Source organism: Coregonus clupeaformis, chromosome 21 (genome assembly GCF_020615455.1).
Source record: "Coregonus clupeaformis isolate EN_2021a chromosome 21, ASM2061545v1, whole genome shotgun sequence".
NCBI classification, from domain to species: domain Eukaryota; kingdom Metazoa; phylum Chordata; class Actinopteri; order Salmoniformes; family Salmonidae; genus Coregonus; species Coregonus clupeaformis.
In genome coordinates this window covers 1,083,079-1,227,257 of record NC_059212.1, presented here as the reverse complement: position 1 = coordinate 1,227,257, position 144,179 = coordinate 1,083,079, and the positions used below count along the sequence as shown (strand labels likewise).

General features: G+C 44.0%; 2 protein-coding genes across 3 annotated transcripts; one reads left to right on the top strand and one right to left on the bottom strand.

The window, feature by feature from the left end:
- Positions 1-44,882: 44,882 nt before the first annotated feature.
- On the bottom strand, positions 44,883-56,494 carry LOC121534536 (zinc finger protein 501-like). Its single transcript, XM_041841118.1, has 2 exons — positions 56,242-56,494; positions 44,883-46,607 (listed from the first exon to the last, which is right to left on the bottom strand). The coding sequence occupies exons 1-2, from the start codon at positions 56,432-56,434 to the stop codon at positions 45,457-45,459; spliced, it is 1,344 nt and encodes a 447-aa protein (XP_041697052.1). The 5' UTR covers positions 56,435-56,494; the 3' UTR covers positions 44,883-45,456.
- Positions 56,495-61,771: 5,277 nt separating this feature from the next.
- LOC121534763 (tetraspanin-4) lies at positions 61,772-139,757 on the top strand. 2 transcript variants are annotated; one of them, XM_045206159.1, is made up of 8 exons: positions 61,772-62,144; positions 80,828-81,261; positions 121,541-121,732; positions 126,727-126,801; positions 135,310-135,411; positions 136,544-136,675; positions 138,229-138,312; positions 139,272-139,757. In XM_045206159.1, the coding sequence occupies exons 2-8, from the start codon at positions 80,935-80,937 to the stop codon at positions 139,338-139,340; spliced, it is 981 nt and encodes a 326-aa protein (XP_045062094.1). In that variant the 5' UTR covers positions 61,772-62,144; positions 80,828-80,934; the 3' UTR covers positions 139,341-139,757. The 2 variants fall into 2 exon arrangements, with proteins under 2 accessions (XP_045062094.1, XP_045062095.1); XM_045206160.1 differs by having other exon boundaries at positions 61,778-62,144; positions 81,182-81,261.
- The last annotated feature ends 4,422 nt before the right edge of the window (positions 139,758-144,179 follow it).

Sequence of the window (144,179 nt, the reverse complement as noted above, 5' to 3'; positions counted from 1 at the left end):
CTTCTCCCTCCAATCTCCTGATTCTGCCTCCTCAACCCTCCTCTCCTCCCCTTTCTGCATCCTTTGACTCTCTGTGTCCCCTATCCTCCCGGCCGGCTCGGTCCTCCCCTCCAGCTCCGTGGCTTGATGACTCATTGCGAGCTCACAGAACAGAGCTCCGGGCAGCGGAGCGGAAATGGAAGAAAACTCAACTCCCTGCCGACCTGGCATCTTTTCACTCCCTCCTCTCTACATTTTCTTCATCTGTTTCTGCTGCTAAGGCCACTTTCTACCACTCTAAATTCCAAGCATCTGCCTCTAACCCTAGGAAGCTCTTTGCCACATTTTCTTCCCTGCTGAATCCTCCCCCCCCTCCTCTCTCTGTGGATGACTTCGTCAACCACTTTGAAAAGAAGGTTGACGACATTCGATCCTCGTTTGCTAAGTCTAATGACACTGCTGGTCCTACTCACACTGCCCTTCCCTATGCTTTGACTTCTTTCTCCCCTCTCTCTCCAGATAAAATCCTGCGACTTGTGACTGCAGGCCGCCCAACAACCTCCCCGCTTGACCCCATCCCCTCCTCTCTTCTCCAGACCATCTCCGGTGACCTTCTCCCCTACCTCACCTCGCTGATCAACTCATCCTTGACCGCTGGCCATGTCCCTTCCGTCTTCAAGAGAGCGAGAGTTGCTCCCCTTCTCAAAAAACCAACACTCGATCCCACTGATGTCAACAACTACAGACCAGTATCCCTTCTTTCTTTTCTTTCCAAAACTATTGAGCGTGCCGTCTTTAGCCAACTCTCTTGCTATCTCTCTCAGAATGACCTTCTTGATCCAAACCAGTCAGGTTTCAGGACTGGTCATTCAACTGAGACTGCTCTTCTCTGTGTCACGGAGACTCTCCGCACTGCTAAAGCTAACTCTCTCTCCTCTGCTCTTGTCCTTCTAGACCTGTCTGCTGCCTTTGATACTGTGAACCATCAGATCCTCCTCTCCACCCTCTCCGAGCTGGGCATCTCCGGCGCGGCTCACTCCTGGATTGCGTCCTACCTGACCGGTCGCTCCTACCAAGTGGCGTGGCGAGAAGCTGTCTCCGCACCACGTGCTCTCACCACTGGTGTCCCCCAGGGCTCAGTTCTAGGCCCTCTCCTTTTCTCCCTATACACCAAGTCACTTGGCTCTGTCATATCCTCACATGGCCTCTCCTATCATTGCTACGCTGACGATACACAACTAATCTTCTCCTTTCCCCCTTCTGATAACCAGGTGGCGAATCGCATCTCTGCATGTCTGGCAGACATATCAGTATGGATGACGGATCACCACCTCAAGCTGAACCCTGGCAAGACGGAGCTGCTCTTCCTCCCGGGGAAGGACTGCCTGTTCCATGATCTCGCCATCACGGTTGACAACTCCGCTGTGTCCTCCTCCCAGAGTGCGAAGAGCCTAGGCGTGACCCTGGACAACACCCTGTCGTTCTCCGCCAACATCAAGGCGGTGACCCGCTCCTGCAGGTTCATGCTCTACAACATTCGGAGAGTACGACCCTGCCTTACACAGGAAGCGGCACAGGTCCTAATCCAGGCACTTGTCATCTCCCGTCTGGACTACTGCAACTCGCTGTTGGCTGGCCTCCCTGCCTGTGCCATTAAACCCCTACAACTCATCCAGAATGCCGCAGCCCGTCTGGTGTTCAACCTTCCCAAGTTCTCTCACGTCACCCCCTCCTCCGCACACTCCACTGGCTTCCAGTTGAAGCTCGCATCCGCTACAAGACCATGGTGCTTGCCTATGGAGCAGTGAGGGGAACGGCACCTCTGTACCTTCGGGCTCTGATCAGTCCCTACACCCAAACGAGGGCATTGCGCTCATCCACCTCTGGCCTGCTGGCTCCCTTCCTCTGCGGAAGCACAGCTCCCGCTCAGCCCAGTCAAAACTGTTCGCTGCTCTGGCACCCCAATGGTGGAACAAGCTCCCTCACGACGCCAGGACAGCGGAGTCACTCACCACCTTCCGGAGACATTTGAAACCCCACCTCTTTAAGGATTACCTGGGATAGGATAAAGTAATCCTTCTACCCCCCAAAAAAAATTGTAAAGTGGTTATCCCACTGGCTATAGGGTGAACGCACCAATTGGTGAGTCGTTCTGGATAAGAGCGTCTGCTAAATGACGTAAATGTGCCCTTGAGCAAGGCACTTAACCCTAATTGCTCCTGTAAGTCGCTCTGGTTAAGAGCGTCTGCTAAATGACTAAAATGTAAATGTAAATGTAAATTTAGTTAAATAAATAATTAAGCTGTCACGCCCTGACGCAGAGGACGCTTATATGTTGAGTCAGGGTGTGTATATTCTATGTTGTGTATTTCTATGTTGGTTTTCTAGTATGTGTATTTCTATGTTGGCCGGTGTGGTTCCCAATCAGAGGCAGCTGTCGCTCGTTGTCTCTGATTGGGGACCATACTTAGGTAGCCTATTGGCACTAGTGGGTTGTGGGATCTTGTTCCGTGTCAGGTATGTTGTTTGTGTACCTTGGACTTCACGTTTCGTTTGTTGTTTTGTCGTTGTGTTTAATAGTCAAATAAACATGTATGCATATCACGCTGCGCCTTGGTCCGTCCCGTCTATAAACGAACGTGACAGAAGATCCCACCAAACGAGGACCAAGCAGCGTGCCCAGGAGGAGCGAATAGCCATGGCACAGGTGGGCAAATTGTGGTCATGGGAAGAGATATTCGCGGGGAAAGGGCCATGGGCGAAGGTAGATGCCCAGGCAGGAGAGGAGCAACGGCAACACGGAAGCCGGCCGAGGAGGAGGCCCAAGAAGCAGCCCCAATAAAACATTTTGGGGGGGCTAAAGGGGTGGTCGGGGAGCGTGAGAGAAGAGCCCCGACCACTGCACCCGGTTGGTTTTCAGTTTGGGTCCCTACGACCTTGGGAAGAGGAGTGGGAACAGTATTATACTGAGGAGTCGGAGGATGACGACGACGAGTTTCTGTTCCCTAACTCGTGGGGGCTCCCGGAGGAGTCCTCACGGGAAGAGGAGTGCCGACGACGGAGACCCGAGAGGCAACCCCAAGAACATTTTGGGGGGCACACGGTGTGGACGACGAGGCAGCAGGAGGCCGCGACAGGGCGGATCTGCAGGTTAGGAGAGGAGGCCACCATGTTATGGGGGCTATTGGTTCAGAGGGAGCAGGAGTTATTCGGTCAGAGGGAGGCGCTACAGGAGGCTATAAGGGAGAAGGAAAGTGTAGAGGCACGGCGAGAGGAGCTGGTTAGGCAGCAGAAGGAGTGGTGCGTGTCGCCAGTCCGGTCCGGCCCGTTCCTGCTTCCCGCACTAAGCCAGTGGTGCGTGTTCCCAGTACGGCCCGACCCGTTCCTGCACCTCGCACCAAGCCAGTGGTGCGCATCGCCAGTCCGGGCCGTCCTGTTCCTGCCCCTCGCACCAAGCTAGTGGTGCGCGTCGCCAGCCCGGCCCGGCCTGTTCCTGCCCCTCGCACCAAGCCAGTGGTGCGCATTGCCAGCCCGGCCTGTTCCTGCCCCTCGCACCAAGCCAGTGGTGCGCGTCGCCAGCCCGGTCCGGCCTGTTCCTGCACCTCGCACCAAGCCAGTGGTGCGCGCCGCCGGCCCGGCCCGGCCTGTTCCTGCACCTCGCACCAAGCCAGTGGTGCGCGTCGCCAGCCCGGTCCGGCCTGTTCCTGCCCCTCGCACCAAGCCAGTGGTGCGCGTCGCCAGCACGGTCCGGCCTGTTCCTGCCCCTCGCACCAAGCCAGTGGTGCGCGTCGCCAGCCCGGCCCGGCCTGTTCCTGCACCTCGCACCAAGCCAGTGGTGCGCGTCACCAGCCCGGTCCGACCTGTTCCTGCAACTCGCACCAAGCCAGTGGTGCGCGTCGCCAGCCCGGCCTGGCCTGTTCCTGCCCCTCGCACCAAGCCAGTGGTGCGCGTCGCCGGCCCGGCCTGTTCCTGCCCCTCGCACCAAGCCAGTGGTGCGCGTTGCCAGCCCGGTCCGGCCTGTTCCTGTCCCTCGCACCAAGCCAGTGGTGCGCGTCGCCAGCCAGGCCCGGCCTGTTCCTGCCCCTTGCACCAAGCCAGTGGTCCGCGTCGCCAGCCCGGTCCGGCCTGTTCCTGCTCCTCGCACCAAGCCAGTGGTGCGTGTGTCCAGTCCGGCACGGCCCGTGCCTGTTCCACCGGTGCCTGGTTCGGCACCGGTCAGCTGCTCTACTCCGTAGCCAGAGCAGTCCGCTCCACCGGTGGCCAGTTCAGCTCCGGTCAGCTGCTCCACTCTGGAGCCAGAGCAATCCGCTTCACCGGGGTTCAGTCCAGATCCGGTCAGCGGCTCCAGTCCAGACCCAGACGTCAGCCCCTCTCCAGGTTCGGGGTCTCCCACACCAGGGTCCAGACAGGGCTTGGAGTATAGTGGGAGGAAGGAGAGGGGAAGCAACGCGCCGAGGTCTAGACCAGACCAGGGGCGCAACAGGGAGGCGAAGAGTGAGAGGTCGTCACGCCCTGAGCCGGATCCGCCTCCGAGGCGGAATGCCCACCCGGTCCCTACCCTGTTATGTGTATGTTGTGCGGTCGGAGTCCGCACCTTTGGGGGGATACTGTCACGCCCTGACGCAGAGGACGCTTATATGTTGAGTCAGGGTGTGATTTTCTATGTTGTGATTGTCTATGTTGTATATTCTAGTATGTGTATTTCTATGTTGGCCGGTGTGGTTCCCAATCAGAGGCAGCTGTCGCTCGTTGTCACTGATTGGGGACAATACTTAGGTAGCCTATTGGCACTAGTGGGTTGTGGGATCTTGTTCCGTGTCAGGTATGTTGTTTGTGTACCTTGGACTTCACGTTTCGTTTGTTGTTTTGTCGTTGTGTTTAATAGTCAAATAAACATGTATGCATATCACGCTGCGCCTTGTTCCGTCCCGTCTATAAACAAACGTGACATAAGCCAATTTGTGTATTGCTGATTCATTAATAAGATTAGGGTTCTTGCAGGTTCAAGGATTATGCGACGTTCAGAATGAGACTGATAAGAGGTAAATATTTAATAAGTGACTGTTATCGATATATAACATATATATCTTCTAAGACTTTAATTTGGGAGATGGTAACTCGTTAATCAATTTTTTCCGTGGTGCCCCAAATTCCTAATGAGTTCATTGTTACATTATTAATTTAATCGAGTGACAATTAAACATAGTTAGTTGATTCGATAAATAACAGTCACCCTATTAATGAAAGTCACGTCACGACACTACCTAATGCCCTTTGTGCTGTTGTCTGTGCCCAATAATGTTTGTACGATGTTTTGTGCTGCTACCATGTTGTGCTGCTGCCATGTTGTGTTGCTACCATGCTGTGTTGTCATGTGTTGCTGCCATGCTATGTTGTCGTCTTAGGTCTCTCTTCATGTAGTGTTGTGGTGTCTCTCTTGTCGTGATGTGTGTTTTGTCATTGTAAATAAAAATAAAAACATGGGACACAGTGGCTTGTAGAGAGAAAACATTTCGATCTGTCCCAGCTAAAGTCGGTTGGGAAATACTCAGTAGGGTCTCTACTAATCAAATATGGTTTGTTTTTGAGGGGGACTGTGTCCTACATATCCAGCAGCACCAGGGGCGGACTGGCCATCTGGCATGCCAGATAGGCTGGTCCATTTTTGCCCAGAATGCCTGTCTAACTTCAGGTTTTAGCGCAAAATTATAATTATCTGGCTAGTAATGAGGGCCTCAAGGAAAATAATGGGCAAGTGTGGGGGCGTGGAGGAAAAGAATGGGCCGGTGTGGGGGCCTCAAGGAAAAGAATGGGCCGGTGTGTTAGAAATGCCAGGGCTGATTTTTTTGGGGGGGAGGGAAATACTCAGTAGGGTCTCTACTAACCAAATATGGTTTGTTTTTGAGGGGGACTGTGTTGCACGGCCTGCTGCTGGCTTTTCTCAGTAGGGTCTCTACTAACCAGATGTATCCCATGTACAGTCTATTACAGTGTATTGCATTGGGGGCTATGGAGGGGGCGGAGTGAAAAGCAAGCAGCAGGTCGTGCGACGCAGTCCCCTGACAGACCTCACTAAAACTCAAACCCTGGTTACGGCACTGGCTGCTGGATATGTACGACACAGTCTCCCTCCAAAACTACACATATTTGGTTAGTAGAGACCCTACTGAGTATTTTCCACCCCACTTTAGCTGGGACGTGTAGAAAAGTTGTCTCTCTACAAGCCGATATGTATCCCATGCACAGTCTATTACAGTGCATTACATTGGGGGCTATTAGGGGGCGGAGTGAAAAGGCTGCAGCAGGCCGTGTGACACAGTGCCCCTCAAAAACGAACCATATTTGGTTAGAAGAGACCCTACTGAGTATTTCCTACCCCACTTTAGCTGGGACAGGTAGAAAAGTTCTCTCTACAAGCCAAAATGTATCCCATGTACCGTTTATAACAGTGTATTGCATTGGTGGCTATGGAGGGGGTGGAGAACTAAGTGTTGCTGGATATGTATGACACATTCCCCCTCCAAAACTACACATATTTGGTTAGTAGATACCCTATTGAGTATTTTCCACTCCACTTTAGCTGAGACAGGTAGAAATGTTCTATCTTAAGGACAATATTCTCAACATAGTATTTTTTCATAATTGGTCTTAAAACAATTTTTTTAAACCATATTTTTTATTTGTGTTCAGAAATGATTTATTGCTTTTTTTTGGCACAATGAAAGTGGCCATTTATTAAAATGCAACATCTTTTGAATGAGTTATCCACATTGCAATGTTTTGAAATGCTGCCTTTTATTTTGAAGGTTTCCTCTTTACCTTACAAACGTGATGTCATCATTTGTGCTGCTGGCAGAATACTAGTATGTTTTCTTTCTTGCAGTCGCACGTGTTGGCTGTGATGGTCCATGAGACGTCTAATTAGCCTAGCTAATGTTAGCTATATCCAAAAGACTTGGCAATTTTGTCAAATTATTACACTCGATGGAGGCGAAGGGACTTGCGTTTCTACCCAACACTTTACATGTTGCGTTTATATTTTTGTTCAGTGTAGCTAGCTAAACCTTCAAAATCGATAGCTAAATCGGGATAAGATAGGCCTAACTTAGCTTAGTTAGCTCTTGCAATAATTAATTGATTCAACTGTGCCTTATTGGTAAAAAAAAAAGTATAACTAACTAGCCATAGAAACACCCTTTTAATTCATATTAATAATATGGCTACTGAATACTATTATTTTTTAGGTGCATTTATATTCCCATCTAACGTTACTACAGGGGAGCTAAAACAAGATAAAATGATGTCGTTCCACGTTATATCTACCGTAGCTTTGATTGGACTGATCATGTCAACATCACACTTTCAAAATCTTAGCTAGCAAGCTAACAGTCATCATCATGAATCAAGTCGACAATCTACTGGCAAATCCTTTTCAAACCCTCGGCCATTGGACATAAAAATAACACAACAAGTTGGAAATCGCAAATTCAACAATGAGTGGTTTGAAAAGAATCAGTGGCTAACTGCAAGCATTGCAAAGCAGTCACTAGCCTGCTATTCAGTGGAGTGGCTGTGTGGTCCCAAATCTGGGATTAAGGGTCTACAGTGGGGGAAAAAAGTATTTAGTCAGCCACCAATTGTGCAAGTTCTCCCACTTAAAAAGATGAGAGAGGCCTGTAATTTTCATCATAGGTACACGTCAACTATGACAGACAAATTGAGAAAAAAATATCCAGAAAATCACATTGTAGGATTTTTTATGAATTTATTTGCAAATTATGGTGGAAAATAAGTATTTGGTCACCTACAAACAAGCAAGATTTCTGGCTCACACAGACCTGTAACTTCTTCTTTAAGAGGCTCCTCTGTCCTCCACTCGTTACCTGTATTAATGGCACCTGTTTGAACTTGTTATCAGTATAAAAGACACCTGTCCACAACCTCAAACAGTCACACTCCAAACTCCACTATGGCCAAGACCAAAGAGCTGTCAAAGGACACCAGAAACAAAATTGTAGACCTGCACCAGGCTGGGAAGACTGAATCTGCAATATGTACGCAGCTTGGTTTGAAGAAATCAACTGTGGGAGCAATTATTAGGAAATGGAAGACATACAAGACCACTGATAATCTCCCTCGATTTGGGGCTCCACGCAAGATCTCACCCCGTGGGGTCAAAATGATCACAAGAACGGTGAGCAAAAATCCCAGAACCACACGGGGGGACCTAGTGAATGACCTGCAGAGAGCTGGGACCAAAGTAACAAAGCCTACCATCAGTAACACACTACGCCGCCAGGGACTCAAATCCTGCAGTCCCAGACGTGTCCCCCTGCTTAAGCCAGTACATGTCCAGGCCCGTCTGAAGTTTGCTAGAGTGCATTTGGATGATCCAGAAGAGGATTGGGAGAATGTCATATGGTCAGATGAAACCAAAATATAACTTTTTGGTAAAAACTCAACTCGTCGTGTTTGGAGGACAAAGAATGCTGAGTTGCATCCAAAGAACACCATACCTACTGTGAAGCATGGGGGTGGAAACATCATGCTTTGGGGCTGTTTTTCTGCAAAGGGACCAGGACGACTGATCCGTGTAAAGGAAAGAATGAATCGGGCCATGTATCGTGAGATTTTGAGTGAAAACCTCCTTCCATCAGCAAGGGCATTGAAGTTGAAATGTGGCTGGGTCTTTCAGCATGACAATGATCCCAAACACACGGCCCGGGCAATGAAGGAGTGGCTTCGTAAGAAGCATTTCAAGGTCCTGGAGTGGCCTAGCCAGTCTCCAGATCTCAACCCCATAGAAAATCTTTGGAGGGAGTTGAAAGTCCATGTTGCCCAGCGACAGCCCCAAAACATCACTGCTCTAGAGGAGATCTGCATGGAGGAATGGGCCAAAATACCAGCAACAGTGTGTGAAAACCTTGTGAAGACTTACAGAAAATGTTTGACCTGTGTCATTGCCAACAAAGGGTATATAACAAAGTATTGAGAAACTTTTGTTATTGACCAAATACTTATTTTCCACCATAATTTGCAAATAAATTCATAAAAAATCCTACAATGTGATTTTCTGGATTTTTTTTCCTCATTTTGTCTGTCATAGTTGACGTGTACCTATGATGAAAATTACAGGCCTCTCGCATCGTTTTAAGTGGGAGAACTTGCACAATTGTGGCTGACTAAATACTTTTTTCCCCACTGTATTTTCCAAGTTAAAAATGATAAACATTCAACATTGGCCATGCTGTCAATGAAGCATGATTTGTGCCGCGCTCAAAACAACTGTAAACTCGGAACTGCGAAAACTTGACTTCAGTGAGTTAAAGACAACTGGGGACTCAGGGAAAAAACGAGCTCCGACTGGGAAAATACATTTTGAACGGTCATCCAACTCGGAATTGTACATCCGGAACTCAGGCCTTTTTCTAGAGCCACGACCTGAGGATCGCTGACGTCATCATGATTCGACCTTGTTCTTTTCAGAGTTCCCAGTTGTCTTGAAAGCACCATAAATCCAGAGAATGCCAGACTTTGATGACAAAATTTGCCCACAAAGGACCGTCGCGCCACCTTCCTGTTCAAGTGAGCACATCACAACAAGGTGAGTCCAAAAATGTATTGTATGCTGCTGCATAAATTATGTTATATGCCAGGGAGATATGTATACTGTAGCTAAGAAAGTAATACTAAGTGTATGTTGTGTAGTAAGCTGGTAGTAGCCCATGTACCTCACCCTAATAATTTGGTCTATTTTCCCCTCTTAATTTCACCTACTGTTCTGACTTGGTGGTGCACATGTAGCCTATAACCTGTTTTAGAGAAATGTAATCATCTAATATTGTAAGAGCTTTAATTGTCTGCTTATATGCCCCCTTTATTTAGCCTACGGTTCTGATTTGGTGTACAGGGAGAACACTGTAAGAATGGCCCATGTTCTGAATTCTGTCGCTGTACATTTCAAAAGTGCTAAACAAATAGGTATATTGACTACGTCCGTACTAGCTCGCTCATTAATGTCTTAATCGAAATGACGGATTGCCTCTTATCCGCATGTCGTCCCCTAATGCCATAGTTTGTCAGTAGAAACCACATTTGTTTAAGCAAGTCAGCCATATCAGCTATGTTTTTTTTTAAAGGCAGTAAATGAGATTTACCAAGATTTACATGCTAAAATCACCACTGGTTGCATCGACTCACTTTGTGTGCAATAATAGTGTTTAACATGATTTTTGAATGACTACCTCATCTCTGTACCCCACACATACAATTATTAACACATATTCAACCACAAAGACTAGGGAGGTTTTCCAATGCCTCGCAAAGAAGGGCACCTATTGGTAGACATTGAATATCCCTTTGAGCATGGTTACGTTATTAATTACACTTTGGATGGTGTATCAATACACCCAGTCACTACAAAGAAACCGGCTTCCTTTCTAACTCAGTTGCTGGAGAGGAAGGAAACCGCTCAGCGATTTCACCATGAGACCAATGATGACTTTAAAACAGTTACAGAGTTTAATGGCTGTGATAGGAGAAACTTGAGGATGGATCAACAACATTATAGTTACTCCACAATACTAACCTAATTGACAGAGTGAAAAGAAGGAAGCCTGTGCAGAATAAAAATATTCTAAAACATGCATCCTGTTTGCAACATTGCACTAAAGTAATACTGCTAAAAATGTGGCAAAGCAATTCACTTTTTATCCTGAATACAAAGTGTTATGTTTGGGTCAAATCCAATACAACACATTATTGAGTACCACTCTCCATATTTTCAAGCATAGTGGTGACTGCATCATGTTATGGGTATGCTTGTAATCATTAAGGACAGGTTAAAAAAGAAACGGAATGGAGCTAAGCACAGGCAAAATCCTAGAGGAAAACGTGGTTCAGTCTGCTTTCCACCAGACACTGGAAGATTAATTCACCTTTCAGCAGGACGATAACCTAAAACACAAGGCCAAATCTACACTGGAGTTGCTACCAAGAAGACAGTGAATGTTCTTGAGTGGCCGAGTTACAGGTTTAACATATCTATTTTTTAATCTATGGCAAGACCTGAAAATGGTTGTCTAGCAATGATCAACAACCAATTTGACAGAGCTTGAAGAATTTCTAAAAGGATAATGGGCAAATGTTGCACAATCCAAGTGTGGACATTTGTTAGAGACTTACCCAGAAAGAGTAACAGCTGTAATCGCTGCCAAAGGTGCTTCTACAAAGTATTGACTCAAGGATGTTAATACTTATGTAAATAAGATATTTCTGTATTTCATTTTCAATACATTTGCAAATATTTCTAAAAACATGTTTTCACTTTGTCATTATGGGGTATTGTGTGTAGATGGGTGAGACACAAAATCTATTGAATCAATTTTGTATTCAGGCTGCAACACAACAACATGTGGAATAAGTCAAGGGGTATGGACTACCGCTGGTCCTGCTCACACTGCCCTACCCTATGCTTTGACTTCTTTCTCCCCTCTCTCTCCAGATGAAATCTTGCGACTTGTGACGGCCGGCCGCCCAACAACCTGCCCGCTTGACCCTATCTCCTCCTCTCTTCTCCAGACCATTTCCGGAGACCTTCTCCCTTACCTCCCCTCGCTCATCAACTCATCCTTGACCGCTGGCCATGTCCCTTCCGTCTTCAAGAGAGCGAGAGTTGCACCCCTCCTCAAAAAACATACACTCGATCCCTCCGATGTCAACAACTACAGACCAGTATCCCTTCTTTCTTTTCTCTCCAAAACTCTTGAGCGTGCCGTCTCTAGCCAACTCTCCTGCTATCTCTCTCAGAATTACCTTCTTGATCCAAACCAGTCAGGTTTCAAGACTGGTCATTCAACTGAGACTGCTCTTCTCTGTGTCACGGAGGCTCTCCACACTGCTAAAGCTAACTCTCTCTCCTCTGCTCTTATCCTTCTAGACCTAGCCGCTGCCTTTGATACTGTGAACCATCAGATCCTCCTCTCCACCCTCTCCGAGTTGGGCATCTCCGGCGCTGCTCACTCTTGGATTGCGTCCTACCTGACAGGTCGCTCCTACCAGGTGGCGTGGCGAGAATCTGTCTCCGCACCACGTGCTCTCACCACTGGTGTCCCCCAGGGCTCAGTTCTAGGCCCTCTCCTATTCTCTCTATACACCAAGTCACTTGGGTCTGTCATATCCTCACATGGTCTCTCCTATCATTGCTACGCAGACGACACACAATTCATTTTCTCCTTTCCCCCTTCTGATAACCAGGTGGTGAATCGCATCTCTGCATGTCTGGCAGACATATCAGTGTGGATGTCGGATCACCACCTCAAGCTGAACCTCGGCAAGACGGAGCTGCTCTTCCTCCCGGGGAAGGACTGCCCGCTCCATGATCTCGCCATCACGGTTGACAACTCCATTGTGTCCTCCTCCCAGAGTGCAAAGAACCTTGGCGTGACCCTGGACAACACCCTGTCGTTCTCCGCTAACATCAAAGCGGTGACCCTACCTTACACAGAAAGCGGCACTTGTCATCTCCCGTCTGGATTACTGCAACTCGCTGTTGGCTGGGCTCCCTGCCTGTGCCATTAAACCCCTACAACTTACCCAGAACGCTGCAGCCCGTCTGGTGTTCAACCTTCCCAAGTTCTCTCATGTCAACCCGCTCCTCCGCACACTCCACTGGCTTCCAGTTGAAGCTTGCATCTGCTACAAGACCATGGTGCTTGCCTACGGAGCTGTGAGGGGAACAGAACCTCCGTACCTTCAGGCTCTGATCAGTCCCTACACCCAAACGAGGGCATTGCGTTCATCCACCTCTGGCCTGCTGGCCCCCTACCTCTACGGAAGCACAGTTCCTGCTCAGCCAAGTCAAAGCTATTCGCTGCTCTGGCACCCCAATGGTGGAACAAGCTCCCCCACGATGCCAGGACAGCGGAGTCACTGACCACCTTCCGGAGACACTTGAAACCCTACCTCTTTAAGGAATACCTGGAATAGTATAAAAGTAATCCTTCTACCCCAAACACCCACCCCCCTCCCCCACCCCCCCCATAAAAAAAAGTGGTTGTCCCACTGGCTATCATAAGTTGAATGCACCAATTTGTAAGTCGCTCTGGATAAGAGCGTCTGCTAAATGATGTAAATGTAAATGTATGAATACTTTCTGAAGGCACTGTAGACTCTTGGATGGCCGTAGGTGAACACGTTCTCAACCTTGAGCCAATCAGAGTGCAAGGATGCCTTCCCTATGAGAAATGTCCCAGGCTTAATTAAGATTCAGCTCAAAACTGTAAAATGGTTCTGTCTCCACCCAGGCTCCCCCACTGGCTGGACCTGAAAGCAATCACAATCACAGTACAAATGCTAATTAAAACCAATCCAGGCAGACCTGGACATATGTCTTGATTTACAAAGTAAAAGCAAACCACTCAAGTCAATGGGACACACATCAATTCACAATATGCTGAGATCAAGTGTCGTGGAAAATCACCACTAAGGACTCAAATTCAAAGTAAATTAAGCAATCTTTATTATCATGGCCGGAGAGGTTCACAAACTCCTTACAAGCCTGATGAAACTCTGAAAAGGGCCGTTCCCTTTTCAGTCCCTTTATAATGCTACACAAATAAGTCATAAAGCATGGTTGGTTCCTGCATGAGACTGACTGATACCACACCAGGCTTCTTACCTTGAAACTGAGATACTTCTTATAGTTCCCAGAGCAATGTTCTGGGCGTACTGCCAAATTGTTTATCAGTGATAGTGTGGATTCCTCCTTCGTACAATCAATCAGTCACTCGCATGAACCCAACCAAGTTGGTTATTATTGTGCTAAACATACGTTCATACACACAAGGACATTTCCATCACACTCCCTCCTTTTATCACTCTGTGATAACTATTGTTACATTTTAAGGTAAGCATTAGATTATGGCTTAAACTATCAAAGGAGGTTCTATCAAAATACTTATATTAAAAGTAATGCGAAATCAACACATAAAACCAGACACTTTCTCCTTTCAAACCATACATTCTGGGTTGTACAATCTAACTACTAACTGATCCTTATTCCATAGCCCTTACACTTGTAAAACCATTGCATTAGAATGGTTTAAATTAAGAACTTCGCTTCATACAGTTACACACATGCTTCATTACGCAATTTATGGGAATACTATCATCATAAGCATGGTCTTCATTGAGTTCCTTATAGTCCTCATTATCTTCATCATTCTCACCAGCAAATGGCCTTTCATTTATCCCAATCAAACTAACAGTTTCTCCTGCAGTTGTGGAAGTGAACATAATAGTTGCTGAGACCCATGAGACAAAAGAAGAGCACAGAGCCTTACAACACGAAATCAATGTTATCACGCACACAAGGACAACAACTCCCAACATGGCCCATTTTGCAAGGTTCACACCCCATGATCCAAACATAGTTGACAGCCAAGCTGTCACCTCCCACTCATTATCTTCATTGCCAGAGTGGCTTCTAGCAGTTTCTGCAATGTTATCTGCTAAATAGGTGACATTCATAGACGAGTCAGGGACAAAGGTGCAACACTCATCTCCAATTATTGCACACGTTTTTCTCTGACTTGCTAGAGCTTCATGATTTTGTAAGGCCAATTTGACATAGCATTAGCCACTTTCTCAAATTTCTTAGATACATCTAGAATTTGATAAGGGAACATGCCATTCCATAATTAGGGAGCATTACACCAGTAAATCGTGACAGGGTAGTTTGAATATGAGTAATCCCTGCCAGTGAGCACTTTCCCCTGCCTGCTGCAGGGGGACGATATCCCTGGAAAATAATTTTACGATTTTCATTGTCATCTGGCACTGCTCTCATGCAGTGAACCCAATAGTACACACTCCTGCCCAATTATCTGGTAGTACATAATATGCGCTGTTCCCACATAACCAATAGGTCCCATTAGGGGATGATTTCCTTGTTTCCAAGTTATACACTGAGAGGACCACACTTACATTTGAGGGTCTGCCCGTCTGCAAATCATGAACTGTCAGTGAGCAATTTGATTCTTCATCAGAGTCCATTGTACAATTGCACACATTTTCACATAGGTAGACAGACCCATTACCCCCTATACACCAGGCTGCAGTCAATGAGCTTTATATTAGGATGGGTAGGGGACAGATTTTATTTTCACAAGGTCTTTTATAACTACCTTTACAAGTTTGGTTATAAAAAGCAAAAAATGTCATAAGGTCCAGTCATCAAGGAGGGGAATTGTAAAACCAAAGTGCTGGGAGCATGGACAAAGTCTCATTTACACCGGCTGGGACTCCCAATAAAGGGAGCCCTTCACCTACCCCCTGTGGGCCTAGCCCACAGACCAAACAGGAAGTGTTCGGGGAGAGGCCATTAGCCACCATCTGTGCTGTGGAAAGAAATGAGTTCATAGTGTCTTTGAAGTCTCGTTTTCCTCTCGCAACCTTACCGGCTTCTTCTGGGCCTCTACTCTGGGCCTGTGGTAGTCCTGTTGGCTGGGGATGGTCCCTGGATCCTTCTAGGTCATTACTGGCCAGCAGGAAGCAGACGACGATCCCCACTATCGTGGTGAGACCAATCCAGAAGCAGGTCCTTTCGCATTCACCGATCCTCCTCGCCATTTGAATTTCCTGGTTCTGGCACCTTCCTGTAGTGGGACACGTGTATCCACGTATCTCGTTCTGCTACCTTGACAGCAGAGGATGTGGTCAGGAGAACCTGGTATGGTCCCTCCACCTGGGGTCTTTCCAACTTTTTCTTCGTAGATCCTTGACCACAATGACATCTCCTGGTTTCAGGGTTCTGCAAGGTTCGGCAGGGAAGCCTTCACCCTTGGGAAGAGAGTCTTAAGAACACCGTTAAGAGATACACAATAAGCCACTATGTCCTGCTCCATTCCCTGAAGGGTTAACCTATTTTTTGGGAAAGGAGTGTTAGTCATTCTCAAAGGGCGTCCAGTTAGTACCTTGTGTGGGGAGAGACCAGTCACAGTGTGAGACCTACCTCTCATACTCATCAGTGCCAACAGGAGTGCTCTTACCCAGGTCAAACTTGGAATGATCTCTCGCAGGAGAGCTTTGGCCACAGTACACGCGGTGGCTCTTCGACACGGGAATGCCTCAACCCACTTGGAAAACATATCAATAATAACCAAACAATATTTGTTTCCTTCACATGGGGTTAATTCAATGAAGTCCATCATCAAATGTTCAAAAGGTCCTTCTGGCCTTGGGTGGGTTATAGAAATACCACGTCCTACATTGTTAGTCATAAAAATAACACATTTTTTACAAAAAATGTCAGCAAACACAGTAAATCCCACAGTTCTCCAATATTTATTTACAAGATCTACCATCCCTCCTTTTGACACATAGTCTTGACCGTGTGACAACTTTGCGAGGAATTGGAGGGGCAGATCTCGACTAGACAGCCATACCCTCTGCCCGAGACGATACCGGGGAGCTGGGGTCCGGTGGTGGTCCGCTTATCGTTGATACCTGGAGGTGGTCTTGAGAAGAGCCGACCGGGCTCTCTTCCAGGTACGGTGACAGTGGCGGACAAACATCTGGGCCGAGGGTATACCGACCTCTTCCTCCGGGAAGAGCGGGGGCTGATAACTCAGGGAACACTCAATGGGCGAGAGATCAGTGGCAGAGCAGGGGAGGGTATTGCGGGCGTCTTCAACCTACACGAGTTGCTGGCTCCAGGTGGTGGGGTTGGCGGAGACAACGTTTACGTTTACGTCATTTAGCAGACGTTTACGTCATTTAGCAGACGCTCTTATCCAGAGCGACTTACATATATATTATTTAAAAAAAAATTTATACTGGCCCCCTGTGGGAATTGAACCCACAACCCTGGCGTTGCAAACACCATGCCCTATCAACTGAGCTACATCCCTGCCGGCCATTCCCTCCCCTACCCTGGACGACGCTGGGCCAATTGTGCGCCGCCCATGAGTCTCCCGGTCGCGGCCGGCTGCGACAGAGCCTGGATACGAACCAGGATCTCTAGTGACACAGTTAGCACTGCGATGCAGTGCCTTAGACCACTGCGCCACTCAGGAGACAAGGCAGCGAAGAGTTGTCTCCAGGTCTTGATTGGATCGCTCCGACTGGCCGTTGGACTGAGGGTGGAAACCGGAGGACAGACTGGCCGACAACCCAATGAGTGTGCAGAATTCCTTCCAGAAACAGGACAAGAACTGAGGACCCCGGTCGGAGACCATGTCCACCGGGAGTCCATGGATCCTGAAGACGTGCTTCACCATGAGCTGGGCTGTCTCTTTGGCAGAGGGTAGGTTGGGGAGAGGAATTAAATGGGTGGCTTTGGAAAACCGGTCCACTACTGTCAGGATGACGGTGTTGCCATCAGACAGGGGGAGACCTGTGACGAAGTCCAGGAATATGTGAGACCAGGGACGGTGAGGGACAGGCAGTGGTTGAAGGAGACCAGCTGGAGCTTGCCAAGGAGTCTTGTTCTGCGCACAGATCGTGCAGGCAGCGACGAACGCGGAGACGTCAGGGACCATTGTAGGCCACCAAAAGCGCTGTCGCACAAAGGCCAGGGTCCGACAGGAGCCCGGGTGGCAGGCAAGCCTGGAGGACTGGACCCACTCCAGGACCGAGGGGTGGACAGCATCAGGAACAAACAACCGGGGTTCGGCTGGGAACGCTGCGCTTCACGGACCTGCTTCTCTATTCCCCTGCTGAGTGCCATCGCCAGGCACAAGGTAGGAAGGATGGTCTCGGGGTCCGAGGGTATAGCCGCGGGGCTATAGTGGCGTGACAGCACGTCCGGCTTGATATTCTCTTATTCGGTAGCAGGGCCCATCTTGCTTGCCTGGAATTGAGACGTTTGGCGGTGCAGAGATATTCCAGGTCCTTGTGGTCTGTCCACACAATGAACGGATGTTCCGCCCCCTCCAACCAGTGCCTCCGCTCCTCCAATGCCATCTTCACTGCGAGAAGCTCATGATTCCCCACATCGTAATTCCTCTCAGTGGCGTTGAGGCGATGGGAGAAGAAGGCACAGGGATGTAACTTGAGGTCCAGGGCAGAACGCTGGGACAGGACAGCCCCCACTCCGATATCCGAAGCATCAGCCTCCACCACGAACTGATATGCGGGTCAGGATGAACCAATATAGGAGCTGTGGTGAAGCGGTGCTTGAGGTCTCGGAACGCCCGGTCAGCAACCTTGGGAGAGGTCAGTGCAGACAGGGGGGAAGCCAGGGTGCTGTAACCCCAGATAAAGCGGCGATAAAAGTTGGAAAATCCCAGGAACCTACATTGAGGAAACACAGCGCCCGTGCAGGGGAGGCAGAAGGACGGATACACCCTGCAGCTAGGGAGTTCTCAATGTAGGTCTCCATAGCCTTGGTCTCCGGACCCCACAGAGAGTACAGTCATCCCTGTGGCGGTGTGCTGCCTGGGAGAATGTCGATCCCGCAGTCATAGGGTCGGTGCAGAGGAAGCGAAGTGGCCCGGGCATTACTGAAAACCTCCCGGAGGTCCTGGTACTCCACAGGAATGGCAGAGACGTCCGGGGCAACTTCCTAGCCCCCAGGAAGACGTCCCGGGGCAGGCTGCACTGACTTCAGGCAATGGGCGTGGCAGAACGGGCTCCAGCCCATGATGGCACTAGCAGTCCAGTCAATGAGGGGATTGTATCGCTGGAGCCAAGAAAATCCCAATACCACGGGAACCTGAGGAGACTTGATTAGCATGAATTGGATAGCCTCGCTGTGGTTCCCTGACACTCGTAGGTTGATGGGGGTGGTATTGTGGGTGACCCGGCCTATAGAGTGCCCGTCCAGCACTCTAACGTCCATGGGAATGGAGAGGGGCTGAGTGGGGATGCCCAGCTTGGACGCCAGGGTAGTGGCCATAAAACTCTCATCGGCCGCAGAGTCAATGAGTACCCGGAGAGATTTCGACTAGTTCCCCCACAGCAGGATGGCATGGAAAGGGGTGCAAGTAAGGGGAAAGGAAAAGTTATCCGTATGTCCCACCAGAGTACTCGCCCCTACCGGTGAGCCTGGTCTTTTAGTGGACAGGAGGACACGAAATGACCAGTATTCCCGCAATACAGGCAACTCTTCGTTTGAAACCTGTGTTGACGTTCAGGGGACAGCCTAGCTTTTGCCTAGTTGCTTCGGCTCGGGAAGAGGTGAATCGGCAGACTTCGGAGACTATCGGGGGAACTCGGGTAGCATCGGGTTCTCTCAGCAACGGAGATGTCGGGGACTTCCGAGGTGGAATCCTTGGGCGGGCGAGTGGAATCGGACATCTCTCCTTCCTACGTTCCCGTAGCCACCCATCGATCCGGATGGTCAAGGGGATGAGCAAGTCGAGATCCGTCGGAAGTTCCCGGGCTGCTAGCTCGTCCTTAACTTCCTCCGATACTCCGTGCAGGAATGTGTCGAACAGCGATTCCGGGTTCCAGGCACTCTCAGCTGCCAACGTGCGAAAATCCACCACATAGTCTGCCACACTACGGGAGTCTTGCCGAAGCTGGAGTAACTTCCGGGCAGCCTCTCTCCCAGACAATGGGGCATCAAAAACCTTCTTCACCTCTGCCACAAGCTACTCCAGACTGAAGCATACGGCTGACTGTTGTTCCCACAGTGCCGTAGCCCAGGTGAGAGCCCTCCCGGACATCAGCGTGATGAGGTACGCTATCTTTGAGCAGTCCGAGGGGAAGGAGGAGGGCTGCAGCTCGATGATGAGAGAACACTGAGCGAGAAACACCCGACAGGTTCCCGTCTCTCCAGAGAAGCGTTCCGGGGGAGGTAAGCGGGGTGCTCGGGAAACCGGGGTGGCCGGGGAGGCAGCGCTGCTAAAAGCTGGGTTACTGAGGGGCTGGGAGGTTACCGTCGTGGTAGGCTGCCTGACAGACAACCCGCGGAATTGCTCCAGCAATGTGTTTAACGCTCGGTCATGGCGTTCGGCCAGGGTCTGGAACCCTTCCATAAGACCACGAAGCAACTCCTCGTGCTTTCCAATGGTGGCTCCTTGGGAGGAGACAGCGTTGCGGAGCTGGTCCGAGTCTGCTGGGTCCGTCGTGGCCAGTTCGTACTATCACGGCTCAGGAGAAGACCCAGATACAGACAGTTTCGAAGTAACAAAAGTTTATTACAAAAACGGGCAGGCAAACGACAGGTCAAGGGCAGGCAGAGGTCAGTAATCCAGAACAGAGTCCAAAAGGTACAGAACGGCAGGCAGGATCAGGGTCAGGGCAGGCAGAGGTCAGTAATCCAAGGCGGTGTTACAAGGTACAGAACGGCAGGCAGGCTCAGGGTCAGGGCAGGCAGAATGGTAAAAACCGGGAAAACTAGAAAACAGGAACTAGAGAAAAACAGGAGTACGGGATAAACGCTGGTAGGCTTGACAAGACAAGACGAACTGGCAACAGACAAACAGAGAACACAGGTATAAATACCCTGGGAATAATGGGGAAGATGGCGACACCTGGAGGGGGGTGGAGACAAGCACAAAGACAGGTGAAACAGATCAGGGTGTGACAAGGCAGGGTGTTGACATCAATGCCTGCTTAAGTTTAACCAAAGCAGCTTCAGCCTCAGGTGACCATTCAACCACACCAGAGATGTCCATCTTTTTCCCATAGATACAATCCTGCAAAGGTTGTCCTGTTTCCGCATAATCCTTAAACCAGGGCCTGCAGTACCCCGCTACCCCTTATAGAGACATTGTGTTGTTTTGTGATGGGTTTTGGCAATGCCTTTATTGCTTCTAATCTGTCTTTTGAGAGGGCGCGACCCTCAGTGATGTCATGACCCAAATATATAACTGAACTTCTACACAGCTGCACTTGGAGGGGGAAACTTTATGGCCATTTTTGTTTGTTTATATATATATATATATATATATATTTTTTTTTTTATATTTATATTATTTTGTAGTGTTTTTGTGTGTTTTTTTGTTTTTGTTTGAGGAACATGAAAGAGAACCAATCTTGCGATTCCTCAGCTACTGGAATGCTGAAGAATGCATTAGCCAAATCAATCATTGAAAAATAACAGCTACCTGGTGGAACTTGAGGGAGAATGGTCACCATATTAGGCACAAGTAGTGCTCGAGCATGTACAGCATTATTAACCAATCTTAAATGTTGCACGAATCTGAATGCCCCTGAGGGTTTTCTTACTGGCAGGATTGGGGTGTTACAAGGTGAATTTGGCCATGGTATAACAGCACCCGCCTCCACTAATGCTGTATGTACTGGAATTATGCATTTTTCTGCTTCTTTGCTCAGGGGATACTGGGCCTGTGAGTACTTTTTGGCACAACCACCACCATTACCTATTCTGTGGGAAGGGGTAGTTTCTTCTTGCTCTTGCTGCTGCCCAATAGGGTGAGAAAAAGGTTGATGTTGAAGGTGACCATTTCCCATTTCCTTGCCATGCCACCCAATCAGTTGCTTCCATAACACCTTTCATCCAAGGCCCAGTGTCTTCCCATTTCATGTATTTGGTTTTTGATAGACTGCAGTGGGGGACAGCACCATGCACTTCATACAGTTCTTTCTGTGCATCTGTGAGGAGGACCGCTGCTGCGGTTAATGATTCACCATAGTATTAGCCATCAATTCTCAGTTCTGTTTTTTTCTGGGAGCTTTGTCCAGCGTATATCATAGCCTTGGTCTTCTTCAATGGAGGGAACTGCTGCTGTGCAGTGAAGGTGTTTTGGAACCTCCCAGTCTTCCTGATGTGGGGAGGTAAGAGACATCCCTCTGAGTTCTCCTTCGACGTCTGCATCTTCCAAATGCCAGGCATAGTAGGACTGTGCCATTCATGGGAAAATTCCACTTGTTGGTGGAATTAGATGTAGATGTGAATATTCATTTTGCACATGACGTCTCTTCCCAGTAGATTTACTGGGCATGATGATGAATACAGGAATCGATTGTCTCCATTTCCCAGTTTCCCGTGCTACTGGGAGGGGGTATGTGAGGGCTTCAATAGAGGGGATGCCTGACGCGCTGACAGTTTGCATTGTTCTTTTCGAGGGAATGAGTTTCAGGGCTGATTTCTTCAGGACAGAGACTGCTGCACCAGTGTCTATTAGGAATTGAATTTTTTCTCCCAGTATCTCATTGTCAATTTGTGGATTTTCTCTTGAGAGAGTAGTTAGTTGTAACATCTGAAGGGGTGCTTCTTCTTCTTCATCTTCTGTGTCCGCCTCATCCTATTGTCCACCTCCAAAAGGGTCATCCACCCTCACGTTTCTCCCTGCCTTCATTTTCTTGGCAGTCTCTGGCAAAATGTCCTGGTTTACCACAGTTATAACACTTCCAACTGTTTCTTTCCGGGGGTCCAGAGTTCCCACCTCTTCCTCGACCTCCTCTTCCTCCTTCTCTCCCTGGATACAGGCTGTTCTCTCTTTTCTTTGCTTGTGTCCTTCTCTCACGTCCTTCTGTTTCCTTTTTTTGTCTACTTGCTTCACCATTAATCCTTTCACTGTTCTCTTTAAGTGAGTCCGCTTCTCTTTCCCACTTGCGGAAATCAACCCATTTAACTTCTATTTTCTTGTGTCCCTTCTCTGCCTCTTCTCTGGCTTATACAAGTCTCTCTGTACTGAGGGTCCCATCTGAATGGAATGCTGCATTTGTCCATTCAGTCCATTTAACTGTTTGGCCCAACACCCCTTTCCAAAATGTCTGACTCATCATTTTGGCAGGGACCCGAGGTTCGAGGCGACCTGTATTTTCATTCTTGTCCACATTCTCTCTCTTAGATCCTGAAACAGGCACACTTTAACTATAATCGGCAATACTGTAGTTGTTGTAAAATACAGTCGTATCTCCCTAAAGAATCTGCATTATTGGTCCATATCAATGTTGTATTTTGTGTTTCTGTAGTTACTCTCTTACTTTTATAATACAGGCGTTTAGATATACAGTGAGGGAAAAAAGTATTTGATCCCCTGCTGATTTTGTACGTTTGCCCACTGACAAAGAAATGATCAGTCTATAATTTTAATGGTAGGTTTATTTGAACAGTGAGAGACAGAATAACAACAAAAAAATCCAGAAAAACGCATGTCAAAAATGTTATGAATTGTTTTCCATTTTAATGAGGGAAATAAGTATTTGACCCCCTCTCAATCAGAAAGATTTCTGGCTCCCAGGTGTCTTTTATACAGGTAACGAGCTGAGATTAGGAGCACACTCTTAAAGGGAGTTCTCCTAATCTCAGTTTGTTACCTGTATAAAAGACACCTGTCCATAGAAGCAATCAATCAATCAGATTCCAAACTCTCCACCATGGCCAAGACCAAAGAGCTCTCCAAGGATGTCAGGGACAGGATTGTAGACCTACACAAGGCTGGAATGGGCTACAAGACCATCGCCAAGCAGCTTGGTGAGAAGGTGACAACAGTTGGTGCGATTATTCGCAAATGGAAGAAACACAAAAGACCTGTCAATCTCCCTCGGCCTGAGGCTCCATGCAAGATCTCACCTAGATCTCAAGGCAGCTGGGACCATAGTCACCAAGAAAACAATTGGTAACACACTATGCCGTGAAGGACTGAAATCCTGCAGCGCCTGCAAGGTCCCCCTGCTCAAGAAAGCACATATACAGGGCCGTCTGAAGTTTGCCAATGAACATCTGAATGATTCAGAGGAGAACTGGGTGAAAGTGTTGTGGTCAGATGAGACCAAAATCATCAACTCAACTCGCTGTGTTTGGAGGAGGAGGAATGCTGCCTATGACCCCAAGAACACCATCCCCACCGTCAAACATTGAGGTGGAAACATTATGCTTTGGTGGTGTTTTTCTGCTAAGGGGACAGGACAACTTCACCGCATCAAAGGGTCGATGGACAGGGCCATGTACCGTCAAATCTTGGGTGAGAACCTCCTTCCCTCAGCCAGGGCATTGAAAATGGGTCGTGGATGGGTATTCCACATGATAATGACCCAAAACACACGGCCAAGGCAACAAAGGAGTGGCTCAAGAAGAAGCACATTAAGGTCCTGGAGTGGCCTAGCCAGTCTCCAGACCTTAATCCCATAGAAAATTTGTGGAGGGAGCTGAAGGTTCGAGTTGCCAAACGTCAGCCTCGAAACCTTAATGACATGGAGAAGATCTGCAAAGAGGAGTGGAACAAAATCCCTCCTGAGATGTGTGCAAACCTGGTGGCCGACTACAAGAAACGTCTGACCTCTGTGATTACCAACAAGGGTTTTGCCACCAAGTACTAAGTCATGTTTTGCAGAGGGGTCAAATACATATTTCCCTCATTAAAATACAAATCAATTTATAACATTTTTGACATGCGTTTTTCTGGATTTTTTTGTTGTTATTCTGTCTCTCACTGTTCAAATAAATATACCATTAAAATTATAGACTGATCACGTCTTTGTCAGTGGGCAAACGTACAAAATCAGCAGGGGATCAAATACTTTTTTCCCTCACTGTAGATACACAGGCAGGTAATGCATATGATATAAATCCTCATGAAATGACACCAGAGCAGATATGTGGTATTTTGTCCAAAGATACCAGAGCAAGAGATGGGGAGGTTAAATAGGCCTAATTACTGTTGGTGTTCAGGACAGGGAGATTACAGATAGTGTACTTGCTTCAAGTATCAACTCAGTGTCTCAGGACAAGGGTGTAAAGAGAGCCATTCTGAATACAAATGTTGAAGGTGGAAATGTTAATGTCCATTCATACAGTGTATTCAGACCCCTTGACGTTTTCCAGCCTTATTCTAAAATTGATTAAATTGTTTTTGTCCCTAATCAATCTACACACAATACCCCATAATTGTCACGTTCGTTTAAGGACGGGTCAGACCAAGGCGCAGCGTGAAATGCGTACATGTTTATTAAAATACTAAACACACGACAAACCAACGAAACGTGAAGTCCTAAGGCTAAACACAATACAAGCCTACTCACGGAACAAGATCCCACCACTAATGCATGCCAACAGGCTGCCTAAGTATGATCCCCAATCAGAGACAACGAGCGACAGCTGTCTCTGATTGGGAACCACACCGGCCAACATAGATCTATACATACTAGAACACAAACATAGAAAATACAACATAGAATATACACACCCTGACTCTACATACAAGAGTCCCATGAGTCAGGGCGTGACAGTACCCCCTCGGAGGCGGATCCGGCTCCACATACTCTCCGCCTCCCTGTTGCGCCCCTGGTCTGGTCTGGACCTTGGCGCGCTGCTTCCCCTCTCCTTCCTCCCACGAAGTACCAAGCCTTGTCTGGACCCTGGTGTGGGAGACCCCGAACCTGGAGAGGGGCTAACGTCTGGGTCTGGACTGGAGCCGCTGACCGGAGCTGTACTGGGCACCGGTGGAGCGGACTGCTCTGGCTCCGGACTGGAGCCGCTGACCGGAGCTGGACTGGGCACCGGTGGAGCGGACTGCTCTGGCTCCGGAGTAGAGCTGCTGACCGGAGCTGGACTGGGCACCGGCTGCTGCCTACATACAGACTTGAAAATCACTGGCCACTTTAATAAATGGAACACTAGTCACTTAAAAAAAATTCCACTTTAATAATGTTTTCGTATCTTGCATTACCCATCTCATATGTATATACTGTATTCTATACTATCTATTGTATCTTAGCCTATGCCATTCTGATAATGACATTGCTCATCCATATATTTATATATTCTTATTCCATTCCTTTACTTAGATTTGTGTGTATTAGGTTTTTGTTGTGGAACTGTTAGATATTACTTGCTAGATATTGCTGCACTGTCGGAACTAGAAGAACAAGCGTTTCGCTAGCTTTTTTTAGTCACGTGGTGTCAGCTGAGACTTTTTCAAAGTAACAAAGAGGGTTTTTGACTTGATCTGCACCACAGCAAGAGGTGCTCCAAATGTTGCTCACTTGAATGGGGTTAATAGGGAGTGGAATGACTGTTTTTATAGGGTTGTGTTAGGATTAGGAATGATCAAATCTATGCCATTTCCTTAGAATTGACCCTGTCACCCAACTAGCCTACTTTGGAGTGAGATGGATGTAGAAGTAAAGCTAGATGAGAGGGATAGGCCTATATCCCCAGCTGTCGTAAGTTCGGATCGTTTTGATACACAGGCAGGTTATGTGCATGATATAAATCCTCATGAAGCGACGCCACAGCAGATGTGTGGTATTTTGTCAAAAGATACTGGAGCAAGAGATTGGGAGGTTAAGGCAGAATCAATAGGCCTAACTACTGTTGGTACTCAGGACAGGGAGATTACAGATAGTGTACTTGTTCCGAGTATCAACTCAGTGTTTCAGGACAAGGCTGTAAAGGTAGACATTCTGAATACAAACGTTGAAGGTAAAAATGTTCATGTCCATACAGAGCAACATCATCCCAGCACCTCTGTCAAAGATGAGTCATGTTTTGAAATACCACCCAGTGATATTAAAATTGGAAAAGTATTTACATTGTCTCAATCACCATTGTTAGCTGCAGAAAGTGGTTATTCTAGAGGTCAAATTGACCTAACTGCAATGGTATGAATTTGCAATTCGAACAATGATGAAAGTAAAGGGCTTGACAAAGCCCAAACTATGAAAACCTGAATTGTTAACTCAAGTCTTTGAACTTCCTATGACAGTATCAAAAACATGCAGCTCCTGTGTAAAGCACTCAAATAACAGGCCAGGTGTCTCCTCATGTCAAAGAGACCATGTTTAATGAAACAGATGTACCACAGAGTGCTGTTGAAACCGCAACACTTGGCCTGCAGAATGGACCTACAGACATCTGCATAAAGGACAAATCTAATCTGGAATTTACATCTGCTCAGCATGTTAATATGAAGACCATCTCTACTGACACAGATGTATTACATTTACATTTATTTAGCAGACGCTCTTATCCAGAGCGACTTACAGGAGCAATTAGGGTTAAGTGCCTTGCTCAAGGGCACATCGACAGATTTTTCACCTAGTCGGCTCGGGGATTAGAACCAGCGACCTTTCGGTTACTGGCACAACGCTCTTACCCACTAAGCTACCTGCCGCCCCCGTGTATCACTGTCTGATGAGGAAGCAGTGCACAGACATAGAAGGGACCAATCTTTTATGAAATCTACAACAGAAGATAAAATGAAGGACCTCTACCCCCTCTGTAAGAAAATAGGTTTAGACCTTGAAGCGAAAAAAAAAAAAATGAAGCAAAAGTTAAACTTGACTTGCATTTATTGACCAAAGGTGTAATGATTAAAGTGGCACATTTTGCTGCCAAAGTGTGTGGAATTTACAGGCAGATTATCATCGATGTCCTGGAGTACAAATTTGATCTTGATTTCCAAAATGATGGAGATCTTGAAAATATCATCGACAACTTACGTTTAGTCTAAAATAAAAATATTAATTTAATAATATCACACATAATACATCGAAGGACGAGTTTAAAAGGCATGTTAAGTGAAGAAAAACATGAATTGTTAAAGGAAACTTTAACAATGGTGCTGTAACAAGGTGAGTAGGACGGAGCCAGGCGCAGGAGGTGTGAATCATAGAATAGGGTTTATCTGGCCAATACAGCAGTCCGCAGCAATGCGTAAACCAAATACAGTGCGACTTAAATGCGTACTGGGAAAACAAAACACACGGGTGAATATCCCGGCGATAAAAGTAACATAATGCTCAACACGAGCTAGCGACACCTCCACATGGAACAATAACACACAAAGACATGGGGGAGCAGAGGGAATAATTATACAGAGACTGATGAGGGGATATGAACCAGGTGTGTGTGAAAAACAAGACAAAACAAATGGAATGATGAAAAGAGGAGCGGCAGTGGCTAGAAGGCCGGTGATGACGAACGCTGAAGCCTGCCCGAAACAAGGAGATGAGGCAGCTTCGGAGGGAGTCGTGACAGAACCCCCCTCCCCCCCTTAACACGCAGCTCCAGCAGCGCGCCGACACCGGCCCCGGGGACGGCCAGGAGGACGCGGAGCAGGCCGATCCGGATGGCGACGGTGGAAATCCCGCAACAGGGAGGAATCGAGGACATCCTTCACCGGGACCCAGCACCGCTCCTCCGGACCTTACCCCTCCCACTCCACGAGGTTCTGAAGGCCCTCTGCCCGACGCCTCGAATCCAGGATGGAACGGACGGAGTACGCCGGGGCCCCCTCGATGTCCAGAGGGGGCGGAGGGACCTCCCGCACCTCAGACTCCTGGAGCGGAACAGCCACCACCGGCCTGAGGAGAGACACGTGAAACGAGGGGTTAAATACGGAAATCAGGAGTGAGCAGCAACCTATACGTAACCTCCTTCACTCTCCTCAGGACTTTGAATGGCCCCACAAACCGTGGGCCCAGCTTCCGGCAGCGCAGACGGAGGGGCAGGTTCTGGGTCGAGAGCCAGACCCGATCACCCGGAACAAAGACCAGGGCCTCACTGTGGTGGCGGTTAGCATTGGACTTCTGGCGCTGCACGGCGCGCTGGAGGGAGACGTGGGCGGTGTTCCACGTCTCCTCTGCGCCGAAACCAGTCGTCCACCGCAGGAGCTTCGGTCGGGCTCTAATGCCACGGTGCCAGGACCGGCTGATACCCTAAAACACATTGAAATGGTGACATGTTAGTGGAGGAGTGGCGGAGAGAGTTCTGGGCATATTCGGCCCATGGCAAGAACATGAGGAGACCACTCCCCTGGCCGGTCCTGGCAGTAGGACCGCAGAAACCTACCCACATCCTGATTCACCCGTTCCACCTTCCCATTAGATTCGGTGTGAAACCCAGAGGTCAGGCTAACCGAGACCCCCAGACGTCCCATGAACGCCTTCCAGACTCTAGACGTAAACTGGGGACCCCGGTCATACACTATGTCCTCTGGCACCCCGTAGTGCCGGAAGACGTGAGTAAAAAGGGCTTCTGCAGTTTGCAGGGCCGTGGGGAGACTGGGCAGAGGAAGGAGGCGGCAGGCTTTAGACTTTCCACCGTGGTTGCACCAACGGAAACAGCTAGACACCTACCCTGACACTCTCGCGACCACCCCGTGAGAGCCCTCTGCGGCCATGAAAAGGTGGGAATTGTGTAGTGCTAGCCAGGGAAGGCCCAACACAACACAACAGAGAAATCAAGGGACTCAATAATATGAAATGTGATTTGCTCATTATGGGTCTCCTGCGTAATCATAGTGACTGGTGCTGTAACCTCCCTAACAAAACCTGATCCTAATGGTTGATTGTCAAGTGCTTTGACGGGCAATGGAATAAACAGGGGAACCAATGTAATACGTAGACTAAGAGCTAAAGACCTATCCATAAAGTTCCCAGCTGTGCCTGAATCTACCAGCGCCTTAAACTGGGGAACTACCGTGTAATCAGGGAAGTTGATGTGGATGGTTAAATGTGCAGCAGAGGGCTCTGAACGAGTGTGGGTTTGTGCTACCTGGGGTGACGCGATTGAGGTGAACTACAATTTTCTGGACTCGCTCTTCGGTGAGGTGAGCCCTCATTAGAGACGAGTCAATCCGTATGCCGACAAACATTACAGATTGTGTGGGGACCAGGTGGCTTTTTTGCATCTTCAACCTGAGGCCTCACTCTGAGATGTGGTTCAGGAGAGATGTTGTGTCTGCTGCTGCCTGTTCTCGTGACTGAGTGCAGATTAGCCAATTGTCTAGGTAACTGAGTACCATCATCCCTTGTGATGTTAGGGGTGCTAGAGCGGCATCCATTCATTTTGTGAATGTTCTTGGTGCCAGGGAGAAGCCGAAAGGTAACACTTTTATTTTTTTAACATCTCTACCTACTTCAATTTAAAGTAATATAAGTATTCCATCAGACTGGTATGGTTATGCACCCACTTGAATGTTTAAGTGCAATATCTGCCTATTTTATTTTATATCAAGGTTTGATAGATTTTGTAAATAATTAAGATTGTAATGTTTATAACGTCAGAGTAGCCTTAGTTTGTCAGTTGATCAAGTTGTGAAAATAGTTGACATTAAACTGGTTGTGTTTGTATATGTTTTGTATGGATTTACTTGTCTCTACAAAGGCTGCGGTCTCATTAGGGAGTCGTTTTGACCTAGAATAATACAACCATCTTTTTTTTCAATTTTCCTTTTAGGCCGTCTTAAGCGTCAGTTCACACTGCTCACAGAAAAAACCTACACTGAAAAGGACACCATTTAATTGGTCTTAACACCAATGAAAGGGCTACTTTCATATCTTTCGGTCATTTTTTCCCCGCAAGCAGTATGTGAACGGACCATTAGTCTGCAATCTCTGCTGTCTGAACTGTGTCCATTGATCTTGTTCCTACTTGAAAGTCTTGGATACATACGGTAAGAGATCAATGGCCAACCGTGGTGTGTGTGTGTGGGGGGGGGGGGGACGCTGTCATTGGCGGCCATTCCAAAAAAGGTTTGCTAAATGCTAATTCCCGTTTGGATAAGCTTGTAGTGCTGCGATCCTTGGGGACGACATTCATACAAGCGTTATAATCATAGTGTGAAATACACATATAAACAATAGCCTAAATGTAGCGGCAAGGAGAAGATTCTGTATCTATCCTGATCTGGTAGAAATTGCAATCCACACCTGTATACGCTATACAGCAGGGCTCCTTAACTGGCGGCCCGCGGGCCAAATTGGCCCCCCAAGTTTTCTGAGAAAGAATGTGAACACCTGCTTGTCGAACATCTCATTCCAAAATCAAAATTAGGCCTGGCTCGCAGTCGGCATTCCTGTTCATCCCAAAGGTGTTCGATGGTGTTGAAGTCAGGGCTCTGTGCAGGCCAGTCAAGGTCTTCCACACCGATCTCGACAAAACATTTCTGTATGGACCCCGCATTGTGCACGAGGGCATTGTCATGCTGAAACAGGAAAAGGCCTTCCCCAAACTGTTGTCACTGGAACTAAGGGCCCTAGCCCGAACCATGAAAAACAGCCCCAGACCATTATTCCTCCTCCACCAAACTTTACAGTAGGCACTATGCATTGGGGCAGGTAGCGTTCTCCTGGCATCCGCCAAACTCAGATTTGTCAGTCGGACTGCCAGATGGTGAAACGTGATTTATCACTCCAGAGAAAGAGTTTCCACTGCTCCAGAGTCAGCTGTCCGTCCTGTTCTTGCCATAATATGGACGTGGTCTTTTACCAAATAGGGCTATCTTCTGTATACCCCCCTACCTTGTCATAACACAACTGATTGGCTCAAACGCATTAAGGAAATAAATTCCACAAATTAACTTTTAAAAAGGCACACCTGTTAATTGAAATGCATTCCAGGTGACTACCTCATGAAGCTGTTTGTGAGAATGCCAAGAATGTGCAAAGCTGTCATCAAGGCAAAGGGTGGCTACTTTGAAGAATCTCAAATCTCAAATATATTTTGATTTGTTTAACACTTTTTTGGTTACTACATGATTACATATGTGTTATTTCATAGTTTTGATGTCTTCACTATTATTCTACAATGTAGAAAATAGGTAAAATAAAGAAAAACCCTTTAATGAGTAGGTGTGTCCAAACTTTTGGCTGGTACTGTAAACATTACACAACAAGTTGGAAATCACAAATTCAACAATGAGTGGTTTGGAAGGAATCAGTGGCTAACTGCAAGTGTTGCAAAGCAAACTATTTTGCTTCCCCTGCCTACTATTTGGTGTAGAGGGTCCATGTCCGGGTTTCTTTTCTGAAGTCACACGCAACACCATGGGTCAGAAAAGGTTGAATACATTGGCCATGCTGTCAATCCAGCGTGACTTCTGCCCCGTTCAAAACAACTGGAAACTCAGAACTGGGAAATCTCAGACTTCAGTGAGTTCAAGAACTGGGAATTCTGATAAAAACTAGCTCCGACTGGGAAAATAAGTTTCGAACGGTCATCCAACTCGGAATTCCAAGTCGGGAACTCTGGCCTCTGTAGAGCTCCGACCTGAAGATCACTGACGTCATGATTCGACCTTGTTTTTTTCAGAGTTCCCAGTTGTCTTGAAAGCACCATAAATCCAGAGAATGCCAGACTTTAATGACAGTTTCATGAGAAATTTTGCCCACAAGAAGGACTGCCGCACCACCTTCCTGTTCAAGTGAGCACAGCACAACAAGGTGAGTCCAAAAATGTCTTGTATGCTGCTGCATAATAATAATAATAATAATATAATAATATGCCATTTAGCAGACGCTTTTATCCAAAGCGACTTACAGTCATGCGTGCATACATTTTTTGTGTATGGGTGGTCCCGGGGATCGAACCCACTACCTTGGCGTTACAAGCGCCGTGCTCTACCAGCTGAGCTACAGAGGACCACATAGATGATGTAATATGCCAGGGAGATATGTATAATGTAGCTAAGAAAGTAATACTAAGTGTATGTTGTGTAGTAAGCTGTTAGTAGCCCATGTGCCTCACCCTAATAATTTGGTCCTTTTCCCCCTCATAACGTAGCCTACTGTTCTGACATGGTGGTGCACATGTAGCCTTCAGCCTGTTTTAGAGAATCGTCATCATCGAATATTGTAAGAGCTTTCATTGTCTGCTTATATGCCTCCTTTATTCATCCTATGGTTCTGACTTGGTGTACAGGGAGAATACTGTAAGAAGGGCCCATGTTCTGAATTCTTTCGCTGTACATTTCAAAAGTGCTGAACAAATAGTTATATTGACTACGTCAGTCCTAGCTCGTTCATTAATGTCTTTATCGAAATTCCGGATTGCCTTATCTGCTCATCATTTCCTTATGCCATAGTTTGTACATCTCAATAGTCAGTAGAAACCACATTTGTTTAAGCAAGTCAGCCATATCAGCTATGCTTTTTAAAAAGGCAGTAAATTAGGCTGAATGAACTGTTTCACCGCCAGACAAGGCTCCACTGATAGCCAGGTGTAGCAGTGGTAAGAATTCACTCCACTTTATGTAGGCCCTAACAGTTTGTGGGAACTGTTTGTCACTGTTATAGTGCAATTAATGTATTGTTTAATGTTGTGTAGTGGCTTTGCTGGCATGCATCTAAAAATATATATGTAGAGTTTGCCCCACCAAGAATGACATGCTAAAATCGCCACTGCTGTCCCAATAATTACAGATGGACAGTAATGTTCTTGCTAAACTGAAGTGCCAGACTGATTAGCTTTTTATTCGACAATTATTGACACTAACAGTTGTAACAGCCTAACAGTGCAATGTGTACTCCTCGGGAGAGGCTATACAGACACAAAGGTGAATAAATCGATGACTTATGTCGCGCAGCTGAGAGCCGAGGGAACCGTACAATTAATAATGAGCCCTGCAACAAATATCCTTTGAGTGCAGATAGAAAAGTGGTCCACAAAGGTGGCACACCTGTTAATTGAAATGCATTCCAGGTGACTACATTTTACATTACATTTTAGTCATTTAGCAGATGCTCTTATCCAGAGAGACTTACAGGAGCAATTAGGGTTAAGTGCCTTGCTCAAGGGCACATTTACGTCATTTAGCAGACGCTCTTATCCAGAGCGACTTACAAATTGGTGCATTCACCCTATAGCCAGTGGGAAAACCACTTTACACTTTTTTAAAAATTATTATTATTATTATTTATTTATTTTTTTGGGGGGGGGGGTTGTAGAAGGATTACTTTATCCTATCCCAGGTATTCCTTAAAGAGGTGGGGTTTCAAATGTCTCCGGAAGGTGGTGAGTGACTCCGCTGTCCTGGCGTCGTGAGGGAGCTTGTTCCACCATTGGGGTGCCAGAGCAGCGAACAGTTTTGACTGGGCTGAGCGGGAACTATGCTTCCGCAGAGGAAGGGGAGCCAGCAGGCCAGAGGTGGATGAACGCAATGCCCTCGTTTGGGTGTAGGGACTGATCAGAGCCCGAAGGTACGGAGGTGCCGTTCCCCTCACTGCTCCATAGGCAAGCACCATGGTCTTGTAACGGATGCGAGCTTCAACTGGAAGCCAGTGGAGTGTGCGGAGGAGGGGGGTGACGTGAGAGAACTTGGGAAGGTTGAACACCAGACGGGCTGCGGCATTCTGGATGAGTTGTAGGGGTTTAATGGCACAGGCAGGGAGGCCAGCCAACAGCGAGTTGCAGTAATCCAGACGGGGAGATGACAAGTGCCTGGATTAGGACCTGTGCCGCTTCCTGTGTAAGGCAGGGTCGTACTCTCCGAATGTTGTAGAGCATGAACCTGCAGGATCGGGTCACCGCCTTGATGTTAGCGGAGAACGACAGGGTGTTGTCCAGGGTCACGCCAAGGCTCTTCGCACTCTGGGAGGAGGACACAACGGAGTTGTCAACCGTGATGGCGAGATCATGGAACGGGCAGTCCTTCCCCGGGAGGAAGAGCAGCTCCGTCTTGCCAGGGTTCAGCTTGAGGTGGTGATCCGTCATCCATACTGATATGTCTGCCAGACATGCAGAGATGCGATTCGCCACCTGGTTATCAGAAGGGGGAAAGGAGAAGATTAGTTGTGTATCGTCAGCGTAGCAATGATAGGAGAGGCCATGTGAGGATATGACAGAGCCAAGTGACTTGGTGTATAGGGAGAATAGGAGAGGGCATAGAACTGAGCCCTGGGGGACACCAGTGGTGAGAGCACGTGGTGCGGAGACAGCTTCTCGCCACGCCACTTGGTAGGAGCGACCGGTCAGGTAGGACGCAATCCAGGAGTGAGCCGCGCCGGAGATGCCCAGCTCGGAGAGGGTGGAGAGGAGGATCTGATGGTTCACAGTATCAAAGGCAGCAGACAGGTCTAGAAGGACAAGAGCAGAGGAGAGAGAGTTAGCTTTAGCAGTGCGGAGAGCCTCCGTGACACAGAGAAGAGCAGTCTCAGTTGAATGACCAGTCCTGAAACCTGACTGGTTTGGATCAAGAAGGTCATTCTGAGAGAGATAGCAAGAGAGTTGGCTAAAGACGGCACGCTCAATAGTTTTGGAAAGAAAAGAAAGAAGGGATACTGGTCTGTAGTTGTTGACATCAGTGGGATCGAGTGTTGGTTTTTTGAGAAGGGGTGCAACTCTCGCTCTCTTGAAGACGGAAGGGACATGGCCAGCGGTCAAGGATGAGTTGATCAGCGAGGTGAGGTAGGGGAGAAGGTCACCGGAGATGGTCTGGAGAAGAGAGGAGGGGATGGGGTCAAGCGGGCAGGTTGTTGGGCGGCCTGCAGTCACAAGTCGCAGGATTTTATCTGGAGAGAGGGGAGAAAGAAGTCAAAGCATAGGGTAGGGCAGTGTGAGTAGGACCAGCAGTGTCATTAGACTTAACAAACGAGGATCGGATGTCGTCAACCTTCTTTTCAAAGTGGTTGACGAAGTCATCCACAGAGAGGGGGGATTCAGCAGGGAGGAAAATGTGGCAAAGAGCTTCCTAGGGTTAGAGGCAGATGCTTGGAATTTAGAGTGGTAGAAAGTGGCCTTAGCAGCAGAAACAGATGAAGAAAATGTAGAGAGGAGGGAGTGAAAAGATGCCAGGTCGGCAGGGAGTTTAGTTTTCTTCCATTTCCGCTCCGCTGCCCGGAGCTCTGTTCTGTGAGCTCGCAATGAGTCATCAAGCCACGGAGCTGGAGGGGAGGACCGAGCCGGCCGGGAGGATAGGGGACACAGAGAGTCAAAGGATGCAGAAAGGGAGGAGAGGAGGGTTGAGGAGGCAGAATCAGGAGATTGGAGGGAGAAGGATTGAGCAGAGGGAAGAGATGATAGGATGGAAGAGGAGAGAGTAGTGGGAGAGAGAGAGCGAAGGTTGCGGCGGCGCATTACCATCTGTGTAGGGGCAGAGTGAGTAGTGTTGGAGGAGAGCGAGAGAGAAAAGGAAACAAAGTAGTGGTCGGAGACATGGAGGGGAGTTGCAGTGAGATTAGTAGAAGAGCAGCATCTAGTAAAGATGAGGTCAAGCGTATTGCCTGCCTTGTGAGTAGGGGGGACGGTGAGAGGGTGAGGTCAAAAGAGGAGAGGAGTGGAAAGAAGGAGGCAGAGAGAAATGAGTCAAATGTGGACGTAGGGAGGTTGAAATCCCCCAAAACTGTGAGGGGTGAGCCATCCTCAGGAAAGGAACTTATCAAGGCGTCAAGCTCATTGATGAACTCTCCAAGGGAACCTGGAGGGCGATAGATGACAAGGATATTAAGCTTAAATGGGCTAGTGACTGTGACAGCATGGAATTCAAATGAGGAGATAGACAGATGGGTTAGGGGAAAAATTGAGAATGTCCACTTGGGAGAGATGAGGATTCCTGTGCCACCACCGCTCTGACCAGATGCTCTCGGGGTATGCGAGAACACATGGTCAGACGAGGAGAGAGCAGTAGGAGTAGCAGTGTTTTCAGTGGTAATCCATGTTTCCGTCAGCGCCAGGAAGTCGAGGGACTGGAGGTTAGCATAGGCTGGGATGAAGTCAGCTTTGTTGGCAGCAGAACGGCAGTTCCAGAGGCTGCCTGAGACCTGGAACTCCAGGTGTGGGGTGCGTGCAGGGACCACCAGGTTAGAGAGGCAGCAGCCACGCGGTGTGAGGCGTTTGTGTAGCCTGTGCAGAGAGGAGAGAACAGGGATAGGCAGAGGCATAGTTGACAGGCTGTAGCAAATGGCTACAATAATGCAGAGGAGATCGGAATGAAATGAACTAAACATCTGGGAGAGGAGAGAGCAGGGCCTCCCTCACCAAAACTTCCACCTCAGAAACTATAATTGTTTCACTGAACCACCCGAACAAAAACTCTCCCAACTTCCACCTTTAGAAATCAGAATTGTTGTGAACCACAGCGGTTCAATGTTTCAAGGAATAGACTCAACCCACTTTATTCAGCTAGCTAACTATGACACCATAGCTAACTAGCATGCTAGCATCCAATAACACACAGTTTAGCACCAACACTTGGTCACAACAAACCACCAATAGTGTGTTAACACACTAAACAGATAATTCGTGTCCGTGTCTAGTTCCTTTCATACAATAATTAAACGTTGGCTAGCTAGCACAAATAAATTGTATTTAGCTGCCACAGTACAGCACACAATGGCTACTGTGTTGACTCTGTTCGAAAAAACGGCTAGCTAGCTAGCTTCGTGCTACACCCGGCACCGCCGAAAAACAATGCTAACCTACAATAACTACCCACAACAGCCCACGATGCCTAACTATGACACCATAGCTAACTAGCATGCTAGCATCCAATAACACACAGTTTAGCACCAATACTTGGTTACAACAAACTACCAATAGTGTGTTAACACACTAAACAGATAATTCGTGTCCGTGTCTAGTTCCTTTCATAACGCAGCAACAATTAACCGTTGGCTAGCTAGCACAAGTATATTGTATTTAGCTACTACAGTACAGTTAGCTGGTCGTGTAGGCTAGCTAGCAATGGCTACTGTGTTGACTTTGTTTGAAAAACGGCTAGCTAGCTAGCTTCGTGCTACACCCGGCACCGCCGAAAACAAAGCTAACAAAGCTAACCTACAATAACTACCCACAACAGCCCACGATGCCTAACTATGACGCCATAGCTAACTAGCATGCTAGCATCCAATAACACACAGTTTAGCACCAATACTTGGTGACTACCTCATGAAGCGGTTTGTGAGAATGCCAAGAATGTGCAAAGCTGTCATCAAGGCAAAGGGTGGCTACTTTGAAGAATCTCAAATCTCAAATATATTTTGATTTGTTTAACACTTTTTTGGTTACTACATGATTACATATGTGTTATTTCATAGTTTTGATGTCTTCACTATTATTCTACAATGTGGAAAATAGGTAAAATAAAGAAAAACCCTTTAATGAGTAGGTGTGTCCAAACTTTTGGCTTGTACTGTAAACATTACACAACAAGTTGGAAATCACAAATTCAACAATGAGTGGTTTGGAAGGAATCAGTGGCTAACTGCAAGTGTTGCAAAGCAAACTGAGTGTTGATAAAGACTGTGGTCAGATGCCCTGAGTGACATTCCATCATAGGACCCCAGGGCTCTATTCAGTCCGTATTGCACAAGTGCAGCGTTAGTGTGATTGAAATTTAAAGGCAATATCCCCTGTTAGCAGAGACTGCTTTCACGCTAAACGCTGCATGTCGGCTCAATCAGAAATTACCATTAAATTTCTATCACGCAATCTGTAACGCTTCAGCAATACATTTTGAATAGAGCCCTAAGGGAGCTAGAAATGTATTGACTTGCTTTGTGCTATATAGCCGAGAAACAGCAATATGGGTTTTCGTGTTTACATTTTTTGGTTGACACCAAAGCACCAACAATTCCCTGCCTCCTCCCAAATCCTCAACTAGTTGTCACAATGTGGGTTTTCTACATGTTCAGTCATAACTTGGGGGCATGTTCTCTTACAGGTGTTAGAATACGCCACCATCTTTTGAATGACACATTTCACACAATGGATTCTTATGTGCTCTCCATAGACACTTTAAACACCGTTTTATTTTTTAAATAGGTTGTATTTACCGAAAACACCAAACAGTTAAAAAGATATATATAAGGTTCTGAGATCCCAGGCCACCACACAGACAAGGCTATAACAGTTAACGGTTTTAAGTTTTATTTTACAATCATCTTGGGTTCACACCATTCACACACACATTTACACCAACCATACGCTCAGTCCACAGGTCCTTAGTCTTAAAAAATGCGACCGGAGATGACTACAGATTTTCCGCTGTGTTGTGCAGCTGCTTAATTGTTGCCACCACGGCAAAATCTGTACAAAATGTTTTTACATCAAAATATAGCATATTCCTACCGAGGCGCATTTTCAAGATGCTAGAGCGCTCCACTCTGTGTGTGCCACAGCTAGTCGGATGTTGACAGATGAGCGAGCACAGCCAGTAAGGTAGGCTACAAAATAGATAGCCAATTCGAAACATTGCTTGTACCTTGGCTGGTTAGCTCACTCGTTAGCTAGCTAGTCAACTATTTAGCTATTAAATGATTTGGTCAAACAGTAAAGCGCATCATCTTCATAATTCCTCTTAATGAAAGTGTCTGCCCTGCCCATGTGCCTGTTTCGCTTGGGCCTGCTGCAGTGATAGCCAGTGAGCGAGCCACTTTTTACGGCCTTTCCCACTGCGCTCCTGTAGAAAAAAAAGTGTCCTGATCCTAGCTATAAGAAAACACAGCTATCCTGAGTAATACTTGTCACAGTTGAAGAGAGTATGTTCTCACCTTTGTGCAGGTATTTATTTTCTCAGCTGTCTATTTTACAACCGAGATATTGATATGGATTTGAGATATGGAGAGCGCGAAATAAGCATTGGCCATTGCGAGTGCATCCACCGCCTGAGCACAACGGCCACATTGGGTATTAGGCTATGACAGCAACGTTATTTTAGAACATTAGTAATTACTTTACTGTTAGATTAAAACATTGCTACAGCAAGTGAAAATTATATTTAGAGGTAGTGATCTAGCTAATGTGTTTTGAGTTTCCACTTATCCAACTGGTGAATTAGCACCAAATATTATTCTATGATAATAGGACAACACTCAGGTAAATAAACTTACATTTTTATTGCCGCACGAACGTTTCTGGTATGAGCCCTTCTTCAGCTGCTGTCACAACAATAATACCACACAGGTGGGCATAATTACAAATTCACAGTGAGTATTGGCCCAATCAAGAGATCCCAGCAGAGGGAGTTGTGGGGGAAACATGAAAATCAATTAAAGATAGACACACAATAAAAATACATGATGTCATTACCTAAAAGTTTGGCCTATTTATAACCTACTACAAAAAACCTACTACTAAAAACAAGAAAATTAACATTCCTCATCAAGGTCTGCTGGGGCAAGAGTGCCCAAGCAGTCTATCCAATTTATATCTCTGGAGAAGTAATTTATCCCCATCTCCTCCCATACATGGCGCCTTCACCAATTCAATACCCATATAAAGTAAGGCACTTCGTTCATGATTATGGCTATTGAAATGCCTGGCAACAGGTGATTTTTGATCATGGTTGCGAATGGAGCTCTTATGCTCACATATCATTGTCTTGACTTCACATTTGGTCTTACCCACATAATAAAAGTTACAGGAACACTTAAGGAGATATACAACATATTTCGTATTACATGTTATTCTACCTCAAACCGGATGGATAAGAGAGTTCTCTGATCATGGTGTAACAGTGGACACAGTTGTGACAAGGGAAATTGCGATCAGGAATGATAGACAAAAAATTTGATACTTTTTTCTTAGGCAAATATGAGTTTCCTAAACAACCCTGTAAATTTGAGGGTCTCTTAGCAAAACCTCAGAGGGGATTCAAACGCTTTACCAAAGTTGGGGTCACTGTGTAATATGTGCCAATGTCTATTAACCACATCCTTGGTCGAACTTGAAATAGGACTGTAGGTGGACACCAAAGATGCAGAGAGGAGAGGGATTCCTTTGACGTGTTTGCATTCCGCGCAGTTTGTATTACTCTCTTAAGGCAATTGTCCAATAATTACACTTTATACCCTCTTACATTTACATTTTTACATTTTAGTCATTTAGCAGACGCTCTTATCCAGAACGACTTACAGAAGCAATTAGGGTTAAGTGCCTTGCTCAAGGGCACATCGACAGATTTTTCACCTAGTCGGCTCGGGGATTAGAACCAGCGACCTTTCGGTTACTGGCACAACGCTCTTACCCACTAAGCTACCTGCGTACAGTCGTGGTCAAAAGTTTTGAGAATGACACAAGTATTGGTCTTCACAAAGTTCGCTGCTTCACTGTTATGAGATATTTTTGTCAAATGTTACTATGGTATACTGAATTATAATTACAAGCATTCCATAAGTGTCAAAGGCTTTTATTGACAATTACATTAAGTTTATGCAAAGAGTCAATATTTGCAGTGTTGACCCTTCTTTTTCAAGACCTCTGCAATCCGCCCTGGCATGCTGTCAATTAACTTCTGGGCCACATCCTGACTGATGGCAGCCCATTCTTGCATAATCAATGCTTGGAGTTTGTCAGAATTTGTGGGGTTTTGTTTGTCCACCCGCCTATTGAGGATCGACCACAAGTTCTCAATGGGATTAAGGTCTGGGGAGTTTCCTGGCCATGGACCCAAAATGTCAATGTTTTGTTCCCCGAGCCACTTAGTTATCACTTTTGCCTTATGGCAAGGTGCTCCATCATGCTGGAAAAGGCATTGGTAGTCACCAAACTGTTCTTGGATGGTTGGGAGAAGTTGCTCTCGGACGATGTGTTGGTACCATTCTTTATTCATGGCTGTGTTCTTAGGCAAAATTGTGAGTGAGCCCACTCCCTTGGCTGAGAAGCAACCCCACACATGAATGGTCTTAGGATGCTTTACTGTTGGCATGACACAGGACTGATGGTAGTGCTTACCTTGTCTTCTCCGGACAAGGTGTTTTCCGGATGCCCCAAACAATCGGAAAGGGGATTCATCAGAGAAAATGACTTTACCCCAGTCCTCAGCAGTCCAATCCCTGTACCTTTTGCAGAATATCAGTCTGTCCCTGATGTCTTTCCTGGAGAGAAGTGGCTTCTTTGCTGCCCTTCTTGACACCAGGCATCCTCCAAAAGTCTTCGCCTCACTGTGCGTGCAGATGCACTCACACCTGCCTGCTGCCATTCCTGAGCAAGCTCTGCACTGGTGGTGCCCCGATCCCGCAGCTGAATCAACTTTAGGAGACGGTCCTGGCGCTTGCTGGACTTTCTTGGGTGCCCTGACGCCTTCTTCACAACAATTGAATCTCTCTCCTTGAAGTTCTTGATGATCTGAAAAAATGGTTGATTTAGGTGCAATCTTATTAGCAGCAATATCCTTGCCTGTGAAGCCCTTTTTGTGCAAAGCAATGATGACGGCACGTGTTTCCTTGCAGGTAACCATGGTTAACAGAGGAAGAACAATGATTTCAAGCACCACCCTCCTTTTAAAGCTTCCAGTCTGTTATTCTAACTCAATCAGCATGACAGAGTGATCTCCAGCCTTGTCCTCGTCAACACTCTCACCTGTGTTAACGAGAGAATCACTGACATGATGGCAGCTGGTCCTTTTGTGGCAGGGCTGAAATGCAGTGGAAATGTTTTTTTGGGATTAAGTTCATTTTCATGGCAAAGAGGGACTTTGCAATTAATTGCAATTTATCTGATCACTCTTCATGACATTCTGGAGTATATGTAAATTGCTATCATCAAAACTGAGGCAGCAGACTTTGTGAAAATTAGCATTTGTGTCATTCTCAAAACTTTTGACCACGACTGTAAATCGAATGATAACTCAGAGTCACAAATGTGCCTAATGCGAAGGAGTTGGCTATATGGTAAACCTTTCTTTTTTTTAATGAAGTTGTCTGATAACTGTTGAAATGAAGAAAGGTATTTCTATCCATTTCTTTTCTATACACCTCAGTGTGCAAGCCATTGTAATCTTTCTAAACCAAAACATCCAAAAAGGAAACATGTTCTTTATCGGATACTAACGTAAATTTAATGGATGGCATCCTGGAATTCATGTGTGTAAAGAATTCCTGCAATTCAAGATCATTACCTGACCAAATGAAAAAAGATGTCATCGATCTCATAAACACTTTGATAAACTTAGAATAGAGATTATCATCGTATACAAAGTCCAACTCAAATCTCCCCATAAATTCATTTGCACAATTGGACGCAACTGGCGATCCCATAGCAGTTCCTTGAACCTGAAGATAATAACAGTCTTCAAACGTATCTTCAGGTTCAAGGAACTGCTATGGGATTCCCAGTTGTGCCCAATTATGCAAATATTTTTATGGGCTCATACCGAAAGTTCATTCGGCAATAAAAATGTCAATTTAAGTTTATTTACCGGAATGCTGTCCTATTTCTGTTCTTTGGATTATACACACGAGGATCCAGCACCCGATTTAAGTTTATATAAATGCCATTAGAAGATGATTATTGGAATATTAGCAGGTTTGTGGCGCACGCAGACCTCAAAATTGGCATTACATTTCAAGTGGCATTAAAAAGGTCTTAAAAAGTCTAAAATTCAACTTGATAGAACCTGCAAATACAGAGATTCAGACCATGCTGATGGAGGTCCTCAAGATGGCCACCAAATCAAAATCAAATTGTATTTGTCACATGCCCCGAATACAACAGGTGTAGACCTTAGAGTGAAATGCTTACTTACAAGCCCTTAACCAACAACGCAGTTTTAAGAAAAATAAGTGTTAAGTAAAAAATAGATAAGTAAAAATAAAATAATTAAAGAGCAGCAGTAAAATAACAGTAGCGAGGCTATATACAGGGGGTACCGATACAGAGTCAATGTGCGGGGGCACAGGTTAGTCGAGGTAATATGTACATGTGGGTAGAGGTAAAGTGACTATGCATAGATAATAAACAGAGAGTAGCAGCAGCGTAAAAAGAGGGGGTGGGGGGTGAGACAATGCAAATAGTCTGGGTAGCCATTTGATTAGCTGTTCAGGAGTCTTATGGCTTGGGGATACAAGCTGTTAAGAAGCCTTTTGGACCTAGACTTGGCGCTCCGGTACCGCTTGCCGTGCGGTAGCAGAGAGAACAGACTATGACTAGGGTGGCTGGAGTCTTTGACAATTTTTAGGGCCTTCCTCTGTCACCGCCTGGTATAGAGGTCCTGGATGGCAGGAAGCTTGACCACAGTGATGTACTGGGCCGTACGCACTACCCTCTGTAATGCCTTGTGGTTGGAGGCCGAGCAGTTGCCTGGAACAACTCCCATCTCCAAGGAGCTCAGCCAAGGGGGAGGAGTCTGCAATGAATCAATTAGAAAACACAAGGGAGAAACACAGCAAGCCATAGATCATGTAAAATTAGAATGAGGTGAAAAATAAAAGCAAAACGCCACACACTGCTGTTCATGCTCCCAGGTGATTTTGATGTGACAACTTTTTGACCCTTAGGTCTACATCAGGCATCCATGACCTAACGGTCGAAATATTGTAAAAATAAAATAATCTGAGAGCATGAACAGCAGTGTGCGGCGCTTTCCTTTTTATATTTCATGAGTCCACCTTGCTCCAGCACCTGCAAAAAAAAAGTACCTGATGTGTGTATTTTCTTCAGCTTTTGTACGAAAATGTAAATTAAGGAACACAAAATATATTAAATAAAGGTCACTGCCATAGAAATCATGCTAAATTAGAATGAGGCACACAAAATATATTAAATAAAGGTCACTGCAAACTCAAAATACATATTACATTTAAAAAAGTGCTGGTCTCCAAATGGGGGAAAAACTAGGGAAGGCAACGTGACAGTGTTTGCATAAGCATTTACAGTACAATTGGTGGTGAAGATCAAAAAAAAAAAAACTATTGGCCACAAAATATTGCTAACAAGAAAATATGAAATAATATACTGAACAAACATATAAACGCAACATGCAACAATTTCAACGATTTTACTGAGTTACAATTCATATAAGGAAACCAGTCAATTGAAATAAATTCATTAGGCACTAATCTATACATTTCACATGAATGGGCAGGGGTGCAGCCAATCAGAATGAGTTTTTCCCCCACAAAAGGGCTTTATTACAGACCAAAATACTCCTCAGTTTCATCAGCTGTCCGGGTGGCTGGTCTCAGACGATCCCGCAGGGGAAGAAGCCGGATGTGGAGGTCCTAGGCTGGCGTGGTTACATGTGGTCTGCCGTTATTAGGCCAGTTGGATGTACTGCTAAATTCTCTAGAACGACGTTGGAGGCGGCTTATGGTAGAGAAATGAACATTCAATTCTCTGGCAACAACTCTGGTGGACTCCCTCAAAACTTGAGACATCTGTGGCATTGTGTTGTGTGACAAAACTGCACATTTTAAAGTGGCCTTTTATTGTCCCCAGCACAAGGTGCACCTGTGTAATGATCATGCTGTTTTTGTTTAGTTTTTTTGATCATGCTGTTTAATCAGCTTCTTGATACACCACACCTATCAGGTGGAGGGATTATCTTGGCAAAGGAGAAATGCTCACTAACAGGGATGTAAACAAATTTGTGCACAACATTTGAGAGAAATAAGCTTTGTGTGTCTATGGAAAAATTCTGGCCTCTTATTTCAGCTCATGAAACATGTTGTGTTTAAATTTTCGTGTCAGTATAAATCATTCAAATCATAATAGCTACAAGGTCAAATCTTTATTCCGACGGATACTGTTCATTTGCACCTCACAGACCTCTTTCAAGATGTATGTTTTTGCACATACTGTGGTGTTGTGTTCTTCATATGCCCCAAAAAGGTAAATATAAAGAAATTCACAGTAAATGTAAAAAAATTAAAATAAATCAAGGATGCCTTTTCATTAGGGCATTGACCAGAATCATTGCATGTATACGGTTTCTGTCCTGTTTAAAACAGCATGTCACAGTTCAAGGTACCCTCCTGACTGGATGTGCGTATGTTTTTCAGCTTTTGTACCCTTCTGACTGAAACATTGAATTTGAACAATCTAAACAATATTGCTGGAACATGCAATGCACTGAGCAGATTTCTCCCTGTGTGTGTCCCATTTAGTTCTCATATCTTCTTTCATGGAGAAGTACTTGCCGCAGCTGTGTGCATCATCATGTGTTTCTTCAGGGTTAGATTGAGCCTAAAGCATTCGCCACAATCATGACATCGATACGGTTTCTCTCCTGTGTGAATCCTTAAGTGCTCTGTCAGTTTTTCCTTTCGGTTAAAGCACTTCCCACAATCTTGGCACTGATGAGGTTTTTCTCCTGCATGAACCTGCATGTGGCGATTAAGATTTATAACACCTAGTCCACACACAGGGCACGTGCATGATTTCCCCCCTGTGTGACTCGCCATATGCGATCTCAGGTTTCCCTGCAGTTTGTAGCATTTGCCACATTGCTTACAGCTGTATGGTTTTGTTCCAGTGTGGGATCTCATATGGTCTGTCAGGTGCTCCTTCCGTGTGTAGCATTTCCCACAGACATTGCATTGAAATGGCCTCTCTCCTGTATGGAGCTTCTTGTGACGACTTAAGTGAGATAGAAATGTAAAGCATCTGGCACAGAAAGGACACTTGTATGGTTTCTCCCCTGTGTGTATCCTCAGGTGATCTATTAGTCTTGTGTTTAGAGCAAAGCATTTGCCACAATACTGGCAGCAGTATGGTTTCTCCTGTGTGTGAGTTAACATATGCACGTGCAGGCAATACTTGCGGTTAAAGCATTTACCACAGTCTTTGCACTCAAATGGTTTCTCGCCTGTGTGAGTTCTCTTGTGTGTTTTCAAATGACATGGTCTGTCATAGGTTGCTGTGCACTCAGTACAACTGTAGGACCTCTTCCTTGTGTGAGCCCTCAATGGCTCTATCAGCTCACTGGTTGTCTTGACCTCAGCGCAGATGTAAGAGCTTTGTCCTTTCTTTAACCGTGTTCTCTTAATTTTGAGAGGCTTTAACTGTGTGAGGGGAGCGTAACTGGTTGATTCTGATATTCCGTCATCCTCTCCATCAGGTTTTGTTTGGATCTGTTCTGCTGCAATTGTGGATAGGGAGTCCCTCTTGCTGTTCTTCCCAGTTTTGTAAAGGTGTGAGCCCTGATCACTGTCACTTTCCACACAGGGAATGAAGATCTCTGTGTCCTCTTGATCACTCCAAACCTGCTCAGAGTGCTGCTGGTTAGAGGGAACCTCGTCTTCAGAGACAGTGAGTGTGAGCTGCAGGGGGTCTGGAAGGAAAGATAGGAAATAATTTTCAAGAAAGATTTTCAATAAATAATCTACCTCTGTGACTTGACTCTTAACAACATGATTTATTAGCATCACTCACATAGTGTAGATATAACTGCTGTTGTAGGAGCCAAATAGTTTATTCAATAATTGTATGTTTCAAATTCATAATGAATTTCTGTTGTGTGTGTGATTGCCACTAATCTTCTGTGAAGTGTGTGTACCCCCTCTACAGGCTGAAGGGGAACACAGTTAAAAGGCCTATAGGGAGTGACTGGAATGGCAGCCACAGTCTTTTGACCATGCGTCCATGCCATCAAATTACATTTTTCAAATCAAATTGTATTTGTCACATACTTCATAGACAACAGGTGTAGACTAACAATGCATACGGGTGCATTTCCAACAATGCAGAGTTAAAGATTAGATCAAATAGAAATAAAAAAGAAATACTGCCATGAGGAATAAATACAGTGAATAACAAATCCAAATGATGAGTAAAAGTAACATGGCTATATATAGGGAGTAGAAAATAACATGGCTGTATACATGGAGTACCAGTACCGAGGCGATGTTCAGGGGTACGAGTTAATTGAGATAGCTACTGTATGTACTGTACATATAGGTAAGGGTAAAGTGACTAGGCAACAGGATAGATAATAGACGGTAGCAGCAGCGTATGTGGTGAGTGTGAAAGTGTGTGTGTGTGGCGTTAGTATGCATGTTATGTGTGTGGGGAGGTATGTAGTGTGTGTGTTGGGTTGTCAGTGTAAGTATGTGTGAGTGTGGGTAGAGTCCAAAGTGTGTGCATAGAGTCATTTCAAGAGTGTGAGTACAAAAAAAGTTCAATGAAGGTAGTCCGGGTAGCCATTTGATTAGCTATTTAGAAGTCTTGTTTAGAAGTCTTATGGCTTGGGGGTAGAAGCTGTTCAGGGTCCTGTTGGTTCCAGACTTGCTGCATTGGTACCACTTGTCATGCGGTAGGAAAGAGAACAGTCTGTGGCTTGAGTGGCTAGAGTCTTTGACCATTTTTTGGACCTTCCTCTGACACCGCCTGGTATAGAGGTCTTGGATGGCAGGGAGCTTAGCTTCAGTGATGTACTGGGCCATACGCAGTTGCCATACCAAGTGGTGATGCAGCCAGTCAAGATGCTCTCAATGGTGCAGCTGTATAACGTTTTGAGGTTCTGAGGGCCCATGTAAAATCTTTTCAGCCTCCTGAGGGGAAAGAGGCGTTGTCATGCCCTCTTCACGACTGTGTTGGTGTCTTTGGACCATTATACATCCTGATGTGGACACGGAGGAGCTCTCGACCCGCTCCACTACAGCCCCGTAAAAGTGAATGGGGGCGTGCTCGGCCCTGTGTAGTAGGATTCGATCTTAGTCCTGTATTAGCGCTTTGCCTGTTTGATGGTTCGTTGGGGACTTTGAATTGAAGGATCCTGGGCGTCAGAGGAAATCTCGTCTCCTCAAGCACAGCTACTGGTTCAGCTGCAGCTGTGATAAATCTGGTTAAAACAATGTATAGTAAGTGTATATTTAGCATTTGTGAAATTATTTGAATGTGATATGATAGTAAAGGGCTTTATGTTTCTAGGACCGTATCGCAATTGAGAATCGATTCACATTTAGATTAGGTATTTGGCTATTTTGGCTGCCAGAGCCAGTTTACCTCTGAAAATAATATACAGTGCATTCAGAAAGTATTCAGACCCCTTCCCTTTTTCCACATTGTTACGTTACAGCCTTATTCTAAAATAGATTTTTTTTTATCCTCATCAATCTACACACAATACCCCATAATGACAAAGCGAAAACAGGTTTAGAAATGTTTGCAAATGTATTAATAAAAAACAGAAATACCTTATTTACATAAGTATTCAGGCCCTTTGCTATGAGACTCGAAATTGAGCTCAAGTGCATCCTGTTTCCATTGATCATCCTTGAGATGTTTCTACAACTTGATTGGAGTCCACATGTGGTTAATTCAATTGATTGGACATGATTTGGAAAGGCACACACCTGTCTATATAAAGGTCCCACAGTTGACAGTGCTTGTCAGAGCAAAAACCAAGCCATGAGGTCGAAGGAATTGTCCGTAGAGTTCAGAGACAGGATTGTGTCAAGGCACAGATCTGGGGAAGGGTACCATACAAATTCTGCAGCATTGAAGGTCCCCAAGAACACAGTGGCCTCCATCATTCTTAAGTGGAAGAAGTTTGGAACCACCAAGACTCTTCCTAGAGCTGGCCGCCCGGCCAAACTGAGCAATCGGGGAGAAGGGCCTTGGTCAGGGAGGTGACCAAGAACTCGATGGTCACGCTGACAGAGCTCCAGAGTTTGTCTGTGGAGATGGGAGAACCTTCCAGAAGGACAACCATCTCTGCAGCACTCCAAAAGGCACCTAAAGGAATCTCAGACCATGAGAAACAAGATCATCTGGTCTGATGAAACCAAGATTGAACTTTTTGGCCTGAATGCCAAGCGTCACGTCTGGAGGAAACCTGGCACCATCCCTACGGTAAAGCATGGTGGTGGCAGCATCATCGTGTTGGGATGCTTTTCAGCGGAAGGACTGGGAGACTTGTCAGGATCGAGGGAAAGATGAACGGAGCAAAGTACAGAGAGATTCTTGATGAAAACCTGTTCCAGAGCGCTCAGGATCTCAGACTGGGGCGAAGGTTCACCTTCCAACAGGACAACTGTCACGATCGTCATAATGATTGGACCAAGGCGCAGCGTGATATGCGTACATCTCTTTAATAGTGTACTAGCAACACGATACAAAAATACAAAACAACAAAACGAAACGTGAAGTCCTCGGTCATGAACACAAACCAACACGGAACAAGATCCCACAAAACACAAGTGCACAACAGGCTGCCTAAGTATGGTTCCCAATCAGAGACAACAAGCAACAGCTGATTCTCGTTGCATCTGATTGAGAACCACCCCGGCCAACCTAGAAAACACATGAACTAGAAACTGAACATAGAACACAAAACATAGACCCTACACACCCTGGCTCAACATATAAGAGTCCCCAGAGCCAGGGCGTGACAGTACCCCCCCCCAAAGGCGCAGACTGCGACCGCGCCAACATAAACCCAACAGGGGAGGGGCCGGGTGGGCATGCCGCCTCGGAGGCGGATCCGGCTCCGGGCGTGACCACCACCCTCTAACAACCCCCCCCCGTAGCACCCCTGGTCTGGTCTGGCCCCGCTGGCTGGAGCTGGACTGGACATCGGTGGAGCGGTTGCTTAGGCTCCGGTGTGGAGCAGCTGACCGGTACCTGACCAGGCACCGGTGAAACAGGCACGGGCTGCGCCGGACTGACGACGCGCACCACAGGCTTGGTGCGGAGAGCAGGAACGGGCCGGACCGGACTGACGACGCGCACCATTGGCTTGGTGCGGGGAGCAGGGACGGGCCGGACCGGGCTGACGAAGCGCACCACTGGCTTGGTGCGGGGAGCAGGAACAGGCCGGACCGGGCTGACGACGCGCACCATTGGCTTGGTGCGGGGAGCAGGGACGGGCCGGACCGGGCTGACGAAGCGCACCACTGGCTTGGTGCGGGGAGCAGGAACAGGCCGGACCGGGCTGACGACGCGCACCATTGCCTTGGTGCAGGGAGCAGGAATGGGCCGGACCGGGCTGACGAAGCGCACCACTGGCTTGGTGCGGGGAGCAGGAACAGGCCGGGCCGGGCTGGCGACGCGCACCATTGGCTTGGTGCGAGGGGCAGGAACAGGCCGGGCCGGGCTGGCGACACGCACCATTGGCTTGGTGCGAGGGGCAGGAACAGGCCGGGCCGGGCTGGCGACGCGCACCATTGGCTTGGTGCGAGGGGCAGGAACAGGCTGGGCCGGGCTGGCGACGCGCACCACAGGCTTGGTGCGAGGGGCAGGAACAGGCCGGGCCGGGCTAGCGACGCGCACCACAGGCTTGGTGCGAGGGGCAGGAACAGGCCGGGCCGGGCTGGCGACGCGCATCACAGGCTTGGTGCGAGGGACATGAACAGGCCGGACCGTACTGGGAACACACACCACTGGCCTTGTGTGGGGATCAGGAACGGGCCGGACCGGACTGGTAACACACCTCAGTACCTCTCACCGTGCCTCTACACTCTCCTTCCCTCTACTGACCAATGGCCCCCGTAACCTGGTGGCCTTCTCTCCTCGTCCACAAACTCGCCCTTTATCTGCCTCCAGCAGCCCCGTCGTCCATGCCGTGTGCCCCCCCAAAAAAAATTATTGGGGGTGCCTCTCGCCTGTCCGACGACGGCCCGGTTGGCGCCGCTTCTCCTCTCCTGCCTGGGTCTCCCCCTTCATCGCCCTCCGGTAACGGACGGCCTCCTCCTCCGTGATCTGCCCCCAACCGAGGAGGACATCCACTAACGTTACCTCCGGCGTTTGCTCCTGGACACGCTGCTTGGTCCTGTATTGGTGGGATCTTCTGTCACGATCGTCATAATGATTGGACCAAGGCGCAGCGTGATATGCGTACATCTCTTTAATAGTGTACTAGCAACACGATACAAAAATACAAAACAACAAAACGAAACGTGAAGTCCTCGGTCATGAACACAAACCAACACGGAACAAGATCCCACAAAACACAAGTGCACAACAGGCTGCCTAAGTATGGTTCCCAATCAGAGACAACAAGCAACAGCTGATTCTCGTTGCCTCTGATTGAGAACCACCCCGGCCAACCTAGAAAACACATGAACTAGAAACTGAACATAGAACACAAAACATAGACCCTACACACCCTGGCTCAACATATAAGAGTCCCCAGAGCCAGGGCGAGACAACAACGACCCTAAGCACACAGCCAAGACAACGCAGGAGTGGGGGACAAGCCTCTGAATGTCCGTGAGTGGCTCAGCCCGAACATCTCTGGAGAGACCTGAATGTTATTTTATTTTAAATTGGATATTTGGTTCTCTTGTCAATAGCTATTGAACCAAGCATGCCATGACAATGAAAATAGGATATTCTGAATCAGGGGTGGATGGAGAACAATAGTTTATCATTTAAATGATAATAAAAAAAGACATCAATTAATTCTAAATGGATATCTAAAACAAAATCTAGACTCTAAAATCAAACATATTTGGGTCAGTATCAATGTGTGACGTCATGTCCGTAAGACAGCCTGAACACGCATTGTGTAAGAGCCAATAGAATGTAAACATTTTCCCGGCTTTCAATCTTCAATAGCACTTACAAAGTGTGCCATGACAATGAGAATTATATATTCTGAATCGAAGGAGGATGGACAACCCCCCCCCCCAAAATGTAGTTATACAATTTAAATGATAATAATAAATAATCTATTAATTCTAAATGGATATCTAAAATACACTCCAGACTAAAATCAAACAAATTTGGGTCAGTATCAATCCAAAATCTTTTTTATAGAGATTTTTTTAAGGTGTGGAATGTTCTCCATCAACTCTGATTCAGAATACACCATCTTCATAGTCATGGCATACTTAGTTCAATAGCTATTGATGAGAGAACCGAATATCCAATATAATTGTTTTTTACCTCAGTCACTTACACTCCTTAATAGTACATTCTTGGGCTAACTTCCACCAGGGTTGCCATGGTTGCAGTTTTCTATCCAGTAGCCTATTACTTTATCCGCCATTGTAGGCTACCATTTAATACAATAAATATGTTGAAATGACTATATCACTGGAGTCATTGCAAATCAATTTGTGCCACTTGTGTAGCCTACCTGGAGCTGGCAAATAAATGGATTGAATAAATAGCCTATAACTTCAGTGTATTGTTGTTGTAGCCTTGTGTTCTTATGCAATTATTAATGGCCATGTTCAGTTAATTAAATTGGAAGTTATCAAAGCTCTATTGCAATTGCCGATCAGTTGTTAGAACGTATTAGAATGACGGTAGTCATTAGTCAGTCGGAATAGGCTATAGGTAAAGAAATTAAATAAACACTGAGTGTTGTTGACAAGCATATTCAGTTTACAGTGGGGGAAAAAAGTATTTAGTCAGCCACCAATTGTGCAAGTTCTCCCACTTAAAAAGATGAGAGAGGCCTGTAATTTTCATCATAAGTACACGTCAACTATGACAGACAAAATGAGGGGAAAAAATCCAGAAAATCACATTGTAGGATTTTTTATGAATTTATTTGCAAATTATGGTGGAAAATAAGTATTTGGTCAATAACAAAAGTTTCTCAATACTTTGTTATATACCCTTTGTTGGCAATGACACAGGTCAAACGTTTTCTGTAAGTCTTCACAAGGTTTTCACACACTGTTGCTGGTATTTTGGCCCATTCCTCCATGCAGATCTCCTCTAGAGCAGTGATGTTTTGGGGCTGTCGCTGGGCAACACGGACTTTCAACTCCCTCCAAAGATTTTCTATGGGGTTGAGATCTGGAGACTGGCTAGGCCACTCCAGGACCTTGAAATGCTTCTTACGAAGCCACTCCTTCGTTGCCCGGGCGGTGTGTTTGGGATCATTGTCATGCTGAAAGACCCAGCCACGTTTAATCTTCAATGCCCTTGCTGATGGAAGGAGGTTTTCACTCAAAATCTCACGATACATGGCCCCATTCATTCTTTCCTTTACACGGATCAGTCGTCCCTGGTCCCTTTGCAGAAACACAGCCCCAAAGCATGATGTTTCCACCCCCTTGCTTCACAGTAGGTATGGTGTTCTTTGGATGCAACTCAGCATTCTTTGTCCTCCAAACACGAGTTTGAGTTTGTTTTTACCAAAAAGTTATATTTTGGTTTCATCTGACCATATGACATTCTCCCAATCCTCTTCTGGATCATCCAAATGCACTCTAGCAAACTTCAGACGGGCCTGGACATGTACTGGGGACACGTCTGGCACTGCAGGATTTGAGTCCCTGGCGGCGTAGTGTGTTACTGATGGTAGGCTTTGTTACTTTGGTCCCAGCTCTCTGCAGGTCATTCACTAGGTCCCCCCGTGTGGTTCTGGGATTTTTGCTCACCGTTCTTGTGATCATTTTGACCCCACGGGGTGAGATCTTGCGTGGAGCCCCAGATCGAGGGAGATTATCAGTGGTCTTGTATGTCTTCCATTTCCTAATAATTGCTCCCACAGTTGATTTCTTCAAACCAAGCTGCTTACCTATTGCAGATTCAGTCTTCCCAGCCTGGTGCAGGTCTACAATTTTGTTTCTGGTGTCCTTTGACAGCTCTTTGGTCTTGGCCATAGTGGAGTTTGGAGTGTGACTGTTTGTGGTTGTGGACAGGTGTCTTTTATACTGATAACAAGTTCAAACAGGTGCCAATAATACAGGTAACGAGTGGAGGACAGAGGAGCCTCTTAAAGAAGAAGTTACAGGTCTTTGAGAGCCAGAAATCTTGCTTGTTTGTAGGTGACCAAATACTTATTTTCCACCATAATTTGCAAATAAATTCATTAAAAATCCTAAAATGAGATTTTCTGGAATTTTTTCTCTCAATATGTCTGTCATAGTTGACGTGTACCTATGATGAAAATTACAGGCCTCTCTCATCTTTTTAAGTGGGAGAACTTGCACAATTGGTGGCTGACTAAATACTTTTTTTCTCCACTGTATATACAGTTGAAGTCGGAAGTTTACATACACCTTAGCTAAATACATTTAAACTCTGTTTTTCACAATTCCTGACATTTAAAATTCCCTATCTTAGGTCAGTTAGGATCACCACTTTATTTTAAGAATGTGAAATGTCAGAATAATAGTAGAGAGAATTATTTATTTAAGCTTTTATTTCTTTCATCACATTCCCAGTGGGTCAGAAGTGTACATACACTCAATTAGTATTTGGTAGCATTGCCTTTAAATGGTTTAACTTGGGTCAAACGTTTCAGGTAGCCTTCCACAAGCTTCCCACAATAAGTTGGGTGAATTTTGGCCCATTCCTCCTGACAGAGCTGGTGTAACTGAGTCAGGTTTGTAGGCCTCCTTGCTCTTCACAAGGTCTTTTGCTGTTGTTCTGGGATTGATTTGCACTTTTCGCACCAAAGTACGTTCATCTCTAGGAGACAAAACGCGTCTCCTTCCTGAGCGGTATGACGGCTGCGTGGTCCCATGGTGTTTATACTTGCGTACTATTGTTTGTACAGATGAACGTGGTACCTTCAGGCGTTTGGAAATTGCTCCCAAGGATGAACCAGACTTGTGGAGGTCTACAATTTTTTTTCTGAGGTCTTGGCTGATTTCATTTTGTTTTCCCATGATGTCAAGCAAAGAGGCACTGAGTTTGAAGGTAGGCCTTGAAATACATCCACAAGTACACCTCCAATTGACTAAAATGATGTCAATTAGCCTATCAGAAGCTTCTAAAGCCATGACATCATTTTCTGGAATTTTCCAAGCTGTTTAAAGACATAGTCAACTTAGTCTATGTAAATTTCTGACCCACTGGAATTGTGATACAGTGAATTATAAGTGAAATAATCTGTCTGTAAACAATTGTTGGAAAGATGACTTGTGTCATGCACAAAGTAGATGTCCAATCTTGCCTACATTTCGCCTAGGCTATCTGAAATTAGATGTAGGCCTATCAGGGGCTATAGGCTACCTGCATCTAGCTAAGAAACCATGGCAAAGTTGAATTACAATCATAAACCCAGATTTTCGTCTGTAGCCTATGCCTATTGAAATGACAAGTCCATCTTGCAAATGGGCCATTTAAAACTGTTTGTAGTCTTAACATCTGCACATAATAACGGCACAATTGCCATAAAATAGCCTAACATTTGTTTTTTTAAGTATGTCCAAGTGTTTCTTGCTCAGAGATTTCGAGATCCTCTGTCCAACTTTCATCACTCAAACTCTCTTGTCGGATTTATCTATAGTTATGCACATGCCAAAAGGGATTTATTTACAATTATAAACGGGGTTCGAGACCTGAATGCTGATTGGCTGAAAGCCATGGTATATCAGACCGTATACCATGGGTATGACACAAAATTACTTTTACGTTGGTAACCAGTTTACAATAGCAATAAGGCACTCCGCATTGCGTAATACTAAGAACAGGCCTAAGCCATGGTATATTGGCTATATACCATACCCCCTCATGCATTATTGATTAATCATAGCAGTCAAACGAGTTAAATCGACATCCATTGATGGAAAATGATCTGGCGAGTTTAATAAGGGCAAATTATATTTTCTCTTGCAACATATTCAAATTAGTTTATTAAGTCATGTCATAGTTTGCAATAATTATTATTTTGACAAACCGAATTTTGCTTCTAACGTAGTTCCAAGTTACGTCGATATTCCTTAATTGTCTCGATAACATTATGGGAAAATTGTTTATTGTATATATATATATATATATATATATATGTGGCAACTCCTCTCGCTGTCTGAAAAAATTGTGTAGTTTTCAGGCCTTTTGTGCGAGTTTTCAGTGTGATTGGGCACATTCTTTTTGCTAGACCTGGCAACTCTAACTTCCACCACTCTGTGCCTAAATGACTCGGAAGGAAATTGTATTGAGAACATTTTAGCCACTAGTAGTACAATGTGGTTATCTCAAGTGAAAGCTCTGGACAAGAGCGTCTGTTAAATGACACATTTAAAAATGTAATGTAAACATATAAACTCGCCTACCTGCTTTATGTAATTTTAGATCGGGATTAAAAACAGAATCCAGCAGCCTCTGCAGGCGTTGATTCTCCTCCTTTGAACGAGAGATCTCATCCTGGTACTCCGCAAACGCTTTTTCCACTACCACAGATATCTCTACAGCCACTGTTGTTAATCGGTCGGAGAGAAACGCTTGCAACAACTGTAATTTGGACATTTTGGTTGAAATGTCCTTCTACTTGTTCTGCCTTTGTGATTCGGTTCATGCAACACTTCATCAGCGTCTCATCAGCAACAATTAAAAAGTATTTCCGGGTCACGGAATAGTAGAAAAGTATCAAGAACCTGTATTGATTCATGATATATGAAAAATTATTCCGTAAACATTAACAATGATTCATATTTGTTCATATTTAAGTGACATTTGCATTAAATGTGGGTTTTAAAACATGTTCCAATGTCAAATAAATGCCCCCAATGTGAATCACTGTATATGGAATACATATTGGCTTATAGAGCAAAAACTATTCTGGGTACCGCAGTAAAAGTGTTGTAGGGAATACTCAGTAGGTTCTGTAGAATCTATATATGGTGCCATTTCATGGGGCTCTGAATCATACGGAGTGTTGTTGGCCTTTTACTCCACCCATTTCATTGGCCACAATGTAAATCACTGTATATGCATTACATAATATTCTTTGTGCCGATGTAAAAGTGGGGTGGGGAGTACTCAGTAGGTTCTGTAGAATCTATATATGGTGCCATTTCATGGGGCTCTGAATCATACGGAGTGTTGTTGGCCTTTTACTCCACCCATTTCATTGGCCACAATGTAAATCACTGTATATGCATTACATAATATTCTTTGTGCCGATGTAAAAGTGGGGTGGGGAGTACTCAGTAGGGTACGTAGAATCTATATATGGTGCCATTTCATGGGGCTCTGAATAATGCAGAGTGTTGCTGGACTTTTACTGTGGTCAAACAGCTTAAAATGGGGTGCCTGGACACTATACGGTACAAATATAGTACTGTACAGGAAAAACGATAGATTGTGTGTCCATGATATCACACCATATATAAGCCAATCAGTGGAGGCTCCTCAGAGGAGGAAGGGGAGGACCATCCTCCTCAGTGAATTTCATACCAATAAAAATTGTGAAACATTAAAAAAGTTAGCCTTTTTAGATATAAACTTAGTGGTTAAGAGCTTTGTGCCAGTAATCGAAAGGTCGCTGGTTCTAATCCCCGAGCAGACTAGGTGAAAAATCTGTCGATGTGCCCTTGAGCAAGGCACTTAACCCTAATTGCTCCTGTAAGTCGCTCTGGATAAGAGCGTCTGCTAAATGACTAAAATGTCAAATGTAAATGTAACTATACTAAATGTATTCACATATCATTAAATCATTTATTAAAACACACTGTTTTGCAATGAAGGTCTACAGTAGCCTCAGCAGCACTCTGTATGTTAGCACCATGGTGTAGCCGGAGGACAGCTAGCTTCTGTCCTCCTCTTGATAGATTGACTTCAATACAAACGTAGGAGGCTCATGGTTCTCACCCCCTTCCATATACTTACACAGTAATTATGACAACTTCCGGAGGACGTCGTCCAACCTATCAGAGCTCAGAACTGACATGTTGTCCCCCCAATCAAAGGATCAGAGAATTACTCTAGTACTGAAAGCATAAGCTACAGCAAGCTAGCACTGCAGTGCATAACATGTGGTGAGTAGTTGACTCAAAGAGAGAGAAAGACGATACTTGAACAGTTTTGAACAAATTAATTTATTCCAAAATGAAGGAGAAGCGTGAGAACGAGAGAGAGAGAGAGAGATATTTGGTTGTATTTTTTCACTTTCACTTAGCTAGCGAATGCAGCTAGCTAGTTTAGCCTACTCAAACACTTGGCTCAAACAGAGAGGGATGCTATGTTAGCTAACTGGCTATGGCTATCCAACACTGGAACTCTTCCAAGTCGAAGGTAAGCTTTTGTTTTATTAATTTATTGCCACCGGGGCCCGCCGGTGTAACTGCTAAGATGCTTTCTGACTGTACACTGTACTGCATGATTGTAGCGGGTTTACTAACGCATTAGTTCTAGTAGCTAGCTATGTTGACTATGAAGAGACAACAATGTAGGCTGTGTCTAGTGGTTAGCAGTCATGATATGAAGGTTTGGCTTTGAAAGTTTGTTTTGCCTGGTCAGAGACAGCTGATGTGTTGTGCACTGAAGTCCACAAGCGAAGTTTAAAGGTGAGAGGAGGAGAGCACGTAGATAGTTGCGAGAAGGAATTATATATACAACGAGCAAAGTGATCATGCTGTTTTTATGTGGCTGTTATGAAAGTGAACTGTGTTTGCGTTAGATCAGGGGTGTATTCATTCCACCGATTCTGTTGAAAAACGTTTCTTAAACGGAAGCAAATTGAACGAAACTGGGATAAACATTCCTGAATTTGTCCAATAGACAGTGGCTTGTATTCATGGATGCCAAGGGAAGCCAGGCTTCCCGAAATTTTTAATTTTTACATTTTTTAATCACATTTTTTATTTTTTTCGTCTCTCTGTGTTTCATAAATGTCCTTCAATTCGCAAGAGGCTGAATGTATCTCACAGGAGAAAGCATCCGAGTGAGTGAAACAGCGCACCTACGTGTAGGCTATCTATATGATGCTGTCTGGTCCAAACAAGTATGACATTGTTGCCACCCATGGCATTGAAGGCAAGGGAAGCCAGCGAGCATCTGGACTCCCTTGACAAAAAAAGTATAAACAATTTGCCAATCAGCGTTGAGCTAAACTGAGTGAGCTGAACTGTGAATGGTCCTGGAGCAAAAAAAAGTGTCAAGGGAAGCCAGCTTGGATTTGGCTTCACTCCTGTCAAATCCCATTGAGAGCATACGTCATTGACAGAAAAACTTGAATTGTTGCATCTCGTTGTGTTGTTGTTCTCCGGTGGCTAGCTAGCCGGCTAGCTAAAATGGGCCTTTTCCTAAATTAGCCATGGATGGGGATAGGGATTTGGACTTGTGGTTTTACTTAATTCTCCGTACTGGCCAATGATTATAATGGTGATTCTGATCCAACCATTAATTCATACATTGTTGTGCCCCTGGCCTGAGAGGATGGAAGTTCAATATGTAGCTAGATGTAGAAGGCTAATGTTAACTAGCTAACGTTGCCCATGATTGGAAGTTAGGCTAGCGAGCAAACATTTTAGCCAGGTAGCCTAGGACAACAAAAAATGTAAGCGTGTATTGTATGACAGAGTGTTAGACCGTGGCATTGGGTGAGTCAACATGTTTTTCTACTTGCACGAATGCACACAGAAATCAGAACCATGGACAGCCACATCATATCTAGCTTACGTTGATTGGACTAAATTGTTTTTGATATATTTTAGTTGTCACTGTATTAGACTAAGCAGAGGTGATTTGATGATGTTGAAATGTTGAAGTTGAAATGGTGCTGGAAGAGTGGAGGCAGCTCCTGTTTTCTTTGCGACTTGCGGTAACTCTCTGTGGTTCAAAATCAATAGTTGTTTAGTGGTCTGAAAATGTCGGAAACATTAACTTGCTTTTCCATGCTGTAGGTCATGTAACTGTCTGTTACTCTACATGCAATATGCTTTGTGGACTTCACTGGACAGAGGTTGCTATCCGGTTTTGTGATAAAACAAAGGTGTCGTAAAATAATTGTGTCTTCTTATTGTCTCTGCCTTTCGGCCTATATATCACGGTCGCAAGGCATATGAATGAACAGGTTATAGAGCAAACAACAAAATTATCACAACACATAGGTGGTAATATGGGGGGGGATGCTTGACTTCCCCAGTGATTTTATCCACGCACCGCTACTGCCAATAGAAACTCTCATTTGCGACTGTTGGACTAATGATTACACCCTAGATCAGTTAGATGCAGGCAAGAGTGTGCAAGGTGGTATTGAATATGTCACTGTCTGTCACCTTGATTACTCAAAATTATCTTGACCTGTGCACCTACGTTGTAAACTATAATTCATGAGTTAGGTTGTAGCAACCTCATGATGGGTACAGGGAAAATTCAACTGTCATGTAGTAGCCTAACCCATCGATGTTATATTGAGGGAGGGCAAATGACTGACAGTCATCCAATATGCTGTAATAGAAATAAGGCCATGCTCATAAAAAAAAGAATCATCCTCCCTCATCTTAAACGGCACCGACCGCCACTGAAGCCAATATGCAATGCATTGTGATTTGCATTGTGGCCAATGTAATGGGCGTAGTAAAAGGCCAGCAACACTCCGTATTATTCAGAGCCCCATGAAATGACACCATATGTAGATTCTACAGAACCTACTGAGTACTCCCTACCCCACTTTTACATTGTCACAAATAATTGTTTTTCCTGTACAGTGCTATATTTGTACCATATAGTGTCCAGGCACCTCATTTTAAGATGTTTGACCCCAGTAAAACTCCAGCAACACTTCCTATGACCTAGTTTTGTGTTCAAACTCATCTGATTTGTATTCTAGGGACTCTAGTACTTGTATTTGTATTTGCCAAGGCAGCAGCGACTCTTCCTTGGGTCCAGCAAAATTAAGGCAGTTATACAATTTTAAAAACATTACAATACATTCATAACAGATTTCACAACACACTAAGTGTGTGCCCTTAAGCCCCTACAACACAAAATCCATGTGTATGTGTGTGTATATTATCGTGTGTGTATGCATGTGAGTAGACTGGACCCTGGTTTTATGGACACACAATCTACTGTTTTTCCTGTACATTTCAGTCATTTAGCAGACACTCTTATCCAGAGCGACTTACAGTTAGTGAATGCATACGTGTTTTTTTGTATACTGGCCCCCCGTGGGAAACGAACCCACATCCCTGCCGGCCAAATCCTCCCCTACCTTGGACAACTTGTGCGCCGCCCATGGGTCTCCCAGTTGCGGCCAGCTGCGACAGAGCCTGGACTCGAACCAGGATCTCTAGTGGCACAGCTAGCACTGCGATGCAGTGCCTTAGACCACTGCGCCAATCAAGTACAGTGCAATTTGTTTGTTTTCATAAACATTACATTTCAAAACAATAGCACCAGTAAATAAACAAGAATCACACAATCAAAATAATGATTTATTTAAAAATATAATTGTATATATTTTTTTTTACCAGTAGGCTATTATTATGCCTCTATCACACCTACAGTATCTTTACGCAAAATGGTACGCAGCATCATCTGGATATGTGTGCAACAAAAGTTCAACAGTCACCTTCTGCTACAATTTCTGTCAAGCCATCTAGCATACAGTTTGAAGCATACGTTCGATAAATCCAACGTATGCACCACACAGAACGTACAGCAACTGCCTCTGCAATGCAATGCTGCAAGGCAAACTCAGCGTTCCACTGGAAATGAATGTATATCTGGTGTACCAAAACGCAAAACACAGTCTGTGTGTTCAGAGCGTTAAATCATACACAAAGCGTTTACCGCGGACTTTTATTTTGAAGGCAAAATCCGAAATCCGGAATTATTCATGTTGATAGGATCCAGCTAGTTGCTGCCAAGACGCTAATCAACACTTATTGGAACTGCGTGGAACCACAGAGTAAAACAAGGAAACAGAAATGGTGTTACCGCCGCCTTCTGTACTGGAAAAGGAGCGCATGTAAACTGATTGAAATGTAGCCTATCGTCACAATTGCGGAGCTCCATAAAAGTGTTCGCCCGACTGGAATTCAAATGTGTAAGCTACTATTTCTACAGTTCTGATATATTTGAAAGCGTTTCCAGTTTTACGACGGGACCCTCACGCAAGCGAGAGACAAATAGAGAGAGAGAGACAGAGAGAGACTGAACTTTCAAAGTCAGCCTACTCACCGAGTATCGTACGGGGAGGACCATTATTGACGAAAAAAGAGAAATAGAGGTAAGCCTACATTTCCCCAGGCAATATTGCTATTTTCAGCCAATTTATAGATTACAGACCTAGCTAACATACTAATTGATGCTAATGTGCTGGGGAAACTATTTAAATGTTATATTTTCCAAACTATTTTCTGACACACACGTACACACACACATAATTATTTATTATGACTGCAACTTTAATAGATTTTGGGAAGAGTTTTGGATATATGGTCATGGAAAGAAACAATTTCTTATTTTCTTATCATGACAACATCTTCAAAAACACACCAACCTCCCTTAGGAGAGTTAGCATTATAGTGGTATATTTCCTTCATATAGGCTGCTTAGGGCTACTAACTTGCTACGTCAATATTTATGCAATCCCATAGCAAGCACATGATGATTCAAATGGATCTCCTCATGTTATCTCCTGTGTTATGATAATAGAGGGTAAAGAGGGAGGAGACATAGAAAATACAGTGTCCTGATTGGCCTGTGGAGTGAAGAACGAGAACAGTGTTGGAGAGAAACTTTCCCCTGGTTTCTGATAAAAGACAGAAATAAACGTTCCCTAGAGAATAACATTTCAGAATTCCAAGCATTCCTGGAGCTGTTCCCTCCCTTGTATTGGCTTTCGTTCTTTTGGAAGAGGAACACTGAGCCCCACTGACTGCCCAACTCATACCCACAGATAGAGGCAGGCTGATCAGCCCTACAGTACAATTTCATCATAGGACAAGAATACTTTATGTGGTCTTACAGGCTGGTATAGGAACTTAGGATGTTTTCTATTACAAATGTGTTAACTTCAATCTCTATGTCATGACCAACCAACTGAGGACCATCAAAGTTACCTATCAAAGTGACTTATCATTCAAATCCATATAATTCTTGTTGTTGATGTTGTATATTGCAACAATATGCTTACAGTACATGAACGTGTTGGTGTTATGCCAATGCAGAGCTTAGTAAACATAGTGAGAGCACAGACATAGCCTCCTCCATATGTGCTCCCACGCTTCAACAGGCCAACGTGGAGGAACTGATGAACTTTGACTTCTCAGTTGGCAGTAGCCCACTGTTTACATTGACTTGCACAAGCCGAGAGCAAATGGAACAGGCATACCCCAAGTTTGGGCTTTGATATTTGGCCATGTTTTACTGTTGTGTTCACTAACAAGGCCAAGGTTTTAAAAAGTATTTGAAAATCAGTTTAAACAGGAACGATAAAAAATGGGGTATGGAGAAAGCAGAGGGAGTGTTTTCTTTTTACTCCTGCAACTGGTGTTTTTTCCCCTGAGAGTTTTGTGGGTGACTTTTGTGGGTTACCTCTAGGTGTGGTAACATTCGGGTCGGGATAATTATCACAAACACTGGCTCCATTGAGAGTGGACATGCCAACCCAGCTCTGTATAGTAGGAGTGTGTGTGTGTAAAAGAGAGGGCGAAAGAGAAATAGAAGGTCATAATAAGTAATACATGTATTTTTATCGTCAATTAGGTCCAACCGAAACTTGACTTCCGCTTTTAACCCAACCCCTCTGAATTGGAGAGGTACGGGGGGCTTCCACATTGGGCACCCGAGGAGCTGTTGTTGTGCGGGGTTAACTGCCTTGCTCAAGTGTAGAACGACAGATGTTTCACCTTGGGGATTCGAACTAGCAACCTTTCGGATACTGGCCCAACGCTCTTAACCACTAGGCTAAAGATTGTAGAGCATTTGTCGGTGTGCGTGTGTGTGTGTGTGTGTGTGTGTGTGTGGTAAAAGCATGTGTCGTGAGTGTGTGTGTATTCCTGGACAATGCACAGAGAAGCCCTTTTAGGCACAAGTGGAAGGAAAGATTTGTACATACAGGTACTGCCTTCTAAAGGGAAAATATAAAGGGAGAGGGAGAGAGAGAAGGAAATGTACAACTAGCACTAGACAGGCACTGTACTGTATACCCACACTTCACAAAATGTACCATTGTGCCTCTTGTCGGTTGGTTGTGAGATCAGATGCAGATGTGATCAAGGCCATGTTGGACCTATTTTGAAGTGTATTTAGTTTGTTTCCTATTGTGTGGGGGAGTGCTGACGTTAAGTGAATGGAGAGAAAAACCAAATGCCTCAACCACACACTCTTCCTCCCTCTCTGTCTCACCACACACCCTTTACACAACAATAAACATTTGGGCAACAATAACATCTGTCTCTTGTTCAGTCTCTCTTCTTTCACGCTCTCTCTCTCTTTCTCTCTGTGTCTCTGTGTCTCCCTCTGTCTCTCTCTCTCTCTCTCTAGTTTTCCATTTTCTACCCCCATTTATATTTATTTTGATTTACTCTTCCCTGCATTTCAAACACTGTTATCCAGAATGTCATGAATGAATAGTTGATTGCCAATCATTCTGTGTGGAGTTCCCTAAAGATAAGTACACTATGCAATAGAAGGCCCACAAATATTTTGATGGTTAAAATGGGGCTATTTAGACCTCTGGAGAGTGACAGGGTATCAAGAGCTGTAATCTTGATACCCTGTCATTTTCATAGTAGTGAGATTGAGTGCTTGTAAAGATGGCGGCTTCATTCAGTCCACAACTCAATGCTCCTATGGTAAAACTGTCACACATGAACGTGTAACTAGCTGACTGAGGAGCTTTCTTGTATATCAGATCGGTTTGATATGGTGTTATTGTGTATGCCTGTGATAATGCTGTTATGCTATATTGTATAGCGCCTTTAGTGCGCAAAAAGCTCTTTAGTATATGACATTAAGTATTATAACACTGAAAAAGCCTAACATGCTGTTGTAAATTTGGGGGATATAGCCAGGAGCTGGACTTGAACCAGGGACCTCATGCATGTCAGCACAATCCACAACCACTTTAGTGAAGAGCCTGCTCTTGATAGTCAGCAGGCCGCAGAGTGCTGTATTTAGCAACATGGTTTCTGCATTATCTATCTATTTAATGAAAATAAGTCATTTTTAAAGACTCATTTCCACTCCCCTTTTCACCTCATCCTCCCCACTGCTTTCCTCCATTTCCCAAATCTTCTAAATACTGCGGAAATGTCACAGTGCAGCTAATATGACACTTCCTCATTGAACAAATATCAATGCCAGTTCAGGGTGTTTTATGTAATGATATCCTCAGTTAGCTCCCAGTTTCTGATGTCACACGTTGTTAGCCCTCGTTAGCTGGAATACTCCCCGCTCTATAATTAACCCTAGTCTAGCGCTTTGATCAATGCTAATCGATATCTGCCCCGCCCCATCCAACCTCTAAACACATACATTTGCACGTGCAGAAGCACACGAGCGTGCACACACACACACACACACACACGGATGCATGCACGTAATAATATTTTTGTGCGTATGAACATTTCTGGGATCTTTTATTTCAGCTCATGAAACATTGGACCAACACTTTACATGTTGCGTTTATATTTTTGTTCAGTATATATATAGTGCCTTTTCATACCCCTTGACTTATTCCACATTTTGTTGTGTTAGAGCATGAATTCAAAATGGATTCAATTGACTTGTTTTCCTCTCACACATCTACACACAATACACAATAATGTTAAAACATGTTTTTAGACATTTTTGCTAATTTATTGAAAATGAAATACAAAAATATCTCATTTACATAAGTATTCACACTCCTGAGTCAATACTTTGTAGAAGCACCATTTAGGCGATTACAGCTTTGAGTCATTTTGGGTATGTCTGTATCAGCTTTGGGGATTTTCTCCCATTCTTCCTTGCAGATTTTCTTAAACTCTGTTAAATTAGGTGGGGAGTGGCGGTGGACAGCAATCTTCAAGTCTTTCCACAGATTTTCAATGGGATTCAAGTCTGGGTTTTGGCTGGGCCACTCAAGGGATTTCACATTCTTGTTCTGAAACCATTCCAGCATTGCTTTGGCTGTATGCTTGGGGTCATTATCCTGTTGGTACGCAAATCTTTGCACTCTGAAGCAGGTTCTTAATAACGATTTGTCTGTATTTGGCGCCATTCATTGTTCCCTCTATCCTTACCGGTCTCACAGTCCCTGCCGCTGAAAAGCATCCCCATAGCATGAGGCTGCCACCACCATGCTTCACGGTAGGGCTGGTGTTAGATGGGTGATGAGCTGTGCCTGGTGTTCTCCAGACATAGCGCTTTGCATTCAGGCCAAAGAGTTACATTTTTGTCTCATCAGACCACAGTCCTTTGCCTTATGCTCTCAGAGGATTTCACGTGCCTTTTTTACAAACTCCAGGCATGCTGTCAGGTGCCTTTTTCTCAGGAGTGACTTCCGTATGGCCACTCTCCCATAAAGCCCAGATTTGTGAAGTGCTGTAGAGACTGTTGTCCTTCTGGCAGGTTCTCCCATCTCAGCCAAGGAACTCTGTAGTTCTGTCAGAGTGGTCATTTGGTTCTTGGTCACCTCCCTGACCAAGGTCTTTCTTGCCTGGTTGCTCAGTTTGGTCGGACAGCCAGCTCTAGTCAGAGTCTGGGTAGTTCCATACTTTTTCCATTTCCCAATGATGGAGACCACTGTGCTCTTGGAAACTTTCAACACTCTAGAAATGGTTTTATACCCTTCCCCAGATATATGTCTCATCACAATTCTATCTCAGAGATCTTCGGACAGTTCCTTGAACTTCATGGTATAGTTTCTGCTCTGACATGCACTGTCAACTGTGGAACCTTCTATAGAAAGGTGTGTTTCTTTCTAAATCGTGTTCAAACAGGTGGACTCCTATGAAGTTGTAGTGACATCTCAAGGAGGATCAAAGGAAATTGGATGCACCTGAGCTCAATTTGGAGTGTCATAGCAAAGGGGTGTGAATACTTATGTAAATGAGATACAGTATGTGCTGTCTGTCATCTGGGGCTGAATGGCAAATGGCCCAGGCACACAAGGAAGACAACGGACAATGCCCAAGGATCAGTCAGCCCTTACCAAAATGTATCTCTCTCTCTAGAGTATCCAGAGGACCGATTACTGGAATGTGTGATAGATACCAGACATGGCTGCTGTAGGATTATTCTATCTATAACTTCTGTCTTATTTACACCGGTGTCATCCCCCACACAAGCCTTTAGATGCTGTGACATCCTGTGGAGATTGGGCCTGGGTGATCAGGTTACTGTAAATTTGGTATCGTTTGATTGGTCAATGGTGGTTGGTTTTGGTTTTTCAAAAATGTATACCTTCAGATGTTAGAAATTGAATTAAATACCTTTGTTCTGTCTCTTATACTGTATCTAGTCCATGGAGGAAGGTTGTATGATCAATTCTCATTTCCTAGGCTTCTAGGCATCTCTTTGTTCATGTTTTTGTCTTCTAAGTTAGCCTTAGGATCTATATGCCTAGAATTATGTTTTGTTAATGTCAGTATTGCCTTGTAGTTTAAGCTTTATGCCTTGTATGTGAATCCATTCATTTGACAAAGTTATTAAATAATACTTGCTTTGATATTCGTTTCTCATGACCATTCCTTGATCTTAGTCAGCTAAACACATAATACTTGATTGCACATGGTTTTTATAGAATGTTAAATGGAGTCAGCTAATTTTCAGTTTAATAAACTTTGTTAACATACACATTACATAGTCGCATGTGAGGTATACAGTGCCTTCAGAAAGTATTCATACCCCTTGACTTATTCCACATTTTGTTGTGTTACAGCCTGAATTCAAAATTGATTAAATAGATTTTTTCTCATCTACCTACACACAAAATCCCATAATGACAAAGTGAAAACATGTTTTTAGACATTTTTGCAAATTTATTGAGAATGAAATATAGAATATGACAATTACCAGACACTTTTATCCAAAGTGACTTATAGTAGTGTGCGTCTACATGTTCATATGGGTGGCTCCAGTGGGAATCAAACCCACAATCATAACTGAGCAAGTGCCATGCTTTTCCAACTGAGCCACACAGGGCCCCATGTAGGCTACATGCAGATCACCCGTCATGGATTGGTGTTTCATCTTGCGAAGTTGCTAGATGATGATTTGCTGTCTTCAGAGAGGTAAATAGAGATCCATGGTTGAACAAATAAGCACACTAACACAAGTCAATCAACCAAATGGAAACTTTTGTAAATGCATTTGCTTCTATTAGTTTCTCCCCTAACAAGGTCCTCTATTATATACAGTTGAAGTCGGAAGTTTACATACACCTTAGCCAAATACATTTAAACTAAGTTTTTCACAATTCCTGACATTTAGTCCTAGTAAAAATTCCCTGTCTTAGGTCAGTTAGGATCACCACTTTATTTTAAGAATGTGAAATGTCAGAATAATAGTAGAGAGAATGATTTATTTCAGCTTTTATTTCTTTCATCACATTCCCAGTGGGTCAGAAATTTACATACACTCAATTAGTATTTGGTAGCATTGCCTTTAAATTGTTTAACTTGGGTCAAACGTTTCGGGTAGCCTTCCACAAGCTTCCCACAATAAGTTGGGTGAATTTTGGCCCATTCCTCCTGACAGAGCTGGTGTAACTGAGTCAGGTTTGTAGGCCTCCTTGCTCGCACACGCCTATTCAGTTTTGCCCACAAATCTTCTATAGGATTGAGGTCAGGGCTTTGTGATGGCCACTCCAATACCTTGACTTTGTTGTCCTTAAGCCATTTTGCCACAACTTTGGAAGTATGCTTGGGGTCATTGTCCATTTGGAAGACCGTTTTGCGACCAAGCTTTAACTTCCTGACTGATGTCTTGAGATGTTGCTTCAATATATCCACATCATTTTCCTTCCTCACGATGCCATCTATTTTGTGAAGTGCACCAGTCCCTCCTGCAGCAAAGCACCCCCACAGCATGATGCTGCCACCCCCGTGCTTCACGGTTGGGATGGTGTTCTTTGGCTTGCAAGTTACCCCCTTTTTCCTCCAAACATAACGATGGTCGTTATGGCCAAACAAATGTTTGTTTCATCAGACCAGAGGACATTTTTCCAAAAGTACGATCTTTGTCCCCATGTGCAGTTGCAAACGGTAGTCTGGCTTTTTTATGGCGGTTTTGGAGCAGTGGCTTCTTCCTTGCTGAGCGGCCTTTCAGGTTATGTCGATATAGGACTCGTTTTACTGTGGATATAGATACCTTTGTACCTGTTTCCTCCAGGATCTTCACAAGATCCTTTGCTGTTGTTCTAGGATTGATTTGCACTTTTCGCACCAAAGTACGTTCATCTCTAGGAGACAGAACGCGTCTCCTTCCTGAGCGGTATGACGGCTGCGTGGTCCCATGGTGTTTATACTTGCGTACTATTGTTTGTACATATGAACGTGGTACCTTCAGGCGTTTGGAAATTGCTCCCAAGGATGAACCAGACTTGTGGAGGTGTACCATTTTTTTTGCTGAGGTCTTGACTGATTTCTTTTGATTTTCCCATGATGTCAAGCAAAGAGGCACTGAGTTTGAAGGTAGGCCTTGAAATACATCCACAGGTACACCTCCAATAGACTCAAATGATGTCAATTAGCCTATCAGAAGCTTCTAAAGCCATGACATCATTTTCTGGAATTTTCCAAGCTGTTTAAAGGCACAGTCAACTTAGTGTATGTAAACTTCTGACCCACTGGAATTGTGATACAGTGAATGATAAGTGGAATAATCTGTCTGTAAACAATTGTTGGAAAAATTACTTGTGTCATGTACAAAGTAGATGTCCTAACCGACTTGCCAAAACTATAGTTTGTTAACAAGAAATTTGTGGAGTGGTTGAAAAACGAGTTTTAATGACTCCAACCTAAGTGTATGTGAACTTCAGACTTCAACTGTAATTAGCATGCATGGTCCGCCACGCTACAGTCCACAGTGACTCGCTCTCTCATTGAGAAGTTCAGAAGGTGCCTTTTTACTTGCTCAGCCCGGGGTTTAGTTGCCATGGCAACAAATCTGTCAGAAATCGGGAAGAATGTGTTGTCCAATGCTGAAGCCTCCCCTATCTCTGCTTTCTTTCAAAAATACATTCTGGGAAAAGTTTGCGACACGGTTCACAGAGTCATAGATTTTCCTAGATCAAGTATTCCCTCTGTTTGTTTTTAGACAGTGAGCCTGATCAAAGCTGAAGTAAAGTCCCAGGGCACAGTCTCTTCTCTCTCTCTCCTACTCTGACTCTCTCTGTCTACCTCTCTCTGTCCACCTCTCTCTCTCTACCTGTCTCTCTCTCTCTCTGCTATGTGTTATACAGTATGTGTTCCCAATTGTTTTCCAAACATTTAATACCTTAGCCTGATTCAATATTGTTAACCTGCAGTAGTTGACTGATTCATTGTTTTTGTGCAGTTGAATTTCACTTCCTGGTGTCTTTGGAGAGAGTGAAGATGCAATTAGGGATAATGACATGCCGGCTGTCAAGCGTTCCTATGCTGTGAGAGGGAGGCAGGGGACGTTATTTATGAAACAGACACATATATTTTGTGCTCACGCTGGCGTTGTTTACTTCCTGGGTGACAGTGGTGTTACGACTATTTTGATTTGAAAGCTGATTGAGGCCCCAAAGGACTTACTGCATCAGCAGGTTTGAAACTGTTGGGATATAGTGTAACATTTCTGTGAACGTGCAGTGTTTAAATTGACCACCAGTGGGAAACAGTCAAACAAAAGTGTGTCTCATCTCATCTAAATATTGGCAAGAAACATTGTGGTAGTGTGTGTGAATGGACTAGACTGAGGGATTGTGTGTGTTTGGTAGTTATTTCGTGTTTGACCCTTTTAACAGTACATCAACTACTAGAGTTGGTTCGCTCGTCCCCCAATTACCCTCTGTCTCATTCCCCAAACATAAATAGGTGTTCTACTCTACACTCCCCCCGCTTTTCTCACTTACTCTCATTTCCATATGTGCTCCAGTTTTCTTTCCTGCTATTTCTGTTCACTAGTCACCAGAACATTAGCATAAGTCAGATAAATATACATAAAAAATAAAAAATGGACCGACCTGAGTCAAATAAGCCAATTGGGAAACTTAAATCCAGCATACAGTAAAACATATTTTTGTTTCTCATCATTCTTACGTATTATGACAATCAACATTCTGTTGTAGCCGATTTAAATAAGGTGTCCATCCTCCCCACCTCTCCCAGCCACCACTGTTGTGTCGGCCTACTGTTTAACATCTTTGGTTTGGAGTCATGTTGGACAACTTGTACCTTAATGCAACTCAGGTTGTAAAGATATTAGTTATTCCACAAGCTATAGACCTGCCATGCAAAGAGGTAAGATCAATGATCGACTCACCACTTTTTTTAATTATTTCAAACTGAATCGTACTCTTTTATATAATATAATATAATATAATATGCCATTTAGCAGACGCTTTTATCCAAAGCGACTTACAGTCATGTGTGCATAAATTTTTTTTTTTCTCAGGTAAAGACATGACTGAAATGGTAATGTACGTTTATTGGAAAAGATGTGTAGAGGAGTGGCCCACAATCTGTTGGAGTGCTTATCTCTCTATTTACTGTTCTCTACTATTTATTATTATTATTATTATTATTGTTGTTATTTTAGTAGTTATCCTACGGTTCTGTGTGAGTACTAATTAGCATCCTCTCTCTCCATGCAAACAGTCCTCCACTAACTCCACTAACAGTAATTATGATTTGGATAATTAGGTGTTCACAGGCTTTTGTACTTGAAAGAATTCCTATGAATATACTGCCACTGTTAACCAGTCTCAATTTCTTTGCTACTTAGCAAATAACTTCGGTGTTGGTTCAATTTACATTTTAGTACATTAAATAAACATTCAACCCACTTGGCAAGGACGTCAGTTCAATGTCTAGTTTTGATTTACAAAACGAAAATGTCCTTACGTTGATTACTTTTTTCAAATCCAATCAGTTTTCCACATTGATTCAACATCATCACATAGATATATTTTTTTCTTTTTTCTTTTTTGGAAACAACTTTGATTCAACCAGTTTTTGCCCAGTGGGAAGTGTATTTGATTGTCTTCTGTGAGTAACTTTTTCAGTCTCCTTTGAATGAGTCTATTTTGTTATATTTTTTAGAAGCAAGCTAAATTGCCAAACACTCGCTAACTGAAGTGAACATAATTAGGGCTGGATTCTGTCAGACCCCTATTGCGAAAAAAAACATGACGTGTGTTTCGGCCAGTCAGTCTGTTAGGAAGTGTGGGGAAGCATATGCAGAGGACTATCACCTAATTTATTTATTTTCAAACATGAATTACTTACCAGCCGGTGTGTTTCAACTAGTAAACACGATCACCCAGGTTATGGCACCAGAACTCTGTTATGTTCCCACTGCAGGGGTGTGAACCGTAGAAATTGAATTATTAACTATATTTCTATGATTATTAATTCTATATGGTGAGAGTCTCAGAGGAACTCTGCATTTCTCACTTAACAGTTTTAACTGTGTATGTGCAATGTCTCTAAGCTTGCACTGACTATGATGAGGCCAGCTTTACCACAGTTGAGCTTCACCCGCAGCGAGAGTTTGACTGAATTCTACACTCTTAGAAAATAAGGGTCTATCTACAACTTAAAAGGGTTCTTCAGCTGTCCCCATAGAATAACCCTTTGAAGAACCCTTTTTGGTTCCAGGTAGAACCCTTTTGGGTTTCAGGTATAGTAGAACCCTTTCCACAGAGGAACCAAGAGAACCAAAAAGGGTTCTCCTATATTCTAAGAGTGTAGCCCTATGCCATTGGCCATGTTGTTTGGCCTTAGCTCACCAGCAACACTGTCTGCAACAGGAAAGGCTTGCTCTAAGCTAGTAGTTACCGTAATCAAACAACAGCATATTGGTTCCCATTCTTTATGGTGCCAGGTTAAGTGGATGAAGAGAACCTTTGGAACCGGGAATCCATTACCAGTGAATGCGAGACAGATATGAGGCAGTATTGTGTCTGCGTCTGCTGAACTTTCTAGTGCAATCTAAAGGTAATGAGGAGTGATCTTTGGGAAAGAAACGGCTTTGGTTAAAATCAAAGACGAAGTCACGCACGTGACTGATATGCACCGTGCACACACACACACACCTGCCCCCTGACCTGACCCGACACGTGCCCCCAGTACGCTCCGTCTTTATCCGCATTTACCACTCTCTTTTACCGCTTTGTTACTTTCCCACTTTCCTTGCTTTCCCTCTTAATTAAGTTCCCTGGCGGTCGCCAATGCACAGCCACCTGTCTGAGAAATCTAGCGACGAGATTACTCTTACAGCGATTGTTATTCACCCGCTATACTGTGTTAAGGCCATGATGTACAGTAAATCAGCCCAGTGGCTTGTGTGTGTGTGCATGTGTTTGTGTGCGTGAGAGGCTGTGTGCATGCTTAGATGTGTGCTAGGTGTGTTGTGAATTGGCTTCCTGCATGTGTGTAATATCCCCCTTCATATTAAGACGTTCTTTCCACCAACTTTACCATACCGCCAACTTTCTTCCACCTTTTCCTTATATCTGAAAGATATTGCCGGTATCAAAGCCGAAACGTTTATTTCCACTTAACGACCTAGTAATGATTTTAGTAAACTTCTGCCTAAGTCTTAAGGCGTCCGCATACTTCCCATCCGAAATAGTTCGGAACAGTTTGTGCATATATTATGATGACATTTTGTGACGTTTTCATTCGTTTTGGTCTTCGGCTGTTTGTGCACACGCAAGTTTTTCGATGCAAGCCGAAGTCGGTAGCCCAAGTCTATGCCCAATCGTCGGTGATTGGTCAACAGTAGGGGTTATTCGCCAAACATCTTAGTTAGATGTAAAATTGCGCGACTGAGATCTCCACGACAAAAAAGTCAACATTATTTTAGAGTTATTTTAGATTAATTCAGACTATTCTGGCTACGGCGTCTCAAGATAGACAAACAGAACTATTGCTGCTTTTTCTCGTTTTTCAAGCAAAGGTCTTTTAAGGGAGTATGCGAGCACACTCGTTAGGCTAGGCGCCAGCCGAACCGAAGCATGCTGACGCCTTTAGTATGAAACGTAGCCTTAATGCTGAGGTGGCATTGGCATGCACTACGCTCTTAAACTCTTGATGGTTGCTAGGCAGCACCAGTTAACCATCCTCCTGCCAGTTCTAAACTTTGCAAGACATGTCTTCTCTTTTTCGCATACCCCACCACAAAGCATGCACTGTTTTCTTAACCACAACTGGATGGACAACTGGATGGATCCATAAAGAATTACTGTGGGAATAAATATCACTGAATTATGGAAATATTGGAATTAAGTAGACTAATGCCATTGAAGGTATTTATCATATTGCTGCTTATTGAAACTCCCAAAGTCATCCAATCATCGTAATACATTTGAAGCAATACCCGCGTGTGGTCAACTAGATGATCATTTCAGCACCGTTTTGATTGGGACAGCGTCATCGCGCTGCTTTGAGACAAGCATGGGGACTCGTCATGATAAATCAATGTCAGATTATTGTTTTCACTGAATCTCCGTTTCATATTGCTTAGGCAACAATTATGCTGGGGAAATGAGTGCTGCTCATGGTCATCTTGTCTAGTTGGCTCGTTTATTAGAACATTTTGCCAGCATGTTATGTAGTTTAACAAGTGGATTATTTTGCTCTTCACTCGCAGTAGCCTGGGCCTACTCCTGACCAAAAGCCTGTGGCTTCACTGACTTGTCTCAATCAATGGGATTTTTGTTTCACTGAATCGCTGTCTGTATAGGCTATTTGGTTAATTGGTTTTCTGACTGGGTAAATAAGGGGAGGTGGTATAGCTCATCTTGTGATGAGGTGATTTTGAAGGAGTCAGGCGCAGGAGGGTAAATCACAGAATAACAGGATTTATTATGAACCACAGAGTTACGCAGTAATGCATAAAAACACTCCAGTGTTAGAAAAACAGGCGCACTGGAAAATACAAGGCACACAGGGAATATTCCCGGCGATACAAAATACACGGAGCTCCACCGAGCTTCTCTCTCCTCCACAATAAACAATCACACACAAAGACAAGGGGGCAGAAGGAACACTTATACAGGTACTGATGAGGGGATATGAACCAGGTGTGTGTGAAAAACAAGACAAAACAAATGGAATGATGAGATGAGGAGCGGCAGTGGCTAGAACGCCGGTGACGACGAACGCCGAAGACTACCCGAACAAGGAGAGGAGGCAGCTTCGGAGGGAGTCGTGACACATCTATTCGTTTGCTCATCTATCACTGATCAGAAACATTTAGCATGCAATAATGTAGCCCAAATCAAGTGTAGGCCTATTATTTTGCTCGATCGCATATAGGCAACTACAAAAGCCCGCGGAGGTTGTGAAATATTGACATGAGATTCACATGCTTTTGAAAATAGGATTGCTATTATTTTCTATCAGTATCATGATGAAGATACTCTCAATGCAAGACCCTACGCCTGCTCCCTAACAAAGTGGAGTGAGGATAGGAAAGAGATGAAACATGGATAAAAAAAAAGCATTGGCTTGGGCTCTCTTTCAAAATATCACTTTTTTATATGACAGTTCCATACCTTCCCATGACACAAGTTGTGTGGGGAAAATATTATTTATATTTTATTCTGTTATGTTACATTATGTTCTTAATCCAAAATATGTGTGTTGACTGTGATTGGGGTAGGTGTGTCTGGTCTGTTTAATGAACAAAATAATTAACTATTGATTTCATTCATTTGTACGTAACATAATTAAACTCAAAATATACCATTCTATTGTTTTAAAAATTCATTTTATTAGTCTTATAATGTTTCTTAGGACCTGCCTAAACAAATGAATAGTGTGTGTGTGTCTGTCTGTGTGCATGTGTGTGTGTGTGTGTGTGTGTGTGTGTGTGTGTGTGTGTGTGGGAAGGGAGGGATCTATGAGTGTGTGTAGATGTCCTGCAATCCTTACACCCTGTCCTCAAAGCGGATTTCCTCCCCTAATCTCCTCTAATTCTTCGGGAGACAATGGCTGCGGGATTAGACTTGCGATGAGCCAGCACCTCTCCTAACCCCAGCTTTGTGTCTCAGCGTCAGTCTCACATACACCTCTACCCGTCTCAACACCCATTCATTACAAACACACTCATTCTCAATCAATTTCGTAATCTGCATGTGCTGATGCATGAAGAAAGCGTTCGACTGCGTAGAAATCGAGTGGAGAAGATTATTATCCTATAACAGGAGAATAAATCTGATATGTTAGTGAAGATGGATTAGACTCATAACATCACTGAGAGGTCTGACAGATATGCATACATCATGATTATGGCGGGTGAAAAGTGATCACGCTCGCTGTAGCTGATGTGAGTAAGATCTTTAAACAGGTCAACATTCATAAGGCCACAGGGCCAGACGGACTACCAGGACGTGTACTCTGAGCATGCGCTGACCAACTGGCAAGTGTCTTCACTGATATTTTCAACCTGTCCCTGGCGGAGTCTGTAATACCTACGTTTCAAGTAGACCACCATAGTCCCTGTGCCCATAAACACCAAGGTAACCTGCTTAAATGACCCATAGCACTCATGTCTATAGCCATGAAGTGCTTTGAGAGGCTGGTCATGGCTCACATCAACACCCTGTATATTTATTTTGATTTTACCAGGCAAGTCAGTTAAGAACAAATTCTTATTTACAATGACAGCCTACACCGGCCAAACCCGGACGACGCTCTATGGGACTCCCAATCACGGCTGGTTGTGATACAGCCTGGAATCGAACTGGGGGTCTGTAGTGACACCTCAAGCACTGAGATGCAGTGCCTTAGACCACTGCGCCACTCGGGAGCCCAAGTATATAGCCTCGTTATTGTTATTTTATTGTTGCTCTTTCATTTTTTACTTTAGTTTATTGAGTAAATATTTTCCTTAACTCTTATTTTTCTTAAAAACTGCATTGTTGGTTAAGGGCTTGTAAGTAAGCATTTCGTGGTAAGAAATACAATTTGATTTGATTTGGAACAGGTTTTCACAGGGGCTGTTAGAATGTGTGACGAGATCAGCATCAGGCTGGTATCTCTTGACACTGTCCCCGGGCTGAGAAGTGTAATGGATGGACGGCATGTGCCCTCTCACAAATCACTTTAGTTTATTTAGGGCCGAGACCGATGTTCTGTTTTGATGTTTGTATCACTATAGCTGTAATTAAGGTGAGACAATAGACAATGTGCTCACTTACAATTTTATTTTATTTTTTACTTGGGTGCTGGATCCACGTTTGTAAAATCCATTTAGGGCAGTGCAGGGTTTTCCTGCAGTGTGAATTTGATAAATGATTAAAGTTTAATTTCCTCTGTCGTTTCACACTAGGAGAGGTAATCTACCGTTGCTCTTCAGAGGGGCACTCTGGGTTTGCACAGTGTTTGGTATCAGGTAATTGTTCTGAAACCCGCTGTGTGGATAGTCCAAATTTGCCCCTGCCTCCTTCCAAAGGAAAACCCTTGGATCTCCCACTACATGGGACTCACCATATTTGTTTGTGCAGCTGAAAAAACCAGGCAAAGGAAATATAAAAGAGAAATATAAAATGTATTAAAATAAATGAATCTTTGCTTGAAAATGTTGACATTTAAGGACATCTTTTGTCCAATATGAAGGAATTAACTACATAGTCATATATTTATCTTTTGTTATCCAACCTGTACTCCAGTCATGATCCACTACTGGGTACCCGACCCGCAGTTTGGGAACCACTGATCTACATCCTATTGAGACAGTCCTGCTCTCAATATTGAAGCGTTGATGATCATTGACATTGATCTAGCATGCCATTGACTTGGCCTCAGCATGAAAGTATTGATGTCACTCCACAACCATTATCATTAGTTCACTTCACAGAATATTCATGTCACGTCCCAGTGGTATAGACTACTCCTCTATGAATGGTCCTTGTCTAGGACGTAGGGGGTCTGTTAGCCTATGATGACTACATTAGAATGTAGCCCCACAGTCTTCTCCCCTACTTTAACACTATTGTATTTCCTGGTAATTTTGTCTGTTTATTGAAGGTGGCTTCTGACGTATAGTGCATTTCACCACCTGCTGAGCTGAAGGATTTGTCTCTGTCACCGCAGGGTTTCTCTGTAAACTGTAAAACGTGCCAACTGACCGACTAAGCCACATGTATAATAGGCTGGTACTCATTCATTCTCTGTGGGTCTGAAATAAAAGCAAGCCTACAAGAACAATAACAAGGTTATAGAGACCGTGAATTATTTATCTTTATGGGAGGTAGGACATTAATGTGTCTGTATGTGTAATAGTATTTACATGAAATGATCCATATTGTTGTCTGAATATGTTCCCACCTGGACCAGCCTCCACTGCTATTTTAATGTAGTTTATTATTGCATGGTTTTATCTTGAAGATGGGGCTACCAGGCATGGTTCTCTAAGCCTGTAGAAGAGAGATGATGCTGGAAACCCGATGGACTGATACACATATCTACAGGGAACTGTGTTACATTACAGGACGTTCATACCTTCCTTATTTTGTATGTTCAGCAATATGTGAGGGTTATGGAAAAGGATTTTGAATAGGTATATTATACAGTATAGAATTTAGCTTTATATCAACACAAACACTGTTTTTAGATGATCCAGACAATTACCAAACATCAATAGCAAGCAATAAACAATTATAGGCTTATGGGTAACTCGCTGCCTTGCAGTCTAATATGTGGATGCATCTAAGAACAAGCTTAAAGTTCAATATTCTGCTACTGGCATCTTGGCAAGAAAAATACAAGTTCAATCATAAATGACCTTTTTGTTATTAAAAACAAATGACATTTTGGCTTTCTCATCACAATTAATTGTTTTGACCCAGATGGTCACAGAGTTGTGGAGCGTGTTGTTGTTTTGTCTGATCGTCTGTTAGGTGCAGCAGTGGGAGGCAGTGCGTTTCCCTCTATATTCATGCATATGCATATCTAGGGAGAGTTGCTTGCAGCATGGGATTCTAGCTGCACTGTGTGGGTATGTTTGTTTCTGTCGGGGGGATAGTTGTAGAAAACATGACTGTAGTCAAGCATGTATAGAGCACAGGTTTGAGTGAGAGAACGACCTTAGAATGTGGCAAGAGATGGAGAGAGCGCATGGAGAGAGAGGGAGAGAGAAAGAGAGAGAGAGCACTAGCATCTTGCTGGTATGTTAACCAAGGAGCAGGTCCTCTTGTGTGGGGTTGATGCTCACGTGTTTGTGTGTGTCAGAGAGAGAGAGAGAGAGAGAGAGAGAGAGCGAGGGAGAGGGAGGAACAGTGTGTGCGAGGGAGGATGGGATACAGGAAGCGGATTGGCTCAGCTCTGTAGTAGGGTGTGGCTAGAGGCTGTGAATGACTGCTCCAACCCATCTCACTGTCAGGATTTGGGGACTGTTATCAAGGAGTAGGGGGGAGTGCTGAAATAGTGTGAGTGAACGAGAGACAGTAAGCGAGAGAAAGAGAGAGAGGGAGGGTGGGCGGGAGAGCGAGAGGGATATCTAGGCAGTCAGACTGGACGGTTGCTAAAACACTGCAGTCTTTTTTTTTCCCTCCAAGGAAGGTGTCTCTCTCTCCCTCTTCTTCTTCTTCTGGCCATGACCCTGTCGGATACTTTACTTTCGTTACCCACCTAGAGAGGAAGAGGAGAAATAAAAAAAGAGGCGCACAGAAGGGAGGGAGAGAAGAGGAGGAGAGGGAACCTTGCCTGAATGCAATGCTCTACTGGCTGGACTGTGGAAATTAAGGAAATGTGTCTACATCAGAACTGATAGACAGAAAGGGAGGGAGACTGAGGTGTAGAAGGAGAGTGGGAGTGAGGCAAGTAGCAGGTAGACCTGCGAAACAGCAGCTGTGGGAAGGGAAACAGAGGAAAAGCAGAGAGGGGGAGTTAGAGAGGAGGAGAAAGAAAGGACGAACCAGGACGAACAGGAAAACCAGGAAAGGAAAGTGGTAGAGTGCTCACCTAAAGGAAACCAAAGAATGCTCTCCTCATTTCAGTTACCTATCCTTTTCTCACACATCTTTTCCTTTCACTCATCCCCACACATTCAGCTCAGTGTTGTCTCTTCGTCTGCACATCTTCTCTCCTTTTAACTTTTCTGCATGTGAGCGAAAGGGGAGCCAAGACAATGGGCATTGGTGAACATTCAGAATCAATTCCAACTGAATGTAGTCCTAGCGTGCGCTCTTAATGGAGAAGTGGTTCTTGTGTAAGAGAGACTGATTTGCTAAAACACTGTTGTTGTTTTCTCTGCCAGAGCGCACCTGCTCTGGAATTTCTAATGGCAGCAGGTGTGACATATCACTCAGCCGACCGACCAGATTAGAGCAGTTTGGGAAGTGCCAAGCGCTCCCGCGATTATGTGCTTATTTTTTCAAGTGATAGACAGGTGTAGTTGTGGGATTCAGGAAAGGAACATATAACGAACAAGTGTTGTAGGCTTAAGCAAAGGGAAACTGGAATATACAGGTGTTATAGGATTAAGTAACGTTAAAACGGGAATATACAGATGTAGGATTAGGAATGAAGGCACTCTGGATAACCACAGATGATGACAAGACGTCGTCCACAGACAAATTTGAGGTGATGTGTTTTAATCTTAGCTGGTCTATCAGTTGGACTACATGCCTGATCCCACTTCAGTTTCTGTGGTGAAAACACTGTAGGCTGGTTAGCTTAGAAACTATTGGGAACAGTTGCTATTCCACGTTACAGGCACCACAACTATGCACATTTGTCCACTGAGGACACGTTATTTGGACTTTGTGTTTCTGTTCAGGTCTTAAGTGACTTTTGTGTGGGCTCTCAAAGACGTCTTGAAGCTCTTGAAAGAGGGGATTGGAATAAAACTTAGGCTGTTGCTAGTGTCTCACCTCCGGTTGGTCCATGAGGCGCTCGAGCACGGAAGAGACGCCGTACCGGCGCAGTCCCTCACTGGACAGCAAGCCCGAGACGCCGCCCTTCACCTCGGGCTTCCACAGCTACAGTGGCGAGTACGAGTATAAACGGCCGCCCTTCGCGTTCGGCTTCCACACGGCGCCTGGACCGCAGGCAGCTAAAGGCCGCTACACCACCTCGCAGGGGAAGAAGTATGTGGTGTTTTACCTGGACCTCTCCTTCATCTTCCTCCTAGAGCTGCGGCGCTGCAGGATGGCTGAGGGCTGCATGAGGGGCCTGCGCTACGGCATGGTCTTCTTCAACCTCCTCTTCTGGGTGAGTCCAGCTTTTTGGTATTTGGGGTGTGTGTGGTGGGGGTGTTTGAGATATGGCAAGTCTTGGTGAGTCCAGTGTGTGTGTGTCTGTCTGACTGTATAGGTGTTACATGAGTGATTGTGTGGGTGTGCTTCATTGAGTTTAGTTTCTGTATTTCTATGTGGGTGTATTTCTGCCTGTTTGTGTTCAGCCTATGCATACGGAAACCTGTTTGTATCACGGGTATCATTATTGATATAGTCACACTCTAATTCATTATCACATCTATCTTAATCTTTTACAAAAGTGGCTGCTGTCAATTCGGTCCATCTACTACACAATTGTATATTTTTACACTTGGGGGCTCTTGACTGTGTGTGTCTGTTTGATCGTGTCAGTCTCACGGCGATAGCATCTGTCCCCTCACTCCTTTGATGCCTGCACGGCTGTCAAATGTGTCCGCAATGCTTCAAATTCACAGATGTCTATCTCTTCTTTAGCATTCTCTCTATACTCGCCCTTCATGACCTTCCTTAATCCTTTCCTCTGCATGATCTGGGAATTTGGGTCTCTACAGCATCCTGATTCGATGGTCCCCTTTGACTAATTGAACGCGCCTGTCCTCTTTGGTAATAAAATGAGGCCTTGTACATTGGAAAGCAATCACTGCCAAGGCCCATTCCCTCCTAGGAGCCAGTGACCTCCAGACCCCTTTTCTATCAGTTATAACCTGGGGGGGCAATACATGCTGACAAATACAATTATCACTTAGATGTGATAGAGGTCTTGTCATGGGGTATGCTTTTTACCTCTTCAGACAGCGTTAAGGTATTTATGCTTCTAATAAGATGAAACAGGCAGAGCTCTTCAACTGGAAATGGTTGCCCTTTTAAAAGTCTGGAGCTAAATGACAGGGATGTTCATTGTATCCTCTGTCTCTCTCTCTCCCCCCCCATTTATTTTCTGAAATTCACTGAAGAGGATGGTCCTCCCCTTCCTCCTCTGAGGAGCCTCCACTGATGCCTATCCATGTGGTAGGCCCAACATTTTGTTAAACAGGCCGTTGCATTGGCTTTTTGTAGTCCGGATTCCTGTGACTAATTAATTTGGTTATTTAAGCTCTTAATATCAGCTACCCAACTTTATCAGGAGTTATCGTGAGCCTATTTGCAATGTGTTTATAGAGCGGGAAATGCAGAAGTATAAAAATGTTCGCTATGATCAGCTTGTCAAGAATGTACGGCTACAAACTTGAAACCGCTGATCGTGACAATGGGATGAAACTCCTGGACAACAGTTGTGATTGTCCATTCCGTATTGTCCATTTTACTGTGACCTGTCCTGTTTTTAGGATATGTTGTTCGTTAACATGATGGCACATTTTTTATTTGATTGGGTGCCATTTAGGTTAGGGTATTTGATCGGAGAAACCTGCATGATGTAAAAAGTGTCCGTCTCATTACATTGTCATACATTTTATCTCCAGCCTGTAGGCTACAGAAAAGGCCATATTTCTGCCATATCCTATATCTGCTACATGATTTATTATAGATAATTTTTTTACGGAACGTTGGTGGAGCGCCGCAGCGATGCATCTCTCCAACAGCACCCTGGAGAGGCGTGCTGGGAATGGACAAGCAAAATATTTTGCACCCCTGCCTTTGACAAAGTGGGCACTGCTTATCACATGGCAGCATCAGCGCTCACCTAAAAAGTCAATTTGCCACTGGTTGAGAGAAATGGTCATTGTTTTTGGGCAAAATTATGTGAGGTATAATGTGTTGTTGGAGGTGAGTCTTGGTCAGTTTAGCTCAGAAAGTTGCCACCAGGATAGGCAGTAGGACAGGATAACATAACACCAAGGACTGGGTAGAGAAGTGTCTGAACAGAAAAAATGCAACTTTAGAAAAATGATTGATCCAGCAGGCTGTCAAGCGGCGGAAAGATAAACAGATCATATACAAAAGACCCAGACTTCAAAGTTGACACACCAGACCTACCTCCCAACATCGCCTCGGTTGAAAAACCAACCAAGGAGGAGCTGGTGGCAAAACTTTTCAGCCGAACTTTGCGACTAACTTTAGCCTAATGATGGCAGTGTGATGTTATGGAACGCCATCAGTAACATGTCATGCAATCATTGGTGGCTGCGTGCCGTGTGACTGCTATGCAGACCACCTGGAACAGCACCATTCTCTACCTCAGGGGTGTATTCATTCTGGTAAACTCATAGGCATTTAAATCAGAATGAATAAAACAGGCTTGGATCCTCTAACCCTGGCAATTTGACTGGTCAACTCATGCTTACTAGGTGTTGTCCAATGAATTCTGTAACCACTCCCTCTTCTAATCAGGGTTGATTGGAAAAATCTGTTCAAAAGAGGACATTGTATTATCGTATTTTTGTACTCCCTGACGAAGGCCATGCAGCCGAAACGCGTCAGAGGTTTTTTTTCAAACTTTGTTTCCGTTGAACATGCCATTCCAATAAAGGCATTTTAATTAATTACAGTGGGGAAAAAAAGTATTTAGTCAGCCACCAATTGTGCAAGTTCTCCCACTTAAAAAGATGAGAGAGGCCTGTAATTTTCATCATAGGTACACGTCAACTATGACAGACAAATTGAGAAGAAAAAAATCCAGAAAATCCCATTGTAGGATTTTTAATGAATTTATTTGCAAATTATGGTGGAAAATAAGTATTTGGTCACCTACAAACAAGCAAGATTTCTGGCTCTCACAGACCTGTAACTTCTTCTTTAAGAGGCTCCTCTGTCCTCCACTCGTTACCTGTATTAATGGCACCTGTTTGAACTTGTTATCAGTATAAAAGACACCTGTCCACAACCTCAAACAGTCACACTCCAACCTCCACAATGGCCAAGACCAAAGAGCTGTCAAAGGACACCAAAAACAAAATTGTAGACCTGCACCAGGCTGGGAAGACTGAATCTGCAATAGGTAAGCAGCTTGGTTTGAAGAAATCAACTGTGGGAGCAATTATTAGGAAATGGAAGACATACAAGACCACTGATAATCTCCCTCGATCTGGGGCTCCACGCAAGATCTCACCCCGTGGGGTCAAAATGATCACAAGAACGGTGAGCAAAAATCCCAGAACCACACGGGGGGACCTAGTGAATGACCTGCAGAGAGCTGGGACCAAAGTAACAAAGCCTACCATCAGTAACACACTACGCCGCCAGGGACTCAAATCCTGCAGTGCCAGACGTGTCCCCCTGCTTAAGCCAGTACATGTCCAGGCCCGTCTGAAGTGCATTTGGATGATCCAGAAGAGTATTGGGAGAATGTCATATGGTCAGATGAAACCAAAATAAACGTTTTGGTAAAAACTCAACTTTGTCATGTTTGGAGGACAAAGAATGCTGAGTTGCATCCAAAGAACACCATACCTACTGTGAAGCATGGGGTTGGAAACATCATGCTTTGGGGCTGTTTTTCTGCAAAGGGACCAGGACGACTGATCCGTGTAAAGGAAAGAATGAATGGGGCCATGTATCGTGAGATTTTGAGTGAAACCCTCCTTCCATCAGCAAGGGCATTGAAGATGAAATGTGGCTGGGTCTTTCAGCATGACAATGATCCCAAACACACCGCCCGGGCAACGAAGGAGTGGCTTCGTAAGAAGCATTTCAAGGTCCTGGAGTGGCCTAGCCAGTCTCCAGATCTCAACCCCATAGAAAATCTTTGGAGGGGAGTTGAAAGTCTGTGTTGCCCAGCGACAGCCCCAAAACATCACTGCTCTAGAGGAGATCTGCATGGAGGAATGGGCCAAAATACCAGCAACAGTGTGTGAAAACCTTGTGAAGACTTACAGAAAACGTTTGACCTGTGTCATTGCCAACAAAGGGTATATAACAAAAGTATTGAGAAACTTTTGTTATTGACCAAATACTTATTTTCCACCATCATATGCCAATAAATTCATTAAAAATCCTACAATGTGATTTTCTGGAAAAACAATTCTCATTTTGTCTGTCATAGTTGACGTGTACCTATGATGAAAATTACAGGCCTCTCTCATCTTTTTAAGTGGGAGAACTTGCACAATTGGTGGCTGACTAAATACTTTTTTTCCCCACTGTATATGAAGTGTGCCTCGGTCCTCCTTTCTTTTTGATGAACTCATGGGTACACTTGCAATGGCTGCCTGGTGTTGTCATAAAATTTGATTTGTCACATGCTTCATGAACAACAGGTGTGGACTAACAGTGAAATGCTTACTTACAGGCTTTTCCCAACAATGCAGAGAGAGAGAAAATAGAGAAATAATAGGAAAGTAAAACACGTAATAATAAATACACAATGAGTAACGATAACTTGGCTATATACACGGTGTACCAGTACAGAGTCGATGTGCAGGGGTACGAGGTATTTGAGGTAGATATGTACATATAACTAGGAATAAAGTGATAGATAATAAACAGTAGCAGCAGCGTATGTGATGAGTCAGAAACAGTTGGTGTAAAAAGGGTCAGTGTAGATAGTCCGGGTAGCTATTTTGTTAACTATTTAGCAGTCTTATGGCTTTGGGGTAGAAGCTGTTCAGGGTCCTGTTGGTTCCAGACTTGGCGCATCGGTACTGCTTGCCGTGCGTGACGCAATCATTTCCATGGTAATGTGGAATGTTCATTCAAATGATGCTACAGATGTGGCTCATGCAATGGAATGTCTTTTTAGTAATGTCAGTTGAGTTAATTAAACAAATCACAGATTGATGGGTACACTCCCAGCTTTTACTTCCTGCATTGCTCCTATGGGTACACTTGCAATGGCCGGCAGACCACCCATTATGCCATCATTGTCTTGAATGGGAACACCCGTTCTATTCAATGATGAGGGGATTCGATTAATCTGGCACGGGTGCGTAGGATTCTGTGGGAAGATCTCAATTGCATACTCCTTGCGTCCTCTCTCGTCTCTTTATTTGGCAATTCAATGCCAAGACATCAATCGTAGTTTATGTAACATGAAATACACATCATTTTTTATGCATTTTAGGTCATTTCAGAAATTCAGCATTTTGATATAAAAATACAGAAATCTAAAGACTCAACCAATGGACCTAGAAACTGTCTGGGGGTACTGACAAACAGCAAGGCAAGTGTTATAAAGGGCCCAGAAGAGTTTTGGGGTGAACTTCCCCTTTAATGCACAGCTTTGCTGTTTTCAGAAACAAAAATCTCTGTGTGTATGTCTTTCTTTTTCTTTTTTTCCTTTCTTTTTTCCTTTCTTTTTTCCTTTCTTTTTTCCTTTCTTTTTTTCTTTTTTTCTTTCTTTCTTTCTTTCTTTCTTTCTTTCTTTCTTTCTTTCTTTCTTTCTTTCTTTCTTTCTTTCTTTCTTTCTTTCTTTCTTTCTTTCTTTCTTTCTTTCTTTCTTTCTTTCTTTCTTTCTTTCTTTCTTTCTTTCTTTCTTTCTTTCTTTCTTTCTTTCTTTCTTTCTCTTTCTTTCTTTTTCTTTCTTTCTTTCTTTCTTTCTTTCTTTCTTTCTTTCTTTCTTTCTTTCTTTCTTTCTTTCTTTCTTTCTTTCTTTCTTTCTTTCTTCCTTTCTTTCTTTCTTTCTTTCTTTCTTTCTTTCTTTCTTTCTTTCTTTCTTTCTTTCTTTCTTTCTTTCTTTCTTTCTTTCTTTCTTTCTTTCTTTCTTTCTTTCTTTCTTTCTTTCTTTCTTTCTTTCTTTCTTTCTTTCTTTCTTTCTTTCTTTCTTTCTTTCTTTCTTTCTTTCTTTCTTTCTTTCTTTCTTTCTTTCTTTCTTTCTTTCTTTCAGGGCTTGGGAATGATATGAGAGGGGGTCACTGTATTTGAGATGTTTCCAAAACTTAATTGCTATTTTTTGAGTTTTTATTATTAGTGGATATTGGCCTAATTCTGCCCTGCAGATGTGTATTTCGATGTTCTATTATTTAGTTTCAGTTTTGGTTTTAGTGTTAGGGACAGAAAGTAACCTATGCCTGGGAGGCTTTTGGGATGTCTCTTCTTGCCACTGTGGGGAAGAAATGCATAAGGTGATGGGTCAGGTCATATGTCAGGTTTAAAGGTAGACTCAGTGAGGTGATGTAGATGTACGAAGTAAACAGTAGTAGTGGTTCAATTTCCGCAACAACCAGGAGCATTGAAGCGCGACTCTAGACTCTAAACTTCTTAGCTGTTTTGGTCCCATAGCTACCACGTTGTAGCAGTATGAAGCGCTCCCGTGCACATGTGCAGATACACTGTGTGAAATCAAACCGACTGGCTACAAAATGGTTAAATCAACGTTGTTTCAATGTAATTTGTCAATGTATTGTGACATGGAATCTATCTGGAAAATACATAGGATTTTTAAATAAAAGTAATCAACGTAGTTTTGAGGGTTACATTTCAACAACAGGATTATGTCATCATGGTAACCAATTTTTCGACATAGACAAACCTTGAATAAAATATGTTGAAACAATGTCAGATCTTCAACGTAATATCCACTATAAGACAAAAACAATAGGCAGGGCAGCACCTCCTACTGGAGAGTTTAACTATCTACAGCATTGGTCACCAACCGGTCGATCACGATCGACTGGTCGATCTCCAAGGCATTCCTAGTCGGTCACCAAACATTTCTGTAAAAAAACAACGGTAAAGCCCTGCGTTCCAATTTGTTTTATTCGTTTCGCACTGTTCGCGGTAGGTGCACTTGATTCAGCAGCCCTAGCACCGGGAAGTCTGAACGGTAGAGCTCTGCTTGCATTTTGACTCAGAAAGTGATCTTGACTCAGAAAAGGTTGGTGACTCCTTCGGTCTCCGATCAAGGGTTTTAACCAAGCCCAGCCCTGCTTAGCCTTGATATTTCTCACTGACTATAACCAATGTGCTATCGTGAGAATTATTGTTGAGAAATCTCAATTTAATAGGTTCACTGTTGCTATCAAAGTCATTTCTAAGGGAAGGTTCAAGAGAGCAAATTAAATGTAACCAAACTTTATCAATCATATATCATCAATGATGGATTATATAGCATTTGGAAAGTCATCAACAGATATTGTTTACATTCAGAGGTGAGGACAGAGGAACTGATTTGATACACTAGCTTACTGGCTAGACACGATTCTACTGTCAGAATGCCAGGTAAATGGGCAAAATATGGGCGAAAATAATGCAAAGACTGAAGGAGAATGGGGTATAATGGAATGGATTCAGACCATCCCAGGAGATGACAGAATAGCTTACTCTAGGTATTGCAAATCAGAAATGTGAGCCCACCACATCCATCTTATTTCTCATGCACAAACGGAGAAGCACAAGAGAAATGCTGCTCCATTTTCTAATGCAAGAGCATTGTTTGACACAGGCACTACATTTGCAAGAGGGAATAACCAACTTTGCAACTGAAGATCACCTGGGATGTGTTGTTGAAGACATTGCAAAAAAAGGAATCAATATCCACAGAACAAAATGCACAGCGCTCATAAATGCAGTTACAGTGCATTCAGAAAGTATTCAGACCCCTTGACTTTTTCCACATTTTGTTACGTTACAGCCTTATTCTAAAATGGATTAAATAAAAAAATTATTCAGACTGTTTGCTATGAGACTCGAAATTGAGCTCAGGTGCATCCTTTTTCCATACATCCTTAAGATGTTTCTACAACTTGATTGGAGTCCACCTGTGGTAAATTCTATTGATTGGACATGATTTGGAAAGGCACGCACCTGTCTATATAAGGTCCCACAGTTGACAGTGCATGTCAGAGCAAAACCCAAGCAATGAGGTCGAAGGAAATGTCCGTAGAGGTCCGAGACAGGATTGTGTCGAGGCACAGATCTGGGGAAGGGTACCAAAAAATGTCTGCAGCATTGAAGGTCCCCAAGAACACAGTGGCCTCCATCATTCTCAAATGGAAGAAGTTTGGAACCACCAAGACTCTTCCTAGAGCTGGCCGCCCGGCCAAACTGAGCAATCGGGGGAGAAGGGCCTTGGTCAGGGAGGTGACCAAGAACCCGATGGTCAATCTGACAGAGCTCCAGAGTTCCTCTGTGGAGATGGGAGAAACTTCCAGAAGGACAACAATATCTGCAGCACTCCACCAATCAGGCCTTTATGGTAGTGGCCTGATGGAATGCCACTCCTCAGTAAAAGGCACAATGACAGCCTGCTTGGAGTTTTCCAAAAGGCACCTAAAGACTCTCAGACCATGAGAAACAAGATTATCTGATCTGATGAAACCAAGACTGAACTCTTTGGCCTGAATGCCAAGCGTCACATCTGGAGGAAACCTGGCATCATCTGTACGGTGAAGCATGGTGGTGGCAGCATCATGCTGTGGGGATGTTTTTCAGCGGCAGTGACTGGGAGACTAGTCAGGATCGAGGGAAAGATGAAGAATTCCACACCTGGAGCGAAGTCATGGAATTCGACTTGACAGATTAGCATCTCCTGCCACTCGAGGTTGTGGACTTCGGGGTTCAGTTCCCCCTAGCCCACTCTGAAGACAGATGAATATACCCACCAATAGCACAGGACATGAAAATGGTAGTTCTGACAAGGGAGAGAAGAGACTTCCAGATAACATCAAACAACTGGAGGTACTCAAGTCTCTCTCCCCGAGCATTGTGCTCAGTAGCATCAAGCCACATCTAGATGCTCTCTTCTTCTTCCCTCTATTCAAAGGAGATCCTGGAAAGGCTGACCAACAGTGGAGAGTGATCCACACTCTAGAATGGATCAACAAAGAAGACAGTAAAAAGAGAGGTTTTGGTGACAGGTGGCTAGACACACTGATGCTGTGGGGGTGAGAGAGACTTTGTCATTTCGTCAAACAATCATCTTTATTTAATATAGATTCATTATTGCAATAATGAGGCTTGTCCACCCAACACTCTTGAGTGTTGGGCTGAGAACTCTCACATACAAAGAATACAAAGATATTTTATAGCACGAGACCCCCTCCTATTCTACATAACAAACAGCAGATGTGTGGAATGGGTCAAAAGGTGAGACTTGATATATGAGAAAGGAGTATCCCCCAGCCAGATAGCATTTTGCTGTGAAGACTGTTCTCATAAAAAAATATAGAGGTAAGATGGATATCGATTTTGAGACATGTCATGTAGTATTTTTTTATATATTTTAGTATACACTTTTCATATTAATTCGAAATTCCTGTTATTTTTTGAAGATTTCTCACAAAAACAAGCGTATCTCTGTGAAATGTCAACGGAGCACTGAGCTAATATCAAGCTTTTTATTTTCAAAGCCTTTTACATTTAATTCAGCTTATGTTATGCTAATTTTGCTTTTTGCGACCCTTGAAAATAACTTTGAAGACGACTACAACAAAATGTGTTCAGAGAAATCTGTCGATGTGCCCTTGAGCAAGGCACTTAACCCTAATTGCTCCTGTAAGTCACTCTGGATAAGAGCTACTGCTAAATGAATGCTAAATATGTTTGTTTTTTAAATATACAAACAAATTGTTGGTGGGTGGACACCATACAGCATGTTATTCCGGGACAGGGAGTTTTAGCTATCATTATTCCAGGCAATAATTTAAGACTACAAAAATCTATAGGACAAGTATTGTAAAGCTACTACATTCCTTATGGCTGGACTCACTAATTTAATTCATGCTAACAAATAAGAAATGCCACATTATCCCTGTCAATAGGCCTAGAGCACCCTGCCTCTATCCTTATCCTAGTTGTTGAAATTTCTAGCTCATAAACTACAATCCTTTGCTGTGATGATTTCTTTGATTAATTCTTGTCCCTCACTTTTGTCTAACCATGATCGATTTAGCTTTCCTCTCCTCTCCTGTGTCCTGCTCCCAGAGATCAACCAAGTTCTATTCACCAAGCATGGGTCAGCTGATTCCCTCACCTGTGAGGAGAACCGTCCTACTGCAGTTTGAACTAGCCCTGCCGTTACTATTAGACATTGAGACCCCATATGCATTTGCCTATTTTCTTTGTGGGTTTTGTCTTACACAGTCCAAACATTCTAGTGCATTTTAGAGTTGAGGAGCACCAACTACAGATGCACATGCTTGTTAGAGCATCTCGAAGACTAAATTCAATCAGTTTGACGTTGTTTTACTATTGTAACATGCAGTGATGAAAATTATATTTACCCCGTCAGGAGCCCATACTTTTGCCGTAGATGGTAGAGTTCTCGTCTTTGGGACTACACGATCTTAAGATGGCATTCGGCTAAGGCACTTCTCTCTACATCGGTTGGCTACATTTACATTTACATCATTTAGCAGACGCTCTTATCCAGAGCGACTTACAAATTGGTGCATTCAACTTATGATAGCTACAACCACCTTTTTTTATGTGGGGTGGGGGAAGAAGGATTACTTTATACTATTCCAGGTATTCCTTAAAGAGGTAGGGTTTCAAGTGTCTCCGGAAGGTGGTCAGTGACTCCGCTGTCCTGGCGTCGTGGGGGAGCTTGTTCCACCATTGGGGTGCCAGAGCAGCGAATAGCTTTGACTGGGCTGAGATGGAATTGTGCTTCCGTAGAGGTAGGGGAGCTAGCAGGCCAGAGGTGGATGAACGTAGTGCCCTCGTTTGGGTGTAGGGTCTGATCAGAGCCTGAAGGTAAGGAGGTGCCGTTCCCCTCACAGCTCCGTAGGCAAGCACCATGGTCTTGTAGTAGATGCGAGCCTCAACTGGAAGCCAGTGGAGTGTGCGGAGGAGCGGGGTGACATGAGAGAACTTGGGAAGGTTGAACACCAGACGGGCTGCAGCGTTCTGGATAAGTTGAAGGGGTTTAATGGCACAGGCAGGGAGCCCAGCCAACAGCGAGTTGCAGTAATCCAGACGGGAGATGACAAGTGCCTGGATTAGGACCTGTGCCGCTTTCTGTGTAAGGTAGGGACGTACTCTGCGAATGTTGTAGAGCATGAACCTGCAGGATCGGGTCACCACTTTGATGTTAGCGGAGAACGACAGGGTATTTTCCAGGGTCACGCCAAGGTTCTTTGCACTCTGGGAGGAGGACACAATGGAGTTGTCAACCGTGATGGCGAGATCATGGAGCGGGCAGTCCTTCCCCGGGAGGAATAGCAGCTCCGTCTTGCCGAGGTTCAGCTTGAGGTGGTGATCCGACATCCACACTGATATGTCTGCCAGACATGCAGAGATGTGATTCGCCACCTGGTTATCAGAAGATTAATTGTGTGTTGTCTGCGTAGCAATGATAGGAGAGACCATGTGAGGATATGACAGAGCCAAGTGACTTGGTGTATAGAGAGAATAGGAGAGGGCCTAGAACTGAGCCCTGGAGGACACCAGTGGTGAGAGCACGTGGTGCGGAGACAGATTCTCGCCACGCCACCTGGTAGGAGCTACCTGTCAGGTAGGACGCAATCCAAGAGTGAGCAGCGCCGGAGATGCCCAACTCGGAGAGGGTGGAGAGGAGGATCTGATGGTTCACAGTATCAATGGCAGCGGATAGGTCTAGAAGGATAAGAGCAGAGGAGAGAGAGTTAGCTTTAGCAGTGCGGAGTGCCTCCGTGACACAGAGAAGAGCAGTCTCAGTTGAATGACCAGTCTTGAAACCTGACTGGTTTGGATCAAGAAGGTCATTCTGAGAGAGATAGCAGGAGAGTTGGCTAGAGACGGCACGCTCAAGAGTTTTGGAGAGAAAAGAAAGAAGGGATACTGGTCTGTATTTGTTGACATCGGAGGGATCGAGTGTAGGTTTTTTGAGGAGGGGTGCAACTCTCGCTCTCTTGAAGACGGAAGGGACATAGCCAGCGGACAAGAATGAGTTGATGAGCGAGGTGAGGTAAGGGAGAATGTCTCCGGAGATGGTCCGGAGAAGAGAGGAGGCGATAGGTTCAAGCGGCAGGTTGTTGGGCGGCCGGCCATCACAAGTCGTAAGATTTCATCTGGAGAGAGAGGGGAGAAAGAAGTCAAAGCATAGGGTAGGGCAGTGTGAGCAGGACCAGCGGTGTCATTTGACTTAATAAATGAGGATCGGATGTCTTCAACCTTCTTTTCAAAATGGTTGACGAAGTCATCCACAGAGAGGGATGAGGAGGGGGATTCAGCAGGGAGGAGAAGGTGGCAAAGAGCTTCCTAGGGTTAGAGTGGTAGAAAGTGGTTTTAGCAGCAGAAATAGAGGAAGAGTAAAAAGATGACAGGTCCGCAGGCTGTCTAGTTTTCCAACATTTCCGCTCGGCTTCCCGGAGCCCTCTTCTGTGAGCTCGCAATGAGTCGTCAAGCCACGGTGACCAGGGTGGGATCCTTTCGATACACCTATAGGGCCTTGGCACATGAATGCTCCTAGAGTGAAGGGGGATACTGATGACAGTTCTACTGTCTCCATCAGAGGCTCAGCATTTTGTCATAGATGGTAAAGCTCTCATTTCTGCACTGCAACATTGTAAGATTGTGCCCCCCACGGCACTTCTCTCTCTCTACATTGATTGGTAGGTTACACTATATTTAGATACTTCAAATACTGCCTGAGGCACCTTTGCTATTTGTCTCCATACTCAATAAATGTTGAAACACTAAATGTGATGTTGTTCTTTGTTCTAATGTATATGCATGAAACGTACATTATGGAAAACATGCCTCACTCAGTCATAGTAAAAGGGGTTGGAACCCAATCGTTTCGTTCTGAACAGAACCACCATTTTTTTGTTTCATTCCACTGTTCCGACAAGCAAAATAAAGTTTGGAACCAGTTCGAACCAAAGAAAAGTACCAGTTTATATCTTGCCTTTCTGTTCCTTTTTTTACCTGTTTTTTACATTTAGCTCATTAAATTACTTCACCAATCTGTGTGGATAGCAATTACAGCTGTGACTCTTTCTATGAGTTTTCCACTCCTGGATTGCAACATTTGCCCATTATTCTTTTCAAAGTTAGATTTGGCCTTGTGTTTTAGCTTATTGTCCTGCTGAAAGGTGAATTCATCTCCCAGTGTCTGGTGGAAAGCAGACTGAACCAGGTTTTCCTCTAGGAGTTTGCGGTTTCTTTTTTATCCTGAAAAACTACCCAGTTCTTAATGATTACAAGCATACCCATAACATGATGCAGCCACCACTATGCTTGAAAATATGGAGAGTGGTACTCCTTAATGTGTTGAATTGGATTTGCCCCAAACATAACACTTTGTATTCAGGACAAAAAGTGAATTGCTTTGCCACATTTTTTGCAGTATTACTTTAGTGCCTCCCTGGTCTTTGTGGTTGAATCTGTGCTTGAAATTCACTGCTCGACTGATGGACCTTACATATAATTGTATGTGTGGGGTACAGAGATGAGGTAGTTATAAACTATTATTGCACACAAAGTGAGTTCATGCAACTTATCATGTGAGTTGTTAAGCACATTTTTACTCCTGAATTTATTTAGGCTTGCCATAACAAAGGGGTTGAATACTTATTGACTCAAGCGATTTCCGCTTCCATTTTTTATTCATTTGTAAACATTTTTATAAACATAATTACACTTTGAGATTATGGGGTATTGTGTGTAGGCCAGCGACAAAAAATCTAAATTTAATCAATTTTAAATTCAGGCTGTAACACAACAAAATGTGGAAAAAGTCAATGGGTGTGAAGGCACTGTATTACCAAAACATGATAAAACAATTTAGTTCACTGACAGAGAGAGAGTTAATGAAACACTAGCTTCCTTAGCAGGCTAATTTACATTTACAGTAGCTGGCTAGGATAGACAAACTGTAACATTGGCTAGCTTTCAATACATTGGTTAAGTGGTCAACAGAGTTACCTCTGCATACAATGAAGACAATTCACATTGCATCCTGCATTTTTCAAGTGCACTCAAAAACAGATATTTATCTTATTTCAGTCTTCACAACACAGAGATAACAGCTCGAGTTTTCACGTGAGGCTGTGTTTACATCTTAGATAGAAGCAGGCCATTGGCTGCCTTCATCATGAGGGGTATGTACGGGAGTTCTGATTGGTTCCTAGTTTAGCAGTTCTGCACATTTGCCTCAGCAGACAGAGTGCTGAAATATACTTTTTATGAGAAGATTTGCAAGAATTGAAGGTGGCAACAAATGTTATAGTCATCATAAGAATGTTTTACTATCATATACAAAAAATCTGCTCCTCTCTCGATGGACATTGAGTCAAAACTTCATGACCTTTGATCACATGAGTTTTGTTCATGCAGTCGACATGAGGTGCAATTCGGACAATTTTTATCCCCATGATGCAACACACTTTGAAAGGCGGTCACCAACTTGACAAAAGTGATCCGCTTGAACGCGCCCAAGCTCAATGTACCCACTAGATTCAGAAACTTGAAAATCCCACTAAACCCCATTAGATATTTGTCCCCCCAAAAACTAAAACTGAACATAATTCATGATGGTTTTTATTTATTTTTATTTATTTTTGGAGTCAAAGATAATAGTTTCAGTATAGTTTTAGTTTTTCAAACAGGATTGTTAATTATTTTATTTCAGTGTACTAAATTGTTCTTTCATGATTCGTTTTTAGTTTCAGTTTACTATAATAACCTTGGTTACAGCAAAGTGTTTAGTCCTTTTGTTGAAAGCATATTGAAAAGGGGATTGTGTAAGGTGTGTGTCAAAGAGGGAGTGTGTGTGTGTGTGTGTGTGTGTGTGGCCTTTCTGGCACTAAGACACTCACTTCATTCAAATTGAAATCCAATAAGCATTCAATTACTCCGGGGCAAAATTCAGTTATCCTTATGTTAATTTTCTCCATTACCTTAACTGAGTGAAATAAGCTTAATACATTCTCCCTCTACCCTGGAGTATTAGTGTCTGCTGAACGGCAGCGAGGCGCAAGTGGTATATCAGTCCTTCTCAGACAAGCTGTAGAAAATAGAGAAATTACAGAAAAAAAGGATCCCTTCTCCCAGGGCATACAGCGACAAGCCCCCAAACGTTGCCAAAATGACTTTACAGAAGAATTACAATAACAGTGTGCCTCCCAAAATACGCCAGGATGCACGGCGCCAATCATCTAGCTTTCGGCAGCCTCAGCTCACTTGAGCCGCAAAGGGCTCCACACACACACAGTACACTAGCAGCAAAGTCCCCAATAAGTCACTTAATTACCGTCACTATGTAATTAATCTTGTTAGTGCTGACTTGGCGTACTCACACTGTGGGGACCCACGGGTGAGACCCACACGGAGAGAAAGACAGAAAGAGAAATGGAGAAGGGAGAGAGAGAAAGAGAGGGAACAGGAGAAAGAAAGAGAGAGGGATTAAGTTCCTAGTCCTCAAATGTTTTTTTGCCTGTGTTATGTAGGTCAGAACCCAGCAGTCTACAGGATCCATAGGCTCCCAATTCCTGGAGTTTTGATAGTTCTTGGCTCCTTTCTGTCTTTCTTGATTTAGCCAGATCAATGGGAATTTGCCTGCCTTGTGATATGAGCTTCCCCTCGCCCCCTCCAGACCATCGAAGATATTCAGTAGGAACACCTTGCATTGTAATTTAGGTTTATAGACCGCAGTTTGCTGCTTTGGTGGAGGTTGGTATGTTTGCTGTATGCATCTGCATCTGTATACGTCTTAAGCCAATCACATGAGAAGTAAGACAAGACATCTATTGGGTTGTATTTCTAAAGTGGAAATTTCAAAAACGTGTAGAGAGGATTGTTGCTGTGGTGTCAATGACCCCCCCATTGAGTGCATGTTGCAGCTGTGGCTGATTTTACATTTTCATGTATCACTTATGCTACAGCTAATTGGCATACCTGGTCTATTCCTGTTCCTAGTCTACTTATAAATGATTTAAGATGCACACTACCATGGTATACCAGGTGTGGTTCCCTGGTGTATGAGAACTGTAAATAACAGGGTATATGCACATTCTACATGACATTAAATGCTAGATTGTTTACAGCATGCAATAATGTCTTTGTGACTCATGCTGCCGCATCACAATACAGGTGATACTATAGTCTTGGATACTGGACTACTACTCGACCACTCTGGCAGGTACCAGAATTAATTTGGACCAGGATTCATCTGGTTTTTGCACAGATCAGAGGACCAAATGTTACTACACAGAAAAAAAATTAACGCAACATGCAACAATTTCTACAATTTTACTGAATTACAGTTCATATAAAGGAAATCAGTCAATTAAAATAAATAAATTAGGCCCTAATCTATGGATTTCACATGACTGGGAATACAGATATGCATCTGTTGGTCACAGATACCTTAAAAGAAAAGTAGGGACGTCAGTATCCAGTCAGTTTCTGGTGTGAGCACCATTTGCCTCATGCAGCGTGACACATCTCCTTCGCATAGAGTTGATCAGGCTGTTGATTGTGGCCTGTGGAATGTTGTCCCACTCCTTTTCAATGGCTGTGCGAAGTTGCTGGATATTGGTGGGAACTGGAACACACTGTCGTACAACGTCAATCCAGAGCATCCCAAACATGCTCAATGGGTGACATGTCTAGTGAGTATGCAGGCCATGGAATAACTGGGACATTTTCAACTTCCAGGAATTGTGTACATATCCTTGCGACATGGGGCCGTGCATTATCATACTGAAACATGAGGTGATGGCGGTGGATAAATGGCACGACAACGGGCATCAGGATCTCGTCACGGTATCTCTGTGCATTAAAATTGCCATCGATTAAATGCAATTGTGTTCGTTGTCCGTAGCGTATGCCTGCCCATACCATAACCCCACCGCCACCACAGGGCACTCTGTTCACAACGTTGACATCAGCAAACTGCTCGCCCACACAACGCCATACACACTGTCTGCCATCTGCCCGGTACAGTTGAAACCGGGATTCATCTGTGAAGAGCACACTTTTCCAGCGTGCCAGTGGCCATCGAAGGTGAGCATTTGCCCACTGAAGTCGGTTTACGACGCCGAACTGCAGTCAGGTCAAGACCTTGGTGTTGACGACGAGCACGCAGATGAGCTTCCCTGAGACGGTTTCTGACACCCACAGTTTCATCAGCTGTCCAGGTGGCTGGTCGTATAGACGATCCCGCAGGTGAAGAAGCCGGATGTGGAGGTCCTGGGCTGGCGTGGTTACACATAGTCTGCGGTTGTGAGGCCGGTTGGACGTACTGCAAATTCTCTAAAATGACGTTGGAGGCGGCTTATGGTAGATAAATTAACATTCTGGCAACAGCTCTGGTGGACATGCCTGCAGTCAGCATGCCAATTGCATGCTCCCTCAAAACTTGAGACATCAGTGGCATTGTGGTGTTTGACAAAACTGCACATTTTCGAGTGGCCTTTTATTGTCCCCAGCACAAGGTGCACCTGTGTATTGATCATGCTGTTTAATCAGCTTCTTGATATGCCACACCTGTCAGGTGGATGGATTATCTTGGCAAAGGACAAATGGTCACTAACAGGGATGTAAACACATTTGTGCACAAAATTTGAGAGAAATAAGCTTTTTGTGCGTATGGAAAATTTCTGGATCTTTTATTTCAGCTCATGAAACATGGGACCAACACTTTATCTTTTTGTTCAGTATAGATCTGAATCAGATGGAATATGTATACGCTTCTCATCAGACATACGGTCTCAACCCGCTAACAAAAACTAGTCCTTAGGATTGATTGCCTAAATTTGTCAGGATGTTATGTCATGCAACATTATGTCAAACCTCAAGTTTCCTCCTGTTGTCTTAGAACAGTGTGTCTTAATCCTGGTCCTGGGTACCCAAAAGGATGCACATTTTTGTTTCCCCCCTAGCATTACACACCTGATCCCACTAATCAACTCATCATCAAACCATTGAAGGGGACTGATTGTACTGCACCGTACAAATCTCTGGATGTCCAAAAGAACAAGCCATGGAGTAAAGGTTAAGACAATTTGAAGAGAAATGAGGCAGCTGTTCCAGCACACTCGTTCATCTTTGGACGCGTAAAGGCAGACTCGTCTTATATTGACATTTCTCCCCCCCTTGCCGCTTGCCATTACTGCTGTAGAGAAATTGTGTCTCCCATTCCTTTTTTTTTTTAGATCAATTGTTTTATTACATGTTCAAGCAATAGGCAGAATAAACAACATTGGACAAATATCAATTGGATTGTCAGCGAACGTCCAACACATAATCCCATCATAATCAATAATGCGGTATATTCGTAGTACATGCACAGACATTTTTTGTCTTGCCCATTAACCCTCTGAATGGTACACACACAATTGTCTCAAGGATTTAAAAAAAATCTACACTGATTGAAGTGGATATAACAAGTGACATCAATAAGGGATCATAGCTTTCACCTGGTCAGTCTGTCATGGAAAGAGCAGGTGTTCTTAATGTTTTGTATACTCAGTGTAAGTGTGATGCACGTGACATTCCGGCAACTTTGAGAAATACCATTTTATATCAGTTGTCGCTGTTGAAATTCGGGACTTTCTACACTCTTAGAAAAAAAGGTGTTATCTATAACCTAAAAGGGTTCTTCGGCTGTCCCCATAGGAGAACCCTTTGAAAAAACCTTTCTGGTTCCAGGTAGAACCCTTTTGGTTCCAAGTAGAACCGTTTTGGGTTCCATGTAAAACCCTTTCCACAGAGGGTTCTACATGGAACCCAAAAGGGTTCGAGCTGGAACCAAAAAGGGTTCGACCTGGAACCAAAAAGGGTTCGACCTGGAACCAAAAAGGGTTCTCCAATGGGGACAGCCGAAGAACCCTTTTGGAACCCTTTTTTCTAAGAGTGTATGCATATTCTTGAGGCTAGCATAGCATCTCACTCTCCATTGAATACAGGCGTTTGACAACAAAACCCCTCATCGAATATTCAAAAAAGTATTCAAATAACGAGATGTATCCACCAATCCATAGAGAGGAATAGGCGGGAGCTTGACAGCCCGCAGTTCAGCTCTGTCGACAACAAATCTCATTGTTAGGGCAGAGACACAAGCATCTCTCCACATTAAATGATGAGACGTGTCAGGGGTCTGTGGCCTTGGATTACACAAAGTAAAGCTACGGCTATACCACGGTTACTGGGAGCCAGTGGGAAGGGTACTGGTCCCCTTAATAACCCCACAGCATCACCAGGGTTTACAGTAAGAGGGGGGACCCTTGACCCGATCTCTCTCTCTCTCTCTCCTAACACTCAGATGAAAAAGAGCTCGATACTACCTAATTGACAGCACCTTGTCGCCAAAGGAACCGAGTTTAGGGAGCAATGGAGTCCCACTCGGAATGAATATGCCGGCGAATGACATTGATCCAAGCTGAGTGGATCTCCTGGTGCACCATGACATACACTCTGGACGGAATCAAAGCCTGTGGAAATTCCTGGTTTCTTCCGGCAAATAAGAAAATAATCAATGTTAATTAGTGTAGAGGTAGGCTCTCAGGGATGGGCAAGACAGTTACAGGGCACCATGGGAAAGCACTGTTATTTTTCAGGAATAATTAAAAAGAAACGGCTCTAAATTTTGTGCAAGTCGTGTCACAAGAGGATTTGTATATAGCACACAGTATATTAAACAAGCGCAAGAGCAAACGTGAGAGTAAAAAGAGAGAGATGTATATGGGAAGGGAGACAGATTGTACTGCACCATACAAATCCCTGGATGTCCAAACGAACAAGCCATGGAGTGAAAGTTATGTCAATTTGAAGATAAATGGATTCTCTTTGATAAATGAGGCGACTGTTCCAACACACACATTTCTCGCCCCTTGCCATTACTGCTGTAGAGAAATTGAGTCTCCCATTCCTTTTTTGGGGGGATCAATTGTTTTATTATATGTTCAAGCATAAGGCAGAATAAACATAATTAGAAAAATAAGAATTGGATTGTCAGCGCATGTCCAACACATAATCACATGATTATCAATAATACGGTATATTCATAGTACATGCACAGACCCACCATGCACAGATCTACCACTCTTGGTCAGTCTCCCATTCTAAATACATCTGGACTGTGGAAGTTGTGGTTTAGGGCTTATTCAGTGGGACTGAAACATTTAGAAGGTTTCAATGTTTCACATAGAAAGGTAAATGTATAGAGTGGATACAAATCTCCATTCTACACAACAGAGAATCATGGCTGGTCTATACAATACATCTCTATCTGAACTTTCTATAACGTTCCACTCTGCTGAATAAGTACTATGGTTTGATTTGCTAATGCTAATCACACATTTACAACCTGAGAAAGGTTCTTTGTCACCGGCGGTTTCTGACAAACCTTCCCCGTTGTCAAGAACATACGTCAACCTTAATTTAATTATGCTAACGACATTCACCTCATGATTACATCCATCCAGCACCTGCCACAGTTGAGCTATTCTTGTATCGCTCCAGAATCGCAGTGCTTTGGAGTCATAACCTCCCAGTGGCGCAGCAGTCTAAGGCACTGCATCGCAGTGCTAGCTGTGCCACTAGAGATCCTGGTTCGAATCCAGGCTCTGTCATAGCCGGCCGCGACCGGGAGACCCATGGGGCGGCGCATAATTGGCCCAGGGTAGGGCAGGGATGTAGCTCAGTTGGTAGAGCATGGCGTTTGCAACGCCAGGGTTGTGGGTTCGATTCCCACGGGGGGCCAGTATGAAAAATACATATAAATATATGTATGCACTCACTAAACTGTAAGTGGCTCTGGATAAGAGCGTCTGCTAAATGACTAAACTGTAAATAATGTAGTGTCTAGGGAAAAAGACTACTCCTGAAAGGGATTGAACTGGGATGCAGTGCCTAACATTGTACTGTTTAAGGCCCTATGGAGAGAACATTTTTTATGTCATGATTACCCAGCAAGAATGATTCTTTTTTAAAGGAACTCAGTCCAGCTTTCAACTTACTCTTGAAAGTTGCAATAAGTTGCAATTGGGTAGTGCATCATCAGTTTTCCTCTTGTCACATCAGTCATTGCATACCCTAGAGAGCTATTTTTTAGCCCATAGATTTTGTTGTAATGTTTGAGTCACTCAAATATCACATGAATACACATTAGACCTGGCAAAATGTATAGAATTGCAAGAAAATTAGCTTTAAAACTGCAACATTTTCTCTGCACCCCATGACAAAATGTGTAGAATTGCAGGAAACCTGCAAAAATGTTCTCTCCACCAACAAGAGGGGTGTGAACGGTTTGTGTCATGAACAGTGCTTGTGCCCATAGAAATAGATGTGGCGTTCGCGTGCAAGGGGGGTGTGGAATGTTCCCCAATGCTGGAAGGGGGGCCTGAGTGAAAAGGTTTGGGAACCCCTAACTTAATGGGTAGTCGTTTAGAATGCAATGTGGTTTGTAGATCAGCTAGTCTGCCAAGTGCCTTGCTCAGGCATATCCTCTCGAACACGTTTGATTTCCTTACTGGGTGTTGACATGTTGGGCATGAGGCAAAGACTGCTAGAGGTACAGTAAGTGGTTTGATTGTAGGATATATTTGAGCAGCTTAGAGTTGTCCGAGCAGCTTAGAGTTGTCCGAGCAGGCTTCTAATCAAACATGGAGTAGGATCGACTGCTGAGTTTTGGGGCATATATAATTGTGTATCCCCTCTTGCTTTTTTTGTCTCTCGCTTTCTCATTCACAGTCTTTCCCACACACACACATTCACACAAACACACTGGCAGAAGACATGGCCCCTACTCCCCTGCCAGGCTATAAAAAGAGAGGGTTTATTAACACAGAAAAAAAGTTCCATCTTATCTTATTGCTGGTCAGAAATAAGAGGGGGAGGGAGAGGGGAAAACAGAAAGAGAGAAGAAGCTGGAGTGGAGGGAGAGGCAAGTCTGTGTTAAAGTATTAACCCAAGCAGGTGGAAAATGATAAAAGAAAGAGAAGGGGATCAGGGAAGTAGTTGGGAAGTGACTCGGCGTGGAGTGGGCTTTCAGCTCTACGATTCTCCTGCCCTCGTCCCTAATGCCCTTGTTCAGTAATTGAGCCAGCTTGGTTCTGCAGAGCAGAAGTCCACAGAAAGCTGCCTTGCCTTACTGCCTGAGCAGTGAACACTGAGATGGACAGCCCAGCCCGGGGGAGAAAGGTGACTCGTATTAGAAAGACAAACACTAAGCATACAGTGGCATAAAGGAATTAGGACGGACGACCCTAGCTATATAATGATAATGCATTCGGCGCAGCAGGGAGTCCTAATGGCATCGATATAGAAAGAGCTCATCTGTAAACATTGCGGGACCTGTAAGCGGAATACAGGGCCGGCTGCTTGGGAAGAAGGGAAAGAAGAGAGAGGGATGAGAGAAGGATGCAGGGATGAATATCAGTGGAACAGGTGGAGCAACAGCAGGAGGCAGAGGGGGAGTGGAAAATTATGGAAAGGGCCAGGCCAACTGATTCATAAACCACCTTGATGATCATGTAAGGGCCGGAGCGAGATTGTTTATTGAAAATTAGCTCCATGCTGTAATAAATGGAAGCAGACTCAATATGGATACAGACATAGTTTAGATTTTTGTAGGAGTTCGCACTAGCCCATCCTAATAGCCGAAGGGCTGTGTTATTCATCTATTGATCAGTATATCTAGTAGCACATTAGTGTGTATGAAATAATAGATAAAAAAAGTGTTTATTAATTATTAAAACCCATTTATATATTGATACAATTATACTTTTTGGGGTTACACACATAACAGCATGCGGTAAACACTTAACATGACCTTGTTGGCTGCCAGATAGGGAAGGTTTCTAATATTTAAGGGTCCCCTCCTGAGGTATGTGCTGTATCCTTCTACTGTCTGATTCTCCTTACATGGACGGGACTCTGTCTGGCCTTGCAATAATGTGCTTCTATGCTGGAGATAAAGAAACAGGTTTTTCAACGAGACTGGTCGATTTAATCATAACACATTCTTTTGCGGTCCTATAATGTTTTCAGGATGCTTTAGTCACATAACTCAAAATACACCTATTTTGTGGTTATCACAATTAAGCAGTCAAGTATAGCCTCTTTTCCAAAGGAATCTTTTTGTTGAGGAACATAAAGAAGAATACTACTGGCCATTTTCCAAGAGTCTGGACCAGAGAGAGATAATTACAGGGTCAGCCACAGTGCAGCAGCTTTGGAGCAATGTAGGTGTTAGCCTAAGTCATTTAGGTGTTAAGTGCCTAATGGCAACATGGCAGTAGACAGTACGCTTTCTACGATTCTGATTCTGATATTTGTAGTCTTTTGCTTTTTCCCAACCCCAGTCCGGGCTAGAAAGACACCCATGTATTGGTTGGAATCACAGGATCAGCAACAGTACAGCACCCCATAAATAATTTAGGTGTTAAGTGCCTTGCCTAAGGGCAACAGATGTACATGGTATCAGCAACCCTCAGCTGGCAACCCTCCAACTCTGGTTCATATGTCTAACCTCTAGCCTAGCTACCTCCCAGCCTTGTTTATGTGTGTTTTAAAATAGAGAATAAATAGAAGATAATTCAATCTTGAAAGGCCACACCATCTACCAATGTAAAATACTCACTAGTGGCTTCCTTTTCTCTCTTCAAAATATTTGCTAGCAATGACATGGCTAATGTTGTTTGGTTAGCGAGTCGCTGACATACAATAGCAGAGAGGATACTGCCAAGTATATTCCCTCAGCTTGGACTGCCAGTCAAATGAACCGGGCTTCCTCGCGGCTAGCTAGCTAGTTGATGCAGCAGCTGGCTAGAGAACTGTTAATTATGTATGGCTTTTCTAAATGCTTAGCAAAGTAAGCAGGCCATGGCATGAAGTGATTGTAAGTCAGTCTCTACTCATCCACGGGGTAGACAATGATGTGTCATTGTGACATCCTTAAGCTGTGACCGTGACAATGTTGATTGTTTCGTGCTTGTTTCAGCTGATAAATTATGCTAGCTAAGCCAACCACCTGCCATTCCGCTTTAATAATGACTAAGTATTAGCTATATTATGATAGCGCTAGTATAGCTCTTCTGACAGTGGCTATAAGTGAAGTGTTATTTTATAATGTCTATTGATAAAAAGTTATATTTTAAATGAATACAGTACTATTAAGAAATTTGGACAAATTCAGTCATTACAGTTCAACCTAGGCCTAGATGACTCCACATCAAATAAACACTTAATACAGTGGGGTCGCAGCACACGCTATACCTGCAGTGTCTTACTCAGTTCCGCCAAGAGCCATATACCGCTTGTGTGTATGATCACTGACAGAGAGGAGTGGAGTGGGTTTGATCAAGTCACATATTTCCATGCACTAGTTTTGTTCCCTAGCAGATACAAAGTTGTTTGATACAGTGGAATACAACGCCTCCCTTGCCATTTGGCTCACACCTCATTCCGTTTGATGCTGAACCCTATTGAAATATTCAACACTAACTAACCTCCATCTCATTTCTTACCTGTCCGAGTGGCAAGAGAGACTAGGCCTTCCGTAATGGCACCCTATTCCCTTTTTAGTGTACTACATTTAATGGCACCCTATTCCCTACATAGTGTACTACAGGGCACATTGGGCTCTCAAAGTAGTGCACTATATTGGGAGTAGGGTGCCATTCGGGACGCAACCAGAGATTCTCTCATAACTACACTGGCTGTGATGGGGCTAGCCTGAAACCCCTTCTATAGTAATCCTCAAATGTACTCTTCCCATGCCACTCTCTTCAGAGCAGCATTGGCTGGATGAGCTGGCCCTGCTACTTTATAAGCTAATCACCCAGGGCAGATTTGCCATTTGGAAAAATACGTGTGTGGGAAAGATGGACTACCACAGGGTGGGAGAGAGAAAGGAAGGGAGGGAGGGAGGGAGGGAGGGAGGGAGGGAAAGAGAGGCGGAGAGAGGGAGGAATGGAGAGAAAGAGAGAGAGCGGAAAAGGAGGAGGAAGGAAGGAGGGACAAGGGAATTATGGCCGGTCTCACTCAAATTAAGCGTTAAAACACACACACACACACACACCGAGATTGAACGAGGGAATATGAGCTGTTTGCACGCACAGAAACAGACACACACACACAGTGAAGCGTCATGGTGGGGGTGTTTGATTGCTAGCTTATGATTTGGAACACATTTTGATATAGGATTTTATGGAAGAGCCCCTTGGGGGAGTGCATCCGTTAACTGTAAATGTAGGGAAATTGCCCCGTTTCAGGATCGTCACCAGCCTAATGAAACTCAATGTGTGCTCTTCAGATTCACTGAGTCCATTTTTCCTCCTATCTTACCTCGCTCTCTAGCTTCCTCTATTATAACCAATTTTTCTTCCCCAGTTCATTCTGTGTTGCACCTGCTCTCTCTTAATCATCTTCCTGCCTCCTTCCCTTCCTCTCACAGATGTGTTATGCTGCTGTATTGTTCTCATGGGTCACGGTTTGCTTCTATGTCTCTTTGCTCTCTCTCACTCTCTTCTTCCTCCCTCCATTATTCATTTGTTATGCTACTGCCATTCTGCAGTACACTTCTCATTTGCTGTGGCGTGTATTCATCGATGCCAAGGGAAGCCAGGCTTTATTTTTGGTATCTTTTAGTTGTCACTGTATTAGACTAAGCATATGTAATTTGATGATGTTGAAGTTGAAATGGTGCTGGAAGAGTGGAGGCAGCTCCTGTTTTCTTTGCGACTTGCGGTAGTCTAACTCTTCGTGGTTCTAAATCAATTGTTGTTTAGTAGTGTGAAAATGTTGGAAACATTACCTTGCTTGACCATGCTGTAGGTCATGTAACTGTTTGTTACATGCAATATACTTTGTGGACTTCACCTGACAGATGTTGCTCTCCGGTTTTGTGATGAAACAAAGGTGTGGTTGAATTTATTCTGCCACTGTGTCTTCTTATAGTCTCGGCCTTAGGCCTATATACAGGGGTGAAAGAAGAAAACATTTCTTCCCGGTGCAGGACCTCCCCAAAATGTTTATGGGCCAATCATAGAATTACATATAGAATCCCTATTAATTCAATAGGATCACTGTGGGCCTAGTCGTAAAGATTTGTCATTCAACTTTTAAAATGTATTATCTTTTATTGTGTCATAAACACAAAGTCATGATATTTTCATCTGATTGTCAAACAATCACTTCAAAGGGATCCTTTACTAGGCTGCACGTTCATCTACTCACAACATCTTTCCAGCCTCCAAACAGTGGTGAATGGAAAGAGACATCCGTTACACAAAACACCAAGAACTGTAGTCATTAGGCCAGAATGTATGCGTCAACTGCTGTCTGCGCGCGTCTCGGTGTCAGCCACTCATCTCTGCCTTTTTCTGTGTTCTCGTCTAACCTAATCACATTTTGGAGCGTAGGCTATACCACCTGTTTTGAAGTCCATTCGCTAATTTTTCATGCCTCTGACATGCGGTAATGATACAAAGTGGTGTAATAGCCTACAGTTTAATTGACATTTTGTTTTAATTATCGTGATAGGCTCATGTTTTCTTTTGTCGGGACGCTGTACTGGACCGCCTTACTTTCACCCCTGCCTACAGTATATATCACGATGGCAAGACATATGTCACGCCCTGGCTCTGGGGACTCTTAAAAGTTGAGCCAGGGTGTGTAGTGTCTGTGTTGTGTTTTCTATGTTCATGTTCTAGTTTGTGTATTTCTATGTTGGCCGGGGTGGTTCCCAATCAGAGGCAGCTGTGGCTTGTTGTCTCTGATTGGGAACCATACTTAGGCAGCCTGTTGGCACTTGTTATTTGTGGGATCTTGTTCCGTGTAAGGTTTGTTTTGGTGTTTAACCTTGGACTTCACGTATCGTTTGGTTTGTTGTTTTGTTCGTGTGTACTAGAAAATAAAGAATGTACGCATATCACGCTGCGCCTTGGTCCGTTGCTTACGACGATCGTGACAGAAGATCCCACCATCAAAGGACCAAGCAGCGTGTCCAGGAACAGAATGCCTGGACCTGGGAGGAGATCCTGGACGGGAAGGGATCCTGGACTTGGGAGGAGATTCAGGCCGGAATGGATCGCCGTCCCTGGGGGGAGACTGTGGAGGCGCGCTACAGAGAGGAGCAGCGGCAACGCAGAGGGTACCGGCCGAGGAGGAAGCCCGAGAGACAGCCCCAATAAAACATTTTGGGGGGGCTAAAGGGGTGGTTGGCGGAGCCTAGAGTTAGAGCAGAGCCAACTCCCCGTACTCAGGCTAGAAAGCGTGAGACTGGGCAGGCTCCGTGTTATGCGGAGCCACGTACTGTGCCGCGAGCGTTCCGGCACAGTCCTGTACGTCCTGTGCTAGCACCACGCACGTGTCGTGCTAAGGTGGGCATGCAGCCAGGACGGAGTGTGCCGGCTCAACGCTCGTGGCCTCCAGTACCCCTCCTCGGTCCCGTATATCCTGCGCCAGTGCCACGTGCTGTAGCGCCAGTACGAGTGCACAGCCCTGTACGTCCTGTGCTGATGCCTCACACATATCGTGGGGAAGTAGGCATTCAGCCAGGACGGGTTGTGTCAGCTCTCCGCTCCAGACCTCCAGTCAGACTCCACAGTCCGGCCCGGCCCGTTCCTGCTCCCCGCACTAAGTTAGTGGTGCGTGTTCCCAGTCCGGCCCGGCCCGTTCCTGCTCCCCGCACTAAGTTAGTGGTGCGTGTTCCCAGTCCGGCCCGGCCCGTTCCTGCTCCCCGCACTAAGTTAGTGGTGTGTGTTCCCAGTACGGCCCAACCCGTTCCTGCTCCCCGCACTAAGTTAGTGGTGCGTGTTCCCAGTACGGCCCAACCCGTTCCTGCTCCCCGCACTAAGTTAGTGGTGCGCGTCGCCAGCCCGGTCCGGCCTGTTCCTGCTCCCCGCACCAAGCCAGTGGTGCGCGTCGCCAGCCCGGTCCGGCCTGTTCCTGCTCCCCGCACCAAGCCAGTGGTGCGCGTCGCCAGCCCGGTCCGGCCTGTTCCTGCTCCCCGCACCAAGGCAGTGGTGCGCGTCGTCAGCCCGGTCTGGCCTGTTCCTGCTCCCCGCACCAAGCCAGGGGTGCGCGTCGTCAGCCCGGTCCGGCCCGTTCCTGCTCCCCGCACCAAGCCAGTGGTGCGCGTCGTCAGTCCGGCACAGCCCGTGCCTGTTCCACCGGTGCCTGGTCAGGCACCGGTCAGCTGCTCCAGTCCAGTTCCGGCCAGCGGGACCAGACCAGGGGCGCTACGGGGGAGTAGCGAGAGAGTGGTGGTCACGCCCGGAGCCGGATCCGCCTCCGAGGCGGAATGCCCACCCAGCCCCTACCCTCGAGTTTGGTTGGCGCAGTCGCAGTCCGCGCCTTTGGGGGGGGGTACTGTCACGCCCTGGCTCTGGGGACTCTTAAAAGTTGAGCCAGGGTGTGTAGTGTCTGTATTGTGTTTTCTATGTTCATGTTCTAGTTCGTGTATTTCTATGTTGGCCGGGGTGGTTCCCAATCAGAGGCAGCTGTGGCTTGTTGTCTCTGATTGGGTACCATACTTAGGCAGCCTGTTGGCACTTGTTATTTGTGGGATCTTGTTCCGTGTAAGGTTTGTTTTGGTGTTTAACCTTGGACTTCACGTATCGTTTGGTTTGTTGTTTTGTTCGTGTGTACTAGAAAATAAAGAATGTACGCATATCACGCTGCGCCTTGGTCCGTTGCTTACGACGATCGTGACAACTTATCAACTAACAGGTTATAGGGCAAACAACGCAATTATCACAACACAAAGTTTGGAATATGGCTTTTTTCCCTGGCTTTCCCAGTGATTTTACCCACACACCGCTACTGCTCTTTGGTCACTGTTACCAAATATTTGTTATAACTAACCCAAGATAGACCACAGCCTGTCATTTCCAATGTGAGCAAATTAATCATAGTGGGCAGAACAAGCAAGGAAGTGGGCAGAGCAAAGCACGAGCTAGCGAGAGCCTATTGGCGCATTCTAGCATGAATTTGCATATTTCCGTTAGGGAACGCCTACTCTGTGAAGTTGCGCGTGTGCAAGAACTACATTTACCCTTGCACTCCTTCTAAACAATGCAATGTTTTGAAACTTTGTCAAAAATTAATCCACTCTGTTCGTAACAGATTCTAGTTTTGGAAACAGAAAACTGTATTGAGATCAAAATGTTTCGTTGATGAGAAAATGTCCAGAATGTCGGCCAAAATACATCTGGCTCCATCATTTCCCACTGCCGGCCACTGGGCTTCCTCTCACCACCATATTTGGTAGTGAGTGGAAACGCCAACCGGATGATTCACATTTATACATCCTCATTGCCCTATCTGTGCTGTTACTCTTTCTATTTCCATTTTCTTTCTTTCCCCTTCCTTCCTTCCCTCCCTCCCTCTCTCTCCCCCCCCCCCTCTTTTTTTTTCGCTCTCAACCCCCTCTCTTTCCCCCCTTCCCTCCTCTTCTCTTTCCTGCCTCTTTTTTCCTCTCCCCCCTCTCTATCCCCACTCTCTTCTTGTGCTGTTTGATCTCATGCTCTCATTGTCGGCTCAACCCTCAGAAAATAATAATAATAATAATATGCCATTTAGCAGACGCTTTTATCCAAAGCGACTTACAGTCATGCGTGCATACATTTTTTGTGTATGGGTGGTCCCGGGGATCGAACCCACTACCTTGGCGTTACAAGCGCCGTGCTCTACCAGCTGAGCTACAGAGGACCACTATCCCTCGTCATGTCACTGATGTGTGTCATCCATGACGCCTTTATCTCTCTGAGTCTGGGCTATATGGAACCAGCTGTGGAGGCCACCACAATCATCTCCTATCCATCTTCATTTAATGGAGTCCTTTAGCTGTACTATTGTGGAAGGATGCTCTGCAATGCTATTAGTGCTGCCTGAATGCACAGAAAGGCTGAGTGATGAGGTACATTATCGAAGAAGATAAAGAAATATGGAAAGGAAGAGTGTCACAAGGTCATTTGTTTTAGAAATGTGATTGGCAAGTACAGTAAATAGCTTCTGATGTTACTTTTGTTTCAGGCTTAATTCAGTGTTACTGGGTTTTTTGTGTGGTTTTTTTAAGGTTGTATGGTAGACTATTGGAGACATTCGTACATTCTTGGTGGGAAAAGATAAAACAAAACGTCTAAAAACCTTGACATTGCAGACTACTGTAAAATGAACCATGACGCTATACATCAACGGTTTCCCAGGCATTCATGCTAAGCACCACTCAAACATTAAATAACAGCTCTGTGACAAGTTGTCGAATTGCTCTAGCCTAGCATGCCTATGAAAAATATGTTTCATAACATGTTCGACATAGCACCGTTGGTTACTTACGGCTGCTGAGTTGTGTATATGTAGCGCGTATATACTGAACAACAATATGAACGTAAAGTGTTGGTCCCATGTTTCATGAGCTGAAATAAAAGGCCCAACACATTTTCCATACGCACAATAAGCTTATTTTTTCACAAATGTTGTGCACAAATTTGTTTACTTCCCTGTTAGTGAGGATTTCTCCTTTGCCAAGATAATCCATCCACCTGACAGGTGTGGCATATCAAGAAGCTGATTAAACAGCATGATCATTACACAGGTGCACCTTGAGCTGGGGACAATAAAAGGCCACTCGAAAATGTACAGATTTGTCACACAACACAATGCCACTGATGTCTCAAATTTTGAGGGAGCATGCAATTGGCATGCTGAACTGCAGGAATGTCCACCAGAGCTGTTGCCAGAGAATGTAATGTTAATTTCTCTACCATTCAACGTCATTTTAGAGAATTTGGCAGTACGTCCAACCGGCCTCACAACCGCAGACCATGTGAAGCCATGTCAGCCCAGAACCTCCACATCCGGCTTCTTCACCTGCGGGATCATCTATACGACCAGCCACCCGGACAGCTGATGAAACTGTGGGTTTGCACAACCGAATAATTTCTGCACAAACTGTCAGAATCAGTCTCAGGGAAGCTCACCTGCGTGCTCGTCGTCCTCACCAGGGTCTTGGCCTGACTGCAGTTCGGCGTCGTAAACCGACTTCAGTGGGCAAATGCTCACCTTCAATGGCCACTGGCACGCTGGAGAAGTGTGCTCTTCAGGGATGAATCCCAGTTTCAACTGTACCAGGCAGAAGGCAGACAGCGTGTATGGCGTCGTGTGGGTGAGCGGTTTGCTGATGTCATCGTTGTGAACAGAGTGCCCCATGGTGGCGGTGGGGTTATGGTATGGGCAGGCATAAGCTACGGACAACGAACACAATTTATCGATGGCAATTTGAATGCACAGAGATACCGTGACGAGATCTTGAGGCCCGTTGTCGTGCCAGTCATCCGCCGCCAAATCAAATCAAATTTTATTTGTCACATGTGCCGAATACAACAGGTGAAATGCTTACTTACAAGCCCTTAACCAACAATGCAGTTTTAAGAAAAATAAGTCTTAAGTAAAAAATAAAATAACAAATAAGAAAAATAACAAAATAACAAATAATTAAAGAGCAGCAGTAAAATAACAGTAGCGAGGCTATATACAGGGGGTACCGGTACATTCCACAGGCCACAATCAACAGCCTGATCAACTCTATGCGAAGGAAATGTGTTGCGCTGCATGAGGCAAATGGTGGTCACACCAGATACTGACTGGTTTTCTGATCCACGCCCCTACCTTTTTGTTGTTGTTGGTATCTGTGACCAACAGATGCATATCTGTATTCCCAGTCGTGATTCGGGCCTAATGAATTACTAATTGACTGATATCCTTATATGAGCTGTAACTCAGTAAAATCTTTGAAATTGTTGCATTTTGCGTTTATATTCTTGTTCAGTGTACTTCAAATGGTTTACGAGCTAGCTTAAACACAACGTTAGCTAAATAAACCTAGCTTATTAATGCCGGAGACCCGGGCCCTTGCTGAGTGACATGGCGGTGGACAGAGATGATTGGTGTCACGGGGAAGTGTGACAAGGTCTGACAAACTGGGCAGCTACCGCAATCACTATCACTGTTCTCTCCAAGTAGAGTCGATATAATGAGCCTAGACCCTGGGGTACCTGTGTGTGAGCCGTGTGTGTGTGTGCTTGCTGTGTGTACAATACATGCTATTGTGTGTGTGTGTGTGTGTGTGTGTGAGCCATGTGTGTTTGTGTATGGTACATGCTATTGGAACAGGGGAGTAGGAAGAGGAGGAGGAACGAGGGAGAATCCCCTAGAGATGAGAGCATTATTGATTACCATTTGCATCCTTCTCTCTTTCTCTCCCTCCCCTCTCTCTTTCCTTCTTTCCCTCCCTCGCTCTCTTTCCTTCTCTTCCTATCTCTCTCTCCATCTTTCTTCCTCTCATTCTCTCTTTCTTTCTCTCTCACTCTTTCTAACTGCCACAGTTTATTTATAGGGTCTTGCAGGCGCTGTGTTATTTTGTTTGGTGCTGTGCTCCAGAGAGTCAATCGTACCCCGCCTTCTGTAAACCATGCGTGCTGGAGCTCTTCTCATGTGCCGAGATCACAGCATCAGTGGAAGGAGATGAGCTTTCTTCTCCAATAGGCCTACAACCAAGCACTGCATCAACGCAAGCAGCTGTAGCACTCAGTGGCTTGACACATTGTATTATGCACCACCACAGTATACTTGTGTTCAGAGAAGCTGAAATGGTCTAACCACACGGACACCATAGTGAAGAAGACACGACAGCGGCTCTTCAACCTCAGGATGCTGTAGAAATTTGGCCTGTCCCCGAGGTCCCTCCCAGTGTTCTACAGGAGCACCGTCGAGAGCATACTGTCGGGCTGCATCACAGCCTGGTACGGCAACTCCACTGCCGCTGGACCGCAAGGCTGTTCAGAGAGAGGGTGATGCATGCAGCCGAAAGCACCATTGGGTGCACACTGCCTGCCCTACAGGAAACCTACAACACCAGGTGTCACAGGAAGGCCAAGAAAATCATCAGGGACATTTTACATTACATTTTACATTTTAGTCATTTAGCAGACGCTCTTATCCAGAGCGACTTACAGTTAGTGAATACATTTTTTTTTATTTTTTATTTTTATACTGGCCCCCCATGGGAAACGAACCCACAACCCTGGCGTTGCAAACGCCATGCTCTATCAACTGAGCTACATCCCTGCCGGCCATTCCCTCCCCTACCCTGGACGACGCTGGGCCAATTGTGCGCCGCCCATGAGTCTCCCGGTCGCGGCCGGCTGCGACAGAGCCTGGATTCGAACCAGGATCTCTAGTAGCACAGTTAGCACTGCAATGCAGTGCCTTAGACCACTGCGCCACTCAGGAGTGGACCCCAGCCATGACCTGTTCTCCCCACTTCCATCACTCAGACGCAGGCAGTACAGGACCATCATGGTATAAACTGAAAGACTGGCCAATAGTTTCTACACTCAGACCACCTGCTTCCCTCCCCCCTGCCAATCCCCCTATGGACATTCTCCCCACTACTCCCCCACATGGACATTCCCCCCACACCCTCAACTCTCACTTACCTTACCTGCTACTCCCCATACTCCCCCTATGGGCCATTACTCTGCCCCCACCCTAATGACATTCATCACTGTTGCAGTTGTTAATATGTATATTATACATGTTTTGTTTTATTTCACTCAATGGTCATGCTGCTGCTCCCCCCATGGTCATTCCACCCCACCCCCTGAAATGTCTTTACTCTGCCTCCACCCCAATGGACATGTATTTATTCATCACTGCTACAGTTGTTTTTATGTATATAGTTCTATTTCTATTGTTTTTTATTACTATTTCATTATTTTATTTCACTAGTCCTGCATGTTGGAGCTCGAAGATGTTCACTGTACGCTGCAATCACACCTGCAACCCTGTTACTATTAAACAATCTGAATCTGAATCAGTTTCAAACTCCCACTTGGCTATACTCTGAAAAAAGCTATGGTCTCAAGATGCAATACATCCTTCTTTTCCTGGAGTGCATTCTTGTTAAAGACAAGCGTTTAGATTAGATTGAATTGTGACCTCTGTCTTGAATGAACCGCCGCCTGAGTGATCAATTGCATTTTATGTTCGCCAAGGTCTCAAAATGCTTTACATTGTATGTAGGGTAAATTGCCCCATCCACCGCCAATGTGTAGCACCCACCGGAATACTCACAGCAAGTGGGCTATCACGGTGGAGAGGCGAGGACTGATGGTGTCTATTTGGAAGCTAGGGATGATAACATGGCCATGGTGGTGAAGAGGCTAGCTGCTAGCCGAGAGCTCTCTATTCACCATGAAGGGGAAACATTACAGTACTGGGGATGAGAGCATCTTAATATTCAAGGACCTTTAGCTTTTCAAGCCAGTAGTAGGGGGATGTAAGCAAGCTCGCTAGCACTTCCAGGAGATATGCAAGAGATCCACTGGTTCTCAGGCTGTGTATTCATCAGATGCTCTCCTGTGTGCCTCCATTTTTTGGGAGGGGGTGATAAAAATGCCTGACTGAGAGTTTGCCTCTAGCCTAACTGGGCTAAGAGTATTATTATTTATGAATCTTGGCTCTACTCTACAGGGAGATACTGTATATTACTCTGCAACAACTCACATCCTGAAACACGTGCTCCTTTAGTGCTGTCTTACATTGCTTGAGAATAGGAGTGTCTGAATTCCAATATCTGAGACCTTAATTTAAATGACAGATTTACCCACTAGCACAACAAACCATACAACAAACCATAAATGCATACTGAAAGCATTTTCCCTTTATCTATTCTAACTCCCACATATACAAACAGATTATGGGAGATGTGACAGAGCGGAGGGCCACATTTGGCAGATAATACATACAGCATTACTGTCGGGACTCCTGGATAAAAATCTATAACACAACATCTGGAGGATAGAGATTATGTTATGAATACTGATATGTAAGAAGATACAAATCAGTAGCCTGGTCCCAGATCTGTCTTGCCAACTCCTATGGTCATTGTCATATAGGAGTTGGCAAGACCAAACAAAGAGATCTAGGAACAGGCAAAAAAAACTGTTGTTTGGCCCAAGTTTTAGCTATAGACACCAGAAGTCCTCAGGGGCGATTCAGCTCCCTCTTCCAACCCACTTAACAAAGAATGAACAATCTGCTTAGACTCACTAATCATTTGTCTTAGTTTGGTGTCGAACCAACTCGCTGCTGGTGAGAAATTCAAAAGGACGAGTCCCTTACTGAGTTGATGAATTTGTCCAATTAATCACCGGTAATTATGCAGAAGTTCTGCATAATTATGGCACACCTTTGCAATATTTTCCATGCTGAAAATGGAATAAACAATTTGTTTTAATACACATCTAAATCTGATTACAAGTGCACTGGGTTTCTCTTGACGTTACAGAACTGCTGGGATGTAGCCTATAGTCTTTAAGTATGGTGAATTGTTCTTAGCTGCTTACAAGAAACGACTTCCGGTGATCAACAACTTCAGCGTTTCATCAAGTTCAGATTGAACCTGATGATGTGGGACCCAACCTGTCCTGAATTGAATAGTCAATAAAAACCTTCATGTAATTTTTTTGGGGGGAAATGCTCTGTTTTTGCCACTGCTAGAAATCATCTCGCATTGTGCTGTAAAACGGGCTATCATCCAATTCATAACACCACATGATGCATAATACCCCTCTGTCAAAATACAGATTGGTTAGAAATAAATAGGGCTACATTTCAGTGCTGAGATCCTTTTGATATGCAGCTCGTTCACTAGCCACAACGCCTCTGTGGTGTCATGTAAACAATGAACTCTACTGAAATTGAACTGAAAATCCACCCGTATTTCTTAGTGATGGGCATTCCGTGTCTTTTCGATGAGCCGCATCATTTGGCTCCGTTCACGTAAAAGAACCGCATCATTTGGCTCCCAACCGGCTCTTAATTCAAAATGCTTGAAAATCTGTCATGTAAAGCACAAAAAATAGGCTACCATTATGTCAGATCGTGATATGCACGTTCAAGTACATTTTTACCTAGCCAAATTATTCAATTTTTTCATTTGTTTTTACACACTGCAAAAATAACCTTGGACCAGAGTGACGTGTTCTCCCCAGAATTTATGGTTTCTGCAGTGAGAATTTACCATTTTCAGATAATGATTTTGTAACGTATATTTGCAGACAATCGTTGTTTGAAGCTCAAAAAGCAGTAGTAGCAGTATGTAAATCAGGGCGCCAACGTTCACCAAAAACAGCCATTCAAAAAGAGCTGTTCGTTCGCAAACGACCCATTACTAGTATTTCTCCCCTCAAATGTTTTTGTCATGCTATTGTTAGTAGAAAAGTGGGGCAGTGTTTTAATCGTGCCATATTTATGCAAATGTATGGAATTAAGTTGTCTTGCCAATTGGGACGTTTAATTACATACATTTGCCACGGGATATGATCTAGTTAATTGCCGATAGAGAGAGCGAGATTCCTACGTTTTAGGTGAAACGTAGTACACCACGAGGGAAGGAAGGAGACATGTTGGAGCTGATATTTTTAACTCTGGCAAATTATGAAAGTATATCAACAGTTTTCAAACTGTCCTTGCTATCTGGGATCCTTGGGATGTTCCTACCACATTGAAGTTGGCATTTAAAATGGTTAAGGCAAGGGTTAGGGTAACGCCTCGATCAGACTGAGTGCCATTACATTTTGGTACACCAGAAGTATACTGAACAAAAATATAAACGCAACATGCAATAATTTCAATGATTTTACTGAGTTACAGTTCGTATAAGGAAATCAGTCAATTGAAATGAATTCATTAGGCCCTAATCTATGGATTTCACATGACTGGGAAGGGGCGCAGCCATGGGTGGGCCTGGGGGGGTCATAGGCCCACCCACTGGGGAGCCAGGCCCAGCCAATCAGAATTAGTTTTTCCAGCTGTCCGGGTGGCTGGTCTCAGACGATCCCTGTAGGTGAAGAAGCCGGATGTGGAGGTCCTTGGCCGGCGTGGTTACACGTGGTCTGCGGTTTTGAGGCCGGTTGGACGTACTGCCAAATTCTCTAAAACAAAGTTGGAGGCTGCTTATGGTAGAGAAATTAACATGTAATTATCTGGCAACAGCTCTGGTGGACATTCCTGCAGTCAGCATGCCAATTGCACGCTCCCTCAACACTTGAGACATCTGTGGCATTGTGTAGTGTGACAAAACTGCACATTTTAGAGTGGCCTTTTATTGTCCCCCAGCACAAGGTGCACCTGTGTAATGATCATGCTGTTTAATCAGCTTCTTGATATGCCACATCTGTCAGGTGGATGGATTATCTTGGCCAAGGAGAAATGTTCACTAACATGGATGTAAACAAATTTGTACACAACATTTGAGAGAAATAAGCTTTTTGTGCGTATGGAAAAATTCTGGGATATTTTAATTCAGCTCATGAAACATGGGGCCAACACTTTACATGTTGCGTTTATATATTTTTTCAGTATACATTTTTTTCCAATTGAGCCCCGAGTTTACCTTGCAGCATTCCATTGCAGAGGCAGTTGCAGTGTGTTCTGTATACGTTGGACTTGATGGAAATAGTAGGTAAAAAACTGTGAATGTAACATTTTTGTTGCACACATATCCAGTAATAATGTTTGACTGCAGAATTTATTTTGCATCATTGATGGAATGACACTTTTGGTCTGATCGAGGCTTTAGGCGGAGATCGGCAGTAGAAACAATAACAAAGGGACTCCCCACCCGTTTTGGTAAAAAGGTAAGGGATGGGGCTGGAGAAATGTAACCACTCTCAAATTCATAGACAACTATGGTTGCAACGAATGACCATCCATGATATCAAAATGATAGTTTTAAGCATGTTTTGAGGCTATATAGTGTTTGTTTACTTTTACTTTGTTGACAAACATTGGAGTAAAACAAGTTTATATTTTGGGTTATGATGGGGTATGACAGTTGAACTAAGCTCATGAGATGTTTATAAGTTATTTTCTTAAAAAATCAATGGGTACATATCATTAATTGTGACCGACCACCTCTATTCGGTCTTATGTTGCAAAAGCCTAGTTGGTTTAGCCACGGAAGAAGACAGGAACCTTCCAGCTAGCCATGATTGGCTGAGATAATGGATGGGCTGGACATGCCGAGAGATGAGTTCGGATTGGTCTGCCATGTAGCCCGCTTCTGTCTATATCATGAGCTGCTCAGCATTTGCAGATAATCCTTGCTACTGCGGCTTTTTTGAAAGCAAAATTGTTCCTACAGGTCTCAACAACATTGCTGCCCAGAATTTAGCAGGTCAGTGGGGAAAAGTTGTGATGGACTACTTTCTGCGATTACGTTCAAATGGCTCTCTTGTGAAGTAGTGACGTGCAACATATGCCTAGCTTCCTGAAACGGGTCACAATTTATAAGTCAAAAAATGGATGTAGCAACTGCTGATTTCTCCTTTAAGGTTAGGGTTAGGGCAGAGAGGAAGAGGTGAAGCGAGAGGGTTTACTCCCCCCAAAATCTATGTTAATCAGATCAGTATGAAAAATGTATGCACTCACTAACTGTAAGTCGTTCTGGATAAGAGCGTCTGCTAAATGACTAAAATGTAAAATGTAAATCATAAATTATTAAGTAAGTGAGGAATGGTTTGTAAGGGAGGGGGGCAATGAGCGTGTCAAGATAAAAATAAATAGCTATTTTAATAAGAGGCTTATTTATCTAATAGAAGTTTCGTAACTTCTATTCTCGACAGACCAGATGTGCAATCTTTCCCTATTTCTACACCACTAAGACATAGACTGTCAGATTATATTCCAAGCAATGAAACACCAGTTGAAAGTAATTTTATGGTGTGTTCATGATGCCATGCCCTTATCAAAACTTTAGTTGGCACAGCTCATCTGCTGGCTAAAATATGTCATAATGAACGTTTCATCGTTATACTTTACTCTCAAGCATGTGCTTTTCAATTTAAAAGATTGTAGGCTACATTGACATTGTTGGGAAATAGCTATAGAACTGCCGTTGTTTACTTTTGCTAGTTACTTTTTGGTTGTTGCTTTTGTTAGTTTTCATTTCATTTCAGCAGACCAATTTAACAAAAGTAAGTGCTTGAGTATAACCAACACACTGAATAATACTAATCGATTGAAAGGGACGGCAGTCTGGCCTCACAATAAATTGACTAGAGCCTTGGAGAGTTTTCTTTTTCTCTGAAAATAAACTCTGAAAAGGATTACGACACCGAGGGTGCATCCCAAATGGCACACTATTCCCTATGTAATGCACTACTTTTGATCTGGTCACATAGAGCTCTGGTCAAAAGTAGTGCACTATATAGGGTGCCATTTGGGATGCAAACCAAGTCTCGCATAGAACACACCATGGATTCATGAACCATGAAAAGAGGAAAGTGTAGTCTCATAAGGAGAGCAGACGGGAGTTCTTGAAAGGCTCCCGAGAGAATTTTCCCATCACCCCTCTGGCGCTGTCAGGCGGTCTGATCTGTACATCTCTCTAGTCTCTCCATCACAGTTCAGGGTTAGAGGAGGGCAGCCCACATACCACATACTGTTGCTGTCAGTCTGAGGCCCTCTCAGCAACAGTATGTTATGGAGATGTACTAACTGAGGCACAGAGCATGTGATATTTAAGTATGACATTGTACCAACTGAGGCACAGAGCATGTGGTATTTACGTATGTAAAGCACTATGTATCGATAACATAGGGCCTTGGAGCATGTATCATATCTGTTTTACCTTGTCATTGTTATTTCATGTACATTAATGCAGTATCCTTGTCTGTCTGTCTCTGTGTCTATCAATTTATCCGTCTTTTCTCTCTCTTTCTGCTCTCTTCTTTCCTATATCTCTCTCTCTCTCTCTCCCTCTCTGACCATGATTCCCTTCTGACTTCTCTCTCAGGGGTATGATGATAGGCTTGTATGAGGAGAGACAGCAGTATAATCATCCTCTAATTTCCAGCTCTTCTAATATTCTGATCATGGTGGATGGTGATGGATGACTTGCACCAACCTGTCTAAGTGATTGGAGCGGTAGCACACAATGCTTCAGAGCAGTTTTATTCATGACCTGCCTTACTTTGAGCTCAAGAGCTGATTAAAAAATATCTGCCATTGTTCTACAAATGGGAATAGAAGTGAGGGAGAAAAACAATAATCACATATTTAGCCATGCAAATCGAGTCTACCAGTCTTGGTTGAGCATGCCGGGCAATGCATTTCAATGCATGGGTGGTCCTCTGTAGCTCAATTGGTAGAGCATGGCGCTTGTAACGCCAGGGTAGTGGGTTCGATCCCCGGAACCACCCATATGTAAAAATGTATGCACACATGACTGTAAGTCGCTTTGGATAAAAGCGTCTGCTAAATGGCATATTATTATATTATTATTATTATTATTATTATTATTTCCTGTCATCGCCTCGGGATTTGTGTGTGTTGTGTTGTGTGTAAATGTATATGTGTGCACCAAATGTTGTGTGTTTTTTTTGTGTAAATGCTACTCACTTTCTCTCTTTTTTCTTTCTTTCTTCCTTTGTCTTTCTCTCTCCTCCTTCTTTCTCTGACAGTTGGGGGGTTGTGGAATACTGGGCGTGGGGGTATGGCTGTCAGTGACCCAGGGCAACTTTGCCACACTCTCCTCTTCCCTCCCATCCCTCTCAGCAGCCAATCTACTCATTGCGGTAGGGACCATCATCATGGTGATTGGTTGCCTCGGCTGTGTCGGAGCTGTCAAAGAAAGTCGTCCGGTGTTGCTGAGCGTGAGTATCCAACAAAGAGTATCTGCCACTCTTGTTGACAAAAATACCCTTGATAATTAGTATTTATACACATTCACATTTCTGCTGTAAGCATCATGTTATATTCACACTTTTACAATTGTAATTTAGCAGATGCTTTTATCCAAAGCGACATACAGATGTCAACATTGACAGACAGTGACACATTATGTATATTCAGTATATGCAGCCCATGCGGGAATCAAACCCACAACCCTACTGTTGCCAGCACTATGCTTCAACCCACTGAGTCATTGGAACCACACTTTAGACCAGCATTCATAACTCCAAGCTCCATATAGATCTTCCCATTAAAAACGCTATTACAAGTCAGAATTGTCTCTGGTTGATACAAACAAGTCTCACATCGTATAACAAACCATATAGTTTTATTTACTTCGAACGACTAACAGTCTGTTAACATTAGCTTTTAAATAAAGTTTATGACACCAGTGCAGCAGGTGGCTCAATTACTGGCCCCATGGGACCGACCATCAAACGTATCGTAGAGCTAAAGCCTATCATTAGTATCAGCCTTAACATTCTCCCAGAGCGCCTAGCCGGTTGGACCACTGTGTCGATGTGATTAGAAGACGATGTCAGCAAAGGCTTTTTTCGCAGCGACTGGCGAATCATCTTGAGCCTTGACATCGATTTCAAAAGAGACAGCTCTAACCCTCTGCTTTAATTAGAAAAGCAATTAGAGATTTAATAACTGAACTGATCATTGAGGGGGAAATAGGCAGGTAGCTTAGTGGTTAAGAGCGTTGTGCCAGTAACCGAAAGGTCGCTGGTTCTAATCCCCAAGCCGACTAGGTGAAAAATCTGTCGATGTGCCCTTGAGCAAGGCACTTAACCCTAATTGCTCCTGTAAGTCGCTCTGGATAAGAGCGTCTGCTAAAATGACTTAAAAAAAATAAAAATAAATAAATGAAGATTTCACAGTGCTAATTGTTGAAGTGTGGGGTTTAAAAGTAATAAGGTTGAGTGGTAATTTGTAACATGGAAATAACTTGTTGTGGGCTGCATTTTACAACAGTTGTGTACTAAACGGCTTGTAAGTCTATTAGTGAAGTTATGTTTTATTCCATAATCCATTATCTCCATGAGATTAATTGGAGAATACAAAGCTTTTTTCCAATATCCACGCTAGCAGATAATTTAGAATGAATCAATGTAATGGGCATTCATTCTAAGTGGTACAGTATGTGATTATGGACATTGGAATGTAGCCTTGCCCTTGTACACACATTTCAAGTGGTTTGCTAGTATGCATATTGGAACAAAGCCTTGGGCACACATTCTAAGTAGTGTATTAATATGGAATGTAGCCTAACAGCCATCTTGGTGGACTGCCATGCTTTTACGCTGGGGATGGATCCTTCCAGTCTGACTGCTCTGAAGTGGTCTTGTGGAGACAAATTTCAGATCCATTAACACATTTCAGTCAATTTGAACCAGGTCGCTGTAAACTGGGTTGTCGAGCAAAATGGCCAACATTCCATTATGTTTAACCTGCAGCCAGGCCTCTAAATTACATTTTTAATTGGTAGCACCAGAAAATGTATTTTTTTCTTATTGATTGAGATACAGCCTATATGAATTCTAGCTACTTTAAGCACATGTTGTGCCCTATAAATAAAATACTATCCATTGGCACACTGGTTGAAGCAACATTGTTTCCATGTCATTTCAATGAAATTACGTTGAACCAACGTGGAATAGACGTTGAATTGAGGTCTGTGCCCAGTGGGTAATATGTAACACTGTAAAGACATTTGTTTATTATAAAAGCTAAACTGTTGATACGAATACCTGTCATTGATATTACAAAGTCGTTTGTGGAGTATTAGGTTTCTACATTGTGTAAAAGCACTATTTTCCTATTGAGATGCATTACATTGAAAATTGTACACTGTCTCTTTAAAAACGTCAGGTTTGTGATGAAGACATGCAAGAGATCTGTCAGTTATTCATTGCTATGGTCATTGATCTCCTGAAAAAGCTATGCCTTTTCCTTTCTTTCTGTGCCCCCAAATGTTTGGATATACTGGTAATGTTACCAGGTTGTTAGCTAGCTAGCCAATGAGGTAACATGACTGAACAAAGTGTAAACAAATGGTTAACAACGCGCGAGTAGTTTTACAACGGCCCATGACATGGCTTATGAATGTAAAATGTGGTCCCTGCGATCCACTATAAGTACATACAAATCTTGTGCCGGTAATATGGGTCAGATCTTTTGACCTGGTTGTGTTATAAGCAAGCCGTTTTCGCTGTAGTAATGGTGCAACCATGACGCTATCGAATCTGCACTCACCTTATCATTACAACAATTATTATCTGGGAGATGTTTTCCTAGTCACACAGTGTTCCCAAAATAAAAGTCCTGGTCACACAGGAAATTATTTATTTGCATATGCAAACAAATTGGTGGCACTTTAGAGCCCTGCCTGGAGCTAAAAACAGCCTCTCTGGAAGCTTCTACCTCCACCACAGACTCACTGCATTAAGTCACGGTCCAGGAGTTTATAGATTGATTCCAAATTGTAATCACGCCTCAGGGTGTGAAATGAGACATGCAAGACTGGCCCCAGGTCAAAGGTGATGTGCACCAAGGCCAGATTCCGGTCCAATCTTTAAAAACACCACCACATTGCTTTCGCCTAGCCAGTCCTTTCAGATCAGTGGCTACACAACAAAGCAAAGGGGCCGCCATTCGAGAGTAATTTGGGACCTAGCACAAGACCAGAATCGAGATGAGACACCTACAATCATACAGTTGTAACCTCCCCACCACCCCAAGTTAGTTAGTTAGTTACCGGTCTGATGCAGCTGGATTCTTAAAGGTATTGATTTGGGAGGCACCGTCCAGGCGTGGCACACCTTCAGTTTCTTCCTCCTCCTTCGATCAACAAAGAGCCTCGGTGGCTTTCATGCTGAATAGGAATCACAGAGAGTAGATAAACGCCCCGAGATCAATGGCCGACCAGCAGTTTGATTATAGTTCTCCACTCTCCCTGCCAAGGCATTGATCTCCACTAAACTGGGATATCAGCAAAGCTGGTGAGAGGAGAAACAAGTCATAACAGGACTGGTTTGGCTACTGTAGTGGGGGCTTCCCTCACAGCCACGTACAAGTATGCACACACACGTTTGTTGTTTTCGCCGGCTTGAGTGTGGTGTACATTAAGTGAGGCATTAAGTGGATGACAAAGGCTTTGCGATACCTTGTCAGTTGCACAAGTGAATGCATTCAACCGAAATGTGTCTTCCGCATTTAACCGAACCCCTCTGAATCAGAGAGTGCAGGTGGCTGCCTTAATCAACATCCGCGTCATCCACACCTTGCTCAAGGGCAGAACAGCAGATTTTACCACCTTGCCAGCTCTGGGATTCGAACCAGCAACCTTTCGGTTACTTGCCCAACGCTCTTAACCGCTAGGTTACCTGCTGCCCCGACATTAGCTAAACTCAATGTTGCTTGTTAGTTCACACAGCAGCATGTGGTTCTCATTCGAACTATGGAATGTGAATGAGTCAACTATCAACTTGATTGATGGATTGCCTGCTATCAAATTACAACCAATATCATGTTATGCTGACCAGACCGCTCGCACGCATGTTGATTTTGTCCACCCACACCAGACGCGATCAGGACACGCAGATTGAAATATGAAAACGAACTCTGAACCAACTATTATAATTTGGAGACAGGTCGAAAAGCATAAAAAATGTATCAATTTAGCTAGCTAGCTTGCTGTTGCTAGCTAATTTGTCCTGGGATATAAACATTGGGTTGTTATTTTACCTGAAATGCACAAAGTCCTCTACTCCGACAATTAATCCACAGATAAAAGGGTAAACCAAGTTCGTTTCTAGTAATCTCTACTCCTTCAGGCTTCTTCTTCTTCTTTGGACTTTATATGGTGGTTGGCAACCAACTTTAAGATGCATTACCACCACTAACTGGACTGTGGACCTCAGTTCATCTTTCAATCACCCACGTGGGTTTACACTTTTATCTGTGGATTAATTGTCGGAGTAGAGGACCTTGCGCATTTCAGGTAAAATAACAACCCAATGTTTATATCCCAGGACAAATTAGCTAGCAACCGCATAAATGTTTAATGCTTTTCGACCTGTCCCCAAATTAATATAGTTGGTTCAGAGTTCGTTTTGATATTTCAACCTGCGTGTCCTGATCGCGTCTGGTGTGGGTGGACAAAATCAACATGCGCGCGATGGCAGACGCACGCGCCCGGTCTAGTCAGCATATCAGCACTCAATTACCGCCTCCCTACCTGACATCCTGTCTAACTGACAGCCAATTGGTTTTCCTACTTCCATCTGAATTGAAGCAACTCATTCTGTGTCTCTGTTTCTAATTTCGTTAGTTGATGAATTGCTATTGGTTGAACGATTGTGAATATGGGACCAAATACTTAACTTTTTACTACTTTAATACACATATTAGTGAATTTTGCCTAATACTTTTTGGTCGCCTTAATTGGGGGGACTATGTACAAAAAGTGCTCTATTTTCTAAACTGTTCACCCAATATGAATAAAAATGCCCTCAAATTAAAGCTAACAGTGTGCACTTTAACCTCGTAGTCAAATGTGTCCCTGTCCCAATACATTTGGAGCTCACTGTATCACGGCCCAACCTGTCTCTCTTGAGTATTACTGTCTCACTCCTTCCCTTCTCTTTCTCTGTCAGTCATGAATATAAATATAAGGCGGAATGATCTAAAAGGCGTTCGATCTCGGTCTCCTCAAACTCACTCTTCCTGACACTTAGTCTCTCCCGTCTTCCCGCTCTTCATTTCTCAAGTTAAAGTTCAGACTACACAGTCATGTATTATGTCTCTGGCGAGCGTTTCCCGGGCCTGATGGGCCAACTCATAAAATGCGGTGCCCTTTTTCTAATGCACTCTCCCGCTTTCTCCCTCTATCTCTCCTCTCCCTCCACAGTTCTTCATCCTCCTTCTTCTGATCTTCTTCTTGGAGATTCTGTCCATCATGCTCTTCTTTGTTTACCAAGACCAGGTAAGGCGATGTCTCGCTCTTATTTATTTATTTTATTGTGGTTGATTCTGGTACAGTTTTTAACTCTCACAGAATGTAATCACATGTATTAATTTAAACTCATCCAATATGCTTTTCCCCTGTACAATAAACAAGTCGGATTGAAAAGCAGAGGAGCAATGGCTTTTCAACATAAATACATCTCTGCACATCAGAGCATTTCCAACTTGGGAAGGGATTAATAATACAATTCGCACACACACACACATCCTGCTCCTACATACGCACGCACGCGTACACTGGCACCATCTAAACAAGTGTTGCTCCAATGGTGGGACACCCTCCAATCTATCGAACACGGCTACTCCATTATGCATGACTTTTGGCATCCTCGCTACCCCGAGGGCCAGGGCCAAGGCCGTTGGTGTCTATAGTCTCTGTCTGTACCTTTTAGTAAATAATGATCCCACCCATCGATATTTTTCTCCACCCTCTTTATTTCCATTGAGTGTATTAGATTTTTCCCACTCTCGTACTATGTCAGGCATACTGTAGATGTACTGTAGGACTTCTTAGGAAGGAAGACAAAAGGGGAATGGTCCTCTAGCGGCTAGTTTAAATGGACTCTACAATGTTCTTGAACATCAGGGAGTCATTCCACATGGACATAAGACAGCTATATGTTAATGTTATTGTTGGGAAGGCTGTTCTTTTTTTTTTTTAAACAGTGTTTTCCATTCCGGGTACTGGAAGCCAGATGTGTGTGCTGGCTTTTATGGCAGCCCAGTACTAACACACATGATTCAGCAAGGTCTCAGTGATCAAATGAGTTGGTACATGACGTTAACGGTTATGTCAACTTGCGTTATAGCCAAATGTATCAGTTACCGCTGCAAATCTGAGTTACAAAAACAGCGTACAGTATGTTGTTGCCTTTTTCAGAAATATTCCACCTACCAGCCACGTTGATTCAACATGATTGAGAAAGTACGAAATAATGAGGAATATTTGCCCAGAGAGCTGATTCCCTGATCCTTCATCAGTATTCTGTTGCCGGGTCTCATTCCCACAACTCCACCTCTCCACTGATGGCCTGGAACACTCCCAGCTGTCTCATCACCACATCAGCCAGTGCCACCTAATGCCACTCTAGTGCCAGCCTACAGCTGCCAACCTTGCCATCTTTAACTGACTTCAATCCCTGTAACTCCAGGCAAGCATGGCAGTACCACCTAGTCCAGTTTTTCCCAATCTTGGTCCTGGGAACCACAAGGGGTGCATATTTTAGTTTTTTCCCTAGCACTACACACCTGAGTCAAATAATCAACTCATCATCAAGCATTTGATTATTTGAATCAGGTGTGTAGTGCTAGGTAAAAAACTAAAATGTGCTCCCCTCTGGGTCCCCAAGACCAGGATTGGGAAACGCTGACCTAGTCTCTTCATTACCTAGTCACATAACCACCTAATCAAATAGGGTCATTAAAAAAGTTACAGCAGCCAGGCAGGGGTTCCTTTCCAACTAGGTCAAACCAATTACTGTAGGAAAATGGTGATCCGTACGGTGTCCATATTAGGACAGACTCACATGACCATGGAAGTTGTCAAAGTCACCTGGAGTTGGTGTCGGTCACTTTCAGTTGGTATACACATTATACCTTTTTTTTCCTTTTTTATTTTTTACAATATCATTAATTAATGAATATTTGTAAAAGCTTCAATGACGACAACATTAGAATGTGACTCAAATGAAAGACAGTGACATTTTCTCCAATGTCACTGTTTCTTTTAGAACTGATGTTGGCACATATAATATAATAGCATGAATGATAGTCCTTACATAAACAAGGTGCACATTTTACCTCAGCAACATGGGACTTCTGAGGTTCAATGTAGCAATTTGAAATTGAGTCATGTAACCACTGCCTGAATGAATTTCGAGCATGGAAAAGTTCCATTTCATGCTGAGAGAAATGTTTGGTTGGTAAAACACACTACTAATCATAGTGATTCACCCATTAAATTAATGGCAACATGAAATTACTAATTCATTGGAATACCTACAAAACATAAAATGTTCTGCTCTTTGTGTGAAAAGGAGGAACCCATTGGTGAAATCCTGTAGTGGTATTTTAGAATAAGGCTGTAACGTAGCAGGGTCAACTGGCACTGAGGCATGCTCAACCAAACGCTCAAAGTACAAATACTAGCCTACAGTGAGGGAAAAAAGTATTTGATCCCCTGCGGATTTTGTACGTTTGCCCACTGACAAAGAAATGATCAGTCTATAATTTTAATGGTAGGTTTATTTGAACAGTGAAAGACAGAATAACAACAAAAAAATCCAGAAAAACACATGTCATAAATGTTATAAATTGATTTGCATTTTAATTAGGGAAATAAGTATTTGACCCCCTCTCAATCAGAAAGATTTCTGGCTCCCAGGTGTCTTTTATACAGGTAACGAGCTGAGATTAGGAGCACACTCTTAAAGGGAGTGCTCCTAATCTCAGCTTGTTACCTGTATAAAAAGACACCTGTCCACAGAAGCAATCAATCAATCAGATTCCAAACTCTCCACCATGGCCAAGACCAAAGAGCTCTCCAAGGATGTCAGGGACGAGATTGTAGACCTACACAAGGCTGGAATGGGCTACAAGACCATCGCCAAGCAGCTTGGTGAGAAGGTGACAACAGTTGGTGCGATTATTCGCAAATGGAAGAAACACAAAAGAACTGTCAATCTCCCTTGGCCTGGGGCTCCATGCAAGATCTCACCTCGTGGAGTTGCAATGATCATGAGAACGGTGAGGAATCAGCCCAGAACTACACGGGAGGATCTTGTCAATGATCTCAAGGCAGCTGGAACCATAGTCACCAAAAAACAATTGGTAACACACTACGCCGTGAAGGACTGAAATCCTGCAGCACCCGCAAGGTCCCCCTGCTCAAGAAAGCACATATACAGGGCCGTCTGAAGTTTGCCAATGAACATCTGAATGATTCAGAGGAGAACTGGGTGAAAGTGTTGTGGTCAGATGAGACCAAAATGGAGCTCTTTGGCATCAACTCAACTCGCCGTGTTTGGAGGAGGAATGCTGCCTATGACCGCAAGAACACCATCCCCACTGTCAAACATGGAGGTGGAAACATTATGCGTTGGGGGTGTTTTTCAAAGGGACGATGGACGGGGCCATGTACCGTCAAATCTTGGGTGAGAACCTCCTTCCCTCAGCCAGGGCATTGAAAATGGGTCGTGGATGGGTATTCCAGCATGACAATGACCCAAAACACATTTACAAGGCAACAAAGGAGTGGCTCAAGAAGAAGCACATTAAGGTCCTGGAGTGGCCTAGCCAGTCTCCAGACCTTAATCCCATAGAAAATCTGTGGAGGGAGCTGAAGGTTCGAGTTGCCAAATGTCAGCCTCGAAACCTTAATGACTTGGAGAAGATCTGCAAAGAGGAGTGGGACAAAATCCCTCCTGAGATGTGTGCAAACCTGGTGGACAACTACAAGAAACGTCTGACTTCTGTGATTGCCAACAAGGGTTTTGCCACCAAGTACTAAGTCATGTTCTGCAGAGGGGTCAAATACTTATTTCCCTCATTAAAATGCAAATGCATTTATAACATTTTTGACATGCGTTTTTCTGGATTTTTTTGTTGTTATTCTGTCTCACTGTTCAAATAAACCTACCATTATAATTATAGACTGATCATGTCTTTGTCAGTGGGCAAACGTACAAAATCAGCAGGGGATCAAATACTTTTTTCCCTCACTGTATTTGAACCTACGTGTGGTAAAAGTATCTGTTGATTCAAACTTCATAGGCATAAGCCAGCATGAGGGTCATGTACAAACTGTCTCCTAGGAATGCAGGGATTTTAGGTAACAGTCTAATTCAATATTGCAATCAGGTTGAGATAAAACCATAATACAAGAACTAGATAGGAGCAAAGCAGCATTGAGGAAAATAGGCTGTGGAAAACAAAACGTGAACAGCTTCTGTCAATGTTTTCCTATGAATAAATATGAATACATATGAATACATTTGAATAAACATACGACATTAAGCGGAATGACTCCAGAGAGAATAGAACCACAGAAAGGCCCCATTTTGACACTATTCACCCCTTGATGGGAGCTATCACAGACGAGCATAGATAAGCAGTTTGCCATTTTGGGACGATGCACAGAGCCTTCCCCTTCTCTTCATATTTCCTGATTCCTCGTCCAATAAACATGTCATACAGTACAATGTCTGAAATACAGTGCATTCGGAAAGTATTCAGACCCCTTTTACTTTTTCCACATTTTGTTACGTTACAGCCTTATTCTAAAATTGATTAAATTGTTCCCCCCCCCCATCCCCCATCAATCTACCCACAATACCCCATAATGACAAAGCGAAAACAGGTTTTTTAAAATGTTTGCAAAATTTATAAAAAACAGAAATACCTTATTTATATACACTACAGTTCAAAAGTTTGGAGTCACTTAGAAATGTCCTTGTTTTCGAACAAAAGCATTTTTTTTGTCCATTAAAATAACAACAAATTGATCAGTAATACAGTGTAGACATTGTTAATGTTGTAAATGGCTATTGTAGCTGGAAACGGCTGATTTGTAATGGAATATCTACATAGGCGTACAGAGGCCCATTATCAGCAACCATCAGTCCTGTGTTCCAATGGCACGTTGTGTTTGCTAATCCAAGTTGATCATTTTAAAAGGCTAATTGATCATTAGAAAACCCTTTTGTTATTATGTTAGCACAGCTAAAAACTGTTGTGCTGATTAAAGAAGCAATAAAACGGGCCTTCTTGAGACTAGTTGAGTATCTGGAGCATCAGCAATTGTGGGTTCCATTACAGGCTCAAAATTTCTTCTGAAACTCGTCAGTCTATTCTTGTTCTGAGAAATTGGCAAGAAACTGAAGATCTCGTAGAACGCTGTGCATTGCTCCCTTCACAGAACAGCGCAAACTGGCTCTAACCAGAATAGAAAGAGGAGTAGGAGGCCAAATACATTAGTGTCTTGTTTGAGAAACAGACGCCTCACAGGTCCTCAACTGGCAATAGTACCCGCAAAACACCAGTCTCAACGTCAAAAGTGAAGCGGCGACACCGGGATGCTGACCTTCTAGGCAGTTGCAAAGAAAAAGCCATATCTCAGACTGGCCAATAAAAAGAAAAGATTAAGATGGGCAACAAAAAATAATTCAGACCCTTTGCTATGAGACTCGAAATTGAGCTCAGGTACATCCTGTTTCCATTGATCATCCTTGAAATGTTTCTACAACTTGATTGGAGTCCACCTGTGGTAAATTCAATTGATTGGACATGATTTGGAAAGGCACACACCTGTCTATATAAGGTCCCACAGTTGACAGTGCATGTCAGAGCAAAAACCAAGCCATGAGGTCGAAGGAATTGTCCGTAGAGCTCCAAGACAGAATTGTTTCAAGGCACAGATCTGGGGAAGGGTACCAAAAAATGTCTGCAGCATTGAAGGTCCCAAAGAACACAGTGGCCTCCATCATTCTTAAATGGAAGAAGTTTGGAACCACCAAGACTCTTCCTAGAGCTGGCCTCCCAGCCAAACTGAGCAATCGGGAGAGAAGGGCCTTTGTCAGGGAGGTGACCAAGAACCCAATGGTCACTCTGACAGAGCTCCAGAGTTCCTCTGTGGAGATGGGAGAACCTTCCAGAAGGACAACTATCTCTGCACACCCACTAATCAGGCCTTTATGGTAGAGTGGCCAGACGGAAGCCACTTCTCAGTAAAAGGCAAATGACAGCCCGCGTGGAGTTCCTAAAGGCTCCTAAAGGACTCGCAGACCACGAGAAACAAGATTCTGTTGTCTGATGAAACCAAGATTGAACTCTTGGTCTTGAATGCCAAACGTCACGTCTGGAGGAAACCTGGCACCATCCCTATGGTGAAGCATGGTGGTGGCAGCATCATGCTGTGGGGATGTTTTTCAGTGGCAGGGACTGGGAGACTAGTCAGGATCGATAGAAAGATGAACAGAGCAAAGTACAGAGAGATCCTTGATGAAAACCTGCTCCAGAGCGCTCAGGACCTCAGACTGGGGCGAAGGTTCATCTTCCAACAGGATGACCATAAGCACACAGCCAAGACAACGCAGGAGTGGCTTCGGGACAAGTCTCTGAATGTCCTTGAGTGGCCCAGCAAAAACCCTGGACTTGAACCCGATCGAACATCTCTGGAGAGACCTGAAAATAGCTGTGCAGCAATGCTCCCCATCCAACCTGACAGAGCTTGAGAGGATCTGCAGAGAAGAATGGGAGAAACTCCCCAAATACAGGTGTGCCATGCTTGTAGCGTCAAACCCAAGAAGACTTGAGGCTGTAATCGCTGCCAAAGGTGCTTCAACAAAGTACTGAGTAAAGGGTCTGAAATAATTATGTAAATGTAATATTTAAGTGTTTTATTTTTTATTTCTAACAACCTGTTTTTGCTTTGTCATTATGGGGTATTGTGTGTAGATTGATGAGGGGGGAAAAACAATTGAATCCATTTTAGAATAAGGCTGTAACGTAACAACATTTCAAAAAGTCAACGGTGTGAATACTTTCCGAATGCACTGTTTCAACACTGTCGGAAATAAAACGTTGATCTCTCCTCTCCCTTCACTGCACTGACTGGAAAAGATTTGAAAGGGGAAAAAAATATGCTGGAAGCTCAACATTAGCCTAGCTTTCACCTGGTACGTTCTTTCAGATCAGTGCAGATGAAGGAGCAGAGGCGAGGACTGAGGAGAGGACAGATTTTTAGACAATGAGAAAGAGCAAGGGATGGTTTTCAACTGCAAGGGAAAAACAGTTGTTTCTAAATCACCCATTTGATTACAACATGATTCAGGCTAATCCATAGCAGTGTGTATAAAACAACAGTGGCTTCTGTAAGCAGCATCAAGTTGATTAGAATCACTCAAAGCAATGACTTTCAGACTGTGAGGCCGCAGCGGTTGCCAGTTGCTGAAAATGAAACAAAATCCTTCTTTGAATCTCTAATCTAATATGGTAGGTTTCGCTGTCTTGTGGTGACCCGGCATATATGAGTCAGTGTGTTCCAAGGCAATACACGGGATATGCTAATGTCTCTCCCCCTACCGTATTTAAAGCCCATTTTTGTTTCACTTATCTCTCACTTTCTATGTTTCTTCCTGACTTGAAAGAAAATGTATGTGTTTGTCTGTAGGGCTGGTTTCACTGGAAAGATATTCTTTCCTTTCTTTTATCCATTTTCTTTCCACAAGTTCTCTCCTTCCGTTGATCCGATGCCATGAATGTCTCCATTGAGCATTTAAAAAAAAATTGAAATGTAATTTCCCCCGCCTACAACAATGTGTTTTCTACCCACATAATACCAACTTTGTTTATGTTTACTTTCAGGTCGCAGTTGCAAAAGCAGTGAATTATGGTCTTCAATATTGTTTTTCGCATTTTTTTGTGTACCTTGTCTCGTGCTTCCTCTGCTATTCATTTATTTCCTGCTCTCTCTCCCCTTTCTCTCTCTCCCATTCTCTCCTTCTCTCGCTCTCTCTCTCTGCCCTTCACCTACTCTCTCTCTCCTTCTAAATAATTGATGCCTCCCTCCTTACCTTGCCTGCTGTAGTCAAGGAGGCGACGGCAGTCCCGAGGACAACATTGATTCGGAGCTAGCAGTGAAGCAGCAGTTCACCCTCCCTGCTAATGAGAGCCTATTAGGCTCAGCTTGAAAAGTCAAACTTTAACTAAAAGTTTAAAACATTTATCAGAGTCGATTAGTCTTTCTCCAGACCGATTTGATCATGCATTTTTAAAAGTTACAGCAGTGTCATGATTGGAAGTCTGAGCCAGTATCTGCTGGAAAGATACTATGATACTTATTTCCTAAGGGACATATTCTGACTTGAAATAGCACTAAACTCGAATTTGTCTCCCATTGACGTCAATGAATGACGCGAAAGTCAGAGTTAAGTGTGCATCTCAAGTCAGAATAAGGCCCGTTGTGCTTTCAGCAGAGCAAGTTTTGCTCCTGTTATTTTCAGAAGGGAATACAAGACAAGAACAAAGCTAAAATCATGACATTTTAGTAACACTTCCCATGAAGGCCTTACTCATGCTATTTTATCCTTTGTGTTACCTTTGTGTTCTACATTGTACCAGTATATTATTTTGCTCAGAAAAATATCAGGTATAGAGTCTATTATTCATGCTACATTGCGGCTGTGTTGAAACGGCTGTAAACAGATGTGATTCAGCGGATTGAACAGACCACTGATGGTGTCAGCCTGTAGCCCTCTACACAAACATGCCAAAAGACTACATTACCCTACTGGCACAGTTTTTGAGAGAGCAAAGGCTCTGGGTCAATGGCGATCAATCAGATTGATGTCTTGTTTGTTGACTGAATGTGTAAATAAGGTTAAGTCATGTGTTTCGGAGTCGTGTGTGTTTTGCATGAGTAAGGATGTTCATGTCTTCACCTTCATGTCTTTGTGTGTCTTGTATCCAGATTGATCACCATGCCCAGAGGGATTTGAAGAGGGGACTCCAGCTCTTTGGCACCGAAGGCAACGTGGGCTTGACCAACGCCTGGATGATTATACAAACGGATGTAAGTCCTTAAGCAAGGCACTTAACCCTAATTGCTCCTCTGTCGTTCTGGATAAGAGCGTCTGCTAATTGACTAAAATATTAATGTAAAATGTAAGTCAACTTGTCCTGCTTAGACTGTCCCCTGGTGGTCAACAGTAGAACAGTACAGTCGTCTTAAATTAGCCTGGTCACAGATCTGTTTATGCCACTGCATGACAATGACCATAGGAGTTAGCAAGACAGTACAATCAGATCTGGGACCAGGCTAGTGTTAAAACAGGCTAAGCTTGGAGAAATACAGTACTGCACGCTAATTACATGATCATATGTACCACTTCATAGGGACGAGGGATTACGCAATCTAACCTGATTCCAACCAATAAGAATAGCCTTGGATAGCCTTGGATTCTTTAAATAGGCTGCCAAACAGTAAGAGAAATGCAAATTGGACTGCACGACTCTCCGAAGAACAACACTGTTTGTTTCCACACTCACTTTGATGTGCTTGGCTTTGTATTATTCATGACCAAAATTCACAGCTCAAATCATGGGCAAAGGAAGGTAGGAAACACAAGGTGAGGAAAGATAGTAGAGAAAAGATTGAATAAAAGGAGCTGATAAAAATGGCGCAGGCACTGCTGGTGAAAGCTGTCGAGAGACATCAAAAGATACAAGATACCAGACTTTGGGCTGTTTGATTACAGAATGGGCCCTTTTTACATTATAAAGTCCAGTTTGATTGTTGGTAGTGTGCATTAGTGAGGTTGTGTGACTGACTGCACATCTGAGTGAGAGGGAGAGAGAGACCATGTGTTCAAGATTAAATTCTAGATTGAGTCACATGTCAAAACCGCAGCAAGAGTTCTCATTCCATAAGACCAAGTTTACCCTCTCCACCCACCACTGAATACATTACCACACTGCAAAATGCACCCAGGCAAAGATCTAGTTTCAATTCAGTAATGACCACTTTGGAGTGACGAGGGAGAACTATCCAAATAAAAGACGCGACAGAGATATGTTTAACATACATATGTCAGTGCCTAAGAACGATCTCTGTTTATGAATCATACAGAATGGTTTTAGTGTGTAGCATGTTTGGTTTTCCTCTCTGTTGGGTCATTGACGTGCAGTGTCCTTGTCTGGTGTAGTTCCGCTGCTGTGGCGTGACCAACCATACGGACTGGTTTGAGGTGTATAACGCCAGCCGCGTGCCCGACTCCTGCTGTCTGGAGTACAGCGACAACTGTGGCCTCGAGAACCCAGGGACCTGGTGGACCGCGGTAAGATGCACAGAATCACACATACTCTCTCTCTCTCTGTCTCTCTGTCTCTCTGACACACGTATGCACACGCATGCACACTAGTTGTTCCCAAATGTTGTTTTTGGTGCCCAAATGTAATTTATTTGGTCCAAAAGCCTTCCTTGTGACCAACCAGGTAAACAAAGCATTACAGTATACTGTTCATAAATCTCAGACAATCCACCCACAGTCCACTGAGTGTTTGCTAAAACCCAACCCACGCTTTGGGAAACACTGCTCTGCTGAAGATAATTACCTGTTCTCATATGCCTTATACCCCAGGTATTGAAATATAAGGGGTATTTAACCCTAAGGTCAGAAATCGGTCTTCTCATGGAAACGTCTGTAGTGTTAGACGTTTTTGTGAGAAGACTGATTTTCGGGATGCCTCCTGGTCTGACAAACATGGGCGTATGCGGTGGATTGAGATGCAGCCCATACAAAAAACCCAGATATCTCTAGTTTAGACAGATTTTGATGTTGATTTTTTAGTTATGTTAATCGTCTCTATGGGGTTTTTAAATCTGGGCCTTGAGGTCTGCAGCAGCCCTGCTGATTTTCTTTATTTTGCCCCTGGTAGTTAATTAATATATAATTATATTATTACTTGATTAATACCTGTGTTTGGCGAGATAATCCACTCAACTGGTGTCCCAGGTCTAAATCCCTGATTATAGGGGAAGACTGAAAACCAGCAGTGCTAAAACTGAGGCATAAATTCTTTCTGCCATATACCATGCCAGGCTCATGCACTCTGTGCCAGTCCCATCGCTGTATGCCATTGTCTATGCCACTTTTTTCATTATTACAACAACCACTTCAGCTGCTTTGAGGATATATAAACTATTCACAATTTGTTACGTAAAGACTTGTATTTGTCTAGTGGTATATCATCATTTTCATTGACACTGTGTTACACGTAATGTCTCTTGAATGTTGAAAAGGGAGAGTTGGAGAAACTGGTTGCAGTTGCCTAAGTGTATATCCTGTTCATGTTGGCAATGAAAAATTCATCCCGCTCGCTTGTTTAAATGTTGTCCCGGCACAGAGCAATGGTACCATCTGCAAGTTACTCCCATCCTTCCGTCCATAGTGCTAAATAGGGATGGTAGCTATCCCAGGGAACATTGGTTCAAAAGAGCAGAGGGGGGAAATAGTTGAAGGCATCCGCTTAGCTAACATGACAAGGAGATGATTTGCAGAGTAAAAGGCATGTATGGGAGGATGTGTCACTTTGTGTTGGGTGGTGTAGAAAAGGGCCTGTGGGCCCGATACTCTTGTAAGTCTACCAAGACTAGCACCAGATGGACTGAATGAGGAAACACATAAAACATGTTCGTTTTGTTTTCTCTAATCTTAAAAATAAAATAACTTTTTCTATGGCTGTTCTATCGACTGAAATTAAATGGAATTGACCCCAACCCTGCTGTAGGCTACACTTAGGCACCTCATGCTATAAATGTGGGTTAATGTGATGTTTTTTGTATAATGTGCTGTAACATTTTTGTTTACATTTCTGTGTGTCTCCACAGCCATGCTACGAGCGGGTGAAGGATTGGCTACAAGAGAATCTGGTGGCCCTGTGGCTATTTGCTTTGTGTACGGCACTCACACAGGTACAGACACTGGTGACACAATTGTACTGTTCAGTGCACATTGAAAGTGCTTTGCATGCCTATGTTTCAGTGGGTAGCATTTTATAGTGATGTCTATTGACAGGGAACCACAACATCTTAGCTTGGCACCAGAAGATCGGTATCTGCTTTTCCAACTTTTCCAACTTTGCCATACAGACCCCATTCCAAATATCTGCGCATATGAACATTTACTGTAGCTTGCATTGGGGTCAGACTGAATGACATGACAACACAAGTCAGAGGAGTTGGTTAAAGCACATATTGTACAGATCTGGAACCAGGCTAATCTCACTAATAATTGATAAGAAATTAGATGATTTGAAAGTAGGCCACTATTAACTATTACAGTGAATTCCAATTCCAATTTCTGAGGTTGTTCCTTTTATTCTCAATGGAGACACTGGTCGTGTCCAAATACCCATACTAACTTACTACATACTTAAACTGCATACTATTTAGCAAGTAGCGTAGTAAAAAGTATACAGTATGCCACGACTGCAACCTGTGTTGCAGAATAAATGTAACCACACCTTTGTTTTATCACAAAAGATAGCAACCTCTGTCCAGTGAAGTCCACAAAGCATATTGCATGTATAGTTACATGACCTACAGCATGGTCAAGCAAGTTAATGTTTCTGACATATTCGGACCACTAAACAACTGTTGATTTATAATAATAATATAATATAATAATATGCCATTTAGCAGACGCTTTTATCCAAAGCGACTTACAGTCATGCGTGCATACATTTTTGTGTATGGGTGGTCCCGGGGATCGAACCCACTACCTTGGCGTTACAAGCGCCATGCTCTTTTATTTGCATACTCAAATGGCCTACTATTTAGGACGCAAGTATGGGTATTCAGACATGGCCACTGTATTGATGATGTAGTTGTGTCACATTGGTTTTGGTTGTGTATGTGTTCCCTTTGTTTAGATTCTGGGTTTGGTCTTCTCAATGACGATGTTCTGCCAAGCAGTCAAAGTGGAGACCTTCTACGCCTAGCAGTGTCCCCTCTGCCCCAAAGGATTCTGGGAATGAGTGAGGCACACACCCCTCTCCCCCTCCCTTTACTCTGTGACAGACCTTTCTCAGCAACGCCCTCGCCGACCAATCCTCATGTAACATCTTCACAATGTCATATCGGGAGCCGATGGATGGTCTTTGCTCAATGAAATGTTATTCACTCATTCTGTGGTCAACATATATATGTAATATATAGAAATACGTATAGAGATGTAATCCTTTTTGAAAGATATGTTTTAAATTATTTTGAATCATTCCATAATCTAAGTGTTTTGAAACGAGAGGAGAGCTAAGGAATGCAGGTCAAGAGTGCATTTTGTAAGACAGGCCATGTGAGTACTAAAGTGCATGGCTCTTATAATGGTGTTTACTAAATGTTTGGCTCGTCCAAATCGACTTTTCCTTGAGTTTTTTTTTCTTCCACCATCAAGAAATACAGTAAATTAGAATGCATTGTAACAGTGAATTCATAATAATACTTATTTAATGAACTAGTTAATCTGGAGGGATTTATTATATATAAATTATAATAATATAAATCAGTATAGCAACTTCAATACTAAGAATGTCTGGATGTTCACAAAACCCATGAAAATAGACAATGGTCCCTAGGCCCATCTAGTGTTGTACAGATCAACAAAACCAACATGAGTCATCCTAGGCTACTAAATGTCTCTTGAGATCTGACTGTCACAGAATCTGTCAAGATCCTGGACAACGTCTCCCTGCTGTGGCCTAGGGGCATTTCTTTCTCACAGCTCTCATCAATGTTATTACATTCACATTGACCCAACTTCTGTGTGACCCCACGAATAACCATTCCCTGTGTCCTATGTCTACAGTTGTTTAGCTATTTCTAGCTAGGTAGACCATACAGGCTTCCATACCAAATGCATGAGAACATCAGAAAACTCTGCAAAACAACCTTTGATTAGAAATATTTATGTGGGTTCAAAATCTCTCTTGGTAGCCTGACATGTAGTTTGACTGTCGGTGTCAGCGGAGTCTTGGTAGCAGCTGTGCATTTCTGTTTACACAATGAACACTGGGGAAAAATATATATTTACAAAAAATATATACAGTGAGGGAAAAAAGTATTTGATCCCCTGCTGATTTTGTACGTTTGCCCACTGACAAAGAAATGATCAGTCTATAATTTTAATGGTAGGTTTATTTGAACAGTGAGAGACAGAATAACAACAACAAAATCCAGAAAAACGCATGTCAAAAAAAACAATATATATCATATGTTATAAATTGATTTGCATTTTAATGAGGGAAATAAGTATTTGACCCCCTCTCAATCAGAAAGATTTCTGGCTCCCAGGTGTTTTTTATACAGGTAACGAGCTGAGATTAGGAGCACACTCTTAAAGGCAGTGCTCCTAATCGGAGCTTGTTACCTGTATAAAAGACACCTGTCCACAGAAGCAATCAATCAATCAGATTCCAAACTCTCCACCATGGCCAAGACCAAAGAGCTCTCCAAGGATGTCAGGGACAAGATTGTAGACCTACACAAGGCTGGAATGGGCTACAAGACCATCGCCAAGCAGCTTGGTGAGAAGGTGACAACAGTTGGTGCGATTATTCGCAAATGGAAGAAACACAAAAGAACTGTCAATCTCCCTTGGCCTGGGGCTCCATGCAAGATCTCACCTCGTGGAGTTGCAATGATCATGAGAACGGTGAGGAATCAGCCCAGAACTACACAGGAGGATCTTGTCAATGATCTCAAGGCAGCTGGAACCATAGTCACCAAAAAACAATTGGTAACACACTACCCTGTGAAGGACTGAAATCCTGCAGCGCCCGCAAGGTCCCCCTGCTCAAGAAAGCACATATACAGGGCCGTCTGAAGTTTGCCAATGAACATCTGAATGATTCAGGAGTGTTTTGGTCAGATGAGACCAAAATCGAGCTCTTTGGCATCAACTCAACTCGCCGTGTTTGGAGGAGGAGGAATGCTGCCTATGACCCCAAGAACACCATCCCCACCGTCAAACATGGAGGTGGAAACATTATGCTTTGGGGGTGTTTTTCTGCTAAGGGGACAGGACAACTTCACCGCATCAAAGGGACGATGGACGGGGCCATGTACCGTCAACTCTTGGGTGAGAACCTCCTTCCCTCAGCTAGGGCATTGAAAATGGGTCGTGGATGGGTATTCCAGCATGACAATGACCCAAAACACATGGCCAAGGCAACAAAGGAGTGGCTCAAGAAGAAGCACATTAAGGTCCTGGAGTGGCCTAGCCAGTCTCCAGACCTTAATTCCATAGAAAATCTGTGGAGGGAGCTGAAGGTTCGAGTTGCAAAACGTCAGCCTCGAAACCTTAATGACTTGGAGAAGATCTGCGAAGAGGAGTGGAACTAAATCCCTCCTGAGATATGTGGAAACCTGGTGGCCAACTACAAGAAACGTCTGACCTCTGTGATTGCCAACAAGGGTTTTGCCAGCAAGTACTAAGTAATGTTTTGCAGAGGGGTCAAATACTTATTTCCCTCATTAAAATGCAAATCAATTTATAACATTTTTGACATGCGTTTTCCTGGATTTTTTTGTTGTTATTCTGTCTCTCACTGTTCAAATAAACCTACCATTAAAATTATAGACTGATCATGTCTTTGTCAGTGGGCAAATGTACAAAATCAGCAGGGGATCAAATACTTTTTTCCCTCACTGTATGGGGGATTGGAAATGTAGACAATTACATTGATGGAAGCTACAATCTATCTGCAATATTAAAGCTGATCTACCCCCTAAAAAAACCCACTGGGAAAACTGCCTGCGTCTTCAGATGCTACAGTTAAGCACTAGCCAGTGGTAGATAACAGGTGTATTTCCTGTCCACAACAACATCTTTGACTGGACAGGCGTGCACACACACACGCAGGCACACACAGGTAGGGGAGACCGGGTTGGGGAACAAAGTAACCCTTTTAGGCTTTTGTTTATTATGAAAAGATTTGAGTTAGATTAATATTTTGATCAACAACGTACATATCTACGTTTCTAGGACTTAACATGCTGCAGGGTTAACTACAACACTGTCTTCAATGGTAAAAATGAGTGGTAATTGAAAATGTTTATGATTTAAAACTGATATTTGGATGAAAATACACTAAATTTACAAATATTTCCATTTTATATCTTTTAGGCATGTCATATTGACCAGAAACGCAAAATAGAGAAATTCATATAGCCTATTTTATATTAGCATTCAAAGGTATGAATTTGACTTATTTATTTAAAATGTTGCAGTGTCCAAATGAAAAAAACAAAGCAAACAATATTTAGTAACAATAATAATATGGCAACTACTGGTTAATAATAATAATACAAATAATAAAAACTTACCTTAACAGCATAAAAATGTTTTGTACAACTACTAATAGGCCTAAAACGAATAAAAACTACTGCTAAACTACTAATAAAACTATTAAACCTAAGTACCTATAATATATAGCCTACATGCATACATATTTACAAGTATCTTAACATCTAGGGTGTAGTGGGTTAAATCACGCTTTGGTGATTACATTTCACTTCCTTAAGTTACACTATATTTTTGTTAAAATGCAACAATTTCAAAATGTTTACTGAGTTACAGTTTAATTAGTAAATCAGTCAATTTTAATTAATTATTTAGGCACTAATCTATGGATTCCATGACTGGGAATACAGATATGCATCTGTTGGTGACAGATACTGTATCTTTAAAAAAGGTAGGGGCGTGGATCATAAAACCATTTGCCTCATACAGTGCGACATCTCCTTCGCATATAGTTGATCAGGCTGTTGATTGTGGCCTGTGGAATGTTGTCCCACTCCTCTTCAATGGCTGTGCGAAGTTGCTGGATATCGGCGGGAACTGGAACACGCTGTCGTACACGTCAATCCAGAGCATCCCAAACATGCTCAATGGGTGACATGTCTGGTGAGTATGCAGGCCATGGAAGAACTGGGACATTTTCAGCTTCCAGGAATTGTGTACAGATCCTTGCGACATGGGGCCGTGCATTATCACGCTGAAACATAAGGGGGTGGCGGCGGATTAATGGCATGACAATGGGCCTCAGGATCTCATCACGGTATCTCTGTGCATTAAAATTGCCATTGCTCATGAAACCAACACTTTACATTTTGCTTTAACATTTTTGTTCAGTATATATTTACTTTAGGGCCTCAAAACCCATTGCATGACCACCAAACTGCAGTATGCTTAAACCTCCCCCAGTCACTACAGGCACCCTAAAGGTTATACTAAAATGTTTCACATATTAAAGGGGTATATGTTATTTCCTTTCAACATTGAACAAATGTCCACACATGCTTTTCTCCCCCCTACTCTCGCCAGCTCTTTGAGACCTCTGCTATTGCGCCTCGAGTTCATCATAGGCCTACTTTCTGTAAACCTCTCCCTCCACTCAGCGGAGCCATAATTCATTCCCATGTTCGCTTGCGTTCTCCCTTCGCGGTCGCCCTCTTTCACCTCTCCACTCTCTCGTCTGTCTGAAGCCGCTGACTGAGTTGATTAAACAGCAAAGACGGAGAGCTGACTCGGAGTGCAAACATGACAATGGTTGAACTGGAGATATTTCACAGTCTGCTTTTATCTACAAAGGTGATTGTCCTGGGAGTACAGCCGCTGTATTGTCCTGGAGACTGAGGTCGTCTAGTAGAGTTGCTTTTTTTTTTAAATGTCAGTGTTCGTTAATTACAACCACTTAATTTGTTAAAAGGTGTCTAAAGGTAGGGATAGCCCTAGGCTACAGGGTGCACAGCTCTGTTCCTTGAGTGCCACATGCATATTT

What these genes read in the sequence shown, in the direction of transcription:
- LOC121534536 (XM_041841118.1), bottom strand. Translation starts at nt 56,434, where the DNA reads ATGTCCAAATTACAGTTGTTGCAAGCGTTTCTCTCCGACCGATTAACA. An exon ending in TCTAAAATTACATAAAGCAG is followed by an intron (nt 46,608 to 56,241) that starts GTAGGCGAGTTT and finishes CTTTCCTTCCAG; the next exon opens with ACCCCCTGCAGCTCACACTC.
- LOC121534763 (XM_045206159.1), top strand. Translation starts at nt 80,935, where the DNA reads ATGAGGCGCTCGAGCACGGAAGAGACGCCGTACCGGCGCAGTCCCTCA. An exon ending in TCTTCAACCTCCTCTTCTGG is followed by an intron (nt 81,262 to 121,540) that starts GTGAGTCCAGCT and finishes TTTCTCTGACAG; the next exon opens with TTGGGGGGTTGTGGAATACT. An exon ending in CAGGGACCTGGTGGACCGCG is followed by an intron (nt 136,676 to 138,228) that starts GTAAGATGCACA and finishes GTGTCTCCACAG; the next exon opens with CCATGCTACGAGCGGGTGAA.